This window comes from Megalobrama amblycephala, linkage group LG19, assembly GCF_018812025.1.
Source record: "Megalobrama amblycephala isolate DHTTF-2021 linkage group LG19, ASM1881202v1, whole genome shotgun sequence".
NCBI lineage: Eukaryota > Metazoa > Chordata > Actinopteri > Cypriniformes > Xenocyprididae > Megalobrama > Megalobrama amblycephala.
The window spans coordinates 18,049,389-18,193,567 of NC_063062.1; the positions used below are offsets into that span (position 1 = coordinate 18,049,389).

The 144,179-nt window shown below is 37.2% G+C and overlaps 1 protein-coding gene and 1 long non-coding RNA gene across 3 annotated transcripts; one reads left to right on the forward strand and one right to left on the reverse strand.

Annotated features, from left to right (window-relative positions):
- The first annotated feature begins 11,165 nt into the window (after nucleotides 1-11,165).
- On the forward strand, nucleotides 11,166-78,009 carry si (sucrase-isomaltase (alpha-glucosidase)). 2 transcript variants are annotated; one of them, XM_048168075.1, is made up of 48 exons: nucleotides 11,166-11,314; nucleotides 12,243-12,366; nucleotides 15,383-15,468; nucleotides 15,543-15,663; nucleotides 17,491-17,600; nucleotides 17,687-17,841; nucleotides 22,159-22,330; nucleotides 23,092-23,191; nucleotides 23,438-23,550; nucleotides 26,487-26,612; nucleotides 27,235-27,366; nucleotides 27,525-27,641; nucleotides 28,379-28,492; nucleotides 29,096-29,180; nucleotides 29,284-29,401; nucleotides 31,776-31,947; nucleotides 33,751-33,867; nucleotides 34,318-34,472; nucleotides 35,933-36,017; nucleotides 37,830-37,886; nucleotides 38,953-39,077; nucleotides 39,768-39,856; nucleotides 41,233-41,282; nucleotides 41,448-41,621; nucleotides 42,658-42,801; nucleotides 42,963-43,157; nucleotides 43,941-44,095; nucleotides 47,717-47,885; nucleotides 50,318-50,414; nucleotides 54,611-54,723; nucleotides 55,045-55,170; nucleotides 55,839-55,970; nucleotides 56,833-56,949; nucleotides 58,346-58,408; nucleotides 58,998-59,114; nucleotides 59,458-59,548; nucleotides 59,676-59,814; nucleotides 59,911-60,044; nucleotides 61,472-61,506; nucleotides 61,749-61,865; nucleotides 70,418-70,566; nucleotides 71,218-71,302; nucleotides 72,105-72,161; nucleotides 72,358-72,482; nucleotides 74,404-74,492; nucleotides 75,307-75,356; nucleotides 75,982-76,140; nucleotides 77,714-78,009. In XM_048168075.1, exons 2-48 carry the CDS (start codon nucleotides 12,243-12,245, stop codon nucleotides 77,789-77,791), a joined length of 5,433 nt encoding a protein of 1,810 aa, XP_048024032.1. In that variant the 5' UTR covers nucleotides 11,166-11,314; the 3' UTR covers nucleotides 77,792-78,009. The 2 variants fall into 2 exon arrangements, with proteins under 2 accessions (XP_048024032.1, XP_048024033.1); XM_048168076.1 differs by lacking the exons at nucleotides 11,166-11,314; nucleotides 12,243-12,366; nucleotides 15,383-15,468; ... (1 more) ...; nucleotides 17,491-17,600; nucleotides 17,687-17,841 and adding an exon at nucleotides 20,227-20,373.
- On the reverse strand, nucleotides 26,538-45,053 carry LOC125253897. Its single transcript, XR_007181563.1, has 3 exons — nucleotides 44,542-45,053; nucleotides 26,774-26,942; nucleotides 26,538-26,675 (listed from the first exon to the last, which is right to left on the reverse strand). It is a non-coding gene; the product is annotated as an uncharacterized LOC125253897 (long non-coding RNA).
- Nucleotides 78,010-144,179: the final 66,170 nt, after the last annotated feature.

The window sequence follows — 144,179 nt, forward strand, 5'->3', positions numbered from 1 at the left end:
AATTATTTTACACTTATTTAAACATATTAAACATGAACTTTTTTTTTTTTTTTCAGGATAATGAGACATTTAGTATGATTATTAATATTTATAAAGTGATCTGTGAGGCAGTATAAAGTATGTGTAGTATTCAGAATAATGTTTAATATGTTTTGAACTATTATGTGTACTTTATGTATAGGTGTGTTTAGAGAAGTCTGCATTTTTTTCTTCTTACAATACCCCATATTTAAAAGAATAAGAGAGGGTGCATATATGACTGTGAAAAAATAAATTACTATTATTATCAAATTACAAGGATGATAATTTTGGCCCATAAACATTGATCGCCATTATAAGTGTTCCTCATGTAAAAAAAAAAAAGAAAAAAAAAGCTGTCTGACACTTTTCCTAAATGTCCAACACTAAGTGCCACCTGGATTTCAACCTAATTTTCAGTGTAAAACAATGTGATTTACTGTAGGTGTGCAGGGGTAACTAATGGTTCACATGTCAGAACATCAAAGACAGAAAACGTTTGAAGCAAATTCAAACACCAAATAATTGATTAATGACTCTAAACAAACATTTGAAGAAAAAGAGACTTTCGATTACTTCCTGGAGTGCCGAGAGCAGTGTGTGTGTGTGTGTGTGCACGTACGTGCGTGTGTGTGTTGGGGGTTGGGGGGTGGGGGGGGTGTATCCCTGTATTGTGAGACTAGTACAGGAGATAATTAGCTGTCAGAGTGTATTACTGCTCTCAGCTGGAGCTGATAAACACAGGAGAAGAGCTCTCACCTACACAACCATACTCTGCTTGCACACGCACAGGATCCAGCATTAACACTTGCCAAGTGCCAAATGTGAGTAAAATTTGGTGTTGGCAAGTAAATATAACATTATTAGTTTGCCAGAAATTTTTTATGGTTTGAATTGCAGTGTAAGACCCAGATTTTCAAGTTAAAAAACCCAGTAAGATGCTAATGTTTATGAAAAACAGAGATGACATTTTCTAAGACTAGTGAGACATTTTCATGGCCTGGTATTTTCTCAGTTGCTAAATATAGAGTGATAGTATATAAATAAATAAAGTTACATTTATTTAAAGTATGGAGTCAGTGAGATTTTTAATGTTTTTGAAAGAAAAATATTTTTTGTGATACGAAGCTGAATTTTTAGCATAATTACTTCAGTCTTCAGTGTCACATGATCCTTAAGAAATCATCATTATGCTGATCTGTTGCTTGGACACGACCACAACGCAGCCCTGAAGTATCAGCAGAGATCGAGTCAACTAGATCATCCACTGTGAAGGCCTCATCGACACGACAGCCAGTAGCACAGTTCCTCAACAAACCATCCATACCGGTGTGATGAATATGATCCTCAACTGGATGGAACTGAAATAAATACTTTGATTGTTGCGATCCTATCAGACTTATGATAGCATCCTGATTCGTAACAAAGCACTGTACGCCAGAGGAGGACTGGTCCCCCGACTAAGCCTGGTTTCTCCCAAGGTTTTTTTTTCTCCATTTTAACACCTATTTGCCACTTGTTTGCCACCTGATGTCACCTGTTGGAGTTTGGGTTCCTTACCGCTGTTGCCTTTGGCTTGCTTAGTTGGGGACACTTGACATTTGACTTGACATTTGATATTCAACAGTGCTTTGATCTGCCTGCATTGACACTATTCTTGAAGAGCTGCTGTGCAGCAAAAATTATGTACCAGTTATCAATGTAAAGCTGCTTTGACACAATCTGCATTGTAAAAAGCTATATAAATAAAGGTGACTTGACTTGACTTGACTCAAGAAACATTTATTATTATTATTATTATTATTATTATTAACAGCATTGAAAACAGTTTTCTTGCTTCTTATTTTTGTGGAACTGCAAAACTTTTTTTCTGGAAAATTTATAAATATCTTTACAGCCACATTTGGTCAATGTAATCCATCCTTGCAAAAATAACATTATTATTATCATTATTATTATTTGTGCTATCATTATCAGGGTTTCAAGTGCATAGAATTTCCAAGGATCAGCATTCTCCCCTAAAAGTTATTGGGCAGACCAAACTGCAAGTCGACTTGAAACTTTGAGGGATGGTAGTACACATCTTGTCTACAACGTAAAGTCTCGCCCCAGTCAGCCTGATGGTGGTGCTACAGCAATCAAAAGTATGTAATGGCTCATAACTCCTAAACCGTTGGTCGCTCAAGTGTCTTATATCATTGGAATCCTTGGGTCAAGTTGAAAACGATTACATACATATATATATATATATATATATATATATATTGTAAGGAACCCTCCATCGGCCAAAAAACGGAATCCAACGGCCTGGGTGAAGGTTAACGCGTGTATGTCTTTTCAGAACCCCTGTAAAGTTCACTTAATTTCACTCATTTAATCTGACTCAAATGATTATTACTCTTAGGTTGTGTTTCCAATTAGAAATTAATCATTTGTTATGTATTAATTTAGATATTTGATTATTCTGGGTATCCCATATTTTCATTATTCGTTAATTACGGACCCATATCTCTGTATCTCCCCATACCCATATGATTGCGTGTAAAAGGATGTGGCGACTGGCCACTTGGTGGCACATATAAAATGAAAAAAAAAAAAAAAAAAAAAAAACGACACCAACAAAAAACATGAAAACAGCTATGCAACAGTTAGTCGGATTGACTCAGATAAACACGGCTGCCGTCGGCAGTGGGAAATTTGAAAAAAATCAGCCACCGGGGGCGATATCGCCTTTTACGTGTGCGTAAATGTTTGTTTATTAAGGCCGGAACACACAAAGCCAACGTCGACGAAGTAGTGGTGACGAAAGCAGACTGCGGGGTTGGCTCACGTCAGCAGCGTCTGGGTCCAAAGTTGCCCTGACACACCAAACAAACGCTAGACAGCCAAGCAGCACATCAGTTCTGCACCTGCGTGAGATGATGTGCCTTTCTGAACCAGCAGGTGGCAGTATCTGAACAGCCAATCAGATAAAATGGCCCGACGGACCGTAGAGCTCCGACGCCGCTTCAACATTTCGAATCAGCCGAAAAAAAGCTGACGCGGACCAACTTCAGCCGACGGTGCAGTAAACACTGAGAAAACTTAGTCAGCCGACAAACAAAAACTGCCAGACGGCCGACCGTCGGCTTGGTGTGTTCCTGCCTTTATACGATGTTGTACACACACTCAATTTCCATATCATATGTTAGATCTCCTCATTCTGAACAACTTTCCCTCAAGAACCACTGCTGTCAATCAAACCATTCATTAAATATTTGAGATAATTAATATATATATATATATATATATATATATATATATATATATATATTTGTGAACTAGTCCTAGGTTTTCGCTCAACCTCAATAAAACAAAACATGTTTAATGGAGTTAACATGGAAAATGTGCCTTGCTTTAGTGGAGATTACTGCTTGGAAACTACGGAGCGTGGTGGGACGTGAAGATATTTGCGTTCCCTCACAAAAGTTTTTTGAGGGAACGCAAATATCTTTGCGAGGGAACGCAAAAGATTTGGGGGGAAAAAATTCCTCCCACCCCAAAATTTTTCCACCACAATGTCCCTTTAGGGGCTCTGTAGAAAACCAAAAACAGACACTTTTAAAATAAAAGTAAGCCAGTGAGTGGTCCTCTGCTGGATATAATAGTATCATTGTCAAACTTCTCACTAATATGGTTCTAGTTCATATCAAAACATTATAAAATCACTATTATAAAATTTACAATCACATTTTGTCAAAATTAATCACTTAATTTCTATTGAAGTAATTATTGATGTGAAACCTGAAAACGGTGTTATAAAGAGGAGACTAATTTATTTAAAATATCTGTATCTACATCAAAATGTGAGTGCGTGTGTATGCTTAGAGTTCAGTAATATTCTTTAACCCTTTCATTTCTCTCTCTCTGTATCTCTCTCTGTGTGTGTGTGTGTGTGTGTGTGTGTGTGTGTGTGTGTGTGTGTGTTTATGTGTTTATGTGTGTGTGTTAAGCATATTCTCCATCGTGAATGTGTTATGGTGTCAGCCCTAAATTTTGGGTCAGGCCTTATAATGCTTGAACCCCGACAACTGCTTCTTCCAGCTATATGTGTTATTATTATTATTATTATTATTATTATTATTATTATTTTAATTATATTCAACCCAAACTTCCTTCTCGGATTCACATCTGTGTGTACTTTCTGTCATTTTCTCCTGTCTAGTTGCCAACATGCTCATGCAATTATTCATAAATGTCTGCTTGTGTGCAGAGTCCACTATGGATGACTTTTGCCCACCACAGCCTTCATCTGACATCCAGTCTGATAATTATTAATCCCATCAGCATGTCTCTTTCTCTTTTCCTGTCAATCTATTCATATAAAAAAATAAAAAAAAATACCAGATTACTTTATTTCCCTCATAAAGAACCGTCACAGCCACTCTGTGAATGTAACCAATGTCAAGAACTGCACTAAAAAAAGAAAGAACTAAGTTTTTTTTTTTTCTTTTGCACTCTTTTTTTTATAAGTAAATTTCACATGTATGGAATTAAGTAATTAAATAAATTATGTAAATTAATAAAGAATAAGACAATTTAACTTAAGTTTGCTGAGCAATTTCTACTTACACATTTGTAGTTTACTTTGCAATACTCTGTTTCAAATACATTTTATTCACTCTTTGTTTGTAAATTTTTCTCAAACAATGTAGCACTAAATTAAGCCATGCACTTAAACATTTACGTAAACAACAGTAGATTGCATGTTACACTTTATAAGACAACATATCTACATAACATAGGTAAGGAGATATCCATCTAAACACAGCTACACAATACACAATAATGGTAATGATAAGTGAATATTTTTTGAGTATGAATGGGTCATTTTAAGCAGAAAATGAACTCCAGATGTCACAAAATTTCAAGTTACTAAACATAACAAAAGAAATGATAAAAACAGTAAAAAATGAAACCATATTGATTTTTCATTTCCCAGTGCATGATGAGAACACCAGTATCAGAAAGTTGAGTAGGTTTTACTTAATTGTATAACTTTGATACTTACTCAAAGAATTTTGTAAACATAACAAACAGTTCCAAGTAAAATGTACTTAAGGCTAAGCTTTCATTTCTACAAGCTTGAATAGAGTACGAATAAAAAAAAAAAAAAAACTTTCCTGAACTAACTTATTCAATGTAGAAATCACATTTGTTTTTTTGTTTTTGTTTTTTGGCTTTCTGTAGTATTTACATCACCACAGAATCATTTTTATCAGTGTGTAGAATCAATAGAGGATAGAGTCCAAGTTCAGCTTTAGAAGGTGACTTGCATGTGATTTTATTGTGTTAGATCACACACCTTGTACTATTAAAGACACTGGCATTATTGTTCTATCATGAACTGATAAGGAAGGTTTTATGTGTTCATGCAGGTACAGTTAAGATTAGGAGGTGATATGAACATAACAGCTCATGTTCAGGTCATAAAATTTTCCTATTGGAAATTCTGTCAAAATCTTATTTCTAATGAGATTTTCTTATTGGATGCTAACAACAAGAAAATGGTGTTTTAGGGCATCAAAAGCAATGCATTTTTTCAGTAGCAGTTTTTCAATACAATTCAGTTAGAGCTCTGATTAAAATTACACAATATCCAAAATAAATGCTTTTAATAATCAAGTAGGAAAAAAAAAAAGTAGTAGGAATCTCAAGTGTGTCACTCCTGTTTCACACTGGATGCAAAAGCAGTGCGGAGGCATCGCTGAAGCCGTGCAGGAGCAGCACACATCTATTGTGCTTTCACACTGGCAGTGTTTGTCGTGGGCAGCTGAATTGTGTTTTCAGGTGTCACGTGCTTTGATTTTCTGGTGTGATGCGACTGTGTTCCCATCTATCCCACACACATATGCGTATAACGTGCTGTATATAAGTATTTTGCATGATAAAAGTAATTTTAAAGTTAAGATATACCCCTAGTTTTAATCATTTAAAGGGATAGTTCACCCAAAAATGAAAATTTGATGTTTATCTGCTTACCCCCAGGGCGTAGGTGACTTTGCTTCTTCAGTTGAACACAAATGATGATTTTTAACTCCAACCGTTGCCGTCTGTCAGCCGTATAATGTGGGTCAATGGGAACTTCTTTTATAAGAGTAAATAAAACTTGCTTAGACATATCCTTATTAAACCCTGCAGTTCGTGACGACACATTGATGTCCTAAGACACGAAACAATCGGTTTGTGCGAGAAACCGAACAGTATTTATATCATTTTTTACCTCTAATACACCACTATTTCCAACTGCGTTCAACAACTATTTCCAGTCCACCACTGCCTTAATGACCTGTGATCCATGGATCCAGTTCCCTCCCGAGTCCCCACTCTCAAATCTGTGCCTTCTTCGCCAGTCCCATCCAGCTGTTTGGATGCTCCAGTCCCATCCGGAGACCTTCCTCCTTCGATGCTCCTGCATGGTTCCATCTCCTCTGCTGGTTCCATCCAGTCCCCTGAATCTGCCTTCTCTGCTGCCATCGACCAGCTCCTCAGATTCCTCCAGGATCCCTTGTCCCTCCGGCTCAGCCTCAGTCATTTGTCATTCTGCCTCCGCCATGCACTTCCAGGTTTCTGGCTGCGCCTCGACCGCCCACCCCTTCGGCTCCACTGGGCTCATCCTTCCCTATGACTTCCCCGTCATCCTCACTCCCTCCTTAGTCGCCCCGGTTTGCTGATCCCCTGTCTTCACCTCGGTCCTGCTAGCCAGCAGCTCCACCGTGGGCTTCCGGGCCATGCTCTACATCCACCTCCAAAGCCACCTCCCTCCCTCCACAGTTGGATGTTACACCGCGAGGACATGCCTTCTGGGAAGGGGGACTACTGTCACAGCTCAGGGGACTCTTAAGTCTGGTGCACACTGTGCGATTTATAATAGTCCTTTACAATTGTTGCTTCTTAGACTGTACGAACATGATCCTCATGTCACACTGTGGGATCTCAGTTGTCATTTATGTCAGACTGTATGACAGTCAAGACGCATTAAAAACGTACACGTGCATGAAAACTTGTCTGGAGTTTTACATCATCAACCTATACAGGTTTGGTGACTGTGAGCTGCATTACACACGAGACTGAAATGGTGGTTAACAAACAAATCTGTAGCATTAATTTTGATCACGGCTTGTCCTTAAAAACAAAGACAATTTGACGTTCATCGTAGAAGAAGTCACACTGCAGGACCATATGCCAAATCTTCTGACACTGCCAGAATTTTGTCTGAGGTCAAATTTGATCACAGCGATCATTAATCGGCTGTACGTGAACAAACGTGTCAAACTAGAGATCAGACACTACAGATTTTAGCTTAAGATTATAGTAATCTTTTAGGATTCTCAAAATTTGTCTCAGACGCCCAAATTGTGGCCAAAATCTCAGAGTGTGCACCTGCATTTAGGCAGCTGACTTGTTGCATCACTGACTTATGAGGCAATGACTTTGTAGGCTGCCTTCAAAACTTGAATGTATCTCAGGAAACAGGAAGTGAAGCTAACATTGGATTCGGTCTTGATGCCTTCCTACTTTGAAATGCATCCTCTGAAGGCAGCCTTTTTAAGCTTTCAGATGCAGCCTTAATTTCATTATTTATTTTTTTCCCCCCTTTGGTTTCCCTGCTCTGTTTAGTTTTGGTATTCTGGTTTACCTATTACCCATTTGTTTCCATGGTAATATATGATTTGCACCTGTGTTTCATTATGTTCGCCTTCTATTTATACTTCATTATGTTCAGTCCCTTGTCAGTTCTTGTTTATGATTTAATGTGGATAATCAGTGATTATCCATGTGTGTTTTCATGTGTATTTTGAAATAAAGACTTTGTTCGTGCTTACCACATCGTTACAATATGATTTCTATTATGCTTCTTCAAGATGATTCTATCTTTATCATGATTGTTATTATTATTATTATTATTAGTGAGATTACACAATGTACAAAACAATTAAGATTACACAATATATAGAATGACTATTCATAATAAATTATTTATAAATAATAAAAAAAATATGTAGGAATCTCATTTTAATTTATATTGCATTACTTCAAGATTCTATAGGACTATGATCCCTTCATATTATTATTATTATTATTATTATTATTATTATTGTTGTTGTTACTTATAATAAATTAATTGATCTGCACCTTTCCTACACACAATTATTTATTTACAGTACATTTTTTTTTCATTTTAATATATTAAATGACTGAAACTTTCTGTATAACGTTGTTTTTATTAGCATTGCCAATAATATGTGTGTCTAATTAATAATATGTAATCAATTATATGTCAATTATATTTCATATACACAGGGATGCTGTCTTGTCATCTTCCATTATTATCCACTGCAGTCTCTGCACTCAACGCAATTTGGCTGGATTTGTGAATTGTGAATCTGTTTTAGTTTTGTTCCGTATCCATTTTCCCACAGCCGACTCCAAATCTATTCTCTCACACATTGGACCTGCAGCTCCAATCCAATTCTGGTACCTGAAAGTAGAACTGGCAATTCAATCCTGAGGTATTGATTCCTTCAGTTGGGACCAGCTCTCAGCTCTGATAGCTGCTTGCGTTGCTCTTAACCTGATATGGCCATCAAAGCTTGACTGCAGGCGTATAGACACATCTGGAGAAATCGCTATGCTAGCTCATTGTGGCTCATTGTGCTAGCACTAGAGAAAGCATGATGCCGTCAGCACTAGCTCTGACTCTAGTGGTATCATCACCACTGAGTAGTTTTCAGTGAGGTAAAAGTGAGCTATTATACCTGAGAGTTAGCTTCATTTTCAAGTGCTAAAGCACGCAATAGACTCTGTGGGTCAGGTTAAGCAGAGCCCTGTCACACAATGCTTTTCTGTAGAACTGGTCCGAAATGGTAGGTAAACAAGGGGGTAGGTAAACAGTATCTCACAGAAGTGAGTTCACCCCTCATTTTTGTAAATATTTTATTATATCTTTTCATATGACAACACTGAAGAAATGACACTTTGCTACAATGTAAAGTAGTGAGTGTACAGCATGTATAACAGTGTAAATTTGTTGTCCCCTCAAAATAACTCAACACACAGCCATTAATGTCTAAACAGCTGGCCACAAAAGTGAGTACACCCCTAAGTGAAAATGTCCAAATTGGGCCCAAAGTGTCAATATTTTGTGTGGCCACCATTATTTTCCAGCACTGCCTTAACCCTCTTGGGCATGGAGTTCACCAGCTTCACAGGTTGCCACTGGAGTCTTCTTCCACTCCTCCATGACGACATCACGGAGCTGGTGGATGTTAGAGACCTTGCGCTCATCCACCTTCCGTTTGAGGATGCCCCACAGATGCTCAATATGGTTTAGGTCTGGAGACATTCTTTAGCAAGGCAGTGGTCGTCTTGGAGGTGTGTTTGGCGTCGTTATCATGTTGGAATACTGCCCTGCGGCCCCAGTCTCCGAAGGGAGGATATCATGCTCTGCTTCAGTATGTCACAGTACATGTTGGCATTCGTGGTTCTCTCAATGAACTGTAGCTCCCCAGTGCCAGCAGCACTCAAGCAGCCCCAGACCATGACACTCCCACCACAATGCTTGACTGTAGGCAAGACACACTTGTCTTTGTACTCCTCACCTGGTTGCCGCCACACATACGACACCATCTGAACCAAATAAGTGTATCTTGGTCTCATCAGACCATAGGACATGGTTCCAGTAATCCATGTCCTTTGTCTGCTTGTCTTCAGCAAACTGTTTGCGGGCTTTCTTGTGCATCATCTTTAGAAGAGGCGTCCTGCTGGGATGACAGCCATGCAAACCAATTTGATGCAGTGTACGGCGTATGATGAGTGGAACCTGTCCTGTTAAACCACTCTATGGTCTTGGCCACTGTGCTGCAGCTCAGTTTCAGGGTCTTGGCAATCTTCTTATAGCCTACACCATCTTTATGTAGAGCAACAATCCTTTTTTTCAGATCCCCAGAGAGTTCTTTGCCATGAGGTGCCATGTTGAACTTTCAGTGACCAGTACGAGAGAGTGAGAGCGATAACACCTAATTTAACACACCTGCTCCCCATTCACACCTGAGACCTTGTAACACTAACAAGTCACATGACACCGGGGAAAGAAAATGGCTAATTGGGCCCAATTTGGACATTTTTACTTATGGGTGTACTCACTTTTGTGGCCAGCGGTTTAGACATTAATGGCTATGTGTTGAGTTATTTTGAGGGGACAGCAAATATACACTGTTATACAAGCTGTACACTCACTACTTTACATTGTAGCAAAGTGTCATTTCTTACGTGTTGTCACATGAAAAGATATAATAAAATATTTACAAAAATGTGAGGGGTGTACTCACTTCTGTGAGATACTGTATCTATCTATCTGTCTATCTATTGTCTGTCTGTCTGTCTATATATCATCTAAAAACAGACAGACAGACAGTAAGAAACATATTTTTAAACCATTTTTCATCACTTGCTTGCACGTCTCATTTATTTCGGGTCAAAGGTCAATCCTCAGATCATAAAACAATCAAGCTTAATAAAGTCTCAAAGAAGCCCATAAATGACACATGTAATTGCTTCATTAAAATATACTTATTAGTCTGAGAATAATTTTATGTCTCTAAGCTCTCATTCAACACATCACTGAAAGGACATTGCACATTTCAAGCTTAAATCTGAATGTCTCATGAAGCCAGTCTTGTTTAATTGCTTCTTTGAAGCAGTTTGAAAGAGTTCATGCAATATTTTTGGAACAGAAAATATCTTGCAAAATGATTTTTATTTAACACAGATGTGGTGCTAAAGACTTTCCATAACAGCTCATTCATTTGTCAGCTAAATTCTGCATGGGGATTGTAAAATGTTCTGATAAACAATGCAATGATAAAGTGCCCATTAATAATATTTCAGGTGGATAAGATCACATATACATTACCGATAAAGAAAAATTGCTTTGTCATGTCTTACATAAACAAACAGCACAGTATGAGGAACATCTGGTTAAGCCATTGTCTGTGAATGATTCCTGAATGGATACAGACACTTGTCTCAAGGAGCATAACCATGACCTTTGGTAGATACCCATAACGTAACGAAAATTCTGGTTGTAAAGTTGCAAAACAACAAACACACCCACTCAGGATTTTAATTTATTCCTTTGCAGTGTAAAACAGACGGTCCGTCTCTGCTCTTCTTTAGTGTGCTCTGACTTCAGCTGCACCCAGGACTGGAAAAGAAGGAATTAACAGCAGCGAATTTCCAAATAACAACAGTGAAGGTATAGGAGAAATATAATTTACATATTTAAATGATATAATTTTTATAACATTTCATTGAAATTTGATGTTTGATATTTCTTATAATATAATATAAGATGTCCATATATAAATTCAGCTGAAATACACGGCTGTTGACAGATGATTTTTGTTATCTTGACATGTTTATGGCGCTTCATAGGCCATTTGCTGCACGTACAAATGTTCAGTTGTTTAGCTAGACAAGAATGCTTTCCAAACATTTTATCTTGATGGGATTGTTTTACCCCACAAGCTGCTGTGAAAATGAAAAACAATCAATTTAACTTTGAAGTACTGAAATTAAATTGAAACTGTTTGATCCATAAGAACAATTAGTGGCTTTTCTTTTTTGTCATGTGAATATGTTCACGTGAACAATCATTTTTTAAATGCTAAAAAATCTGGTGTTTTGTTGAAAAAGACCAAGTTGGATTCAAAGAAAAGATGACAGGCAATATAAAGTGTAGATGGTACAGTATTATTTGGCTAAAATCAAACTGAGAACAGATTGTTACTGATGCAGCATGAAGTTCATCTTTTTGTATGAAACAAAGCAGAAAATGGAGACGAAATACAAACACCAATTGGACAACATTAACAGATTTAATGCAGAATTTAGAGAAAAAAGGACTGTCCATGTTCCAGATGTTTCTGACATTTTCATGCATTTAACACTTTCATGGACAAGAATGCATCTCAAAAAGCAGTATTACAGAAAAGGTTAAACTCTGTTACAGAGAAACAAAACATGGCAAAAGTGAACAAATCTTTTGAACATTAGCCTATGCATTTCATACACAGACTCAAGGACATGTACTGTGTATGTCAAAGACGTGCATGAAGATGAATTATAGTATGCTTATGGTTGTTTACACTTTGTGTTTGTGTGTGTGTGTGTGTGTTAATCAGATGGGAAAGCGGCGCTTCTCAGGGTTGGAGGTGACCCTGATGGTGTTGTTTTCATTGGTGCTGGTGGTCGCTGTCGCATTGATCGTTGTACTGGCCACTGGGGAACCAGGGGTGATCGGAGAAGGTAGGTGATGAGATGGTTATCCCTTTGAATGACAACATACTAATGCAGAGACACAGACACGCATGTATGAACTATACATGGATTAAAAAAAAAAAAAAAAATCACCCTATGTTCAATTAATTGTGATATTGTGACAAAATAACCAATATGATTTCCCTCTTTACATGTTTAATATTTCATTCAACGTAGTAGGAATGACCTGTGTATGGTTTAACAGTAATATTACACACAAATTATTACCTCAAAAAAGCACTGTGGACTGAGGGCAAACGTATTGTCCAGTGGGACTGCAGCTTTTGAAGATTAGTTTATTAACGACAAAAAAAAAAACTGCACCTGCCTCGTCAAGGACAGCGAGAAATGCGAGTCTTTGATGTTCCACTAAAGTAAAACAAATATATTCATCCTGATTTTTATCAAGGACACCCAGCAGTAAGAAAACCAAAAGCAGAGACAGTGTACAGAGACATTGGTGAATGGCTCGCATGGGGACGAGGACTCAAGCACGCACAGACAGGGTTATTATGACAGCTGTCACTCTCAATTTCAATTTACCGCCCTGATGTTGGTCAAGTGGTTTATATTTAAAGGGAACAAATTGAGCCTAGGACAGCTGGATGGGTGGGGGTAGTCTCTATGATTTCATGCATATGACCTTGTTTTAGGGGTAAGGGGTACTGATGGAAATCAGGTTACAAAAGCTATATATATATATATATATATATATATATATATATATATATATATATATATATATAATACATCACATGTAGCATAGCAGGTTATAGGATAAATATGTTTGATATGATTATATCAGATTGCATACTGGTCAATGATTACAAAATTATATCTGTCTGATGTAAGATGTACGTTTGAAGATTTCTGACCTTGTATATTTATGTTGTATGGCAATAAGCCAGAGTTTGGTTAGTAGTGATTTTACAGTTAACAGTTAACCTTAAAGGAAGGGGTAACACTTTAGAACAATGGTCCACCATTAATAAGTAACTATGCAGGAATAATGCAGGACTATTCAGCTACTATTAACTAATGTAGAAACAAGCTTAACTAATCAGTAAGTAATATCAAATTTAGGACTAAGATAGTACCTTATTAACTAATCAATAATTAGAGAATGAGATTGGCATCATTAAGAACTAATAGGTAACTATGACAAATTATAAAGAATTACTAATTAATTACTAATCACAACATTAAAGAGTCTAAGATGTGAGCAATTGTCTTTTTTTTACTCTCAACGTGGTCTTAAAATGCATCATTAATTACTCAAGTGTTACCTAGTTACTATGCAGGTGCCGAATTCTGACCCCCTGCCAGATTACTACCCCCTCGTTGAAGTCGCTACCTGATTGCCTAATCCTAACCCCTCCCCCACACCTACTCCTAAACATACCAATACTAGGGGGGTAATAATCTGGCAGGGGGTCGGAATTCGGCACAACACAGGAGCTACTAGTGATCAGGACCATTCTTTTAAAGTGAAAAAACATCTTTTTCACTTTAAAATAATGGTCCAGATCACTAGTAGTTCTTGAAGATTGTCCTTTTTTTTTACTCTCAACGTGGTCATAAAATGCATCACTAATTACTCAAGTACCTAGTCATTTTTCAAGAACTACTAGTGGACCATTATTTTAAAGTGAAAAATATGACTGATTACTTCTCAGACACACCATCTCAGGGTACGCAAAGAACAAGCCCAACCCCCCCCGATTAAATCAATCAGTGAGTTGGTGGGAACGATCTATGCTGTACAAATCGAGTGATCGTCTGTCTCTTTCATGTTCACCACTTAGAAAATCTGATGCATGTAACTGCACTTTGATGTGCTTAATGCCTCTTGAATTTTTTGTTTTGTTTTGTTTTTTACGTTGTCTCTGAGCAGCTTTGTCCCGAAATGTGGGTATTGTTTTCAGAGAAACGATCCTCGCATTTTTTCTAGTTAAATGAAACTTCACTTTGTGTCAGAATGTTTGAACCCAGACCATATGGAAGTTCAAGTCTATTTACTAAACATTTTGAATATATATAAGCCTGTAGCCTATACTACATCATATATGTTCTGTCATTTAAACAGTATTTACAATAAAATAAGAGCACAATTTACTTGCCTCAAACAACTCAGTATACATTAGTATTATTATGTAAAAATACAGAAAGTTTTCTGTTATGGGTAGCTTTAGGGGTGGGGTCAGTGTAGGGGGATAGAATATACAGTTTGTAAAACCATTACACCTATGGAATGTCCTCATAATGATAGGCGCGCCAGAGTGTGTGTGTGGTTGCGGAAGAAGTATGTCTTCAACTGCTTCTTAAAAGATGTGTTGTTCTTAGCAGTTTGGGTGGAGGTTGGCAGCTCATTCCACCAGAGAGGGTGAAAGATTTGGAGGGTGACTTTTTGCCTCGTGAGAGAACAAGACGTCAATCATTCATTGACCTGAGCTGGCGGGAGGGAGCATACCATTTTTTTAGTAGTGGGTTGAGGTAGGGTGTTTCAGTGGTAGTCCTGAAAGCAGCGTTAGAACTTTAAATTTGATTCTGGCCTCAACTGGGAGCCAGTGGAGTGAGATCAGGTAACATGGGTTCTCTTTGGCTGATTGAAAACTACACGTGCTGCCGCGTTCTGGATCATCTGCAAAGGCTTATTCTTGCTGGTTGGAAGGCCTGCTAGTAGAGCATTACAGTAGTCCAGTTTTGAAATTACAAGCACTAAAAAAATGTATCACGCTTTTCACAAAATTATTAAGCATTGATAATAATGAATAATGTTTTTCAAGCAGCAAATCGGCATATTAGAATGATTTATGAAAGAAGTGAAGACTGAAATAATGATGCTGAAAATTCAGCTTTGATGTCACAGGAATAAATTACATTTTAAAATAAATTAAAAAAGAGTTATTTTAAATTTCACAATATTACTGTTTTCACTGTATTTTGTTTAAAATCTATATATCACAATGGTCATTTGCATTTTTCCATTTGTCCCCAACTTCAGATTCAGGATCAAACATCGTCCCAGAATGTCCCAACATTCCAGATGGAGAGAGAGTGGATTGTTTTCCAGATGGCGGTGCTTCCCAGGTAAACTGCAGTGTTCATTGCCTACTTTCCATAAAAAAGCATGCTTTTCTGAGTCTTGCCGTGTGTCCTTACAGCAAAAGTGTTTAGAAAGAGCATGCTGTTGGAGCCCCCTGAATGAGACTAACGTCCCCTGGTGCTTCTTCTCCAAAAACCATGGCTACAGCGTGGTCAGCGAAAATAAGCCTGACAGTACACGTGAGTTCAGCCTGAGTCGAGACATTGCTGTAATAAAGCATTATGACATGTATCATTGTGTCATAATTAAATAAGTCTTTGTATTACCGCTTTTATCATGAGCCAAGTTACTTGGAGAATATTTTAAAGTTGGGAGTGGCTTGGCATAGTGGATCAACATGAGATGTACCCTTGAGCAAGGTTACATCAGGGGAATGGTCTCTTTTCATTATTCTATTATATGCCAATATTGTGTAAATTAAATTCCATTGATCCTGGTCTTGTGGTGATAAATAATGATTATCATTTATTCAAATAAATTGTTCAAGGCTTGAAAGAAAGGTGTTTTTTTTTTTTAATGTTTGCTTACCATTACTGTTGCTCATTATATGGGCTAGGGAATTTTAATAAACACCTTATACAACTTGTAAACATTGGACATAAATGATAGCTCAAATCATTTGGATTGTTGGGGAGAGGTTTGCTTTTACTTTTCTAAGCGATCAGACTTATAAAATCCCGTTGACATTTAGTGATTATCTTAACACAACTCACATTTCTTTCAGAAAATGCACAAATCTACTTTCCATTATACACAGTAAAAAAAAAAAAAATCAAAATTGCAAACGAAACAAAGATTTTTGGAATAAGGTTCCATTTGTTATCATTAGTTAACATGAACTAAGAATGAACAACACTTCTACAGCATTTATTAATCTTAGCTGATGTTAATTTTAACATTTTATAATTACCCTTTTTTAATTTTCAAAAATTTTATTTTTTAACATTAATGTACTGTGAACATAAACAAGTTTGATAAATGTTGTAACAAATGTATATTGCTCACTGTTAAAGGATTAGTCCACTTTTAAATACACTTTTCCTGATAAATTTACTCACCCTTATGTCATCCAAGATGTTCATGTCTTTCTTTCGTCAGTCGAAAAGAAATGAAGGTTTTTGAGGAAAACATTCCAGGATTATTCTCCTTACAGTGGATTTCAATGGCTACTAACAGGTTGAAGGTCAAAATTACAGTTTCAGTGCAGCTTCAAGGGCTTTAAACGATACCAGCTGAGTAATAAGGGTCTTATCTAGCGAATCGATCGGTCATTTTCGAAAAAAATACAACCGTTTATGCTTTATAAACAAAATATCGCCTTGAACGTACTTTCTGCTTCCGCATTCTTCATAACGCTTACGCTGAATGTCCTACGCCTTCCCTATTCAAGTTACGGAAAAAAACGAAACTGGCGCCGCGTTCGTTCCGTAAGTAGAATAGGGAAGGCGTTTAAAGCATAAACGGTTGTTTTTTTTTCGAAAATGACCGATCGATTCGCTAGATAAGACCCTTATTACTCATCTGGTATCGTTTAAAGCCCTTGAAGCTGCACTGAAACTGTAATTTTGACCTTCAACCTGTTGGTAGCCATTGAAATCCACTGTAAGGAGAAAAATCCTGGAATGTTTTCCTCAAAAGCCTTCATTTCTTTTCAACTGACGAAAGAAAGACTTGAACATCTTGGATGACATGGGGGTGAGTAAATTTATCAGGAAAAGTGTATTTAAAAGTGGACTAATCCTTTAATACTAACATGATATTAAAAGTTAATTGACCAATGCTAACATATAAGACCATATTGTAAAGTGTCATCGAAAATATTATTTCAGTTTTTCTACTTAAAAACGTCATGGTTTAATTCAGCATGTTTCTTTCACGTTTTTTTGTAATGGTTTATGAAATTTACTAGAACTTTTTTTCAGTGTTCTTTGAAAAGTTTGTATTTGACCATGTAGCAAATAGAGCAGATAGCTCACCAAGACCTCATGGGAAATGTTTTATTGTAGATATTGAGGCCACGCTGACGAGAATGGATTCTCCATCTCTATTCGGAGCTGATATTAAAGAGTTGACCTTCTACGCTGAAATGCAGACAGAAAACCGTTTTCGATTCAAGGTCTGTTTATAAACTGACACAAATAGCCACGTCATCATGTGTGTAAACACGTTTATAATGGCGTGCAATGATCTCTTTGTTACCAGATCACTGATGCAAAGCAAGCCAGGTATGAGGTTCCTCACGAGCATGTGCAGTCGCTCTCTTCCAGCCCTCCCACCGGACCCCTAAAATACAGATTGGAGCTGATCCATAAGCCTTTCGGACTGAGAGTTTGGAGAACATCTCCTGAAAAAATCCTGTGAGTGCAGTCCACTTGGGAGCTTTTCATCTTTTCTCTTCCCTTTCACACAGTGATCATATGTTGACTCTTTGTGAGCTCAGTGCATAGCTAACAATGCAGCACATAATCATTTTAAAGTGGTTCTTTGACTAAATGAAGAGCAATCACAATAACACCAAAAAAGACAGAAATTAGAGACATGAATAGAATGAGGGATTCCGAAGAGGTCTGAAAGAAGCCTGAAGCCATGCAAACAAGCTTTTTTGTAAAGGAGCCAGTCTTTGTCTCACTGTCTACATACTGTTGATGGAAATTGTTTTGTTTCCTTTTGTTATTGTCTGCCGTCATCTGTGGGTTTTTGTGCACAGTTGAAAATGACACGGAGGTAAATGGCCAGTCTAGATTCCTAGTTCTTACACATGTTCAAGTTGAATTTGATCGTTTGTAAGTGACTATCAAGCCTACTTTATGTGTGTTGCTTCTGTCACATAAGAAATGTGTATTCATTTTTGGGGCTTTTTAAAAAAAAGAAATATTAAAGAAAGCAGAGCTCTTTTTATAATAATAATTTTGACTTGAAGGGTTAGAGGATGTTTTGTTTTAAACATTTTTGCAATAGTACTTGAAACTGTCTCTACTAACTGATAAAAGACTATTTATTAGGTGCACTGAAAGGAATAATATTAATATACATCATCTGTGCACGAGGTAGGGCCTTAAAAACATCAGCCAATCGTTCATCGCGTAAACGATTGGCCCTCTGGCTTGTCAATCACTGCCATGACATTCCTTGTGAGAGATGTGCACGGCTGCGCGCTCCAGTAACTTTCCACACTCCTAGGGTGACCACCATCAAACAAACCAAATGTGGGACGATTGCTAAGTTTGTGTGGGACAATGTGGGACATGTTTCCAACACTAAAACATAACCTGAAGCTGTTATATAATGCCTATCTAACTTAATAAAAACATTTGTATTATGTCTTTCAGCTGATAAAATTACTTTGTTCTTTAGTCCCTTCCAGAAAACACCATTTATTTAAATTCGACATCACTGACCCTAAAGGCAGCAGGCATCATGCAGATAACTATTTTTGAATTAGGTGACCAGATTTCTGAAATGGAAACTGGGGACATTTACTATTTGAGTGGTCAAAATATCACCAAAATCTCATTTGTTATTATCTATTTAAAAACAGGGACAATACATTTTTGAATGTTTTTGTTTTTAATTGTTGTGGGTTCCTTATAGGCAATTATTACATTAATATTTAAGATTTAGTTTTATTATTGGGATTTTTGCTCTGGTTACAATTCACCAAAAAAAAAAAAAAAAAAAAAAAAAAACTTTTACATGATTAATAGTAACATTAGTGTGACTTTACAAAAGCACATTACATTACAAAAGTAAAACATAAATAGGCCTATAAGAAGATAAATATTTAACAGCATTTAACAATTTTTTTTTAACATTATTGAATTTAATATTTTAATGTTCACAAGCTGTTTTAAGCTTCTGTAGGCTATACAGAAATTACAACTGTTTTAACTTTTAACTATTTTTAACTATTATTTTGCATTTTAGGCTCATTTTAAACACAAAGTACGTGAATTATTTTATTTTATTTTTAATTATTCATATCTGAGAGTGTACCTTCACCACAACGTGTGTGTATTAGGCTACTATGACTGCGGAACTGTTTAAAATTGTGCAAAACAATCTCGCACCCTGTTGAGGCCATTATATAAAACATACAAACAGTATGAATAGTTAGTATGTTACTACCTTGAAACTGATAACGATGTTTATTTTGATATTTGAAGATAATGGCGCTTATTTGCTCTGGTCCAGATCCAGATTACGAGCCTCATGAAGTAGCGGCGCGCGCGCGACCAAGTGTAGCTGCACAGCCCCCTCTGTTGGAGAACATGAACACTACACAATTTCTCCAGCAGGCTGCTCTATGCTCGTCGGTCTTTTCGCAATGTATATGCGGGTTGTTTTGAACCATAGACTGTAAAAAACTGAACGAGCTGTAAAACGGGGACATTTCCGTCGACAGCGGGAACAGAACACCAAAAACCGGTCTGGTCATCTTATTTTTAAAACAGTTCTGACCAAGTCCAACTCCGCTCCACATTTGGATTGACAGCCCTCACAACCTACTAGTGACCGTGTTTACTCCTTTCTTTACAACCATTAGATAGGATTTTAAAAACGGCTGTTGTATTTGTGTAAGGCGGGATGTTACTTCTGTCGAAGCGATGTTAAATATAGGTGAAAAACTACGCAACAAAAAGAATAAATTTAATGCTTTGTTAAAAAGGCAAAAGAACGCATGCACGCTTTCTTAATATTATAATTAAAAACCAACAGACTGATGAAAATGCGGGACATTTTCTCAATATGCGACGTGCGGGACAACGAGTCAAAATGCTGTGCGGTACAACGCAAAGCGGGACAGGTGGTCACCCTACACACTCCACAGGCGCCGCATGCAATGTTTTTGTCAGGAGACAGGAGTAACTGCAGATTATGAGTTACCTGCGGTGAGTCCGACATAATGAATAATGAACACGACACAGCGAATGCCGGTGGTAAACACCCGTGTTCCAATACTCGTGCACGAGTTTTGAGAGGCGTTCCCTCGAAATGAGCTGTGAAGGAGGGGGGTTGTTCTTACGCATGCGCTCATTTCAAAAACTCACTAACAGTCTTTGGTTTCTCAGTCGACGAAAAGATCCTCTGTAGCACCTTTAATTACTCACCCTCATGTCGTTCCAAACCCGTAAGACTTTCGTTCATCTTCAAAACACAAATGAAGATCTTTTTCATGAAATCTAGGAGCTTTCTGTCCCTCCATAGACAGCTACATAACCACTTTGATGCTTCAAAAAGTTCATGAAGAGATCATAAAACTAATCCGTATGAATTGAATGGTTTAGTCCAAATTTTCTGAAAAGACTTGTTTGTTTTATATGACGAACATATTGAATTTAGGCTTTTATTCACATATAAACATCGATCAGCGAACATAAACAGAAGCTCAAACTTCTCCTCAAACCTGCGTCACGTGCAAGAACAAGCCTCTTCTGGAGGCTCAAATATGCTGCATAACACACGAGAACGAACCCATTATGTTTGAGCTTCTGTTTACACAACTGATGTGTGAGTTGATGAATGTTTATATGTGAATAAAACCCTGTTCATCATATAAAGTTATTGAGTCTCTTCAGAAAAAATGGATTAATCCACTCATTTCACTTGTTTTACAATCTCTTCTTGAACTTTTTGAAGCGTCAAATTGGTAGTTATGTAGATGTCTATGGAGGGACAGAAAGCTCTCAGATTTCATCAAACAGATCTTCATTTGTGTTCCAAAGATGAACAAAAGTCGACATGAAGGTAAGTAAATGATGATTCATTTTTGGGTGAACTAACCCTTTAAGTAAATTCATGAATTTAGCAATTGCCTAATTGCCATTTAAAATGGCAGTTTACAAAAAAGTGCCTTAGTTATCAACAAACTGACAACCGCTTTATAAGGAAATACTCAGCTAGACATCATTTATTTCCATTACAAAGCTACAGTTCTGTTTTTACGCTGTGAAAGCTCAGTGTGTGACTGCTGTTGCAACGCTCAAACACTGCAGATGCAAGATGTGTGAAACAGACCTTATATGTACATCACATGATCTGAATTAGATGCTGATTTCTTTTTTAAAACTTTCAATAGCAGGATTTTCCATTGATAAATGGGTCTTGTTTCCAAAGAATAGGGAACCACAGTCAACAAAAGCCACATTTCCCTTTACGTGACTTGTGTCTTGTTGTCTGTATGCATGTTGCAATGATTCAATGATTCAGTAATCTTTTATCTCCTGAATTGTGTTACTTAAAAGCCCAATAAAAATGGCTTTAATCATAGGAATGCATGATTCATGTAGAAGTTTCGGCATGTTGGTATTTCTTAAGAAGTGTATGTGTGTAATATGCTGATTAACCTTATCTCTATAGTGATATTATTTTTAAACTCCGAGTAGAAGTTTAGATAAGAAGTTGCATATGTCACAGAATGATTAATAGCTGTGGTTTTGAGAATAGGCTGTCATTTTCCTTACGTTACAGAAGATGATCCATCCGATCCATCTGTCAGTCGATAGTTGTAGTTTCATTTGATCTGGATGTGCATTTTGATGACATGCTAGAAGGGTGAATCTGTACATGGACATGTTCTTGACAGGTTTCAAGACATTCACCCACAAACTGAACTGTGATGCAGTATTTATATAAACTTACTCTTTACAACATTTCTGACTTTCTTGCTCCGTCAGGTTTGACACAACCCTCGGGCCGCTGGTTTTTGCTGATCAGTACCTTCAGCTCTCAGCTAAACTCCCCTCTCACAATATTTATGGACTTGGAGAGCATGTCCATCAGACCTTCCGCCATGACACCAACTGGAGGACCTGGCCTATCTTCACAAGAGATGCTTTTCCCAATGGCGTGAGTCATAACATTTTCACTATTCCAAACCAGTATGACTTACTTTCTTCACTGGAATACAAAGTCTTCGGCAAGTTTTTGAGGAATATCCTGGCCACTCTGGAATGAAGGACTGATATCAAACTTCAAAAACGATGCAAAATCATCATAAAAGAATCATAGAAGTAGTTCATACACATCATGCACCATATTCCAAATCTTCAGAAGTCATATGACTGAAATTAGATTTCCATTATTCACTGATAATTGCTATAATGGGATCAGTGCGTTGAACCTAAGAAATGAATCCGTGTGAACAACATAGCTACTTTTTTGAGGAAATCTAGGGCAGATATCAAGATTTTCAGTGAATAACAACTTAAATATCATGTCAGACGACTTAAAATATAATGCATGAGTAATATATTGTGCTCCAGAGAACAAATGAGGATGAGTAAATGTCATTTTTGGTGAACTTTTCCTTTAATGAGCTATTTCTAACTGATCTGACTCATAAATTACTTGTGTTGGTATAACCCAATGTAATCAGGTTCATTTTGTCGTATTAACATGAAATTAATAAAACAATTCATTTAAACATTTTACAGGAAGCACATTGTTTAGGTTACTTAAAACATTTTTACATTGCAGCACTTCTGTGTAGGATTAGCCTGGCATTTGTGTTTCAAGATCACGAGACATAAATGTTCTAAATTGTCTCAAAAATTGATTAAAGGGTTGAAATTTACCATTACAAACCTTAATGGCTTTTCCTACCCCAGGGCACACACAACCTGTATGGGCACTACCCCTATCTCACATGTCTGGAAGATGAGAGCGGTCACTCCATTGGCGTTTTCCTCATGAACAGCAATGCTATGGGTAAACAGTTGTTTTATTTTGTCATTGCAATTGCTATTTTTTTTTTTTTTTTGTATTGCTGGTCACAAACACAAGCTTTTGCCGTGGGCTAAAGTCATAATCTTTAACATGATTTGTGATGTCTGTGCACAGCATATATAGTGCATCTTGATTTGCTTTTGTGTTTGGAATGGTTGCTTTTGCTTAAGGTTAGCAAATTAGGGCAATTTAAGTTGTTTATGTCTGTCTGTTTATGTCTGTGCACAGAGGTGACTATCCAGCCTGCTCCGGCTGTAACCTTCCGGACTATTGGAGGGGTTTTGGACTTTTACATCCTGGTTGGAGACACACCGGAAGCAGTGGTGGACGAGTTCACGAAGGTAAGCGTTGCTGTCAGATATAAGTAGAAACATCAGTGACACTTGTGGGCGAAATTGTAAACATTTTGGTAATGCTTTTTCATTTTGGGTGGAGACATGGCGTTGTGGGCACACTCAAAAAAATGAACTTTCACTGTTGTTAGTTTCACTCAAACCACCCTTGTTCACATTACTTAAAAAAACTCATGTAACTACATGAACGTAATTTAACTGCGTTGTTTCTACTAAAATTGAGTATTGTCAGCTTTACTTAGTAAGTGTTTGTTCAGTCAACTTAACATTGCTGTGTGAAACACACACATTATTGTTGACATAACTAACTGTGCAGTGGATCCGTAGTTCCCAGCATGCTTTGCAAGGGACTGCATTAGGAGAGTAAATTTAGGGAATAAAGTGTTATTTTATGTGTTTTTCAGTAAAGGGAAAGATGTTGTTAGTTTATGTTAGTGTTTAATGTTCAGTTATGTTGGACATTTAGAGTAGTTTCTGTAATGTTTTTGAATTTTGTGGTTACCACCATGCAGAAGAGTGTCGCCTGTGTTTAGGCTGTGCGCACTCATATACGCATGTTTATAGGATGAAATTCCTGTTTTCAATTCAATTGAGTTTGTTCAATTAGTCATTTTTTGAGTGCATTTTGGGGCGAGGGGCTGCATTCTGATATGTTGTATCCTTTTTATTTAAATGATTATTAAAAAAAAAAAAAAAATGTGTTCACCTTATGTAATCAACATAACATTATTAAGTAAACTGCACATATAAATATTATGTAAAAGTGACATTCAAATGATTTGTATTTACTCAAAGACATTTTGTCAGCTTTACTTGAATTTGTTTTGTTCATTCAACTAAATAGTTTTTTGTACAAATTACTCAATATTGTTGCATGGAACCACTTGTCACTTATTTTTTAAGTAAATCCAACAATTATTTTTTTTTGAGTGCAGTTCACATGCTAGAACATGTGGCACAATGGAAGAATGTGGGCAACCTCAGTAATGTTATTTTCTGTCATGTTATGATCACCATGATCTCAGAAATACTTGATTCTGATTGGTCAGTTATAGTATTCTGTTATAGTATTCTGCAGTCAAATTTGGTGGAATTGACAGCTAAAATACTATATTATAAATTATAAACATTATAAATATTATTTTAGGAATGTTTATCTCTATTAAATTTACATTATATATATATATATATATATATATATATATATATATATATATATATATATATATATATATAAAAAAAATTTATTACACAATTTTTTGGAATACTTGATTTTGATTGGTCATTTGCGGCATCCTGCAGTCAAATGTTTTTGTACAGTATAATAACCATATTATATACAGTATAATAACCATACTACAGTATAATAACCATGTTATTACTTACAAATATTATTAAATTTCGAAGTTAAAACTATTATAAAATAGTAACAATATTATAATGTATTGTCACTTGTATTGCTCCATACAACAATTTCAAATCACATCGATATTTCATGTCCATGTCAGGGTTATTATCAATAACTAAAACTAAACTTAAAACTAAAACCATTAAAAAAAAGTTACTTGAAATATTAATGTTGATGGCACATAAAAAAATAAATAAAATAATTTAGGAACATTTTATTGAAAAAAAAAAAAAAAAAAAAAAAAAAAAAAATATATATATATATATATATATATATATATATATATATATATTTCCATTGCCTCAGGGCAATGTTGTGCGACAATGGAACAGAGTCATAGAGAAAATTATCATCAAAATCAAAAATTAAAAAAAAAAAAAAAAATCAAGAAATCATTAAGTAAAAAGGGAAAAGCACTTGAAAGACATTGATATATTGAATTTGATACATGCATAGGTCTGTATCATGTAGTGTGCTATGCCATATAATGTACTTCATGTAATAAGATTTCATTCCGTATGAAACTTCAAAAAGCAGTTCTTCTCTGCTGTGACATAGTGGTGTATGTTACAATTTTTGCACATCACTTTGGGTGTTCCTGCACACCCAGGAACCCTGCATCTTCCCTTCCTATAATACATTGTTGCCAATGTGAGGTACAGTATTGTCTAAAACCTCCTCGAAAATTATCCCTTTCGTTGCCCTGAGGTTACGAAAAGAAAAACTGAATTTCTGAACATGCAAAATAAAAATAAAAACTTCATAAAACCTGACAAAAGGCTTCTCTACACCTTCATACACACACATATTTTTTTTTATGTACAGTTCATGTAGTTTTAAATAAGATTACTAAAGCAAATAATACTGCCTTCTTCTCACACCATGTGCTCCTGTGACCATGTGTCAGAACAGGACGTCCCACCTTTAAATGGTGCTTGATATTGACTCCAACACCTTACTGAACTGTTCTTTGGTACTTTCTCGACCTTTCTAATTGGTTGTTATCATTTAAAGAAAAAATTACTAAACATAGGGCTAAAGGACTTTTATATAAAATAAACTTTTTAGGTAGTTGCCAGTAATGTTTTATTTTCTTTGTAGCACTAAATCTGAAATAAAAATGGATAAGAACTATATAGACATAATTAATAATAATAATAATAATAATAATAATAATAATGACAAAAACACACAACAAAATTACTAAAACTCTAACTAAATTTAAAATGAAAAATAATAATAAATTGAAATGTACAGTTTTAATAAAAACTAAAACAGCACTGGGCCATTTATTTATTTATTGGTAAGTACAGCCGTAATAAGCAGTCAGCCAGTCATTACTGTAAAATAAACCCTGGCAAGGTCGTCAGGATCCCAAACTTTATCCCTGCTAATTGATGTTACCTCATGCAGAAGGTTGAAGTAAAAATCATATAGGCCCAGATGAAACCTCCAGATTAGCCTGAGGGAGTCCTGTGATGTTCAGCATGTTTAACATTGCTTTATGTGTCTCCAGCTGATTGGCAGGCCTTTCATCCCTCCATACTGGTCTCTGGGCTTCCAAATCTCTCGCTGGGACTATGGCAGCCTGGACGAGGTGAAGAAAGTTGTGGAGAGGAACCGACTGGCCGGGCTTCCGTATGTAAGTGCCAGGAACAGAAGGAGGGTCCTCGCTTTGTTCTACAAAACTTGATTCCACCCAGCACTTCAAAGCCACAATTGAGAGCACAGAACAAAGCTTTATAAATAATAACTTCACATATGTGAATTTCACCTGTAAATGCAGTTAGAAACGTTTAGTACCTTATGGTTGGGTTCTAATTGCTGAAAGATGTATTGAAGCTCAATGTTTGATGTAATCCGAACAAAGAGGGCTTTAGCATGTCAGGATATTGCATCTCCGCCTGATTGCCATTAGCAAATTACTGGCAGGAGAATCTCACCATCTGCTGATGTTTGATGGAAGTCAAGCCTTAAAGAATCAAAACAAACAACAGTGACTGGACAATATTAGCATGCAAAAGAGGCATAAGCTGAAGGAGCTGAAGGAGCTGATTCTAAAGGAGAAATTAAGGACGAGACTTCAGTGCCATAGTTCTGGTAGAACAAGAATGGCTTGACACAAATATGAATTTTAACAACTTGTTTAACTTCTGTAATTTGATGCTAAAGTAAAACAGGATATTCAACGAGAGAAGAAAATGTTGATTTTAATGGACTCAAAGTCAAACCATTATTTATGTCCATATTGTTTTGTGTTCCAGGATGTCCAATACACTGATATTGACTACATGGAGGACAAAAAGATCTTCACCTATGATATGGATAAATTTAGGGACTTGCCTCAGTTTGCTGATTACATGCATGAAAAAAATCAGAAATACATCATCATACTGGTGAGCCATTGCTATTGAAATTTAATTTATGTTAAGGTGTAGGGTTTTATAGGTTGGCAAGTTAGTTCTGACTTTTGGACAGCAAGTTTTGTCTCGTACATTTCAGTGTTTTTTGAGAGTGTTTAGTTGAGTACCTTAAAACATTTTCTTTTTGGTAGGATCCTGCTGTGTCCACAGGTTCGAGGATAAATGGACCCTATGAAGCACTTGAAAGAGGACATGCAGCTCATGCTTGGGTCACTGAATCAGATGGGGAAACACCTTTACTAGGAGAGGTAAGATCCTCCAAAGATAATCCTGATCACGGTATTATGTTGGCTAATTGTTACCACAGTTGGAATTGAGAACCAGCTCTTATTTATAAAACTTACTGATTATTTTGTATTTACTGACTTTGTTTAATAATTAATCTTGTGGTGTCTTGTAAAAATGTATACAAACAAAATTGAACCTTGTGAAAAAATTAGAATAGATATTTATAATGAAGTATAGAATAAGTAAAGAGACACTGAATAATTGAAGGGTTTAATGAAGGACTTCTGGAGTTGCCATGTGATTGCCATGAGAGAGACCATTAATTTAACATCTGAAACATTGAATTAGATCATATATCAACCACCCCTCAGGGCAACAAGACACATATCACATGGCAATAATATCGTTTGTGATTATTTAGACGATTAGGCGCAGGCAGATGCTAATTGCTTTTTTATAGTTTTATTTCAGGTCAATGTGGGCATTGATTTTGCATTAGAGTTTAATATCACGCTTTCATGCAGCTCAGAGCCATGTGAGATGAGGAAAATAAAAGAACACAAGAGGAAATGGAAACGCCAGTGGCTTAAAAACATAAAGACATAAATAAAACTGGGGGGTTGGGGGGGGGGGGGGTGATGTTTGTGATTAGAATCTCATAAAACTGAGGCATTTTACCGAAATAATCAAAATAAATAGCATATATTTAAATATATTTGACAGTTAAGCACATTTCCTCCTCTCTCGCTTATCACAGGTCTGGCCAGGGGAAACCGTGTTTCCTGACTACACTAACGATGCTTGCATTGAATGGTGGGTTAATGAAATTTTGCTATTCTACGGAGAAATCAAGCATGATGCTCTCTGGATTGTAAGTAACCCGCAGAGATCATTACCCATGACCATATATTGAACTTGATCATTTTACGACTTGGTGAAAAAGTCATGAAAGGTCATGAAAAATGTTCTGATTCCAATCTCCAACTTCCTACAGAGTCTCCAAATCAATATTATATATGCCACTGACTCAATATGTATTAATCATGATATTCAAACACAGCAAAACTCTATAAACTCTGATCTACAGTACAGTATAAACTGCAAAAGCTTTAAAGTCAACATAAAATCAAAATTTCAATTCATGTTTATTTGTATAGCGCTTTTTTTCCAATAGGCTTACATATCGTTTCAAAGCAGCTTTACAGAAAATGCATTTTTCAAAAATATTACAATCAAGAAACCAGTGGAGACTCACGAATTTTACACCATCTAGTTAATTCCTGAATGATAAAATCAAGTCCAGTCTGACTTTTTTTTTTTTCTTTTTCTCACTGAATATTTTGACTTGGATTACTTTTGCGAATGCCATTTCATGTTGACTTTAAAGCCTCCCTAAAGGGTGATGCTTTAATCTCAAGATAATTAGCTCCCTGAATTAGGGAAGCGCTGAACTAATTGCTGTTTTATTTCTAAGGACATGAATGAGGTGGCCAATTTTGTGAAGGGAGGCATCAAAGGCTGTGCTAATAACAAACTCAACTATCCTCCATTCACCCCACGTGAGTCTGAAATGCATCTAGCGCTAGATTTATTGATAGCAGATGCATAACAGCTAAGCATTTCCTCACCATCTGTATTCTTTATTTCCATTCTACTCTAAAGGTATCCTTGATGACCTGATGTACAGTAAGACCTTATGTATGGATGCTAGACACAAATGGGGGACCCACTATGATGTCCACAGTCTCTATGGGTACTCTATGGTCCTGGCCACTGAGAAGTAAGTGTTGGTTTTTTCACACTCTATATGCAAATGATCTCTCTTATGATTAGCTGACGCTGCTTTCTAATCCTGTCAAAGAATGATTAATGCAGGTGAACATCACCACAATGTCATATTTACCAGTGGATAGTCATATGTTAATGTGCTCATGGTTGTGACAGCATAACCATGAATGTTTTTGAATTTTGTTTACGCTTAATTTTCATAAATGTTCTGGGTGGTTGTGGGAGGGAGGTTTATGTTTTGAATGATAGTGTATACTATATGTAAGCAATAAGGTACGAAAGGCTGTGCTGTATCGTGAATAAGTCACGGCTGAAGGGCGTTGTTAGGCACGACACAAAGCTGTGACTTATTCATGATACAGCACTAGCCTCGAGTACCTTATTGCTTTTATAAAACAGTTACCACACAATACAAATATTAAAGCCAAAAATATGTATCAATGCAACTTTCATGAAGTAAACTTTTGCTAAAAGCCTTCCTTCTGCTGGAAAAAATAGTCCCTGACCGTGAACAGCAAAAGAAGTTATGTTATTATTCGATTAGATGGCAGCAAAGACTGTCTTTATGAGTCAGTCAGTAGCGAAGACTTTTATATTGAAAAGACTGAATTGTTGTGAACACGGAACAAGATGCAATTGACAAATGCTTTGACTAAAGCTGTCAGTCACGGGAAAACCCATTAATTGTTAAAAGGACAAGATAATACATCGAACATTTAAACGTTTTTTTTTATTATTATTATTATGAACATAGGACTGACCTAATGGAAAATGCTTAATCTGAATGGAGGTAATAAACTCGCTCACTCGACCTTCTCACAATACTCTTCTACGTAATACAGTAAGCTTCAGTGAACAATATCAATTGAGAACATACAGTTTACGTTGCTTAGAGTGGTTGCTAAGGGTGTTGTGCAGTGATACACAGAACCATTGGGTGAAGCGGTCATAGCCGTGTTTAATAACGTGAATTAAAACACAGCTATTGGCCAATCAGAATCAAGGGCAGAACGTTTTATAAAGTTTATCAAATTATTATTATTATTATTATTACTTTAACCCTCTGGATTGCCTCTGGATAACAAACTCATTTTCTTCATTTTGCAAGCACCTTTTTTAAGTTGGAAATAAAATGCAGGGATGGTTTTTAATTAACCAATAAAAGGATATTTCTTCATTTTAGGATCTTTTTTCTAGCATGATACTCTGTGGAGGATGCATTTTTTTTGCTCTAGAGACTGCCTTCAGAAATACGATTCCCATTTCTTTGCGAATAAACATTTTAAGTCATATAAATTAGTCATATAAGTCATATAAATTATTTGTGCATTATGGGGAATTACTTATGTTGGTTGTCTTCAACATTGCATGGCAGTGGAATAGATATGAATGCTGTGGATATGGATGCAATGAATGTAGATGCTATAGAGAATATCAGAGTTATGAAATATTTATTTGTTTTTGTATTATCCATTGTTAAATATCTTTACCTACTATTTTAGTATTTACTTCACATTTAAATCTATGTTAAATAATAATAAATTAATAATTATTTTTGTGGTCTTTAGAAAAACCTTTAATTTCTTTCCAAAGAATTTGCTAAAAATATATATTTTAGGATGTACCTTTAATAAAAGAAAACTGAACCATTTTTTCTTTCACATAATAGAGCTAGGATTAAGGAAAACTTTTTTTTCATTTTGGTAATAATAATTAATCTTTAAAAAAATAAATGTTTATTTTATTTTATTCATTTAATTTCATTATTTTTCTTTGTATTCTTCAGCAATTTGATTTCTTTCCAAAAGAATTTCCTAATATAAATGTATATATTGTAATAATGAGGTCAGTTGAATGCAAGGAAATTGAATCAAACTTTTTTCTTTCCTAGTGCAAGCAATAGAAAATGAATAAAAGGGCCCCCCCCCCTTTTTTTTTCAGATTTGAAATGATTTATTTAATGAATGTGGAACAGCACACGACAGCTCTGAGTCAGTAGTAGTGACTCAAGCAGCATCACGCGTGATTCAGTGTTTTACTAACGTACACTCAATATTGTCATATGGCAGGATGTTTTCCTCAAAGCAGGGTTGAGTTGTATCATGCTTGCTCTTTTTATTTTCAGCAGGAAATCTGTTTTACTCATCTTGTAATTTCTACATCATTGATTTGTTCCACTCTCGTTTCTCTACGCCCCCTCTCTCATTCAGCTTAACTCCCACTTAACTCCTGCTTTTATGTTTTTCATCTCTATAGTTTCCTGGGCCACCCTACTTGGCGCTGTGTCTTTTAAATGCCCTCTTTTATGTCGTTTTATTCTGGTGCCAACATTCCCTTTAGCTCTAAAATTGTGTTTCTGCTTCCAGGGCGGCGAGAAGAGTGTTTGGGAAAAGCCGTTCCATGGTCTTTTCCCGCTCCTCCTTCCCCGGGGTTGGCAAATACGCTGGGCACTGGTTGGGTGACAATGGCGCCAACTGGAATGACATTAAGTGGGCTATACCAGGCATGCTGGAGTTCAACCTCTTTGGAATACCTTACGTAAGTGGTTTCTGACACTAATTGATGGTAGACACCAGTCTTTCTTCGTAACACAACAGCCCCCATTGTGAGACATAGAAAGCTTTTAGAGAAAGCTTTTGGTTTTGATTGTGTTTCCATGAAATGCAATGAGAAATTGAATAGGCATTTGGACTCAGTGTTCAGGTAGAATTGAGTTAACATTGACTGGTCGACTCAACAGTCAGATCCAATGAATTCATCATGAGACGGACAGTGTATACATCTCTTGCTATTGCTGCGTTTAAAAGCAGGGGTTGCATAATATCTGATCATCAAACTTACTGTGATTTGTACTTTGAGGTAAATCATTTTTAAACCACTTATTTTTATTATCAGTATTTGTTCATATTGAGATTTCTCACTTTTTGATTTCAGACTTTGGTGTTTTTGCAAATCTGAGCACAGTTTGAGACATTGTTAAGATCTCTTATGAAGAATCTCCTGGGTCTTTTTCTCAGGAGAAACATCTAAGAACTATGAGACTTAAGCAACTCTCTACTTAATCTCAACTGAGTTCCATTTTTTTCTTTCAAAGAACAGGAGATTTATTTAAGCAACTTCTTTTAAGTAACTACCTCTCTGAAAATTCCATAAGGGAATTAAAAATAGACACAAATGAGTCAATAATTTTATAATAATATTTGCTAACACTTTCGATGGTGCCTTTAAACAGACATTCTACTGACTGTAAGTAATTTTGCAAGTAAATCAAATTATTCTACTAACCCGAGACACACGATAAAAGGTATATTTTCCATGTTAATCAGAGTTTTTGTCCTAAATAGCCACGACACAAAATATGGAAATGATAACAATGAACAATTCACCTCAGATCTTCAAAATAAATAAAAGGAAAAAAGAAGGTTCAAACTGTCAACTCACTGTGAACAGACAAGTGTATTCTATGACAAAAATTGTTTCAGTAACTTAGTATGTATTTTCAATAATGTTAAAATGGTGTAATATTCATGAATTTCATTATGTACTCATCCATTTTGTTGCGAGCGCCGTTGGGGCATGCCGAGAGAGAGAGCCCGCCCACTCGCTTTTCTGATTGGCTGTGATTTTTGATCGACATTATCGCATCTCATAGTCGCGTTGCGTCTGATGTGGACACACAAATTGTTTATCGCTGGAATCTTATTGCATCGCTTCTGGTTAAGACCTATGGTTAAGACACGGTGTAACAGTCTATTGCTCTAATGAAAGTTGACATGTAGTTGCAAAGTTACTTATAGTTTGTAGAATGTCTAAATTTGACTGTCTAATTAAATTGTAACCAATTTTACTTTTGAGATTCAAAAACGAACACAAATGAGACAAATTGATCTTGGAATGAGTTCATATTTGAGGCTTTTAATAGCAGACTTTGGTATTTTGAAAAAAATTAGCTCATTTTTTAGGTCTTTTCTTAAACTCTAGGGCAGGGGTTCCCAACCTAATTCCTGGAGGCCCCAACACTGCATGTTTTCCATGTCTCCTTAATCAAACACACCTGATTCAGATCATCAACTCATTAGTAGAGACTTCAAGACCTGAAATAGGTGCGTCAGATAAAGGAGAGATGCAAAATGTGCAGTGTTGGGCTGCCTCCAGTAACGTGGTTGGGAACCACTGCTCTGGGGAGACGTTTATGAGTTGACTGCTGTCTTTTTTCCCTGAATCGCCACTTGATCTCTATTTAATCACCTCACTGTTTTGGAGAAACAGAGTTCACACTGTGATTTTTTTTTTCTTCCCCACCTCTGGAGAGATTCTGAATCTCATGATTTTATTCTGCAGGTCGGTGCGGACATCTGTGGGTTCTTCGACGACTCATCAGAGGAGCTTTGTAGACGTTGGATGCAAGTTGGTGCATTCTACCCCTTCAGCCGTAACCACAACGCACAAGGTTACAAAGTACGTCCTGCCCTCTGAATACCAATAAACAATCAGTCTAAGTATACAAAGCATCTTCGTCTTCTAACATCTCTGATACATGTTACTAGCCAAACGGCAATGCTCTGAATTACAAGCGTGTCCTCTCTCTTTAAATGCTATTTGTAGAAGATTTATTTCTCTAATCATCATTGTGAGATTGGCGTGAGAGAAGCAATCAGACCTCCGGAGCGAGAGTTTGAGAGGGCAAATGAGGATGAATGGAAAATGATATTCTTGGTGAAATTAGATGAATAAGATTTGACCTTTTAGTCAGAGAGTAATCATTCCACGGCTGTCTCCGGGACCGATGGCTCTCCGCCATGATGAACATATTATCAGTATCCACACAGTAAAATCCATTTCCCACTCAGCTTCTCTTTGCTCTTCAGCTTACTCTCCATGACTAGTTTTATGTCCCTTTTCTAACAGGACCAGGACCCTGCATCATATGGTGCTGATTCTCTCTTGGTGAACACCTCCAAGCATTACCTGAACATCCGATACACCCTCCTGCCATACCTTTACACGCTGTTCTACAAGGCCCACACTAATGGAGAGACTGTAGTGCGTCCCATGATGCATGAGTGAGTCAGCCTCAACAACAAACAGTTGGTTCTGTATATTAACTTTGTGTATTTCTAAATGAGATCTGTGTAGAAGAAAAATATTGTAGTTTGAATGCCTTTTTTTGAGTTTAATTCATCAACTTAATAATTTTAAGTAAATACATAACCATTCATAAGTACTTTATTCAGTAAAGATGCATTACATTGATCAAAAGTGACAGTACTCTTACATAGTTACAAAATATTTCTATTTACAATAAATACTGTTCTTTTGAAATTTCCATTCAACAAAAAATCTTAAAAAAAAAAAAAAAAAAAAAAAAAAAAAGCACAACTGTTTAACATCAATAATAATAATAATAATAATAATAATAATAATAATAAATGGCTTCTGCAAATTTGGTATTGACATCACAGGAATAAATTACATTTTAATATTTTAAAATAGAAAACAGTTATTTTAAAGTGTAATAATATTTAACAGTATTAAGCGAGCTTAAAGGTTTAGTTCACCCAAAAATGAAAATAATGTAATTTATTACTCACCCTCATGTCGTTCTACACCCATAAGGCCTTCGTTGATCTTCGGAACACAAAGTAAGATATTTTTGTTGAAATCCGATGGCTCAGTGAGGCCTCCATAGGGAGCAATGTCACTTCCTCTCTCAAGATTCATAAAGGTACTAAAAACATATTTACATCAGTTCATGTGAGTTCAGTGGTTCAATATTAATATTATAAAGCGACAAGAATATATTTTGTGCTGCAAAAAAAAAAAAAAACAATATCCAGTGATGGCTGATTTCAAAATCTTTTGAGTCGAGTCAGTGATTCAGATCGCGTATCAAACCGCCAAACTGCTGAAATCACATGACTTTGGCGCTCCGATCTACTGATTTGATTCATAAAGCTCCGAAGCTTCAAGAAGCAGTGTTTTGAAATCGGCCATCACTAGATATTGTTAAATAGTCGTTATTTGTTTTTTTTGGCGCACAAAAAATATTCTTATCGCTTTATAATATTAAGGTAGAACCACTGTACTCACATGAACTAATTCAGATATGTTTTTAGTACCTTTATGGATCTTGAGAGAGGAAGTACCATTGCTGTCTATGCAGGCCTCACTGAGCCATCAGATTTAATCAAAAATATCTTAATTTGTGTTCTGAAGATGAACGAAGGTCTTAGGGGTGTAGAATGACATGAGGGTGAGTAATTAATGACATTATTTTCATTTTTGGGTGAACTAACCCTTTAAGAGTCTCCTTTAAAAAAATAAAAATAAATAAAATCTTACTGACACCAAACTTTTGAATTATATAGTGTATATTCACAGATTACCTTTTTAAACCATATTTTAATTACCATGTTTTTTTTTGTTTGTTTGTTTTAGTTTTATTTAGTTAGTTAGTTGGTTGTATTAACCAGTCAGCATCCAGGAACTATATGCTTTATAAGACTATTTTGTTTCTCTGCAGGTTCTATTCCGACAGTGAAACCTGGGCGGTGGACAAGCAGTTCTTGTGGGGAGCACACCTTCTTATCACACCTGTGTTGGATCCTGTAAGTGAACACATACACACACACACAGGCAGTTGTATGGCTTCCTCTGGGCCCATGCAGATGACCTCCTCTGGGACAAATACGAGGAAGATGGGACTTTTTTCTCACTCTTTTCATTTCCATCGCCTCCTTTTCTCTCTTTCTAATGAGTTCGTCGACCTCATTATGAAGAAATTAGAACTGAATATAGATTGCGGCCATGTGAAAATGGGTGATGAATTGTTTGAACAGGCTTTGTGCATTTTATCAAGAATATGACTGAAAATCTTCATGTTCAAAGAGCTTCCCAGGAGAACATGGCAAAAGGCCCATTTTGAGAAAGTTTGATATGCATACGTCGAGACGCGTGCGTTGGGGTTATTCAAATCTTTAGGGAGGGTATGTGATGTAAACACTTCAATCAGCAGCAAAATCCATATGCATCAGATGCATGAAAGATTATGATAATTACTGGACCATGTGGTATGGAAAAAAGTTGTTAGGTGCTATAACAAGTTGCAGAGAAGAAGAAAAACTGCTGTTGTTTTTCATCTCGCAAGCATTAATTTAATGACACCCAACATCTAACTTGCAGATCAGTTGAACTTTAATCTTCTCAACATGGGTTTTGACTAGGGAAATCTATTTCCACCTTCTGAATTTTTGTCATCTTAGCCATCTTTTTTTAAATTCTCAAATGTTCTTATTCATCTTGACGCTCTCAAATACTTATGTTGGTGAGCTTCAAAGAGTGAGAAGCCACCACTCTGTGGGGGTCAGGACTTATAAAAAGGAAACTGTATAAAATATTAAACAAAATTTTTAACATTGGTTATAATACGAAATGTTTCTTGAGCAGCAAATCTGTATATTAGAATGATTTCTGAAGGATCATGTAACACTGAAGACTGGAGTAGTGATGCTGAAAATCCATAATAAATTAAATTTTCAAATATATTACAATAGAAAACAGTTATTAAAAATATTTCACAAAATTAGGTTTTGCCATCACAAAAATAAATTAAATTTTAAAATATATTAAATTAGAAAATGGTTATTTTAAATTGTAATAATATCTCACAATATTACTGTTTTTACTGTATTTTTGATTAAATAAATGCAGCTTTGGTGAGCAGAAGAGACTTCTTTCAAAAACATTAAAGAATCTTACAGACTCCAAAATTTTAAATAGTAGGGTATTTATTATTTATTTATTTATTTATTTATATATTATATATTATATTTATTTTGCTTTTTAATTTTTTTCTTCTAAGTTATCCCTAGGGTTTAGGATTATGTTAAAAGGACAAAAATAAATAAATAAAAAAAATAAAATTAAAAGTACAATTTATATGGACCTTCTGCTAATTAGTATAGTTACTAACTGTAGGCTGTTTATGTTTCCCAAGTGTTTATATTTACAATGGCATCAAAGTGGCTCAGGTTAATCGTTATTTGGAGTATCTTTCCATTTTGTGAAACACTGTTGCTGTCTTAAAGTCACCCATGACCAGTTCTTTCAGCTTGATATGAATATCATATTAGAGTACTACCATCAGAAGTGTACAGTGGGTTTTCCCTTAGGCACAGGCATGAATCAACTATTTTTTTAGTTCGTTCTCTTTCTGTCAGCTTATACTCTCCAATATCTCGCTCATATTCTCTTTCTGAAGCTTGAAAAAAAAAAAAAACATGTCAGGTGTCTCTGAAATATCACTAATCATGATGGCATCCCCATTAGTTTAATGAATAATGCTAATTATTAAAATAATATCTGTCATTATGTTTAGGGTATGCATTTACATCTTAACACGGCTGACTCTTCTGTTTTAGGGTGTTGCAACTGTGGAGGCCTATATCCCAGATGCCATCTGGTATGACTTTGAGACGGTAAGACCATCGTCTTGCATCAGTAAATAATGGTAAAATGTACATTTTTGGGGTGAGTTATTCCAATAAAATCTGTGCTTGAAACTACCGACTTGTTCCTTTAGTGAGTCAGAGGCAGAGTTTTTCGTTTAAGCCCCTCTAGAGTCTGGTTAGTGCTTTAGCCAGATAAACTACCACCACTTAGATCACTGATAGGATTGGTCCCTTACGTCTCAGAATAGGTCGATTACAGAAGCCATGATTGGCAAAGCAGGTTGTGAATGACCCTAGCAGAGGAAGAGAGATTTGATGGAGAGGAGCTACATGGAGAACCTGATTGGATCTGAAATGACTTATGGATAGAGAGGAGACTCAATGTCTGTCTTGGCATCTCAGCATTGACCTAGACGCACAGTCAGAGGGGTGAGGGGTCTTGTGCAAGAGACGGGTAATTCAGGCAGTGTGAGGTGAATTAACAACAAGGAAAACCATGCTGAAAATAAGTATGTTAAGCTCAGAAATATTATAGTGATTACAGTTAATGTTATTACTGTAAAATTAACAATGTAATAATAAGCTTTTTAGATTATCTTTATTTTATGCTATCTTTATCAAAGTGATGGTGAATATCTTGTTATCAAGTGTAGTTTGGCAGAAACTATGACTCTGGACCTAAATCTAGTGATTTGTTTATTCTTTTTGTTTGTTTATTTTGTTTTTAAATTATAATCTTATAATTATGAAAAAAATAGCATTTTTGATTGATTGATTGATTGATTGATTGATTGATTGATTGATTGATTGATTGATTGATTGGAAACCATGATACTTTTTTTCTGGATTCTTTGATGAACATAAAGTAAACCTTTTGTAACATTATAAATGCTTTTACTATCACTTTTGATCAAATAAAATGTATCAATTCCTTAAAAAAATTACTGATCCCAAACTTTTGAAGAGTAGTGTGTTATTTTTTATAGGGTATTTTTTAAAAGATTTTTTTCTACATTTTTGTTCCCTCCCTCTAATCAAACACACATACAGTACGCATATATAAATGTATATACATTTTTGATTGGTTTTATAGGAGACGAAGATTACAGAACGCAAAGTGAAGGTTAGCATGAACCTGACCGAAGATAAACTTGGTTTACACCTGAGAGGCGGAGCCATTCTGCCTATTCAAAGACCAGATGTCACCACCGTAGACAGGTAATGATGGGAACCTCAAAAAAAAATAGATTTCACCTAAAACATTTTACCAATAATGTCAAAAAAAACTTTTCCATAATATTCTTTGTGCATATGATAATGATCATCATTTTGTACCATTGTAATATGATTCACAACATCACCATAACATGATTAACATTACAGTGTGAGTTTATATTAAAAACAGACAAATATTTAGATGGGTTTGTTTTTGCACTTGCCTCTGTGTGTTTCAAACATTTATCTTTTTTTTTTTTTCCCTCTCAGAGGTAGTTCTGTGTTTTCATTCATCTCATTCCTGCTCATCTGCATGAGGCCTGAGTTTCCATTAAACATTAGGAAAATTGTTCAAATTTCTCTCTGTGCTCAATAGCGATTTATTATATAGCGCTTTTATTTCCCTCTGAATATTTTACACCTTTAACAATAGAAATGGAAATGTACTGTATCTCTCATAGTATCTTTTGGGGTGTACTTGCACATAAAGTGGGGTGATATAAGAATGCTTCACAAATACAAGGTGAAGTACAACTTATTTAAAATTCATCCCACTTTGCTGTAAGGTATCTGTGACATGTTATTCACAAACAAGAATCCCATATGAACTTCAAAGGATCCGTTTTCTATCTGCTCTTCAGTTTCTGGTAAAAAGTTGTACGTTTGTGTGATGAAAGTTATGTGTTCCCTCAGCCGACTTCGTCCCATGGGACTGATCATTGCTCTTGATGACAACAAGGCTGCGTCAGGCGAGCTATTTTGGGATGACGGAGACTCTCTAGGTATTTTTGAGGGACTTGCTATTAATTAAAAGTTATTTTTTGTCTCCTACAGTTCACTCTCAGAAACAAAACTCTACCTTATGAGGGCTCAACAATACGGATGTTTTTCTTCAAGCCCGAAGTTCTACTTATAAATCCAATGTTTACACTTAAAATCATTTTATTTTTCATCAGAACAAAATGTACACTGTAAAAAAAATCCCAGTAAAATTTACGGTAAAAAACCGGCAGCTGTGGTTGCCAGAACTTTACCGTAAAAAATACAGTAGCAACGTAAAAAAATTACGGTAAAATAACGTATTTCATTAACTGATATAATGTTAATTTACCAACCTAATGAAGTACTAATATCTGTTTTGTACGTTTATAATACACTGACAGTCACCAAACACAGTGGTGATAAGAGTCACATGATGAATCAATGTTCATCACAAGCAGCTTTTCCACAAGCTGAGGAGGACAACACTAACATATAGAAGGAGCACACAGTGTCATTCACACACACACACACTAAACACCATCATGGTAACATGCATGAAATTTTAAAAATGCAATAAACATTAATTTAACAACATTAGATGTAACATAAAACCCTAATGTACATAACTGATTAGAAAAAAATGACAAAAACTAAGAAGAAACAGAGTTATTTCAACGAAAATATATCAAATGTGAAGTGTCACGCAGGGAATTGTGGGAATGTCAATTTATGTTTTTTTCACTGTAAATTTTACAATGAATTGTTATTTTTCACTTCCAAAAACTGTGAATTTAACGGTATTTTACCGTAAAATTACATTAAATGTACCGTTAGATCTATTACAGTTATTCACCGTATATAGTACAGAAACTTTCTGTAAACCAATTGACAGTTTTTCACCGCAGCATTTTTCCAGTCTTTTACTGTTAAAATCACGGTCATTTTTTACAGTGTATTTATGTTTCATTAAAGATTTTTACTTGGCAAGAACAGCTATAATTTAACCCCATGACAAATATAAATTTATACAGTAAAGAAACATTTTGCTTGGGTGCATGTAAACCTCACCTATGTTGGCCAGGTAGTTAACTTTACCTTGGTTAGGTTACTTTGTTTTTTACATTAGCAGAATTTGCAATATAAAAATGTTCAATAAATTAACAGTGCAAAGAAAAACAAATGTTAGAGTCTGCAAAGTATAAAAAGACATGAATGTGAGCAACAATCTTAAGATGTAGTGAAAAAGTCAAATTGGTCACAGGTTTATCCTTATTGCTGAGCCCTATAATAGGCTTTTTTTTTTTAAGTTAAATTATTAGATTTAGGCTAATGTTTCTTAATAACTCTTGTATATGATATTTAAGTCTATTTGTCTCTCATAACTTCTCTTTCTCAGATACTGTATCATCTGGCGTCCACATTCGCTACCAGTTTTCAGTGGTTAATGTACGTCATCCTAATGTCACATTTTTGTTTGTTTGTTTGTATTTTCTTTTAGATGACATTACATTGTATGTCCAAACAGCAACATTTAAATCATTTTTATTTAAGTCATTACATCTTGTAAAATTTTAATCTGTATTAATATCTGATATTTTTCTACTGGATCAGGGTGTCTTGACAATGGACGTCGTCCACAATGGATTCACGGATCCAAACAACTTGAAGTTCGAGGACATCACTGTAATGGGAGTGACTACTGCTCCCACTCTCGTTCTTGTGTCAGACGGTACCACTTCTAACGCTCTGCCCGAGTCCCAGGTTCACTACGATTCTACCAAGCAGGTAATAATATTTTTAACATTAATGCATTTCCTCTTCACCACCAAAGTAAAAAATGACTTGACAATAGGATATTTAACACATTTCTTTCTATCTATCTATCTATCTATCTATCTATCTATCTATCTATCTATCTATCTATCTATCTATCTATCTATCTATCTATCTATCTATCTATCTATCTATCTATCTATCTATCTATCTATCTATCTATCTATCTATCTATCTATCTATCTATCTATCTATCTATCGCCACTTTTCTTTTTGTACAACAAATACCACCATGAAGTATAAATACAATTGCATTTTCCACACTTTTCCAATGAAAGTAATCATTTACACAGTAGTGAAAATATTTTTGCTTTACAGTTATAAATAATAGCACAATGCTATTACCACATGATCTAATAATTCCATTAAAAACCAAGGTTTCCCCAATAAAAAAGACCTATGAAAATAGCTGTCCTTCAAAGGGCTTTACAGAATTCTTATAATTTGACATTCATAGAATATATCTAAATGAAGTGAAAAACTAAAAAAAATAAACAAAAACACAACGACGTGACGTAGAGTAGTTAGGACTTTAAGTCGGTCCAACAAACTGCATCCACAAAATAAAGCCCGACTTCTGTTTAATACGGAGCAGGATTCCCTAGGGTACCAGGAGAGGCCATGTCATTCCATGTGAGTGTCCAGGGATGCTCACAGACCACTGATTGAATTTGTCAGGGCTCTTAAAAGCACATACATATTAGGCTATGATGAAGGGCATTGCTTTTATCCCAGAGCTCAAGGTCTTGGAATGACAACACAAGGACGTGCAGACTTCAGTCTTAAACTACACATGACACATTAATGTCAGCTGCTGTAATTTATGGGATATCCAGCAAGTAACACAAAGAGACTTTGTGAAACGCAACAGTATTTGTCATTCGTATCCTTTAACTAGAGGTGTCAATGGCGCCGGCTAGGATTCTGAAGTGAATACACCTGCTCTCTTTTGCATGATATAAATCATTAGGTGTTTGTGGTCTGCTAGGTGATCCATCTGACGAATCTGGAGTTGGAGCTTGGGAAGAGTTATACAGTCCATTGGGAGGCTACACCCTCTGTAAATTTTGATTGCTACCCTGAAGATGGCGTCGATGAGGCCAAATGCAAAGCCCGTGGCTGCATCTGGGAGGTAGCGAGAGAAGATATTCAATATTTAACCCTATTGTTTTAAAAAAGACTGATTGGTCTGTATACAGAAAGACTTGTATTTCCTGTTACAGCTGTGAATTTGTACTTTTGCTGCATTTGCTGTAATGTAAATGCTCTGTATGTTTTTATTCTCTTTTGTAGCCTTTAAGTATTCCCAGTTGTTATTACGCCGAGACCCATGGCTACATCGCCAGCAATGTGGTTCAGTCAGAAAGAGGCATCAGTCTAGATATCGACCGCAATACAGAATTCCAAAGTCAGCGTTCTCTATCTCGAGACATCAACAAGCTCCGTGTGGAAATCACATACCTTAGTGAACACAGCCTACGTTGGAAGGTAAAACCAAGACAATGACTAAACTACGGAAGAGGATTAGGGCCAAGCAATAATACAAAAATAAAACCATCTCGAGATTAAAGTTGTTAAATTTCGAGAAAAAATAAAATGTTGAGAATAAACTCATTAAATTATGAGAAAAACTTGTTAAATTTCGAGAAAAAGGTTGAGATAAAATGTTGAGAATAAACTCGTTAAATTTCGAGAAAAAAGTCGAGATAAAATGTTGAGAATAAAGTCATTAAATTAACAAATTTATTCTCGTAATTTAATGAATTTGTTCTCGTAATTTAACGACTTTTTTTCTCATAATTTAACGAGTTTGTTCTCGTAATTTAACGACTTTTTTCTCGTAATTTAATTACTTTATTCTCAACATTTTATCTCGACTTTTTTCTCGAAATTTAACAAGTTTTTTTCTCGTAATTTAATGAGTTTATTCTCAACATTTTATTTCGACTTTTTTCTTGAAATTTAACAATTTTTTTCTCGAAATTTAACAACTTTAATCTCGAGATGGTTTTATTTTTTTATTATTGCTTGGCCCTAATCCTCTTCCGTACTAAACATACAATTCAAATGTACATATTTGGCAGTCTCTTTTATCCAAGCAACCAAGATATACTGTACTTTGTTCATGCGTTCCCTTGGATATTGAATGCATAACCTTGGTGTAACCATGCTCTATTGTTTGAGCTACAGGATTTTTTTTAATAAGAAAATAAATTAATACATTTAAGACTGAGATTAAGACTAAGCTTGATTTTGGTCCTGTTCATCTAGATCTACGATCCAGCCGATGCACGCTACGAAGTCCCCATTCCTCTCAATCTGCCATCCACACCAGAGACAGACGAAGCCAAGAGACTGTATAAGGTCGAAATCAATAACCAGCCATTTGGGATCCGAGTGATCAGAAAAGACACAGCCGAAACTATGTAAGTCCAGAGAGGTTCTTTGGGCAGTAATGTGGTAGTTTTACTATAGTTTACATATAGTTGAGACCAGGGCTTGACATTAACACCCGCCAACCCGCCAAATGCGGGTAGATTTCAGCTGTGGCGGGTAAGACAGCCACTCTCACTAGCCACTTTGGCGGGTTAAATATAATTTCAGCCTACAGTCAAATGGAAGGTAGCTAAACTCGTCGTAGCACAAAATTACAATCCAATCACATTTTAAATCTTCCAAATCAAGTAAAATGACTCAAAATCAAGTAATTTTAGCATGCCAAAGTCAACTTTTATCATATAAAATGTAATTTCCCAACAGAAAAATTGTGGCCAGTGAAAATGCTGAGTGGCTAGTAACTTTGGAAAACCACTAGCCACAGTGGACATATAATTTTTGCAGTTTTGCAAGTGGAATTTTTTCCCAATCTCACCTGATACAAGACAGTTTGTGGTCGGCGTTGTCCGATTCTCCTTTTCCATTCCCAATAAATGCCTCCACGTCACACATATGCGAGTCACCCATTCCGTTTGCGCTGATTCCATTTGCATCCCCATACCATGACAGATGTTTGCTCTCGCACCTTTTGCTGATGAAAGTCTAGCTGGTCCCTTTTGTCTTTGGGACTGAGAACTTGATGTCCATATTTCTCAAAAACAAGCTAAAACGTGGACTCATCTGACCACAGCACACATTTCCACTGTCTTTTAGACCATCTGAGATGAGCTCAAGCCCAGGGAACTTGGCAGCATCTGTGCACTGAATTGATGAATAGTTTTCTCCTTGCATAACAGAGATGTGCTAAGACTGTGCTAAGTGACAACGGTTTTCCAAAATACTCCCAAGCCCATGTGGCTATTTTTTTAACACAGTAGTATGACGGTTTCTCATGCAATGCCATCTGAGAGCTCGAAGGTCATGCACATTCAACAGAGGTTTACTGCCTTGCCCTACACGGCCGGAGATTTCTCTGGATTTCATGAATATTTTCACAATATTTTGTATGCTAGATGCTGAAAGACCTAAATTCTTTTGCAATTTTGCATTGAGAAATGTGATTTTTGAATTGTTTGAGAATTCTCTCATGATATTGTATATATTATATCACCACAAAGTGGTGAGCCAATACCCATATTTGCTAGTAAGCCTGAGATGCTCCTTTTATACCCAAATAAAATACCCTCACCTATTACCAATTCACCTGCTTATTGTAGACTTACAGTTTAACCACAATATTTTATAACATTTTCACCTTTATTTTGCCTCTGTCCCAACTATTTTGGAGTGTGTTGCATCCATGAAAATCAAAATTTGTTTATTTACAAAATACAATTACCCCTGGTTTCACAGACAAGGCTTTTCTTAAATAAGCCTTGACATATCTTAAAATATGTCCATTAAAATAGTGCCATTGTTTTGTCTCAAGATGCACACCAGTAATGCTTTTTAAAGGTCTAATCCTGACTTAATCCAAGCCCTGTCTGTAAAACCGGGCCTTAACTTGGTCAGTTGAACTTTTGTCAGTAAAATAAAGCTTAAAGAGAATTAACAAATCACAGATTCTGAATTTTATTGCATTTTACAAACTGTCTCAACTTTTCTGTAAATGGGGTTTTATGTATATGTGTATATATATATATATATATATATATATATATATATATATATATATATATATATATATATATATATATATATATATATATATATATAGGGGTGTGACGAGACGGGTATCTCACGAGACGAGACTCGAGATTGAGTTCACGAGACGAGACGAGACAAGATTTTTACACACTATTTTTAAGAAATCCTCAATGGCGAAATACATGACTAGAAAAAATATTCTGCAGGTGTATTTGAAATGTTTTAACTAATCATCTTATAATGAATGTCATTCAGTTCTACTTTCTTAGTATGAATTATCATATGCAGTAAAAGACAACAATACTCAAGTACTGTAAAAGGTTTTGCCACAAACTCAACTGACTGACTTCTCTTCTGTATGATTTCAGTCTCTTCAGACCTTACTGTACATGATTTATGAGCTTCTACAACCTTTGACCTCCTAACTGAACTCCTTTCCACAAACTGATCATAGAAATGAAAACAGTATAAATAAAAATGTTAACACTTTACAAAAAGGTCTCATTTATTAACATTAATGTATTAACCAACATCAACTAATAATGAGCAATATATTTGCTACAGTATTTATTAATCTTTGTTTATTAGTTAATAAAAATAGTCATTCATTTTTAGTTCATGATAGTTCACAGTGCATTAACTAATGTTAACAAATGAAACCTTATTGTTTGTGCTTAATAAGATTAAGAGAAACTGTTATTTGTTTTTATGGTAACACTTTACAATAAGTGCAACCATAATCGCACTCTCTCAATATTCAAAAGTGCAAATAAGACCAATTTTTTCTTTGATACAGAGCTAAGAGATGGTTACAACTACACTGCCCAGCCTAAAATAGCTTTCATATTGAGAGATATTTGCATTCATCAGGGAGCCGCTTTCAAAATGCGGGTATTGAAATCGCGTTTGAATGCGCGCGCGCGTGCGTAACTCTGTAAATATGAAGCGGCGGCAACCGTTATCCAACTGAATTAAATGTTTTTTATTTAAATACAAAGCAAAACGACAGTGGAGGCGTAATGTAAACGTAGAGGTGGCATATTCTTTCCCAATCATCCTAACACTCTGTCATGGCAACAACATCACGAGACTACTTTTCGCCTCGACGAGAAATCTCGTCACATATTAGTCTCGCGAGATCTCGTGCCACGAGATCTCGTCACACCCCTAATATATATATATATATATATACTCCATTTCCAGAAAAGTTGGGACAGTTTGTAAAATGCAGACACTTTTCCCCAAAATGATCAATTTGTACCAATATATCATGCATTCTCTAGGAAATGAATCCATGACATTGGTTTTGCTTGCCCACTGTTTAGGTTAAATCAGGGGTGTCAAAATCAGTTCCTGGAAGGCCACAGTCCGGCAGAATTTAGTTTCAACCCTTATTTAAACTCAGCTAATCAAATCCTTCAGGCTTATTTGAAAACTACAGGTATGTTTGTTGTAGCAGGATTGGAACTTCCTGGCCCTCCAGGAACCAAGTTTGAATGAATAAATGCATGCATTTACATATTTTTATATATTAAATAAAATGCATTAAATACAAATAAATGTATATTGAATATATAATTAATTATATTAAAATTTATATTATAATTTATATTATTATTATTATTTATTTTATATTAATTAAAATGCATGCATATAAAATAATAAGCTAAATGCTATTTAAAACCATTTTAGAAGGAGATTAGCCTGTTCCCAAAGGTATTACAAAGTTCCCAAAGGTACTGCAGCTGCAAATTAATTGGAGAAAGCAACAAAGAAGCAGTTTTGTAGAGGAGCACAGGAGTTTAGTGCAGAAATAACAGTGCTGATGGTGCACTTTTAGGGTTTTCAGAGAGTTTTAGGACTATAAAAGCACAGTTTGCCTTCTTAATGAAAGGAACTTATTTTTCAGAAGACAAAAACATCTTGAGTGTTTTCAATGTTTTGTTAAATCTCATTCTCTCTAGATGGAACTCTGCTGTGCCGGGGTTCACATTCTCCGACATGTTCCTTCAGATCTCCACACTCCTCCCCTCAAACTATGTCTATGGTTTTGGTGAAACAGAGCACCCCAGCTACAAACATGATCTCAACTTTCACAAATACGGCCTGTTTGCGAAAGACCAGCCTCCAGGGGTGAGTGACAGAACTACTGGTGATGTTTTAAAAGCCTTTCTGCATGATATGTCATCTGCACTTTACACATCAGTTACACAGCCGTCCCGAGTGTATAGCTTGGCCCTGATTTAAGGCCACTCAAAGAAGTAATCACAAGCTGTAATCGTTGTGACAGTTCATCTTTGTGAATCTCACGTGTCATATTTCAACCCAGCATCAAAAGAAAAAAAAAAATATAATTTTCATATAGATTAATGAGTATAGATTAAATTATAAGTTATGGAATCTGCCTTGCACAGAAATAATTGTTTTAATTAAAAAATAATTTAATTATAGCATAAAAAATACTACCATGAAGTATCTTTACAGCTCTATTTTATGCACTTATTTTTTTTTTTTTCGTGACTCGGCTGAATGTGAGCATAGCCTCAAACTCATTCAGAATAAAATGTAAACATCCAAATAAATACAATACTCACATAATCCGATGTATGCATGCAGCATGCATGACGAACACTTTGTAAAGATCCATTTTGAGGGTTATATTAGCTGTGTGAACTTTGTTTATGCAATGATAGAGTCGAGAGCTCAGGAGGGGGCGGAGAGCGCGGGCAATTAAAGGGGCCGCAGCCTGAATCGGCGCATTTCTAATTATGCCTCAAAATAGGCAGTTAAAAAAATTAATTTAAAAAAAATCTATGGGGTATTTTGAGCTGAAACTTCACAGACACATTCAGGGGACACCTTAGACTTATATTACATCTTGTAAAAAAAAACGTTCGATGGCACCTTTAAGTTAATCAAAAGTGACAGTAAAAACATTTATAATGTTACGATTTCAAATAATGTTGTTCTTTTGAACTTTCCATTAATTACAAAAACCTAACAAAATGTATCACATTTTCCACAAAAATCACTGTTTTCAACATTGATTAAAAAAAAAAAAAGTTTCATGAGCATCAAATCAGCACATTAGAAAGAAATCTTTGACCCCCAAACTTTTGAACGGTAGTGTATATTTTGCAATTAGCAATATTAGAATGATTTCTGAAGGATCATGTGACACTGAAGACTGGAGTAATGATGCTGAAAATTCAGCTTTGCCATTACAGGAATTACATTTAAATTATTTTAAAATATAATGCATTTATTTAAATTGTAAAAATATTTTGATCTTGAATGAATTGACTCCTATAAGTAGGTTTTAAAAAGTGACATACAAAAAGATTTACTCAGTTACGGTGATGCTCTTTCACTTCTCGGCTGAGGCCTACTAACCTCCCTATTATTGTCAGGGTTATGTTTGGTTTAGTTGTTTTATATGCTGTGTCCAAAACGTGTACATATGAATTTGAATTTACTTCGCAACAGTTAAAAAAGTATGCTCTATATAGTATGAATATGTGTAGTATGAATTAAATTCGGATGGTACTACATCCACTATGTTGTTACTGTCACATGACCTACCAGCATCAGTTGCATCGCTTGACTTCCATTCATAAATCCCCCTCTGTAGCCTCATGGGATACTAAAGTGTCCATTCAATGCGCACTTCAGAATCTTAGCAGAAGTAGCAGGTCATCAAGGGGCTTTTCACCTACTGTTTTTCGAATACTATGTATTCGGACGTATTGTACTCTTTCATTGTACTGTTTTTCACATACTATTCAATTTTGGACGCAACAATCATTTCTGTGTTTCTGTTTCTTGTGCTTCATTGCAGTTTATTTCTGTTTCCTTAGTAACTTATTTAGGCCCTTGTTTGTTTCTGTATTTACATATTAGTTTCACCTGTGTCTAGTCAAAGTCCCTTTAAGACAAGTAATTTCACTCGGCGGCCATCTTTGAAACGCCTCTCGGGCATCCAAGTGCAGCTCCTATCACTTTGAATGGGGAAACATCAAATTCTCCAAAGCTGTTTGCCAAGCCTTCGATTAAATTTCATATTTGAAATCACCAATAAAATCTAACAACAACTGTCTCATAAATTTTGTTTTTAAACGCTCGATTCATGACAAAAAAAAAACAATATTTTTGAGGATGGATCAAGCTAATGCGCATGCGCAGTCCTAAATGCGCGTCTCTTGTGTCTCATTCCAAAGGGCCCACATCTGTTGTGCGTGTTGGAAAGCCACACTACAGAACGTGACAGTTATTGGTTATCATTCATTCATACTGGACATGTTAACAGCCTTATTCTCTGACTCGCTTCATGACACAATGCCCAGAGAAAGAGAAGCAAAAGAAAGCTACATGAAGGAAGAAAGAGAGAGATGTAATTAGTTTAATGAAAACAGAGAGATGGGATTTGCAAGGTTCATTCCTTTAAGCCAAATAAAAATCTCTCATTAACACTTAATTGTCTGTTTAACACTGAGAACAACTGAAATCGCATCACAAACTCTAATCTTTTTCTCCTCAAACTCTAATCTTTTTCTCCTCATCTGTAGTATAAGCTGAACAGTTATGGTGTCCATCCCTTCTACATGGGTCTGGAGAAATCAAAAAATGCACATGGTGTCCTCCTGCTCAACAGCAATGCCATGGGTGAGTACAACTGCATATACTAAACATCTGTGTCCAGTTGGACCCAAGCCTAAGATGGTTTGCTAGTTTAAACTGGTTAAATTGTTCCTGTTTAAAGGTACTAAGACTAGGCTGATCAGAAGATCAGTTTAGGCTAGTTTATTTATTATTTTTCAGGTTCAGATTAAAAGTAAAATTAGGATTATAGGCTATTAAGACCCAGATTACAATTAAGTAGTTTGATATTCTGTTAAATGGATAGACTATCCCACAGTGCATTGGGATAAATCGAGAGAAACATCCCAAAGTTCCTAACTAAGTTGTTCTTAATGTATTCACCACTGCAATTAAGTTGTAGAAAACATCATTTTATGTGCCCCTCACATTTATCTTTATGTAAAGGGCACTACAGTATGTCCGGGAACAATGATTTTATTGTATATTTATGAGTCTAAACTCGGCCAGTCGGCCACTGGCTGCATCTTTAGTACTGGAACAAATAAATTTGTCGCTCACCACTTGCTCCAACACTGACTGGAGTTTTTCAGCAGGTCTTAAGGTCGTGATTAGAGCAGGTGCTATTTATCAGACGCGAGAGGCTGTCATTGAGCTTTTGTGTGAGAAACGGTTATGCTTATTGCAGGATTTTGCTTTCACATAATGCTGGGGCTGCAGCAGGGCTTTTAACCGAGTTGTGCTCTCAGAAAGTTCTGCATTCAACTGCTGTCTCACAAATGCTCTCACACACATTTTAATTCTTGCATAAACACACACGCACAGGCAGTCGAGTAAATGAGCATCCTGAAAACCGCAGCAGGAGAATAGCTTTGATGTAGTTCACTTTACCCAGAGAAGTTCAAAGTAGTGCCCTTTAATTTGAATGCAGATGTGTTTAACACCTCACTGCATACATAATAAAGCAGAAATGGACAGTAAAGGAGGTGCAAAGACCTCTGAAATGGTTTGAAGGTTTTCTTGTCTACAGTATGTTGACATTTCCTTTGTCACCGTGATTTTGCGAAGTAAGGCGTATTTTGTTGATCTTGGAACAACATTCCTGTCAGAAAATTTAGTCCTAAGGCTGCGTGTCCACCAAAGCATTTTTAGCCAGCTGAAAACGCTAGACGCTTTGCTGAAAACACATGTGAGTGCTTCGGAAGCACACTGTTTTTTTTATTTTTTTTTATTTGAGATGCTTTGTTGCTATGGTACGGAATATCTGCGGCACTGATTTGCAGGTAATTTGTTTCAGACTAAAAATGTCGACACGATGTCGAGTACTTGTTCGGAGACCAGCAATATTAATTTCTCATCCAGTTTGTCCCGTTCTGTACTCGTTGATGTCATTGCACAGCAAGAATGTTGTGACAGTTGGTCGGTGTAGTATTTGTCCCGCCTCTCCTCTCCCACTGATTGGACGGCTGGCTAAAAAGTGACAGTGATGAGTGCAGCGTTTTACTCAAAGTTGAACATTCTTCAACTCGAGGCGACCGGTAAAAAACGCACTCAGCTCTCAGCGCCTCGTTACGCTCCGGGGCCCTCATTTATCAACGGTGCGTACGGACAGATTTGTGCGTAAGAACAGTTTCACGCAAAGTGTGGGATTCACCAACTTGTACTTATATCTAGAAATGTTTGTAAATATAAGCACACTTCTAAGCATGGTTACACAGAGAATCTAGTGGTAGAATAGCGACACTACACATAAAAAGCATTTAGGAGTGTCACAGTATGCATTAAGCAATCCAAATATGTCCTGTGTTTCCTTTAATTACAGTGGTGTGAAAAAGTGCTTGCCCCCTTCCTGATTTTTATTTTTTTTTTGCATGTTTGTCACACTTTAATGTTTCAGATCATCAAACAAATTGAAATATGAATCAGAGATAACACAAGTAAACACAACATGCAGTTTTTAAATGAAGGTTTTTATTATGAAGGGAAAACAAAATCCAAACCCACATGGCCCTGTGTGAAAAAGTGCTTGCCCCCTAAACCTAATAACTGGTTGGGCTACCCTTAGCAGCAACAACTGCAGTCAAGCATTTGTGATAACTTGCAATGAGTCTGTTACAACGCTGTGGAGGAATTTTGGCCCATTCATCTTTGCAGAATTGTTGTAATTCAGCCACATTGGATTGTAATTCAGTTGCCATAGCATCTCAATAGGATGGAGGTCAGGACATTGACTAGGCCACTCCAAAGTCTTCATTTTGTTTTTCTTCAGCCATTCAGAGGTGGACTTGCTGGTGTGTTTTGGATCATTGTCCTGCTGCAGAACCCAAGTTCACTTTAGCTTGAGGTCACGAACAGATGGCCAGATATTGTCCTTCAGGATTTTTTGGTAGACAGCAGAATTCATGGTTCCATTTATCACAGCAAGTCTTCCAGGTCCTGACGCAGCAAAACAGCCCCAGACCATCACACTACCACCACCATATTTTACTGTTGGTATGATGTTCTTTTCCTGAAATGCTTTGTTACTTTTACACCAGACGTAATGGGACACACACCTTCAAAAAAGTTCAACATTTGTCTTGTCAGTCCACAGAGTATTTTCCCAAAAGCCTTGGGGATCATCAAGATGTTTTCTGGCAAAACTGAGATGAGCCTTTATGTTCTTTTTGCTCAGCAGCGGTTTTCGTCTTGGAACTCTGTCATGCAGGCCATTTTTGCCCCGTCTCTTTCTTATGGTGGAGTCATGAACACTGACCTTAACTGAGGCAAGTGAGGCCTGCAGTTCTTTAGATGTTGTTGTGGGACGACTCTTGGATGAGTCGTCGCTGCGCTCTTGGGGTAATTTTGGTTGGCCGGCCACTCCTGGGAAGGTTCACCACTGTTCCATGTATTCGCCATTTGTGGATAATGGTTCTCACTGTGGTTCGCTGGAGTCCCAAAGCTTTAGAAATGGCTTTATAACCTTTTCCAGACTGATAGATCTCAATTACTTTCTTTCCCATTTGTTCCTGAATTTCTTTGGATCTCAACATGATGTGTAGCTTTTGAGGATCTTTTGGTCTACTTCACTTTGTCTGGCAGGTCCTATTTAAGTGATTTCTTGATTGCGAACAGGTGTGGCAGTAATCAGGCCTGGGTGTGGCTAGAGAAACTGAACTCAGGTGTGATAAACCACAGTCAAGTTATGTTTTAACAGCGGTTTTTCACACAGGGCCATGTGGGTTTGGATTTTGTTTTCCCTTCATAATAAAAACCTTAATTTAAAAGCTGCATGTTGTGTTTACTTGTGTTATCTTTGATTAATATTTAAATTTGTTTGATGATCTGAAACATTAAAGTGTGACAAACATACAGGAAAAAAAAGGGGGCAAGCACTTTTTCACACCAGTGTATAAAACACTCAATTTATCATTTGTCTAGTTTTAAACACAAATAATTGGTGTCAAACCCTATAAAAGACAGCTTTGAAAGATGTTTGTCTCAGTGCAATGGCTTATCTTGCGTTATTTGGAAGACTTGTCAAACAATGCGCTCCGCAGAGAGCGTGTTTTCCAAGATCGTGCTGATCTGCTTGGCGAGAGCACAGAGTGCTCTCTTTGCCATTATTGTGGTGAGAAAAAAAACACACAATCACGTGATTTTTAAAGGGAAGTGTTGTCACCATATATGGTTCATTGGAGGCGTTTCCAAATGCTAATGACTGTGAACGTGAACGAGCATGGTACAACGTGGCGCTTCCATTGAAAACAATTGGAAAAGTATGCTAGCTGCTGGAAAAAACGCTATGATGGACACACGGCCTAACCCTATCCCCGTAAACCTAACCCCACTGATAACTTATCTTTAAAATCAGAGGGAAATAATTGGTGAATAACACCGATGTAGAAGCACCAAACCCTGGTTGTAAGCCTAAACTTGACATAAACTGTAAACTTGATCTGATTGCTTGATTGGCATGTTGTTCCGACATCAAAAAAAAAAAAAAAAGATGTTGATCCAGTAACTTGTACTTGGTGAAATCAATTTCACTGTAAAAGGAAGACTTAATTGAATTAAAAAATAATTAAATAAATAAATAATCTTTTTATCACAATTTTTACAGCAATGGGAATTGACATTATTAACAATATTGTTATAATATTAATAGTAATACAATTATTTTTTGTAATGTGTAGTTGGGTAAAGAAAAAAAAAAGATCTAGGTCACACATTGAGTCAAAAGGATGATGTAACATCTTTTTTTTGGCTTGTTTTGCTCTTAGATGTGTCCTTCCAGCCTAATCCAGCTTTGACCTACCGTACCATCGGAGGTATCTTGGACTTCTACATGGTGATGGGACCTACTCCAGAAGTTGTGGTTCAGCAGTACACTGAGGTGTGTGTGTGTGTGTGTGTGTGTGTGTGTGTGTGTGTGTGTGTGTGTGTGTGTTATTCCTGGCTTGATGAGGTTTAGCAGCTGGAGTCTCTCTGCCTCATTGCTCACAGTGTACTCAGTCTAAACACACACACAAAATAACATCCAAAAACTCACATGCATAAATGAAATACATAAATATTTATCTAAAAGAAGCTCGCTTGTCACATAGACAGAAGGGGCCATTAGATTCTCTTAAGCCACTTGAATATTTATGTTCTAAAATGTATTTGCATAAAATGTAAAACAATTTTCTCTCGGTTTGTGCATTTTGTCTGACAGATGATTGGCCGTCCGGTTCTTCCAGCCTACTGGTCACTTGGATTCCAGCTTTGTCGCTACGGCTACGCCAATGATACGGAGATCGCAGATCTTTACAAAGACATGAAAGACGCTGGAATTCCTTATGTAAGCAATCTCATCTTTTAGTGTGTGCAGATGTGTCATTCAGGTTTCCCCTGAATGTAACACAGTGTAGCACAGTTATGTAACTCTCACTGACCTTCAGAACTTTCATTAGAACTTTAGGAATATTACATTTCTCACTGTAAATATCAAGTAATTTCACTGTAATGTGCAACTTGAATGACAACACACAATGTTCTGTGTCCATTTTAAGACTAAAAAGTGGTACCAGGAGTGTGTTAGTGACTCATAAAACTGCATCTTTTCACAAAAATCCCCTATTCTTTTTATTGACAGTTCTTTCTAAGATAAGCATCACTAGTAGGATTTGAATGAACCCCTAACACTATGTATTAAAGTTCATCATGTAGCCTGTCCTGCACCATTTGGTTACTGATAATGAATAAAACTTTCAATGCTCGGCTTGTTTAGAAGTCTGCTGTTGCTTTCAAAAAGCAATTTTAGCAAGGCAGACGATAAAATTGTAAAGATGGGCACGTAAGTAACCACTTAGCAACAGCATACCATCTCACTGTCTGCATTTGCAGTAAATTTTAAAACCATGTTTCAGCCCAAAGCATTGCTAATTTTTCAGTAATTATTCAATAATTAACTTGGAACTTCACATTCAGATTTAATGATCATAATATTCGACCTTTGATCTCTTAAAGGATGTGCAATATGCAGACATTGACTATATGGAGAGGCAGATGGACTTTACGCTGGACGAAAAGAACTTCAAGGGACTGCCAGCTCTGGTGGACCAAATGAGGGCTGAGGGGATGCGTTTCATCTTCATTTTGGTATGAACAGTTCTCAATTACTGGAAAACAAAGTTGTTATCATAAAGTGGTAATGGATGTTTGGCTGTAATGAGCAGAGCAGAGTTCATAAATATGGATTGATGTAGTCATGAGTCTGGTCTTCTTATTCTGGCCAGGAGCATGCAGTGAGATTTATTCTGTACCTTACCTTAGGAAAAAGAAGTTTATTCAAGTGTGCTATTAGAATACTTCTTTTAAACTAAAAGTTAAAAAGTATACTTTCAGTCTACTTTATATGCACTTCTCAGAAATATACTTTATGCACTTTTCAGAATTGCACTTAAGTGTACTTGGCTTATACTGACAGAAAAGTGTAAATACATTTGGACTATACATGTTTTGTTTTTTTGTTTTTTTTAATGGAAAGAGTTAAAGTACAGTTAAAGGTATATTTCAAGTATAACACAATTAATACATAAATAGGAACATAGTAGTATACTGAAGTGTAAAAAAAATATATAAATAGTAAACTATAAATATGATGTTATGTTCACTTAAAGAAAAGTTATAAGTATACTTGTAGTATAAAACTACTAAATGTGCTACAAGTATTAAAATAGTAAACTACTAGTATACTTGCAAGTTCACTTATAGTACAGATGCAGTACAAATGAGAAACGTATATGTGAACTAGTCGTACACTTAAAGTTTACTACTGTTTCACTTATAGTACACTTAAACACATACTTTTATATACTAAAAAGCGGGCCAATTTAGTCCCAAGCAGTATTGAAATAGTACATTGATATTAGTATACTTATTTCATAAAATATATTTAAAGTATACTTCTTTTTCATAAGGGTTGTCAGAGCTACATGCTTTATTTGTTTGTGTGCTTCAGGACCCGGCTATAGCGGCCAATGAGACAGAAGACTACCCTGCATTTCGACTCGGGATGGAACAAGATGTTTTCATCAAATGGCCTCCTGAGCTCAGCAGTGACATTGTGTGGGGAAAGGTATGGCAAACGCAGAGAGGAATATTATTGATTGTGTCAATACCTCATAGTTTTGTTGACAATATAAATTTGTAACAAATTTGAGGATAAACCCCTTGAGATGCATCATCTTGTTTTCAAGGGGGTCCTAAATTTCTGAAGTTTGGGGTCCTTCATGTTCTGCAGTACATTTCATACTGTGGCTTTTAAAACATTGGTGTGCTTGAGGGACATATATTTTGACTATCTACACAACAGGAAAACAATCAACAGGATGCCTAATAAGATGGAAATAAAGAAAGATCGCCATTGCTCAGTGAGGGTTAGACCATTAGCTTACATAAATACTATTTTTATATTATTTTTTGAAATTGCGAGATTATCGTATACCAATTTTTTCATATACAAAAAAGTAATAAAAAAAAACAAAAAACGCCTCAGGTTCGTTTTTTTGGTTTGACGCGCCACGTTAAAAACTGGCCAACCAATGAGATTGCCGCTTTTGTTCACGTGCCTGGAGCTGCTAAAGTTACAGTAAAACACGACTTGGTGGCGCTCAAGCACACATTGATACCAAGATGACAAAGAGTAAGTAAGTAGACAAGGAAGACCCCTACAAACAGTTCTTGGCCACACCAATAGATGTGTATTATATGCCATTTTATTTCTGTATTTTTTTTTTTTTTTTCCTTTTATATTCGAGAAATATAGTTGAAAATGTCTATTTCATAAAGATGTTTATTTGCACTACTGTTCACTTGCACTACCATCATTGTGACTTATTTGCACTACTGTTTCTGACTACCATCTCCTCATGTCATGTATATGCCATTTTATATCTGCATTTTTATCTTCTTTAATTTTATGAATTTGCATGTTCACCCGGCACAGCGCCAATAAAAATCGCTTGGGTATGAACACGAAAAACATCTCGAAAAACACTGGTGATAAGCGTGATAAGCGTAATAATCGCAATAAACGTCCCGGGCCTTCCATTTTCAATTGCGCTCTCTTCTGTTGCGTGTCCTCAATCTGGCAACCCGCATGAGTTTCAAGTCTGTGGAGGAGGGGACGGGGGAAACAACTCTCTCCAATATTTTGAATTTGGACTGCATTACCAACTTCAACCGCTAGCTGTCAATATCACATTCTGCACCTCTAAAGGGATTTCACAAAAGACAATTAAGTGATAATGAAGACACTTCAGGAAATAAAGGAAGTTTAAATTAATCACAGAATAAAATCATATTCCCAAGAAATATTGATTTGTTTGGAACATTTTGATTATAGAGAACCTGTTTATCTAATGTTTTAAGACATAGTATGATGGGGACATATATTGTACTGCAAGCAGGAATGATCCTTTATTTTAGCCTAAACTGAAACAGATTTTAGCTATTGTTTTTTTCCATCATAGGTGTGGCCTGACTATCCCAATATCACTGTGGACAATTCCTTGGACTGGGATACTCAAGTAGAGGTATCTGCCACCCCACCCCCATCTCTTTATCTTTCTATCTCACTTTAATCAGAGAACCATACATCTTTTCTCTTGTTCCCGCATAGTCAAGTCTATTCATACTGAAATCATCAATACAATGGACTATAATTGCAAATGCAGTCAAGAGAGATGAGTGTGACATCTTAGAATACTATCAGTCAATCGGCATGTAGAAGACATGTTATCTGTCAATGAGCACATTGTACTATACTGCTAGTATTATATTATATTATAATATAATATAATATAATATAATATAATATAATATAATATAATATAATATAATATAATATAATATAATATATTATATTATATTATATTACCCACTAGTATATCTGCCAATCAGCATGTAGTAAACAAACTCATTTCATCTTATCAGAACATAGCAGACTCACTGTTATAAAAGTAAATCAACACATTATTATTTAAACAAATTATTGTGTTGTTGTTTAACTACTGTAATATCCAATCAGCACACACTGGAGCAATGGTTAAAGCACTTTGTGGAAGTGTAGTAATGGTTAAAGCACAATTATAAAAATGTCTTTTTCATTTCATCAACTTTCAGCGATTCAGAGCTTTCGTGGCATTCCCTGATTTCTTCAAGGACAGCACAGCAAAGTGGTGGCAGGATCAGATTAAAGACTTTTACAACGGCATCACTAAGTTTGACGGACTTTGGATTGTGAGTGCTTTGTCCCTTTTTTTTTTTAATGTTGGAATGCAAAGTGATGAAATTTCAATAATTACAATTGTGCAAGATGTTCTTTGAGGACATCTGTGTTCACATTTGTTGCCCTTGAAACAACATACCCTAACCATAACCATTAAATAAAGTCAAATGTGGAGAATTAGATTCATAACAATGTTGTTGAAACCGAATCAGAAAAACATCCTATTTGAGAAAGTCATGGTGAGTGTGCAATGAGTGAAGGTTTAGCATAGCCACAGCCACTGTCTATGCATTTATGCATATAATCACTGTTTCCTCTTGTGCCTTCATTGTCATTCTGATTTCCTTTCTGAAGGACATGAATGAGCCAGCCAGTTTCGTGCATGGCACAGTTGGAGGAAATTGTCTAGGGGATCCCAATTTGGAAAATCCTCCGTATATGCCCCGTAAGTTTCAATGAATGCGTCCTGACGTGTATACATGGCTGGAGAGATTTTACAACACAGATGGTCAACCTGTATTTAGCACTGTGCATCTGAAATTAATCTGCATACTGTTAATACTTATTCTCAGCACTGGAGTCCATGCAAAGAGGTCTGAACCATAAGACTTTATGCATGAACAGCCAACAGATCCTTGCTGACGGCACTCCTGTCAAACATTATGATGTCCACAACTTGTACGGCTGGTCTCACACGGAACCCACTTACAAGTGAGTTTTTTGTTCCTCCATATTCACTAATGTATTTATTTCTTGGCTTTCTGGAATGAGTTTTAATTTCTCTGAGTGTTTATGTGTATGTCACAGTGCTTTGCTTAGTGCCACTGGCAAGAGAGGTGTCGTTATTACCCGTTCAACATACCCATCTAGTGGCCGGTGGGCAGGACATTGGCTGGGAGACAACTACTCTGCCTGGGACCAGCTTCTGAAGTCCATCATAGGTATGAGTTTATATAGGACACCCTATTGAATTCCATGGTTTTCCGTATCAGGACATAATTAAAAATCATCTGGTCCTTGACAGGTCTTAAAATTTGGAAAATAAAACCTCAAATGAACACAAACACATGACATATCACACAGTGTCATTATTTATTTAACAAAAACTAGGGAAAAATGGAAAAGTCATGGGTGAAAAACTAAGGACACCTTATAGTTTCCTTAGGATTTAAGAGGGTAAGTAGCAGTCAGGCGCTGCTAATCAAATTTCTTTGATTAATCGATCATCAGCAAGTGTGAGCACCTCTATACAGGCTGAAGTTTTGGCAGTTTGCTGGTCTGGAGCCTTCAGGTGTATGTTAACAAAATACTAAGGAGGAAAGACATCAGCAATGATCTTAGAAAAGCAATTGCTGCTGCCATCATTCTGGGAAGGGTTATACGGCCATTTCCGAACAATTTGAAGTCCATTATTCTACAGTGAGGAAGATTATTCACAAGTGGAAACAGACACCAATCTTCCCAGGAGTGGATGTCCCAGCAAATTCGCCCCAAGATCAGAGAATGTAATGCTCAGAGAAACAACAGACAACCCAAGAACTATACCCCAGACTAGACAGGCCTCAGTTAACATGTTAATGATAAAGTTCATGACAGTACAATTAGAAAAAGACTGAACAAGTATGGCTTGTTTGGAAGGGTTGCCAGGAGAAAGCTTCCTCTCTCTAAAAATACATGGCAGCAAAGACAAGTTGCATCTGAACAAACCATAACACTTCTAGAGCAATGTCCTTTGGACAGACAAGACCAAAGTGGAGATGTTTGGCCATAAATCACAGTGCCGAGTTTGGTGAAAACCAAACACAGCATATCAGAACAAACACCTCATACCAAAAGTCAAGCATGCTGGTGGAGGGGTGATGATTTTGGGCTTGTTTTGTAGCCATGGGCCCTAGGAACCTCACAATCATTGAGTTGACCATGAACTCCTCTGTAGTATTCTAGAGTCAAATGTGAGGCCATCCAACCGACAGCTAAAGCTTGGCCAAAATTGGGTCATGCAACTAGACAATGATCTGAGGATCACCAGCAAATCAGAATGGTTGAAAAAGAAAAGAATAAAGGTGTTGCAGTGGCCCAGTCAAAGTCCAGACCTCATTCCGACTAAAAATCTGTGCATAGACACAAACCTCAATGAACCGAAGCAACGTTATAAAGAAGAATTATTATGTCCTGATACTGAAAACCATGGAATTCAATAGAGTGTCCTAACTTTTTCACATATTATAAACATCTGTTTTGTCCTTGCATATTATTCTTGACCCACCTCCATTAAATTGTGGTGTTTTTTTGTGTTGAACAATGTCTACTGTACAGTACAGTGTATAAACTGAAAACCAATCTCCCTCTCTCTCTTTCTGTCTTTCAGGCATGATGGAGTTCAGCATATTTGGCATCTCTTACGTAAGTGCCTCTCTCGTCCTACTGCAGCACTTGCTATTGATTTTTCATTTGTGCTTTATTTCCTATCAAACAATGTTTTAGTTCATTTGGGTGCATTACACTAGCATGTAGCCATTACACTGACTCTAGAGTTTATTTATTAATGTTTTGGAGTTGGCCCTGTTTTTACAGAGATCTATAATCGCGTTTCTCTCTCTATGTCTCCTTTCCCTTCTCGTTCTCCCTTTCTGCTTGTGTTTCAGACGGGTGCTGATATCTGTGGCTTCTTTAACCCTGCCGAATACGAGATGTGCTTGCGTTGGATGCAGCTTGGAGCTTTCTACCCATTCTCCAGAAACCACAACACCATAAACATGCCAGTAAGAACACATACAGCACCTTTTTTTGGACAGATTTATTTTTTTTAATTGGTGTGAACCAAAACGCATATCATATTTTAGGCTTAGATATGAGTTTAGTCAGTCAAATTGTGACAGACCTCTTTTTCCTTTTAAAAACTTTAAAAACTTTAAATCATGTTGTAATAATGTTTGCATCTGAAAAAGGGAATTTTGCAAAAAAAAAAAAAAAAAAAAAACTCCTTGCTTGTTTGTAGTGCTGTACAATTTGGCAAAAATAAATGTGATTATGTATAAATATGACTATAAAATAATAATAATAATAATAATAATCATAATGATGATGATGAATAGAATACAATTTATTATTATTATAAAACAAAAAAAGAAATAGTACTATTGTAATATTTCACTATAAAGTATTTGAGTATTTGAAGGTGCCCTAGATTCAAAAATTGAATTTACTTCATCATAGTTAAATAACAAGAGTTCAGTACATGGAAATGACATACAGTGAGTCTCAAACACCATTGTTTCCTCCTTCTTATATAAATCTCATTTGTTTAAACGACCTCCGAGGAACAGGCGAATCTCAACATAACACCGACTGTTAAGTAACAGTCAGGATCATTAATATGTACGCCCCCAATATTTGCATATGCCAGCTCATGTTCAAGGCATTACACAAGGGCAGCCAGTATTAATGTCTGGATCAGCACAGCTGAATCAACAGACTAGGTAAGCAAGCAAGGACAATAGCGATAAATGGCAGATGGAGCAATAATAACTGACATGATCATTGATGATATGATATTTTTAGTGATATTTGTAAATTGTCTTTCTAAATGTTTCGTTAGCATATTGCTAATGTACTGTTAAATGTGGTTAAAGTTACCATCGTTTATTACTGTATTCACGGAGACAAGACTGTCGTTATTTTCATTTTTTAAACATTTGCAGTCTGTATAATGCATAAACACATCTTCATTCTTTATAAATCTCTCCAATAGTGTGTAATGTTAGCTTTAGCCACGGAGCATAGCCTCAAATGTAAACATCCAAATAAATAAAAAAAAAACTAAAAAAACTATGGGGTATTTTGAGCTGAAACTTCACAGACACATTCAGGGGACACTTAAGACTTATATTACATCTTTTGAAAACATGTTCTTCGGCACTTTTAAGATAAATAATAATAATAATTTTATTTTACAGTACACCTTTTGCAATACTAACTACAACACTAAAATTTATTGCTGTCTTTATTTCTTAATTTTCAAATTAAATAATCTATATACTTATTTAATTAAATTGCACCCTTTACTATTTGAGAATTGTACTTAACCATTAACAATCACAAAAAGCAAAATAATCTTGCACATCTAGAAATTTGATCTGACAGAAAATTATTAGACATGTGGCAGTGGACATGTGAGGCCATTGTTCAGCAGACAGTGTGAAATGGACCCTTAATTGAGACTTACATGGTGTTAAGCCTGATAATCACTGACACTGAGTGACAGGCATCAAAATACAGGGTGAAACAAGATATTGTTACTGTACAGACAGCCATGACAACTTCTTACATGAACGCTTGTCTGTGTGGCGCCCTGAGGGAGTATGAAAATGATCTGTAAATCCCTGAGACAGACAGCAGTCCATCACGATGCCCCAAAAACTCACGGCGGCACTTGAAAAGGGCCCCCCACACCGGTTGCTGACTAATATTTGGGATCCGTAGACAGGTGGGCTGTCAGGTATTCACTCTGGCACTTGTTTAAAATGTGACCTTTGCAAGTGCTGGGACCTGTCACAAAAATCCAATAAGCCCAAGGAGTGAGTGGGATCGATATGGCGTGGGGAAAATTCTTCAGTGAGTGGACGTGGCAGCTTTGTTGCTAACAGATTCATTTGGGGGTATAATTAAATGCTCAAAGTTATCCAGAACCCTTCTGGGCTTCAATCATTTAAAAATGAATTGCTAATGGGTGATTAAACAAAGGACGAACAAACAAAAATAGAGTTTGGAGCGGAAGTGTAGTCTAAAAATCCTAAAGGATTGTGCACAGAATGCCCTAAAGGATCCTGTAGCTCAGGTGGTGAAGCATGGGACACAAATGGTCTGTCAAAATGAATAAATGTAAATGTAATCCGATGCGATTCTACTAGATAAATATAAAATCCTTGTTGATCTTATTTTTATTCTTTTTTGGTTTTTAGAGTTCTAGAGTTGTTGAAAGTTGTTTTATTTTTCTTTATTTTTACCCGAATCCTACTTATATTGTATTGGAATAATGTCTTGCTACTGAACGGTTCTGTAGCGAAATCTGTAGGGAAACTCTGGGCTTTGTAAAATCCGGAAGGATTTTCTTTACATTTCTTTTGCTATCATACAACATCTTTTTATCCGTGTTGGTAATTATAATAGACCTTTTGGGAACAGGATATTGGGAACTAAAAGATCAAGTTTTTGTTTTGTGTTATTTTGGAATCATATATGAATTCAGATTAGAATCCTTCAGGATTTGTTTCAAATTATAATAGAATGGAGAGTTGGAGACATAGCGTTTGCTATCTACTCCCTATATTTTTGTTATCTCTGTCTTGAATTGACAATCTTTTGAAATATAAGAGGTCATTGTACTATAAAAATATCCTTTAAGTTTCAGAACTCAAAACTTCCTCATTAGTCAAAAAACAGCTTTTATTGAAACCAAGCTACCAAAATGACTTGTTTTGGATTTTGTCTCAGTATGATGTCATAGTGCGATGAAAGACCAACGCCTACTTCTACATCATCATTAAGAAAGCCTAAATTAACTTTTATTTTTAAAGAAAGGGGGGGGGGGTGCACTCATGCTAAACAAGGCCAAAGTTTCAAAACACGAGTTGGACGTATGACGGAGTATTTCTGTGCCAAATCCACTACTTCCGGTTTCAGTACAGGATTCGGAGTGTTCTTTTTTTTTTTTTTTTTTCTCGAGTGTGTTCTGTATGACGTCAAAAGAGAGAGAAATTCCTTGATTAGGCACTTCTTCCTGATAAGTGTGCACACACATCACCCAGAGCAAGAGCAAGAGCACGCCCATCAATGCGTTTCGTTAGGGATACGGAAGCCGAGAGATTTTTCAACAATGGCTGTGCGCCAATTCAGGAGCTGCCCACTTCGAAGGCTGCATACAACATCGAGGCAGTCTCATTTAAGAAAAATAACCATTAGATTTCAACGTAAGAAAGAAATTTCAGTATTTTACACCTCACAATGAATATCAGTCAATTTTACTATGGTTACTTTTCTTAAATATGACATCCTTGATGAAGTATTCAGCCTTCAAATGTGACCTCCGGAGGACACAGCCTCTGAAATGAGATGCAGCTCCTGTAAACAAAGGAGTATGTTTTTAGTTGTGAGGGAAAGATTACTTTTTTCAGCTTCCCCTTTAACTGCCCCACCAAGAAGAAAGCATTTGAAAATTTTTTTGTTTGCATTTTTTATCTCATTATGTCACTAGTTATCACACTCACTGTATTTTTTTTATCTATCTTTTATAAATATGACAAAACTAAAGACTTTTCAGAGATATGAAGGATGCTTTGTTACTCTATATGTACTCAAGATTAACATGAGATTGGCAGAAACTGTGTGTAGTCCCCCCCCCCCCCCCCCCAAACAAGACACAGTTTGACGCAGGCTTCTCAGAGAGACTGAAAATAAAAGATGATGCTTTGTCGACTATATTAAATTCATGCCATGACCCCTTTAAAAAAAATGGCGAAAAGGAAAAGGCATAAGAAAAAAAAAAAAGAAAAAAACATTTGTGAAATATTAGATGTAGTCCTTTGGGATTTTAGCTGGGGTATGAAAAAGAAAAACACAAAAGTAAAAATGCTAACAAAAACGCTTTTAAAATAGCATGATATGTATTAATTCTAGTGTTAGACACGCACTGACAGTGACCAGGGAATTTAGAGGGCTTTATTAAGACAAAAGTGCACAATAGTGCTTGCAAGACAGCATGTCTGCATATTTTTTTTTTCTGCTTTTATTCTGCCGAGTCATTCACTTGTACCGGTGTGGATGTGCCCTCTGCGTGTCTCAATGACAGTTCCAATAAGAGACTGTCCTCAGCTCGCCTCTACCCGGATGTATTTATCCCTGCATGTCCCCTTGGTGCTGTAATTACCCCTCCAAGATGTCATTAGCTTTAATGTGGCTACAGAGGCAAATGGAAGGTCACCCAGAGACAGGATGGAGGGCGTCAAGGTGGCCTGAATTACAAAGTGATAGAGAGAAAGACATGTCAGATATTGAATAAGAGACAGAGACACACTTAATGAAATCAAAAAAGGGAGTTTTTGTCGCTTTTAGTCTGTGTCTAAGATCATCTATATGGTAGCGTACTCTTGAAAGTTGTATAAATTCACTTATTTTTTTTCTTTTGCAGGAAACTGACTAATATTAATGACCACATTTTTTGTCAGATAATGAAAATGGTTCATGGCTTTGATGTAAACTAAAGCCTACTAGCTATTTAAAAAAGGGACAAGCTCCAGCTCCAACTTCCTGTTTTAATAGGAAGTGTTTGCCCAAGTGAGTAAAATAGGCTAATCCTAAAAAGCACCATGGGAGCAAACATAACACAATTTGCACAGAAAGGAAAACAAAAGAGGAGGGGGTTAACAGATGAACAGACTCCGAAAGAAGTTTGAAAAGACCACCTTATTTACTCCTAATGTCTGGCAAAGTCAGTTGCCAGTGCAAATGTTTCCTCTGATGCCAGCTGCCAGAGAGAGAGAGAGAGAGAGAGAGAGAGAGAGAGACCAGCTTCTGCAGCGAGGGTCATAATTCTTAGGCTCCTGCCAAGGCTTCCAAGTTCGGCTGTCTCTCCATCACGCTAAGTCACATGCTAATGGAGTCAGAGAGCAGTACATTTGGAATAATTTGGCTTTTTGTCTGCGAGAAGCAGTTAGCTCTAACAGGAGGAAGGTCTAGTTCATTCAAACACTTTAACACTGAGATATTAGCTTTACCCATTACATTAGGAGAAGGAGTTTCTGCTCTGTGCGGAAGAGAGGAGAAAATACTACAGGTTCTACAGGTCAAAAGGGCAAGAACAATATAAGCCTACAGTACTCAGTGTGTTTACTAAGCCTAGCATTACTATTATTATTATTTCTCAATAGTTAAGGTTCGGTCTTTTGAACAAATTAAATTTAGCACAAGTTGTCCCACACAGTTACAATAGTACTCTTGTAAATTTGATTAATAATTTGGATTATTTTTAATTTTCTGTTATTATATATATATATATATATATATATATATATATATATATATATATATATATATATATATATGTATGTATGTATGTATGTGTATGTAATATATATATATTTTTTTGTTTTTGTTTTTTTTTTACTTTTTTTTATGGTTTTAGTTTTAGTATACTAAGCATTGTCCTAAAAATTTCACATTTGTGCTTTCTGCTCAAAAACGTAAATTTTGTGCTTATTCCTTGCAAAATGATGTAATTTTTTATGGTCAAAAGGAATAAAAAAGACTGTATATGTTATATATTTAACATAAGTTTACTAATGTATGTATTGAACCTTAAACAACAACTTTTAATGGATCGTGTTCATATGCAAAATGATTTTCTTAAAGTATTTTTGTGTCTAAAACCCAGTATTAAACTCATTTAAATATCCTTAAAACAAGACAAATTTATCTAAGAAGTAAAACTGCATCAGATATCAAGGTTCGTTTTCAGTTAATTCATCTTTAATATAAAGTTATTTTGTCTTGAGGCAATGGTATATATATATATATATTTTTTTTTTTTCACTTCTTTTAATCATGAGCAGGTGGAAGACAAGTCTGTCAATAAACATTAGAAAATTTAAGATACATTTTCTGAAAACAAGCCTTAATATCTCACACAGTTTTGTTTATCATCTAAATGTGTCTTGTTTAAAGGATGTTTACAGGACATGAACAGTAGTTTTTTTTTAACATACAACTTTCCCCGCCACTTTTTTCCTAATTTCCAGCCGTTATTCTAGCTTTATCCATTCTTTATTTATCATCACTAAGTAAGTTTCATTTGAAAAACAATTTGAACAAAAACTGAGAAAATCATGTTTTTGTCAAAGACTATGTTTGGATTGGATTCAGAACAATGATCAAAACATAAACCTCACAGATTGCTTCTATTAACACCCCCAAAGCTTGAACAGTCCTATACCTATTCTTGGGTTTGACAATTAATTTGCTAACATTAGGCAGTTTTTTATTTATATCATGTTTAATCTTTGATGATTGCATTATCTTACATGTGCATAAGCACATGTTTCTATTGCTTGCTTCTGCTTAATTTTCACTTGTTTTTGGATCTGGAGATTCTGTACTATTAAGAAGATGCATAATAGTGTTCCCTACTATATAGCAGTGAAAACATGGATTGCCTGTGTTGTGCAAAATTTTGACTCCCTGCCAAATTATTACCTCCTTCATTGAAGCTGCTACCTGATTGCCTAATCCTAACCCCATCCCCATCCCCTAATCCTAACCTAAACCTACTTATACTAGGGGCCTACAACACCTGCAAATATTTCAAGTGATAAATGACAGAAAATTCCGTCAGTGGCGAGGAAAGAACTAAGTGTTAGCGTGCACGCATTAGTGGTCAGACCTGTGAACGTGTGGTACTTGAGAAATAATTATCAGATATGGTTCACCTTTATATCTATGAGCACATTAACTCACACCCACCGCTCTTAACACCACTCATTGTGAGCACTAGACCCACGTACAGGCTGCCAAAGGGGGCAAACTGATTCTCTGTCTGGCAGACAATTAACATTCTGCCTGTATATGGAGTCAGATGCTCACACATACACGGGCACAGATGCTCAGTGTGGTGTACGGTTACGTCTGGATTCAGCAGGACACAGCTGTACACATTTGAATCATACAAAAATAGTTCTGGGCTAAAGTATTTATTCCCATGGTATCATAATGGATAATCCTGAAATGTGGTGTTGTTCCAGATTGATCTGGGTACAATGGGTTGAAGTTCCAAATTGCAGTTTCAAAGCAGCTTCAAGGGGCGAAACGATCATTTTCTAAAAATAAATAAAATATATATATACTTTTTAACCACAAATGCTCGTCTTGCACTAACTCTGAGATGTGCCACGCATTACGTAATCACGTTGGCAAAAGTACCAATCCAGTATCTACAAAGCAAACATGCAAAGACTAAACCAAACACCCTTTACAAAAAAAGGCAAAACAACGATGTCGGATGATTTTGAAGTTGGAGGAGAAAATGAGATAGAGTTGTTCGCTCTACTGCAGTACTTCCACCTAAGTCACGCGTGACCTTTCCAATGTGATTACGTAATGTGTGGCGCATCGCATATAATTAATTCGTTTTACTAGACAGGACCTTTATTTCTTGTCTGGGATCACGTAGAGCCCTTTGAAGCTGCATTGAAACTGCAATTTGGACCTTCAACCCGTCGTTCCCCGATGGAGTCCACTATATAGAGAAAAATCCTGGAATGTTTTCCTCAAAAACCTTAAAGGTGCTCTAAGTGATCCTGGGTGGAGTAACTTCCTGTTGACGTTCGAAGTGTTGTCAAACAAAACAGAGGCTAGCTAGACCCTCCCTCCTCCTCCTCCTCCTCCTCCCCTCTATGTTTCCTGAAACAGTCATGAACGCGCATTTAAAATCATTCTTGTCGGTTATTGGCTGGAGCATGTTTATTATGTTTCATGGTCCAGGCTGCACCAGTTTGTTTTTATTGCCGTTTTCGGAGCTTGTGGCAACTACAGAGACCGCGTTTTTTTACGGTGTGTTCAGGGGACAGGCAGCTAGCGGATAGTGAGGAGATGTTTGCTGTATGTGACAAAAAATGTTTTGGCCTAAAAATGCGTGACATTACTTAGAGCACCTTTAATTTCTTTTCTACTGAAGAAAAAAAGACAGAAACATCTTGGATGACATAGGAGTGATTAAATTATCAGGAAACTTTCATTCTGAAGCGAACTAATCCTTTAATACAATTACTGAACTAGCTTAAGGCAAAACTAATGAGAAAAACATTCATAAAAATGTCACCAATAAACAACAAAACTACTTTAGCATGTACATTGCAAGGAACTTAAAAATAAAGGTTCCAAAGAAAGGGTTTTTGCAGAGATGCCACTGAAGACACATTTTTTGGTTCCCTAAAAAAACCTTTCAATCAATTTTTTCTTAGTTTGAAGAACATTTTAATAATACTTAAGAACCTTTTTTTATTTCACTATAAAGAATCTTCTGTGAAATGGAAAGGTTCCATGGATGTGAAAGATTCTTCATTTAATTAGAGATGCCAGTGAAGAACTTTGATTAAAGAATAGGATACTAGAAACCACTTGTAACCACCCAGAACAATCACTTAGTAATGCTCTAGCAACCTGTCAAACACTGTAGTAACAAGGTTTGCAGGAGAACCCATTAACATTTTCTTCAGAAGTAGTGTTGGGTATTTATAATCTCATGAGTTTTTGTGATCTTTCACAGAGGCAGGATCCTGTGGCCTGGGGACCGGAGTTTGCTGGTATGTCTCGTGATGTGCTGAATATTCGCTATACCCTCCTGCCATATTTGAACACACTGATGTATGAAGCTCACGTTTACGGAAACACTGTGGTCAGACCCATGCTGCACGAGTGAGTCTCTACCAGTACTTCTGTTTCTGAATAGTTCACCCAAAAATTAAAATAATTTTGTCATCATTTGCTCACCTTCATATTATTACTAAACCATGATGTTAACCAGAAAGAATGTCCATGCTATTCTTTTTTTCCATACAATAAAAGTAAAGGTAACAATGCCTATGAGGAAATGATGACAATGATGAAAAAAAAAACATTTTTGTGTGAACTATCCCTTTAAGACCTTCATTTATGTTCTGCTCCTCTGTTTCCCTCCAAATATATCTTCATTACACCATATTTTCTTTCTGACACTATTTTCAGTCCATCCTCTCGTTTCAATTACATTTCCCCCACCAAAGCATCATAGGAATGACTAATCAGAACTCGGGCCAAATTCTCTGCCTGTGTATTGGTCTAATGTTCCTGTATTTATTTTTTTAGCCTGCTTTGATATTGTTGCTCTTCACTTTCCTGTTGTCCTGTGTAACCTTCCTCTTCCACTCTGTTTTTAGCAGCCTGATCTATTGGACTGAATGTTCTGTGTGCCTATTATAATGTTTTTATTTCAACCTCCCTCTCTTTTCCTCACTTTTTTATCCACCATTTTCTATCATGATCTGCACGTACAGTGCTAACTGGTCTCTGCTGTGTTCTGTAATGTAGGTTTGTCACTGATGAAACCACATGGAGCATCGACAGGCAGTTCCTCTGGGGTCCTGCCCTTCTGATCACACCTGCTTTGAACCAGGTATAATCACAAAAACACCTTGGCTACACTTTTAAAAAAAAAAAAATGCTATACAGCACTAAAAGTGGTTCTTGGCTTGTAATCATAGGGGAACCACTTTTGGTGCTATGAAGCACCATATCTTTAAAGGTGCTCTACAGCACCTTTGTCAAATGGTGCTATGTAGAACCCATAAGAGGTGCCATATCCCATTTTATTTATTCAACAAAAATGGGGCTAAACAGCACCAACAGTGGTTCTTTGGCTTGTAAAAAACCTTTAAAGGGGCTTAACAGGTTCTTTGTATGGCAGTGGTGCTATATAGCACATTAACCACCCCAAAGAACCGCTGAAGAACCGTACAGGGGCTTAACAGGTTCTGTATGTGTTAGCGGTGCTATATAGCATCTCAGTCATCCCAAAGAACCAGTGAAGAACTGCTGAAGAACCACTGAAGCACCAAGGTTTGGTGCTATACAGCACTTAAAGTGGATCCCCTATGATTATGAGCCAAAGAACCACTTTTAATACTATATAGCACCATTTTTTTAATGCAATCCTAAGTATCTTGTCATTTGTTTTGAGGTTTGTTCACTAAACCTTATAAATAACGCCCCTGAACTGACCCACATATTTAAAAAAAAAAGTTATTTTTAATTTATTATATTTATTTCTATTTTGTAATGAAATATATATGTAGTGTTTTTTAAATAAATTAGGAATTATAAGCCTTTTAATATGTCAATCAGTAAAGAGAAATTGACAGTTCTTTTTTGTATGTTGTTATTTATTATTTTTTTCTCATTGATTTTGTTTTGTGAAGGGCGTTACTGTTGTCAGGGGCTACGTGCCAAATGCCCGCTGGTACGATTACCACACGGTAAGCATTTTATCAGCATGCAAGTAGCTAAGCGTTTTATTAGCAAACATGCAAATCTTTATTGGCAAGATTTTATTAGCATGTCAATTAAACAACCAGTCATAATGCAGCTGGCTTCCAAACAATTTCAACCTGCGGTACTTTGTCCTCTATATATTGGGGTCTCTTATCTGCTTGTATGTGATTTATCATCCAGGGTAAAGTTGTTGGAGTACGAGGACAGTTTGTGGATATGGATGCACCATTAGAGAAAATTAACCTGCACGTGAGAGGAGGCTACATCCTGCCCTGGCAGAAACCAGAGAATAACACACACTACAGGTGAAGAAGCTACCCTGCATCTTTATTAAATGACTTGTTTAATGTATAATTGTGACATTTTTCTATAGCTGCATAGTATTTTTTTCCACTCTCAAAAGTGTCTCTTACAAAACAACCAGTTAATTTTCTTTCATATTTCTATTTTCCACCCTCTCTCTGTGTCTTTAAGGCCACGTTCACACTGTAATTTTTTGGGATTGACAACCGTATTTACTTACAGGTGTGAATCTCGAAATGTCCCGTTCACACAGCAACTTACAGTAACATCTGAAACACTGCCTGTATGAACGTGCAACGAGAGTCAAGCACGTATTCTCTTACTAGTAACCATAACGACAGTGATCAACGTAATATTAAAGATGGCGACGTCCATAAAACTGAAAAGTCTTATCACTTTTGACATGACAAGAGACCAATTGAACCGCAAGTGTATCCATTCAAACTTAATTATCCAACAGCAGCATGTAAACACGCGATAGCCGGAGTCTTTAACCGCTGCACTCACGTGTCACGTCCTTTGCGACGTCTCGCGCATGACACGGCATTTGAATTTTTTAGAAAAGAAACACAAAACTGACGGGGACCACTCTGGTGGAGAACAGTGACTGGATCTAACACCTTGAGATGACGCACAGCTCATATCTCTGTCGCTGTAAGTTACTGAAAGCGAAACCACACACAAAACACCGGCTCTCTCGCACTGTATGACGTGACAGACAACTAGTTGTCCAGTACGGTTCACACAGCGCGAAAATTCCGAGAATGCGGTTGTGAGTCCTGAAAATATATATAGAATATATAGAATTTATATAGAATTTTAAGAATGCGGTTGTCATACCCGTAAATAACCGTACTGTGTGTGAACATAACCTCGAAATTCGCATGTGAAACTTTCGCACGTTAAAAAAATAAATTCGACCTCACCTTATGTCAATCTTTCATCCGGCAAAAAATATTCGGATCAGGTTCGATTTTCTGCGTTTTTCGCATCTGTGGCACGCATTTTGAGAGACGTTTTGACAATTCAGAGCCACCGTACGCGAACGCAAAAATCCAGAATGCCATCTGACAAGTTGATTCACCGTCGTCTACAGCACAAAACAGCAGCACTGAATGACAAACAACGTGTGGAATACAAAGAGACAGAATATAAATACAGATTGTGCCAGTAGTAAAGCATCAAACAGAGCCACTGACATCCTGAAGTAATCTTTGAAACGCTCGGATAATCCCGCAGCTCCTTGATGAGGTGAACTCTCCTTTCTCTCTATGCAATCTCGGGATTGAATGGACCCAATATTTCCTCTTTCTTTTTCTCTTTTTAAGAAGAGAGGAGACAACTAATCGTGCTCACTGCTTGAAGACTTCATTTTTTTATTGTTTTGCGATTGTTTTTTTTTTGTTTTGTTTTTTTTTTCGCAACGCATTCATTAATACCAAAGACTATAGAATAACACAAGACATGTCACTCGTATTGTTTTGAATGGGAGAAAGTGTAACGCACAATATGGCAGAATAAGTCCCGCCTTCTAAATAAGAGCCAATCGCCGACTGGTAAAGTCACGCGTCACTGCAGCGGCCGTTAGAAGCACCGGTTTCGCGCGCCTCCGAAATGAGGCACAAAAGACGCGCATTTAGGTCTGCGCATGCGCATTAGCTTGATCCAGCATAAAAATACAGGTTTTTTTGTCATGATTCGAGCGTTTGGAAAAAAATTATGAGACAGTTGTTGTCAGATTTCATTGGTGATTTCAAATATGAAATTTAATCGAAAGCTTGCCAAACTGCTTTGAAACTGCATGATGACCAAGATTCTGAACATTGAATAAGTATTATTATGTAAATGTAGGTGTTCATATGTTTATGGTTGTGATGTTGCAATACAAATGTAGTTTTCATTATTTTGTGCTTTTTCTTGTAGTCGTCGGAATCCTCTGGGTCTGCTCGTTGCACTTGATGATGCAGGTTCAGCACATGGATCCCTATTCTGGGATGATGGAGAGGGAATCGGTGGGTTATGTTTGTGTGTACAGGAATGGGAATTGTGAGGAATTGAATGGTTTTGATTTAACTTGATAATTCCAGTTCCATTAATGATTTCTTCAACCCAGACTCATATGACAAATGTGCCTCTGGCAACATTTCTGCTAAATGATATTATGTTGCTTCTTGCACCGTTGCGCAGCACTTTCAAAGTGAAATGTCCAGTGAGTGCCTCTAAAAGCACATTCAGTTCAGTGGTTGTTGTACATATCGCAGAATTGGTGCTAAAAGATTACTTTTCCATCGCCTTTGAAAATAACGTACCATCTATACTTAAACCTAACAGATAAGAGTTAACAAAAGAAAACGTGAGATAAAACCAAAAAAAAATTTTCTTTGCATCGCAAGTGCAATAAGGTGTGATAACGTGCAAGTTTACTACATCAGAAAAGCCATACATTACGTGATGTGAATATCAAATCATGCACAAAACATTTTAAGGTCATCATAACATAATATTGAAAATAAGTCTTTATTAAACAATAATCTGTAATCATAATTTGTGTGAAAAGGAATGCAAGTTGTTGGTCTTTTACTTCCACTAGTATTCATTTCAACATATATTTTGTAGATTAACTTATGTTGGATTTATTACTTTTTCCTCATAGTAAATACTATTACTGATAACATATTTTAATTTAAGATCAGTATTTGAAGCAATAAAATAAAACTGTTTTCTTAATATGTATATTTATATATCAGTTTGTGAATTAAAAAATGTTTTTAAAAATGGTCCTTTCCTGTTCCTATGTAATTTTTTCCCCCTTCTTTCTCCTTGCAGATACTGTTCAGAACAAGAGTTTCCTCTTGACAAGTTTCGACGTTTCTTCGGTACGTTCATATGTTTTGAAGAAAGCTATGTCTGCAGTTCTTTCAGATTTATTTGAATTGTTGGCATGCACAGTTGCCATTTAATCCTATAGGGAATCCAAGATTGTCCATCTCACTTGAAGCCAAACATCTGTGGCCTCTCTCTATTTTGAAACTAAATCCACATCCAAAACTATTTCATGCTGTAGCAGCTCAAGGCCACTTGGCCCAGGTCAGAGCTCTCTGGACTTCATGTGGGTTTGATGTCATATGTGGTGAGATTATTTGAGCGGTGGGGAAAAAACACGGCCCTACGGAGTTGAGAACTGTTTGTAAACGAGGTCAAACTCAGCTAGTTTGAGTTGTCTCGGCACAGGTGTTACATTAATACTGAAACAACACAGTTTTCTGTTGTTTTACATTCTGTTCTAGTCAGATCTAAATGGGTGAATCTCAAGAAACGGGTCATATGTTTGTAGTATTATTTTCATGATAATTAAGTACATTTCCCCCCACAAATATTCATTAATATAACGTATCCGTATGTTTTACTGTTAGTTATTGTCACTTGCAATAGCATTTTTGCTCATACTGTAAATATGCATCTGTGTGTATCTTGTGTAACAGTTGTGCTGCGTGTTTATAGGGTGTTCTTACTAGCACGGTTACCACAGATGGTCTGGCCGAGGCTGACAGGTTGACCCTGGGTGAAGTGAAGGTGTGGGGTATAACAGGGCCCATCACTGATGTTACCATGACGGTGGATGGGATGCCTAAGCCCTTGGATTTCACATATAATGCTGAGGTGAGATGCTTCATGCAAACATACTTTAGTCGTTGAAACTGTAAGAACCGCTGATACTATTATGAGGACGACAATCTATTTAATTTTTTATTCTGTTTTAGTTATTTGAAAATAAGAAATTGAATATATCATAATCAGTGTTGCCGCGGGTTGTTTTTCAAGTCTGTGGGTTAAAGCGACCCCAAATAACATGATATTTAGCCCCTGGAATGTGACTTTTATCCAAGGAGCCCCGCCAAAACCGAGGATTTTACCCCCCAGTGAAACACGGTTAGGCTAATTTTGAGCTAGTTTTGAGTAGCAACTGGGCGGGTTTTGTTGTGAAAACCTGGTAACCCTGATCACAATGTTTAAAAATATAAAATATAATTTAAATATAAAATTGAAATTTAATAAATTATTTAATACATGTAATTTTTATATGGAATGTTTAAAATAAAATTAAAAAATTATAAAGTGATTATGGAATACACATTTAAATCTCACGAAAATGTCCTCGTCATGTTTCACCCCAAAATCAATACAAAGAAATATGAAAATATATTTTATTTTATGGAACTATTTGTTTGCTGCCTTTCATTGATCCTGGTCATATTTTACCCCAAAATCAATACAAAGAAATACAATATGATATTTTATTTAAAATTATTTGCAAGTTTTTTTTAAAGATATTTTAATTTTAATGTTTTTAAGTGATATAATTTCCATGACAATTAAGCAATTAAGTCTCAAGATGCACACTAGTTATGTTTTTTCTTTTTTTCTCTAGGGTACGTTTATAAAAGCTACTTAAATGTCCTAATTTAACTAAGGCCTAATCCTGGCTTAGTCTAAGCCCTGTCTGTGAAACCAGGCATATATAAATATATATTTTTATTACAGTAATGATAATCACTATAATAGTTAAGAATAAGAATAATTTCAAAGCTAAACATCTGAATGCATTCACCTAATTGATTCCTCCTTGTATTTTGTAAGCAGTGAGCTTGATGAAATACAGAGAGGAGTTTACATTCTCCTGGGCTGCTTAAAAAGAGATGCCTTTAAAAAGTTGTGTGCACATCGGCCGCATTGTTTCTATTAATAAGAATGCAGGCATGAGCTCCAGAGACTGAGATTTATACCAGCCATGAGAAGAATCGAAGGGGGGGAGAAAATGACAAAGAAACTGTGTGCATGTGAATCTGAATAACTAGTGTTCCAGCCCACACCAAATCATTTATCTTTCTTAGTATTTCCCGACTGCATAATAAGTCTGAAAGAGGCGAGGCAGCTCCATCTGTCTCCATGCATGCGTTTGCCCTCAGCGGCGTATGTCAGATCAGAGGTGGCATTTTCCAACGATTCGCTCGAACACCATTTATTTTTCTTCATCATGCCATTATGAGGTCACTGACGAAATCAGCCTGTAATCACACAAGAGTTTAAGCTCCTAAAGAGGATTTGTGTAGTAACTGTTGACCATGAGTGTGTGGTTTAGTATTCATTCCATCTGAAAAGTTGCATCACAATCTCCTTTGTGCTATTTTTATTTTTTTTCCTGTTCAAATAATTCTATCTTCCTCTCCTTCAGGTTCAGGAGTTGCTGTTTGACGTAACATCACAATCTCACACCATTGAAAAGTCTTTCACAATCACCTGGAGGACTTAGCTTAGACATGGACACAAGTCTATGGAGTGCCAAGCATCATTATTTCTGTTTATTTATGAACATTCAGTCAGCTAGTAATTTATTTAGCATTTCCACTAAGAGCGTTTTGTGGTAAATATTTAAAATCTGAAATAATTTCCTCTAATATAAATGTTTTGTTCCCAAAGATACATTGATGTTGTTTTGATTCAGATCTCATATTAAAAACTATTAGCATTTGTGTGTTTTTTTTTGTTTTGTTTTGGTTTTTTTTAGGCCGAACTTGGAAGACTGAATGTCTAATGCCGGCATTTGAGGAAGTGGGAATATAATGATAACCCTTAATTATCAGCAATCACTGCTTTTTAACGAGAAAACCTCTCAGCGACGGCTACCTGCCGGGCCCGCTTCATGCACGACTACATTTTGATGTAATGATACAATATTCAATTATTCATTCTACAGTAAACATAATGATATCAATTAAGCAATGGAGACTGTAAATTGATTTCTGCTCTAATTGGCAATCATCGCGAGCTGGAAACATGGACGCCGCGGGGAAGGAGGCGTTCACGGTGTGCCTTCGATATTTAGACACTAGCCAAAAACAATGATAATTGAGAACCTTTTTTTTTTTTTTTTTCATCCGAGTGTGAAACAAGATGGAGCCGTTCTGACTGAGACTTTAATTATTTGGGTTTTCTATTACGCGAAAGGTGTTTATCCCGTATTTAATTAGCAAAGAAAAGGGATCCTGCATTCTGGTTTTTTATAGCAACATTTCTCCTTTAGTTATTCATGAGGAAATGTACAATTATTCATGAAGTTTATACAAAATTTCAAAACATAAGCTTTGAGTCGTAGCCATAACCATCTGAAGTTCATTGCTGTCCTTTAAGCGACATATGAAAGAATCATACAGCTGTAACATGAAGAAAGACTTTAAAACTGCAATAAAGTGATTTAAACCTCAGGAAGGTTGTGACTGATTTGACTTGCTGATTTCATGGTAATATTTGCTTTAATCTCCAAACAAACTTTCTTTTGTTTCTTTCCTGCATACAAGCAAACCAGACATCAATCAAAGTCAGGTGCATTAAAACAATCAATCTGATTCAAATAAATCAAACACAGACAGAGAATGATGTCTTGATTTAACCAAGCCTCCAAACAAAGACTTTTTTGTTAAAGTACTCATGTAAAAAAATAAATAAATAAAGGGGTTTGGGGGGAACAACAAAAAGACAACATGAAAGATGAAACATACACTCAAGTGACTTCAAAGCATCAACATGTGATTCTGAGTGTTTGCTATATATGCGTGCTTGAGTATATTAGAAGAAAAAAAAACACATGGATTGGGGACAAAAACGCAAAGAAAACATTGAAATAACAGGCCAGCTGAACCAGAATGCTCACACTTTGTTTTCACACAGGTTCCTATTTACTGTTGGGCAGTTGGTGTGATGTCACATAGAGTATTAAGAAATATAACAGATATATATCTGATATTTCATGATGAAGAATCATGTGTGATCAATGATCTCAATTTCATTGGCTAACATGAATTACCAATAAGCAAGATATTTTTACACCTTTTATGAATCTTTGATAATAGTCAAAGAATTAAAAAACTTAAGCGTAATACGCGACGTATTAGGTAGGATGTTGCGTAGTACATCATGGCGTAGTGTAATAAGTCATGGCGACACGTAAGTTACGCTTTACACTGTGTCCTAACCAGACGCGATGCGATAAGATTCCAGCGATGAGACCACTGGACCTTTATTTTGACATATTTTACTGTCAGGAGTATACTATATAAGCATTGTAAGGACAAATAAAAAAAAATAGAAAAAAAAAATGTAATCAAATCAGCTTATAAAACTAACAATTTAGTTTAAAATGTAATCAAATAATTTAATTATTTAATTAAATTAATAATATTAATAAGTAGGCTACATTTTTACAGTGTAATTTCTGTCATTTCAATGAAGACCTTTGAGTTTGTGTTTTAATAAATGGTGTTGTTGTTATTATTATTATTATTATTATTATTATTATTATCTCTATTAATTAAAGTATACTCGATTGTACAATAGTATATTTCTGTTAAGTCATACCAAACTTTTATTTTGACAGGGTCGTGAAGACCTTTGACTTCCTGTGTATATGATACGACAAATGTCGATAGTTTTATCAAATTAAACTGTGAAATGTTCATAAAGTGACTCTAAGAGCAGCTCTGCAGATGAAGTTCATGTATAGTGAGTGCGACAGCAGACACTGAAATCAATTCAGTAGCAGTCTTTTTTAGCTTTAATATTCACAGACACTAGTCGTATCGATATCTGATTCATTGTACAACCCTACTTTTGATTTATTCATCCAAATATTGTCAAATGTGACGTCCTGCTTTATACAGTAGGCTATGTTCAATTTTTGACTGGATTCCGTGATTTCATCCATGTTTTCTGCATCGTGGAAATCATATGGCTCTACATGGTACAGTATTTGCAGTATTAAAGAGAGTTAGTTTTGTGAGTTATTTATTGTTGTGTTATAAAGTTGTTTCCATTAGTGTAAGAAGGGTATGCAGTTAATAGAATTCTGCTCTCTATACACTCTACATATCATGGCCATTGAATAGATAGAGCAGCTGTTTCAGCTACGCACCAGTATGGCAGTTTTTGAAAAATACATATTCGTCTCGAAATTGAAACCGGTATACCGCCCAGCACTAGCGTTGAGTCAGTTACGCTTTTTTCATAAGCTGAATAGGGAAGGTATTGGACGTATAGCGTACAAAAGCTTTTTGAATTGCAAGAGTTTTACATTTTCTTCATAAATATAATACAGAAGGCGGTCTGGCAGAAGCTTGATATTTTACTTCATAACTTGTTAAATATGGATATATTTTTTTCACACAAATTAACCCCCCAGAGCCGTGTGGAGTACGTTTATGATGGATTGATGATGGATGCACTTTCTTCAGCTCATACTTGTGAACCCTGTTCACTGCCATTATAAAGCTCGGATGCGTCAGGATATTTATTAATTATATTTCTCCGATTGTGTCATATACACCTAGAATGGCTTGAGGGTGAGTAAAGCTTGGGCTAATTTTTATTTGAAAGTGAACTAATTCTTTAAGTATAAAGTATATATTAAAGTTAAATATAAATATTGAAAAACAAACAATAACAAATACATATGACAAAATCACATGACAAAATTACTAAAACTAAATTTAAAACGAAAGCTAATTAAAAAAATAGTAAATAAATAGTATGGGGATAACTAGTTTCACAATGCATAAACAGTTACAACTTTGTATTAGTATTACTAAATACTAGAGAATTTGCATTGCTAGTTTATCTTAAATTATATTAAAGCAGTAATGTTAAGAAATGAGACTTATTGTAAAGTGTTACCATTTCATTAACAATCAATTTGTTGAAATAAATAAAAGAACATGGCATTATATTGTCTTAAAAAGACGACACATCCAAAAATGATTTATAGAAAAAAAATAAATACATAAATGAATAAAGTTGTCCCCAAAGTTTCCTCAAATAAACCTTCTAATGAAGCTTGATTTTTAGTTTTCCAATATGCTAATTTATTAGCAATGAAGCTGATACACATTTTCTAAGATGCAGGTTTTTTCTTAAAAATTTGAAGCTGAGGTTGAAATATGAAATGTAAAAGGCCCGAATTTATGTCAGCACACACACACACACACACACACACACACACACACACACACACACACACACACACACACTTGTTTTGTCAGTCTTAAAGCAACACTAAATTGCTGACAGGCCCAATAACAGGCCGTCTGAGCAGTTCCTCACGAGTCATTTCACCACGTGACACTCAGTGACACCACGGCGCGCCCACGCAATTTTCCCTTCACTCGTACGCCAATTACGGCTGGCCACTGACGACAGGGGGCAGAGGGGGCCGGTACCTGGTAATTGCAGCTGCTTATGCTTCAGTTCACTCCGGCTATGACAGGTGTGTGTACGTGTGTGTGCTTGTTGAGTCTAACTGAAACTACTCAGTTTGATTTGACTTTCATTCCTGTTTGGATATGAATATGTAGGTAAACAATGTTTAAAATGCATTGTGTGTGCTTGCCTTACCTGTGTTATTCACATACTGATTTGTAGTTTGCAATGACAAATAGTAATTTGATGTAAAAAGCAAAAATGCCCGACAGGCAATCAGAATATATGGGACCAGTTGTTCAAAAAGTTTAATCTGGATCAGAATGATCTGGATTTGGAAATCCCATGTTTTGCTATCCAGGATCAGGTAATCCATCTTACTTTTGTGCTGGTTTTTCAAAGAAAAATTGGATTGGATCACCATGATCCAGATACACACTTTTCCAGATTACCAAATCTGGATTACCAGTGCTCTACGGCGCCCCTAAAGTGACATGATGATAGAGAGAATATGGGTTTTGAATTAAATATAATATTTTTGTTGGATATTTACAGCTGTTTGGGGATTGTTTTGTGGCACCAAAATCTTTTTTACTTTACAGTAGGTTACCAAAAGGCAAAATATGTAGGTTAATGTCTACTTCTAATTTATTTAACAGTTAAACAATCAAGAGCAAAATAAAAAAAAAAAAATGTGTATGTATATTACATGATATAAATGTTGTATTTTTTGATCAGTTTTAAAGTTTTACTACATTTTCCTCCTGGAATCCACCTTGAAATCCTACCCCCTGTTGGGATCAGGATAATCCTGTTTTTTTTTTTTGTTTTTTTTTGGATCAAAGTTGTCCAAATCCTACTGACAGGTTTTGAACAACACAAACTGAAGGTTTGATCCAGATTAAAACTAGGATTGGATTCCGTGATCTAATCTGATTTCAGAATCCCTTTTTCCTTTTGAACAACCCATTTTCAAGAATTGATCCAATCCAATGCCTTTTGAACAACCCATTTTCAAGATTTGATCCAATCCAATGGCCAAAATCCGATCAGATTACTTTTGATCAACTGGCCCATGTTGTTTAATGTACACTTATGTGGAATATTCCATTTCAATTCTGCACAAATGGTTTGAGGTGCTGAAAAATTGCAAGACAATGGAGGCACATATGAATTATTTAATTTGATTAGTTAATTTGCATATACTTTAATCAATTAGGTTTTTTGTTTTAATAAATACTTTTTAAATCAATTGACATTGAGTGCACCTGCTTAGAATATATACACAAACAATTTTGCAATCTATATATCATTCCAAAATGATGTACAAATATTGTAGCATGAAGGATTTTGATACTGTTGAAAGAACACAGGTTTGCACTAAATTTTCAAAGGGTGTTTAAGTATTTCTATGGTCTCAGACATAAAACTTTGTATTGATGTGGCATCTCTGTTTGACCCTCCACATTCATTTTGTTGTGATTTTATCTGCTTTTAGTTTCGATTTTGCCCTGCAGAGTGTTGATTTGGAAAACTCTATGCCTTTGACAGTCTCCTGAGGACACATAAATACACTCACAGTCAGGTTATTTCTTTTAGATAGAGCACTGCGTGAACTTTTACATTTCAAACCAGATGTTACTCATTTGCAGAGTTGATTCTACTATAATTTCTTCATTGATGCTCCACATTGTTAACCTCTGTTCCAGACAACAAGTTTGGCTACAAGCTATTTGTAATTTAATATAGTCAGATAATATAATTGGAATTTAATCAGAGCAGTATTTCTGTAGCATTAATTAAATAGGCAATCTTGATTAGGGTGACAATAAACATTAAAAGATAAATGTTTGCTAAGTACAACTCACAAACTAGAGTTGAAAATACAGTGACAAATAGCTGCTTTCTTCTACATATTATACAAGATTAGTGATTTGAATATGTAACTATTTAATAAAGCAATAAGTCCCAAGAAGCTGTGGTTTACAGTGAATTTATAACAGCTAAGGGGCGTTGTTACCTAAAACCCCCTTAGCTGTTCTAAATTCAATGTAAACCACGACTTCACAGGGCTTATTGCTTTTATAAAATGGTTACCACACAATACAAATATTTAAGCCAAAAAATATGTATCAATGCAAGTTTCATGAAGTAAAATCATTAAAAGCCTTCTTTCCGCTGGAAAAAAATTGTCCCTGACAGTGAACAGCAACAGAAGTTACATATATTATGCCATTAGATGGTGGCAAAGATTGTCTTTATGAGCTAGTCACTCAGTCGCAAAGACTTTTATATTGAAACTTGTTGTGAACACGGAACAAGACGCAATTGACCCTTAGCCCGGAGTTTGATTGACAGGCGATCTAACCAATCATAACGCCGAATCCGCCATTTTGTCTGACAAAGCAGTCAGGGAATCAGCAGATTAATGTAGGTGGACTTGAACTTGAAAAATGGTGTGTACTGATGTCTTTCTGCGATTGACATTGTTTATGATGAACTTTAATTTATCATGTGGCTTTCTATTTTGCCTCTTATTATCTGTACATTTTAAGGTAAAAGGGCAGATAATAATGAAATATAGAGTTATAAGTAAAATGTGCAGCCATCCTGTAAAACTACATTTTCACATGTTTTTGTTACAGTAAACTTACTGTCATATTTTTTGAAAATTGTAGTAACTAGCTTTTATGTTGTTTTAAATGTATTATATTATATTATATTATATTATAATTTAATATATGAATATAGTATATAGCATTATGTAATATATTATTTAAATTATTTAATTTCATTTTAATTCATTTCAATTTTATATATTTTTTGTATTTTTATAATAAAAATATAAAATAAATATAATAACATATAATAAATATAATTATAGTTTTAGTATTATTTTAAAAGTATAGTTCTATAAAAAAAGATATAAAATACCTAATTATATATTATAATTAATAATATTATTAAATATAATAACGTTATAGCTTGTATATGTAAAATTTCCATTATATTTCTTCAAACATCTTTTGCAATAAGTTTGCTGAAAGACTACAGTTCCCGCAGTGCAACCGTCCATGACCAACCGAATGAGATATGCAGTTTTGTCTGAAATGGCTTTCACTGTTTTCGCTCCACAACAGTCCCTGAGATTGAATGGGATTCCAGTTGGCAGTTTAAATCACAAGGTATGCCAAGAGACCCATTTCATTAATAAGTGAAGCACAGCACCTGACATAATGGCACTCAGAGCGTCAGTTAAGAGAGTGTTGTGCAAAGTCAACCGCTGCTGTGGATGGGCATCATGTGCATGTGGCCAAAGCTAAATGCTTTAATTAATGCACACATCTGCTGTCCTCCTAGAGCCGCAAGGTGTGTCACAGGTGAGCAATCAGTGTTACCATCATTTGAGCAGATTGCAATGCCCATAAACATAAAATATGAATGTTTTAATGGGGCGACATTTATCGGGAGAATTCTACAGCCAATGAAGACAATTTATACTGCAGAGCGACAGTTTTTCACTTCATTTCACTTTCCCCTTTATCCAGGTCTAAACTGTTTTTAAGCTTCAGACCTGTGAAATGCATTTGGAATTTGTGTGGTTCCTTGGTGTTCTGATTTTACAAACAAACCCATCTTTACAGTCACTTAAATCTTCATCCACATTAAAACCATAGGAAACTAGAAAACAATCAGGACTGGAAATCTGAAGAATTAATTATAAATATTGAATATTAGGATTTCAGACATGTTTTGTGTCAGGGTCAGAAGAGGAGACAGCAGATTCTCAGATACAGGTCGCAGATACAGCAACTTTTTCATAAACTCTTTGTGTTATTCTGTTTGAAACTCTCTTTACATCCTGATAGCAATCAATAATAGACCTTATGTACCAGAGAAACAAGCACGTCGCCATCTTTAGAATATTGTCTTTGAACTTCCGTTTTTGCGGTAGCCCTATATATTTCTATGGCATCGCTGTTGAAGAATAATTAGCTGGTGAAGTGGATTTACCTGTTGTAGAGTTTACTGAAAGTTATCATGAGCATTGTTATGTTTAAAGCAGATGTCTTAACAAATGTCAGTAGACCGGGAAGATTTTAAAATGAGCAGTTCGTTCATAAATACGTAAGATCGCTGTGGAAATACAAACCGGAAGTCAAAAGACAATGAGCGCAGAGCTGAAATGGGGCGGGGCTACATAAGGTCTATAGAAGCAGTCTAAATATTTTTAAAAATGTACATATCATCTGTGGAAGTCTCAGGACCAAATAATGTTTTCATCATTGCATTCGATCCAAATGCTTGTCAGCGTATATTTCTGTAATGACTGTGAAAAAATCAGACACAATTATTTGTTTATATTTAACAAATAATCTTTAAAACTCACTCTGGGATCTGTGGACCCATCCCCCAAAAGACTAACTTGGGCAAGAAGAGCCTCAGTGACCATGAATACCAAATGATAAGACGATTTATTGCTCTAAAGAATTTGCGGAGAGCTATGACTCTCACTTAATTCTTGTTGAAAAGGACAAATAAACCCTTTTAATTATATAAACCCTATATGTATAACCACTCGAGAAATGTACAAACCTGTCTTCAATTTTACATTTTATGATTTTCCTATTATAGGGATATAGATATTCCTTTTCTATGTATTAATCCAAACTCTTTTGAATTAATGTTTTGGAATTTCATATAACTAAGATTACATGGGTCGCATGTTTGGTATCAATGGACTCCATCTTTTGTTTCCTATTTGTTAATTTATTTTACATGTTGCTAACTCTGTGATACATTTGTTTTATAAGAATCGTGAAGTTTCTTCTCTTGAACATCCAATCAAATTACATCTGTAAATGGCCTGCTAGAAGGACAAAGGATTGTAAAAATCCCGACAGAGGAATTTCCTCCTCTGAAATTCCAAACGCTGCCGGCCTCAACCTGCACTCCAGCCATGTGCTTACCTGGAAGAGAGAGAGAACTCTTTCCTCACTATTAGAGGCAAACTACAAGTTTGTCATCATTTCTTCATTCAACGGAGGAGAAATCGATTGCAGCTTCAACACCATTGATTCACGGAATCACCAAGAACCTGTTCAGAACAACAGACTGCTTCCACTGCAAAGGTCATGCAAGTATTGAATATTTTAACTAAACAGAGGGTTTAGGATAAGCAGTAAAATGATAATTTGAAATGATAAACTGATGGTTCTTTTCATGATTTAATGACTCTTTTCCATAGCTTCATTCCCTGTCCCATTTCCGGCTTCATTCTGTCACTTTCCATCTTCTGTTCCACTTTCCACCCAACACCGAGCACCACAAATGAACAGCAGCCGCCTTTTACAGTTTGTCCTGAACCAAAACGTTTCTATGTCAACACAGTTGGTGGTACAAGTGAGAGCTCTGTAAGTTGTTTACGTTCATTAGTATTGTAATGTTATGTGCTTTGAGAGACAAGGTAATTTAACACCATCTTTATGATGCTTTGCTGAATCTGCTCTGGCTGTGTGTGATCTCCGAGTTCATGTGTTTTGGAGGAGGAGTGGCTTTGGAGAGTGCTCTGAAGGGAGGGTGAATCTAATGCTTTCAAAGCTAGCTTGCTATTGCTAGCCACTCTGAAATTGCCTACACTACCTTAAAGACTACTCAATTGCTTACTCATGAAACATAGCAACACAGTTAAAAGCAATTATAATATGCTGGACCTTTTATTGAAAGTACTTTTTCCTGTTGAGACATGCCTTCACAAGCACCTGTTGGAGCGAATGGAGCGTTTGCAAAATATGCAGTATTTTTTTTTTTTTTTTAATTCCGCTAAGTGCCACTAGTTTTACAGAAATACTTCACCTTTAACTTTGGCATAACCAAGAAAAAAATAAAAAATAAAAAATTGGAAGTTTTAAATGTTTTCATAACTTAATATAATCATTTAGCAAAAACTTTTTACATTTTTAACATATTATTGTAAGCTGGGATGGCCCTTTATCTCCTCTCAAAGATGCCAATAACACTTTAAGCTTTTTCAATAAGCCTGTAAGTAGTTGGATGATGAAAATATGAGTAATTCATATTTTTATTTGTCATATGTTAGCGCTGGTCAGCTCAAATGTCTGTTTGGAAACCATGTGTGTCACTTTTGAAAACTGAGATGTTTCTGGCTGACTCTTGAGTTCAGTTTAGCTAATGGATCTGTAAATGTTCACATTTATTTTGTTTCAGGTTTAATTGAGTCAGAATATCAATCCACATTTTGGCGGCGTGGTTCAAGGGAGGTCACGCCGGCCGGTGACTGAGGTTAAGGTAATTTGGGTGTCATTGGGGAGTCTTTAACTACAGCAGAACTGGCAAAAGCCATGCAGCTATACCACTGACTCGGGGTTATTTGCATTTGTTTAAGTGCTATTTGGCTTTGAATAGAGAGACTGCAAATGAAAGACGGCTCATAAAACTTCACCTTTGCCTTATGGAGATGTGCTGGCAGCATCTAGCCTCATGCCAGTCATCATGTTCCAAGAGATGATGTTATTCCAGACATGAACGTTAGCGTGATGTATCAGGTGGCTGATAATAGTTATTAAAAGATAAAACTAAAAGATAATAGTTTTATTCAGAGGAGACATTTCCTTCCCTGATTGTGAAAATGAAAATTATACTGGTTTTTCTGATAGCAGGATGGAATTGGTGCTTCAGATAAAAGGATAAGATTGTTTTTTTTTTTTTTAAAGGGGACCTATAATGCCCCTTTTACAGGATGTATTCTAAGTCTCTGGTGTCCCCAGAATGTGTCAAAATATGTCATTTATGTGAAACGTGTAGATCCCAAGAGTTTTTTTTTCTCAAGGGGTTGGTGTCAGGATGAATTTGCAGGCACAACAAACCTCACAAGAATCGAAAATGGGCTATTTTACCATCAAACTGGAGACCATAGACGTCTCTTGCTCTGTCGTGATCTTTCTTGCTGCTCTTGTGGCGTGACTGACACAGCGCTTCTGTTCACACAGAGTGTTACATATAGAAGGGGACAGAGACACAGGTAGAATATAAACATATAAAAAGTTTATTGAACAACCAGAAACAGCGGGCAGAGTGCAGGTGAGTGATTTGCAGGTATAAGCAGACCAGATACAGAGACACTCACGGGAGATGAGGAGAACACTAGGAGATGAGGAGAATGCTGGAAACAGGTAAGTATTCGTCAGAGGAGTCCTTGAGGTAAGCATAACAGGTAGGTATGTGTTACAAACCTTCTGTCCCGGCTGTTAGTTGGGTGCTTTGGAACGTTGAAGGTCAGCTGTCATTCTGTGCCTGCGTAAGGCTCGTTGGAGTTGGAGATGAGCTGAGTCCCAGACCCTCTCGCTCTCCCGGAACCAGTAATCCACCGCACGGACATCTGACGGTTCCCCGGTCCAGGGGAACAGTGGGAGTTGATAGCCGAGTACGCACTGGAAGGGTGTAAGTCCAGTGGTAGGTTGTTGGAGGGAGTTCTGGGCGTACTCGGCCCAGAAACTGGTTCCAGGAGTCCTGATGGCCGTGACAGAAGGTACGTAGGAAACGTCCGGGGATGGTAGCCAGAGGAGAGGCTTACGGTCACACCTAGGAGCTTGAAGAAGTATTTCCAGACTCGTGAGGTGAACTGCAGTCCACGGTCAGATACAATATCTTCGGGCAGTCCATAGTATCTGAAAACACAGTTAAACATGATCTCAGCAGTTTCCATTGCTATAGGAAGTCCTCGCAGGGGAATCAGACGACAGGACTTAGAGAATCGATCCACCACCACCATGACACAGGTGCATCCGTCGGAGACTGGAAGGTCCGTGATGAAATCCACTTCTAGGTGTGACCAGGGGCTGTTGGGAACGGGCAGAGGTTGTAGTTTCCCGGAGGGAAGATGACGATGCCTCTTCGAGACGGCATGTTTTAACAACGAGAGGGTTTCATTGACCCCTGGGTGGCCAGTGCCCAGTGACGTGTGTGATGTGTGAATGAGGGGAGTGCGCCGTGTCCGGGTGATGTACTGCAAACCTTGGGGACAACCCGGCGGGGTGTTGGTGGAGGCATTGGACTCGGGTAGTGTTTCTTCGGACCAGGCGATGGGGTTAACAAATAATTTTTCGGGGAGTATGGGCTCTGGGTCATCGGTACTTTCATCAGGTCCATGAATACAGGAAAGAGCATCAGCTTTTACGTTCTTAGATTCAGGTCGGTAGGAGATTGTGAAGTTAAACCTGGTGAAGAAGAGAGCCCATCTCGCTTGGGGTGGATTCAACCTTTTGGCGTCCCGTAGATACTCTAGGTTTTTATGGTCCGTAAGAACCACAAAAGGGTGTTGAGCTCCTTCGAGCCAATGCCTCCACTCCTCCAGGGCGAGCTTGATGGCAAGAAGCTCCCTGTTGCCGATGTCATAATTTACCTCCGCTGGGTTGAGTTTGCGGGAGAAGAAGGCGCATGGATGGAGTCTACTGGGGTTCCCCTGCTGCTGGGAAAGGACCGCTCCCACTCCTGTGGTAGAGGCATCTACCTCAACGACAAAGGGTGTATCGGGATCAGGATGGACCAGGAGGGGAGCGGAGGTGAACGCTTTCTTGAGGGTGTCGAAAGCTTGGATGGCGGCTGGGGACCAGGACAGAGACTTGGGCTTGCTGTGTAACAGGCCCGTGAGAGGGGTGGTGATGATGGTGTAACCTTGGATGAATCTTAGGTAAAAATTGGCGAAACCCAGGAATCTTTGCAGTTCTTTCACGGAAGTGGGAATGGGCCAGTCTTTGATCGCGGAGACCTTTCCCTCGTCCATGCTGATGCCACTGCGATCGATGTTGTAACCCAGGAACTGCACTGAGGGCTGGTGGAAGATGCATTTCTCGGCTTTGAGGAACAGGTTGAAAGCCCTCAGGCGTTGCAGGACCTCCGCAACGTGGCGGAGATGGTCGGTCAAGCTCCAGGAGTAGATCAGAATGTTGTCGATGTAGACCAGAACTGACTTGTGCAGGAACTCCCGGAGCACCTCGTGCATGAAATCCTGAAATACAGAGGGGGCGTTGACGAGTCCATACAGCATCACAAGATACTCGTAGTGGCCAGTAGGGGTCACAAAAGCTATCTTCCATTTGTCCCCCTCACGTATTCGGATGAGGTTATATGCGCTGCGGAGGTCCAACTTGGTGAACACAGTGGCACCGTGGAGATGTTCCAGCACTGATGGGATGAGAGGAAGTGGGTATCTGAATTTGATTGTGATCTTGTTTAAAGCTCTGTAGTCTATGCAGGGCCGCAAGCCTCTGTCCTTCTTCACCACAAAAAAGAAGCTGGAAGCAGCAGGGGAAGTAGACGGACTTATGTAGCCTTGAGATAGAGCTTCGTGATGTAGTCCTCCATTGTCTTCTCCTCTGGGAGGGAAAGGGAATAGATTTTCCCTCTGGGCACTGGCTCACCGGGAATGAGGTCTATGGCCGGTGGGGAGGCAGCGAGGAGGCCTTCTTAGGACAGAAGACATTGCTGAAGTGGGAGTAACATGCAGGGATTTCTGTTGAGCGATTTTCGAGTGGGCTTTCCACAGACGTAGCACAGACTTGGACTTCTTCGGAATGTGGGAGACTTGGAACAGGAAACTCGGGAAAACAGTCATTAAAACATTGGTTACCCCACTTCAGGATCTCTCCTGTCCTCCAAGAGATGATGGGATTACGCTGCTCTAGCCAGGGGCGCCCTAAGATCACGTCAGCCGTTGAATCCTCCAGAACTAGCAGGTGGATTTCTTCCATGTGAAGAATACCGACTTGGAGTTGAATGGGGCCGACACTATGGCGCACTTGACGAAGGGGTCTTCCTGTTACCAAGTGGATTTAATAGATTTTCGGCGTGGCTGATGTTTTGAGCTGAAGCTGGCGGCAGAGGGCTCCGGAGATGAAATTCCCGGCTGACCCAGAGTCGAGGAGAGCATTAACTGGAAGACAGAAGTCGGCAGCAGTAAGGTTTACAACAATGGTGAGCAGTTTCATCTTATTCAATGTAGGCATGATAACACTCACCATGGGTAGCACGGGGCGAGTGGGGCATGCCGCAATGTAATGCCCAGCTTGACCACAGTACAGGCAGAGATTCTGGGTCAGCCTTCTCTGCCACTCAGCGGAAGAGAGAGGAGAATTTTCAATTTGCATGGGTTCATTGGCTGGTTCTGGGAGGCTGACGGATTCTGGATGGCGGAGGATGGATGAAAAGAGTGACTGGCCCTGGTGCTCTTCAAGACACGACTGCATACGAGTGGCGAACCTGATGGAGAGTTGGATGAATCGCTCAAGCCCGATGGAATCCTCGTGTGCAGCAAGATGCAACCGCACACAGGGTCCAGACCTTGATGGTAGGTGGTGATAAGGGCTTGTCCGTTCCAACCACTTGATGCGGCTAGGGTTCTGAACTGGAGAGCATAATCAGTCACAGACATGGAACCTTGTTTGAGTTTGCATAATCTCTCACCGATCGATGAATCCCAGGCAGGTTTTCCAAAGACTTCCTTGAAATGAGCAGTGAAGCTTGACAATGACTGAACAATGGGATTTTTCTGTGACCAGAGTGGTTCAGCCCAGCAGAGAGCCTTTCCGTCTAGTTGAGAGATTATGAATGCCACTTTCGAGCTGTCGGTGGGATACATGTGCGGTTGCATCTCCAGGACCAGTGAACACCGCAGCAGGAATCCGTTGCAATTCTCTGCCGAACCAGAGAAGGGTGCCGGTTTGGCCATGGGACTGGCGACCGCAGATGGTGGAGGAGAAGCAGTGGGGAATACGGAAGTGTGCGCTGGAGGTGTTGTTGTGGGAGTGCTGGAGAGCGTGTGATGAAGTGCATCCACAAGATTTTGAAATGGGACAGGAGCGCTCATTCTGGCTGTTCAGGCAGTTAGGTCCGGTCTTCTGTTACATACAGAAGGGGACGGAGGCACAGGTAGAATATAAACAGAGTTTATTGAACAACCAGAAACAGCGGGCAGAGTGCAGGTGAGTGATGGCAGGTATAATTCATGGCAGGAGTGATCGTAGAACTGATACTTGTCTTGTTTTTCCCAAGGATCATGGATGGCAAGCAGATGAGGAGCAGACCAGACACAGAGACACTCACGGGAGATGAGGAGAACACTAGGAGACGAGGAGAACGCTGGAGACAGGTAAGTATTCGTCAGAGGAGTCATTGAGGTAAGCATAACAAGTAGGTATGCGTTAACGAGACCGGACAGTGACTGAGTGTGCTGCTGTGTCTTAAGTAGTGCCAGTGATGATGGTGCTGATGAGTGTCAGGTGTGGATGGTTAGTATTCTGGTGAGGGAGTGCGCTGTGATTGGGTGACTGTGGAGCCTGGCGTGTCTGTGACACAGAGCGCATGTGAACCGATCATCTCTTCCACTTTACAACATGAAATAAACATGAATGAATATCCGAAGGTATGATGAAAGATACAGTACAACTTACTGAAATCCGTATTATGTCACATTAATCGATCAATCAGTGTTTCAACCGCGGAAAAGCGTCAATAAAACAGCTTGTAAAAATGTCACATTTACTGTCACATTTACCTCAGAAAGGCCATTCAATGTCCAAAAACTCATTAGTCAGCTACAAAAATGAACTTAAAGAGGAGCATTTTGATATCCAGTGTGACTATAGGCTATTGCATATTATTACTTAACATGTGCTTCAATATGTATAAAACCGTTTTATGACAGCCACCAGTTTAGGCCGATATTAAAAACGAGTAGAAACATAGTTATGTCATTAAATATTTATTATAACGTTATTATAAAAACTTCATTATGTGTAATTTATATGTAAATAGTTTACAAATCAATTAATTTTAACCTTTAATAATATAATGATGTACCAGTTGTGGTTCCCTGTATAGTTTACAGCATTAGTTGAGAGATATTTTTTCTTTGAGGAAATTTGCCATGTACTTTACCTGATAGGCCCCAAATTAATCAATATTGAATTGAAGGTAATCAAATTGAAATCAAATAGCAAGCTTCTGAATCAAATCCAAAAATTTGTGTCAATGCCCAGCCCTAGTGTCAATTAATGTTTTTATTTATTTATTTATTTATTTTACATGAAGCAAATATTTTTTCTACTTATTTTCTTGTCAGAGTGCACCAGAATGCGTAGTTTACATGTTAAAATCACAAAAAAAAAAAAAAAAAAAAAAAAAAAAAGGATGCCCCCAGACACCCCTACTGCTATTTGCTTTGTAAACATGTCACTTTTTTCACCACTTTGGAGTTTGCAGATATGGTTGTAGTCCTTAAAAAGCAATTTCTATAAAAGAAAATACCTCCCTCTGCTTTGAACTTTGAGCGTTGTAACTTTGCAGACATTATTTATGCTCAAACAGCAACATTACACACTAACTAAAGTTAAAAAAATGGAAATCATAATTAACCACCCCTTTAAAAAGAGCCTATTTAATGTGATGTAGAGAATAAGGAAATATGCTACCGATTCACAATCTGCATTTCACTCCAATCCTAATTAAAGTCAAAATCCAGTTACTATGTAGATCTGTGATCAGGAAAGCATACTACCAATGATACTCATTATTTCTCCACTGGGTGCTGTATTCCCATAATGCTATGGGTTTGACATGATCTTATTGGTTGTATACAGCACTAGTATCCTTTTCTCATGTTTAAATAAGCAAGTGGTGATTAAATATGTTAATTTGTGCATTGTTAACACAGTACTTTTAAAATAATGTCTTCAGTTTTTGTGGCAGTGAGTTGGAAAATGTGTTAACTTGCAAACAACATAGTTTCCTGTTCATTCATCACATTGTCAATCACATTGCATTCTGTGCTCCATTCTGTGCTCTGATTGTATACTGGTAAAATTTTGGCAAATGTAAGAGGTCATCTGGGTATTTCAAAGTTTGCATACTGAGTGCAGGAATGAGGAAGGACTAGGGCATTATGTTTATTTGTTAGAAGGAAGCTTCATACTTATGAAGTGTTAGTCCAACAGATTTAATGGAGCATTTAGGCAAGTATAATAATTTGCTCTGTCGAGGCATGCATGACTCAGTGTATTGGGTAATGGAATTAGCTGTGGCTTTGATCAATATGAGATGTATTTGGATCAGCCAAAGGCCAGAGATCTCAAAAGAGCCCATTTTTTCTACACGCAAACAAGAAGTGAGAGTGCTTGTTAGATCTGCTCTGACAGATTCATCTGTTTTATCCAAATAAGCAACTGCCCATTGTATAGCCAAAACACTGAAACAGTAGTTTTAATAACACGTTCAAATGATCTAGCCACAAGAGGAGGCCTATATACATACATAGATGAATCACCGTCTTTCCTCAACAGTTTTCTGCATACCTCTGCCACCCTGACTCCTCACTATTGGTTGGTTTATATCCCAGCCAAGGAACAGCTGTGATATAAACTGCTGTTTTTTGTTTGTTTCCTTTTTTTTATATATAATAAATGCTATGAAACAAAGTTCAGCAAAAAAGAAAGAGAAAAGAAAAAAAGCTGTAAACACACTGTTACCCACTCCTTTTGACGCAATCCCTAGATATAACTTCATATCCTGTTTTGTGGTATTGTGCTTTTTAAAGAAAAATGACAAAACTTTTCAGTTTTCTGTCCTTCAAAAACAGTAAATCAGTCTCTCAAGACCTTCCACGTGATTCACAAGGGTATTAAACTTTCTCAAGTGTGAACTACACGAATTACGTGTGTGTGTGTGTGTGTGTGTGTGTGTGTGTGTGTGTGTGTAAGACGTGTGTATATATAATGCATCAGATGGAAAGGTCAGAACATGAATGGATTCTGTTTGTGTCAGTGGATAATGATCTTTCACCACTGATTAACTAATATTTGCTGAAAACTTTTTACATACAAATTCTTTTGATAGTATAGTCATGTGCAATCCACAACACTGCTTTCCATCAGCGGACACATGAAACAGATGTTAATTTATCTCAGTGGTCATTAAAAACCCCAAGCTCTTTCTTATTAATTTCAGGCTAAGTTTAGCTCTTTGAGCTGACCCAAATGTCTCTGTTACTCTATTTGTACAATCCGTCAAATCTGACCTCCATATACCGAGGCACTGATATGTAAATGAAACTTTACTTACCAGATGGTGTGTGTACATACACTATATTGCCAAAAGTATTGGGACACTCCTCCAAATCACTGAATTCAGGTTTTCCAATCACTTCCATGGCCACAGGTATATAAAATCAAGCACCTAGGAATGCAGACTGCTTCTACAAACATTTGTGAAAGAATGGGTCACTTTCAGGAGCTCAGTGAATTCAAGCGTGGTACCGTGATAGGTTGGCACCTGTGCAATAAGTCCATTCATGAAATTTCATCATTACTAAATATTCCACAGTCAACTGTTAGTGGTACATAACAAAGTTGAAGCAACTGGGAACAACAGCAACTCAGCCATGAAGTGGTAGGCCACGTAAAATCACAGAGCGGGGTCAGCCCACGCTGAGGCGCACAATGAGCAGAAGTCGCCAACTTTCTGCAGAGTCAATAGCTATAGACGTCCAAACTTTGTGTGGCCTTCAGATTAGCTCAAGAACAGTGCGTAGAAATCTTCATGGAATGGGATTCCATAGCTGAGCAGCTGCATGCAAGCCTTACATCACCAAGTGCAATGCAAAGCGTCGGAAGCAGTGGTGTAAATCACGCCACTACTGGACTCTAGAGCAGTGGAGACGTGTTCTCTGGAGTGACAAATCATGCTTCTCTGTCTGGCAATCCGATGGACGAGTCTGGGTTTGACATTTGCCAGGTGAACAGTACTTGCCTGAATGCATTGTGCCAAGTGTAAAGTTTGGTGGAGGGGGGATTATGGTGTGGGGTTGTTTTTCTGGGGTTGGGCTTTGCCCGTTAGTTCCAGTGAAAGGAACTCTTAATGCTTCGGCATACCAAGACATTTTGGACAATTTCATGCTCCCAACTTTTTGGGAACATTTTGGGGATGGCCCCTTCCTGGCCCCATGACTGCGCACCAGTGCACAAAGCAAGGCCCATACAGACATGGATGAGCGAGTTGGTGTGGTGTGGAGGAACTTGACTGGCCTGCACAGAGTCCTGACCTCAACCCGATAGAACACCTTTGGGATGAATTAGAGCAGAGACTGCGAGCCAGGCCTTCTCACCAACACCCTTGTTTTTTATTACAGCAGCCACTTTTCTGGGCATCGACTCACTAAACTTTGTGCATGTTTCATGCTTAAATTCTTTCCTTCTTTTCTCCCTTAAGTTTATCCTAAAGTTGAGCTTTGATAAGTTGACTTATCAAAATTCAGGTTTATAATTTCCCAAAGGTTTTCAATGGCTTTAAGGCCAGGGGACTAAGGAGGTCACTTGAAGACTTAAAAATGTTGAACATCAAAGGGTTAGTTCACCCCAAAATTACAATTCTGTCATTAATTACCCACCCTCAAGCCGTTTCAAACCCGTAAGACTTTCGTTCATCTGCGGAACACAAATGAAGATCTTTTTGATGACAGAATGCTGTCAGATTTCCTCCCATAGGCTCCCAAAGAGATCGGAAAACTAATCCATGTGAATCGAGCAGTTTAGTCCAGAATTTCTGAAGAGACTCGATCGCTTTATATGATGAACAGATTTAATTTAGGCTTTTACTTGCATGTAAACATTGATCAGCGAACATAAGTGGAAGCCCAACCTAACCTGAATGACACACAAGAACAAACCTCTTCCCGAAGCTCAAACTTGTTGCATAACCAATGAGGTTCATTCTCGTGTGTTATGCAGCATGTTTGAGCTTCCAGAAGAGGTTTGTTCTATTAGATGGGGCAGTTGTGGCCTAATAGTTAAAAGTTGGACTTGTAACCCAAAGGTTGCAGGTTTGAGTCTCAGTACCGGCAGGTGAAATGTAGGTGGTGCCCTTGAGCAAGGGGCTGGGAACAATGAGTGCAAGCTTAGTATGACCACATGGTCAAAAATGACATCCACACAATTTGGTATGTTACATTGCATCATGACAAATGATACAGTTGAAACGTGGAACGTGAGAACAAATTTTATTTTCTTGCATCTCACTTTAAGCCTGGTTTCTCCCAAGGTTTTTTTTTTTCTCCATTTTAACACCTATTTGCCACTTGTTTGCCACCTGATGTCACCTGTTGGAGTTTGGGTTCCTTGCCGCTGTCGCCTTTGGCTTGCTTAGTTGGGGACACTTGACATTTGACTTGACATTTGATATTCAACAGTATTCTTGACATTTATTCAACAGTGCTTTGATCTGCCTGCATTGACACTATTCTTGAAGACCTGCTGTGCAGCAAAAATTATGTACCAGTTATCAATGTAAAGCTGCTTTGATACGATCTGCATTGTAAAAAGCGCTATATAAATAAAGGTGACTTGACTTGACTTGACTTTAAACCCTTTGTTCTATTTGAATAACATATAACTTCTTTACATATTTCATTGTTGAGCCGCTGCCAGCTTTCATGTCACAACTGAAATTCTACCCTCTAAAACAAAAGAGGAACATTTCATATGCATCCAACAAATCAACATATGACTAAATTCAGTACCATATATTTTATTCATCAGCAAGCAGTTAGCAAATGAAAGAAGTGACGTGGTTGAAATTGCAACGGCTGAGAGATTGTGTGCCTTGATTTTAAGCACCAGTTGTAATGTAGTGTCCTCTGGGCTTTGTGCATTATTCAAGCGAACATCTTTTTCCCCCACGATAGGAATGACAGGGACACACAGAGTGGCTAGAAAATAATTTAAATATAAAATACTGATTTCTCTCTCTCTCTCTCTCTCTCTCTCTCTCTCTCTCTGTGGACAGTCTACTAATACTCTAATGACAGCTAGTTGACATGTAGTTGCAAATTAATGAGAGTTAGTTGACATGTAGTTGCAAAGCTACATATAGTTAGTAGAATTTCTAAAGTGGACCATTGAAATAAAGTGTTACTAAGGTTGATTTCTTCACCTGTTCATTAATTCATCAGGTATCAGGCAATATCAGCAGACATTCACAGTTAACACAGCCATGAAGTTTTTTTTATAAAGCTCTCTGGACCCTCTTAGACAGACTGTAGCAGTGCTGCTGAAGGTTTTGTTCAAGCATCAGCTCAGTATAGGGAGGGAGCCGCTGTCCATGGTGCTGACTTGCCGGTTGTGTTGTCTGTAGCAGAGATTACCTTAAAACCCTACTGACTGACTGGCACATATCAAAGCAAGGTGCTGATCTGGCAATTCCAGCTTGCTGAGAAGCAGGTGTATCTCTTTGCCGGTATTGTTGTGTAAGGAAAGATATCTGAGTGATCGAGAGCTTTTTGCTGTAGCCTGTTGCTTCAATCCAAAAGAAAAAAAAAAAAAAAAAAAGAGAGAAAACTCTTGTAATCTTCTCTCCTTCTCTGACTCCCTCTCTCTTTTTACTTGGCCAGCATGCACTGTCACACTAATCCTCTTTGGTTTTGAAGTTTGCACTTTTTGTGACTTCTGAAACAACCTCACATACTGTCATCAGATGCATGCATGCAGAAATAAAATGTGAGAATGTGAGATGGAATATGGATAGAATAGTGTGATGTCTGTCAGGAGTTTGTTAGCTGCAATAAAACACACCAGAGCGAGTTGTGTTGTTAGCATAATTTTGCTGTTGATCCACAGTAATTTGTAAGAAAATGACCCAGCATGCATTAATTTCACAGTAAATTTCTGTCTACATTAACTTATTGTAAAATAATACTATTTAATCCTGTAAATTCCTGGCAATATTTTATAGTGTATGACCAATATTTAGGATTGGCTTACTAAATCAGGTTAATTATTGAATACAAAAAAAAAATACAAAAAAACAACGTGTCTGTGATGTTTACAAAACAATTAGTAGAGATGACACACTCAAATGTGCTCCTGAGAGGGGAGGAGCTTGAAATTGTTAACAGGTTTACATATATTGGGGTTACCGTGGACTCTAAAGTTTAAAAGTCATGTAAAAAAAAAAAAAAGTTGTCAAATATTGTAACATTTAATTTAAAGAATTTTAAGCATATTATTATTTTTGACAGTTACAGTTAGTGCTGCAAGGTTGTTTTTAAATTCAGTGATTTATTTATTTATTTATTTTAATATTGTTTTACTAGTTGGTCACTTATAGGTGGTGTAACTCTTAAGACAATAGAATCACTTTATAAGAGAGCTATACACATTTTGGATAAAAAAAACCTTTAATTTCATTACTGTAACATAAAAAACACAAGTTATTGTGAGCAATTAGATGCTATTTACACTAAGTGAAAAGAGCATATTTTCCTAGTGATAGACATTATGTACACTATGTGAAAATAGCAGCATTTTCTTAGCAATATGCTGTTTACACTAGATGAAAATAGCGATACTGTAGATTCTATGTACACCATGTAAAAATATCAGTTATTTGCAATACGAGTAAATAGTAATTAGATGCTATCTATACTTTATATTGGCAGATCCTATTTGCACCTTAGTTTTGTTGTAACAGAATACAATAAAATCATAGAGTTTAAATTATTATATTTTTTAAAATTATTAAATGGATGCTGCCTTATTGGGGGAATAAAATCCCTCTCTACACCTTCCCCTAACCCTACCCAATAAACACTTTTAATATTATTAAAGGTCCCATTCTTCATGATCCCATGTTTCAAACTTTAGTTAGTGTGTAATGTTGTTGTTAGAGTATAAATAAAATCTGTAAAATTTTAAAGCTCAAAGTTCAATGCCAAGCGAGATATTTTATTTAACAGAAGTCGTCTACATCGAACGGCCAGTTTGGACTACATCCTCTACTTCCTTCTTTAATGACGTCACTAAAACAGTTTTTTGACTAACCTCCGCCCACAGGAATACACAAGAGTTGCATTTGTAGAGTGTGTTTGTCGCCATGTCGTCGAAACTCTGTTATTTTCATCCCACAGTCCAATCACCGGGTCTGATTCTGGCTCAAATTGATAGGGTAAAATTAAAGACATGTTTACAATAACACTGAGCGCGTGCATCTCCACGTTATGGTAAGAGGCGTGACCTTTCCGGGCAAGATGCGCTAAACTGCTGTCGAATCACAACACAGGAACCGCTGGCACAATCAGCCTTTCTTACTATTACTACGCCACTGAAGACGTTGAATTCTAGAGTGGCTCAACCAGACATTGGTGGGCGGAGCTAGTCTAAATAGCGTTTGACAAAAAGGGACTAGACACTCCATTAAGGGCAAGTGTTTAGGGTATTTGTATGTTAGTGTTTTATGTATATTTTAATATGTGTCTTTGTGTTTACCTGCCTAGGGACTACAGATGTAAATTAACAATGTTGCTATAATCTGGCTTGTTTACGGTTTTTTTTTAATATATATATACTGTTCATTATGCATTGTCCCTATTAAATGTAACAAACCATTTAGTCCAAAAGTGTACACAGAAAAAATTGCTGGAAAATTGTTATTATCGGCATCATTTTCTGGCAGTAAAATAAAATGTCCTATATGTATCTTTTTTGAGGTTGAAATATGGCCCAGACAAGCTCTTGACAGGTTTTAAGAGATTCGCCCAGCTAGAGGTGGGGTCAGGAATCAGACATGAGAGAAATAAGGAGACATTGACAATTGCTTGGGAAGCTGTGTTTGCATTATGTCATGCACCAAGAGCATTTAATTACTAGGTTCTAATTACTGCACTACTTTACAGATTCATCTAAATCACTTTTTTTTGCCACCAAGCTCAATCTCATCCCAGTCTGCTATTAGCCATCTACCTCTTCCTCACCCCGACCCCCTGAATAAAAGACTTGCAGATAATTACTGAACATGGAGATCGCTTGCTCTGCGGTTTGGTTTAATTAGCTCCCCTTCCTTCATCTTTGCCTCTGTTCTCTTGTTCTTTCCGCCAAGCAGGCCAGCAAGAGGAAGCGTACGAAATACCGGAAAGGTCACTGATGATTCATATACAGCCAGTTTTTTTCTATCCCCCCCTTTTTTTTTGGTAGCATTCTAAAAAATTCCTAGTGGCATTTGAATAAGGCACCGAGTGCTGCTATTACCAAAGACCTCCAAAACATATGGATTCACTTCGGCAAATGTCAGGCATTAATTTGCAGCGAAACAGTGGGCTTGCAAACAGATGGCAAGTGAGACGACAAATATTAGCAATGGGGGAAAAAATGAAAATTATAGAGTTAAATACGACAGATTTGCAAAAAAAAAAAAAAAAAGGCATTTAATAAAACAGTGGAAGTTTGGTCTAGCGCTAACAATCATTACAATCTGTTCCTCATCATTAGCTGTGTCTGCTCACATACATTCGCGCCGATACAAGGACAAAGTCAAGGAGAAATATCTCAATTACTGGCACAGAGAGAGTTGACTACAGGAAAAAGCAACATCAATAGTGTATTGTGATTCAGTCAGCACTTATACTTGCTGTACATTCTTCATTTAAAACCTCAATTTTTCACTGTTGACATCTTTCAAAGGACGTAAATGGAAAAACTTTTTGCCTTGCAATTAAATAGAGAGTAAACAACTTGTTCATGAAGTTCTGCAGCACTATGGAAGACCTTTGGGAATTTTATTTCTGAGTGTCTGTAGTCCATTGACGACAAGCCTCTGATTATGCTGTAATTATATTATTTTTACTTTTAAATGAAAATTGTATAAAGGCTCAATTGTAATAAACTGTTATTAAATCATGCTGTTATTCATGCATTCAATGTATTGTGATAAGTAATAGTTTTTCTTTTGAGTGTGCGTCTAATGATAGATAAATTTCTCCGACTGTGTTCATCAGAAAGAAGAAAGTCATATACACCTAGTGTCAGGTATACAGACGGAGGCAGGCAGGTAAGTGTTAAACAGGATGTTTATTTAGAACAGAGGCATAGATTTGGTAGAGAGGATGACAGGTATGAAGATAACAGTCAACATGTGGAATGAAGACTTAGCTGGAGTGGGTAATGTAATGTTTCTTTAGCAGAGATGGTGAGGAGAAGACAGCCGGGCAGACACAGGAAGACGGATGGCAAACGGGAGTAGACAAATGGCAGGTAAGGGGCAGATAAGGTGCAGGTAAGGAGTCCAAGGTACATATAACGTTGTGCTATACATCAACGAGACCAGACAATGTGGTGGAGTGAACGTGGGGCTTAAGTAGAAGTTTGCTGAAGAGTGCTAACAAAGGTGATGACTTTCAGGTGAAGGTGACTGGAGAGTGAGTGCAGGTGAGGAACCAGGGAGATGCTGGGAAATGGTGATACAGATGATGACTGTGACAACCTAGGATGGCTTGAGGGTGAGTACACAGCAAAATCCCCAGAGTTAAATCAACTCTGCTCAGAGAATATATGGTCCCTCTCTACGTATAGTTAAAATAACACTGAAGCAGAGTTAAAGTTAATGAGATAATATGCTGTTTGTGGAGTTGTTTAATCAGATCCCGATAGATTTAAAGTCTTTTATCTTCAGCTGATTTCATCTAAGACTGTGGCTGGAAGTCATTTGTAGTTATTGTGTTTCTCTTCAGTGTTCATCACTAATGTTCAATCATAACTTAATTAATCACTTAATTATCTCATTTACTTTAACTCTGCTTCAGTGTTACTTTAAAACTATATAGAGAGGGACCATATGTAATCTGAGCAGAGTTGATTTAACTGGGGATTTTGCTGTGTAATGTTTGGGCTCATTTTCATTTGAAAGTGAACTAATCCTTTAATTTGTTTATTGTATCTTTTTTTTTTTTTTTAAGGGAAAAATATTATTTTCATTAATGCATCATAGTAATGAGAAAGTGTTTAATTTTTATTAAAATAATGTCCTGAATATTTGTTTAAGATTCATCCTTGTATGTGTGTATATGAATGCATGATCTGATGTATGCAACGTAAGTCGGTTTCGATAAAAGAGTCTTCTAAATATTACAAATATAAAAATGTAATGCTAAAAGCAAATGAATACAATAAACATCAAGAGTTTCATATTTCATCTGGTGACGCATGAAAACCTTTTCAAGTTCCAAGTATCTTTAGAAAACAACATGCTGGTGCCTCAAAGAACTGAGGAGAGCTGGGATTTTCTACAAATGAACAGTATGTTAATCTGAAGAACCCAACATGTCAATAACATCAAGATGTTTTTTCTTAAGTTGCAGTCAGCATGCTGCAAGAAACTATTGTTGAACCTTCATTTTGTGATATGAGATATAAAAGAAATGCCGAGCAAGGTGGTTGTTTTTAACAGGGAGCAGGTGGGTTCTCACTGGGGCAAGCTGTTCTTGAAGATGATTTGCAGGCATGTTTCTTGCTTGCTACCTGTCAGAATCCAAATTTGTAATTCACTTTCTGAAGCTTCCAGCTGTGCTGAGCAATCCTCCTCTTACAAGAAAAAGAAAAAAAAAAGTGGATAAAAGAAAATCGCCCCAAATGTTTTTAATGGAAAATGAGAATCTCTGTGTGTAGGTCTCCTTGATATATTCTGAATCAAAAGTATGGAATCAAACTCTGCTCCATCTGATTTCTTCTTACAAACCTTTGTTAAGTAAAATGAGTCCAATGTCCTTTTGTGATGGAGCTGTGAGATGGATGACCTGCTGTGTGGACCATTACTAAGTTCTAGATAATGAAGCCTTTTACAAGGTTGCATTATGTTCAGACATGAGTTTTTTGTTGTTGTTGTTGTTGTTGTTGTTTGTTTTTAATGGGAAAGACAGGTGCAAGATGCATGTGTTCACTAAACTGTAAAGTGTAGTGCAGTGATCATGAAAAAGTGGAGAACTTAAAACATTTTGCATTGTTTTTGGGTGCAGTTTGCTTTCATATAAGCACATTTGATTTCAAAAGTTTTTTTTTTTTTTTTGGGATATTAGTAATGAACAGCTGTTAAGTGTGATTAATAAGATTGTTAAAGAATGGATTTTTAGGCAAACAAATTAATTGTAATAAAAGGATGGGCCGTTTAACAACAATTAAGCAATTGAGTAATTAGATGTGATGTTTAACCCACTCCACAGGAAAACCTCTGCTGAATAAAACAGATTGAGAGACAAATTGTTGAGGAACAACACACTCAGTGTTGAGCAGTGGGCAGCAATATCACAGTATGTAAGGCATATGGACAGATGCTCACATTATGAGTAGGGCGGGCTGGGGGCGGAACCGTGCCAGTAAGAGCAGCTGGGGCAAATGCTTGCTGGAGACACTACGACCCCTTTGTGTTCTTCCAGTGTACCGTCTGTCTAATTGTGTTAATCTATGACATCAGAGACCTGATATATCATATACTGATGGCATAATTTTCCATGAAATGAAATACAGTCTAGTCCAAGCTCAGTGCTGCCCCCTCTAGATGTCTATAACTTACAAGTGGAAGATGAGGGATATATATATATATATATATATATATATATATATATATATATATATATATATATATATATATATATATATATATATATATATATATACACTAACGTTCAAAAGTTTGGGATCGGTAAGATTTTAAATTTTTTTAAAATAAGTTTTGTCTGCTCACCAAGGCTGCATTTATTTAATTAAAAATACAGTAAAAACAGTAATATTGTGAAATATTATTACAATTTAAAATAACTGTTTTCTATTTGAAAACATGGTAAAATGTAATTTATTCCTGTGTTGGCAAAGCTGAATTTTCAGCATCATTACTCCAGTCTTCAGTGTCACATGATCTTCCAGAAATCATTCTAATATGCTGATTTGCTGCTGAAGAAACATTTATTGTGTACAATTTAATGCATCCTTGTTGAATAAAAGTATTGATTTCTTTAAATTATTAAAAAAAAAAATATATCTTACTGACCCCAAACTTTTGAATGGTAATGTATAATGTTACAAAAGCTTTGTATTTCAGATAAATGCTGTTCTTTTGAACTTTCTATTCATCAAGGAGTCCTGAAAAAAAAGTACACAACTGTTTTCAACATTGATAATAATCAGAAATGTTTCTTGAGCAGCAAATCAGCATATTAGAATGATTTCTGAAGGATCATGTGATATTGAAGACTGGAGTAATGATGCTGAAAATTCAACTTTGCAATCACAGGAATAAATTACATTGTAAAATATATTCAAATAGAAAATAGTTATTTTAAATTGTAATAATATTTCACAATATTACTGTTTTTACTGTATATTTAGTACAAAAAAAAAAAAAAAAAAAAAATGCAGCCTTGTTGAGCAGACGAAACTTCTTTTAAAAACATTAAAAAGCTTACCAATCCTGGTAGTGTGTATACATATGAAATACTGTATATACATTTTAAAATATATTTCAATAGTAAACTGTTATAATAATATCACACGAGTAGCCATGCGATATGGTGCAGTATAGTGGTGTGGGTAATCAGAGCGTGCTGATATACAGCCATATCGCATGGCTACTCGTGTGATATTGCGTTTATACAACAGTACGACGGCACGAGTGTGTAATTAAATCAGAACAACAACGCAGTGTCTTTAAAAACTTTCTTTTGTGTAAAACTACTTCCTTCTGCCACAGATTCAAATCTCAAACTGACAGTTTAACAGTTGAGCTCAAGCCTCCATTACTAATTCTAAAATGTCACTTAGAACTAGTAACAAAGGAACACTGAGTTGCTTCATTGAAGCTTATTGTAGAGTAGAGTATTATGGTATTATGAGAAAGAGATTGACTATATTACTGTATTACCTGCATCTACAACATTCATTCTTCAGGTCGATGTCCATAATATCCATAATATAAGAAAACATCTTTGTCCTTTTAAAAATTAAAGGAATTTTTCACAACGCTAAAACAACTTCCTTGTTCTGACTCACTCATAGAGAGAGTCTTTGCTACCATCTAACGGCATAATAAAGTAACTTTCACTGATACTATTGACGGACCCTTTCTCAATACCAAATACGGCATATTATTTTTATAAAATAATATTTATTGAACAACAATGTTTAAATGAACAACAATAGCCATTATAAAAGACATAAATACAATCAAATAAATAAAAAAACACCAGCAAACAATTTAGTCAAACATACAAATTTAGCTCTCTAATACATGATTAAAGTTAAATAAAGCCTAAATATAGTTATGAAATGTAGATTTCCCCTTAACCCAAATCGTGTTTTGCTCTGTAATAAGTAATAGATTAATAAGACCAAAGATTGCCCATTTGATATACCCCGAATTAATTATATTTTTCACCACTATCTACATAAGAGCCAGCTGCAAATACCCGAAGGACTGGCCGAGATGAAGCTGTTCTCTGCGGGTACACGAGCACTGAACGGCCGCTGACGGCCTGGAGCTTTCATCTGCCACAGCGTCAAAACAAATAATAAAATAGGCACTATGATTAAAAATGAGTCACATATTTCAGGTCTAAATAACTACATTCTCGCCTGAAAACTCTTAAAATTACAGTTTGTGATACAACAAGTGTAGTATTCGTAAAAAATACGGTGGATTTGCTCAGCCGCGGTGACAGTAGCTTCAAGCAGAGTGATACAAATAGTGAAAAGGTAGTAGTGCCGTTATCACTAGAATATCCTAGCATCATCCAAATATTGTGGCATCAAGCTTGCATGCAAGCACACAAAGCTAGTTTGTCCTAGTACTAGGAAATCAAGTGCATTTATTTTTGGCAGCACATCAGCTCAAATTAGTTCACACATGATCTTCACAAATTCCTGCCTACCCTCAGAGGACCAGCTGGGAACACAGCGGTGGCTCTGTGAAATAAAGCATGTGAGCTTACCCATAATGCCTCCAGTGCCGGGAGTAGTATCAGCACACTGATGAAGCTTCACGTCATTGAGCTGCTGTAGAGGTGCACTGCATTGAAGAAAACACCTCCATTTTGCATTTCAAGGTAATTTCGATGCTCTCTTCCCCCATTAAATGAGCAAGCACATGTTTATTTTTGAGCTTGTGCGTGCAATATATTGTCTGGTGCTGGCTGCAAGAGTTCTGCCTGCCAAAACAAGCAGTCAGTGCTCAGTGTGCATCTCAAATAGCCTGGCTTACATCCAAAATCCCGGCCAGAACGCTCTCTCACAATCAACTCATTTCAGTCACTGGAATACAAAACATTGACATTTCCTCAGTGATGTTGTCATTCAAGATATTGTGTTATGTTTTTATTTTTTTATTTTACAACAAAATGCCCTCAAGCAACAAGGCCAATGTACATAAAAATAGTGAAGTGGATTGACAAAGAAAGAGAGAGAAAAGGTTCCAGCACTAGTTTGTTTTAGCTTACTTTACATTTACCTTCCATATTATAAGACTTATGCATCTTTTAAAACAGGCAAATTGAAATACTTAGACTTCATAATTCAAACGTATTTTACTCTCACAGGCCAAAATAATAGATGCTCCTCATAGTGTGTTGGGCTGCTGTATCCTTGATAACCACAGATTTTAGCACACATTAAAGTATTTGATGCACATAAGGGAACCCAAACTTGTTATCCCAATGTGTTTACTCTGTGAATTATGCTTCCTCATAACACTCACTTGCTCGTAAAAGCATGTCGCTATATTATCAGCTTTAATTTTAGAAATGCACACTGTTCCTGTTGCCTGAACCCTGGGACCCTGATGCTTTGATTTGGAGCCAAGTTACAAGTTCAGTTGCTCTGTGTTCTCATACAACCAGGCCTTGTCCCCGGAGCCGTCCGTGAAGATAATTAGAGCACTGCCTCAATGGCACTTGCAGCTTTTTTAATATATTTGAGAAAATGTTTAATGAAATATTTAGTCTATTAATGATGGAAGTGTAAAACCATGCAGAATTCATTATTAATGGTTTGGTCAATGTAAGTTTTATGATGTTCATAAAGAGCTGGAATAGATTATTTAATATTATCAAATGCCAGTTTGTTCAGTGTTTTTAGTTCTGTCAAAAGTTATGAGAAGTATACTATATATGTTTTGACAAACAATTAGAGTATAGTATAATATAGCATATGTTTGAGCTCATATTAAGATCTCACAATTTGAGAAGTCTTCTGAAACACTTGTTAGATTACTGTGGTCTTTTTTTTCTCAAGATAAACTTAGAGAGTTATTACAACCACAGTATGTGTTGATTGTGTTCATGTTTGGCTGTCTAAAACAGTTATGCATTTAAGTGCCTGTCTGGCTCTGCAGTTTTGGATTTTGAGAGCGTTTAAATGTTTTGTGTTCGAGCTTGTTGAACCTCAAGTAACAGGATCTCCCTCAGGACAGGATGAATGAATGACAGCGTGGGGCCTGTAATGAAGCCCACTGGAGAAATACTCCTGCTGGGAAAGGCAGACTGGTGCGGTTACTACTGAGCTTCGAGTCATGACCCTGGAGACATTTTACATGTGGCTGATCAGGGCTTAAAAACCAGGGGAAAAAAGGGTTCACTGTAAGCAGAATCAGTATTTTAAAGGGTTAGTTCACCCAAAAATGAAGATTATGTCATTTATTACTCACCCTCATGTCGTTCTACACCCGTAAGACCTTCGTTCATCTTCCGAACACAAATTAAGATATTTTTGATGAAATCCGTTGGCTCATTGAGGCCTCTATTGCCAGCAAAGCCATCAAACTTTTCAAGATCCAGAAAGGTACTCAAATCAGTTCATGTGAGTACAGTGGCTCTACCTATTATAAAGTGACGAGAATACTTTTTGTGCACCAAAAAGAAGAACTTTTCAACAATATCTAGTGATGACCGATTTCAAAACACTGCTTTGAATCTTTACGAATTATTTGATTCAAATCAGTAGTTTGGAGTGCCAAGGTCACGTGATTTCAGCAGTTTGGCAGTTTGATACGTGATCCGAATCACTGATTTGGAACAAAAGATTTGAAGCAGTGTTTTGAAATTGGCCTTTTTTTGGGGTGCACAAAAAGTATTCTCGTCACTTTATAATATTAAGGTAGAACCACTGTACTCACATGAACTGTTTTAAATATGTTAAATATGTACCTTTCTGGATCTTGAGAAGTTCGTGGCATTGCTGGCAATAGAGGCCTCATTGAGCCATCGGATTTCAGCAAAAATATCTTATAAAATATCTAATATTTTCAACTAACCCTTTAACGTTTCTGTTCATGCATTCCTTTTGTAACATTATAGTTCCAAAACGGATTGATTAGAAAAATATTGTTTATTTTATTTTATTTGCCGTCTAGTCATAGCCTATACAGCCTGTGCGTAACACTTTGTCTTTTATAACACAAGCTTTTTGCTTGTATTTAAAGGGTTAGTTCACCCAAAAATGAAATTTATGTCATTAATTACTCACCCTCATGTCGTTTCACACCCATAAGACCTTTGTTCATCTTCGGAACACAAATTAAGATATTTTTGATGAAATTCAAGGGTGTTTTTTTTTTTTGTATCTCCCATAGAGAGCAACATAATTACTATCATTCAATGTCCAGAAAGATATTAAAGAGATTGTTAAAATTATGAAGCGACAAGAATACTTTTTGTGGGCAAAAACAAAACAAAAATAACGAATTTATTCAACAATTTCTTCCCTACCCTGTCAGACTGCTACTCAGTTTACGCAGTGAACGCAGTTCAGCGCTTCCGTGTTTACTTAGTATTGGCCAGCTCCTGCGTCAGCATCACACGCATGCGTCATGCTGCTCACGCGAACAGGTGTCAGTCTTAGTCGCCGTTCTGAAGTAAAACCTGGAAGTGCTACAACCAAAATAGCGTAGGAGAATGACAGGAGAGACGAATTTGTTGAATAAAGTTATTTTTGTTTTGTTTTTGCGCAGAAAAGTGTTCTTGCGCACACGTTGCCCCTCAGTGGATGACCTCTGACTCCTCCACCCCCTGGTGAATGTTGACAACTCCTCTAGCTTCAGGAGTTCCATTGTTCTGCCTGCTCCTCACCATTATGGCAGATGGCAGCAGGCTCTGACGAACAGCAATGACTCCTCCTTCCCCTACAGACGGCAGACACCCCTCCAGGACCCAGGTGGAAGGCAGTGAGTTTCCCCCCGGCAAGTCACTCCAGCACCACTGGCAGTCACCACTCCTTCATGCTGCCTGACCTCCTCAACACTGCGATGCTCTTCAGCAGCTCCCTCATTCCTCCAGGGTTTTGGCACCAATGTAACAGTTCAAGACTAAGGGAAGGAGGAGGCGGGAATCGGCAAATGTTAAATGTAACTTTTAATCACCTCACGGCTGACTGCCGCTTATAAACATAATAAAACAACAGCATAAATTCCCTCATCTCTCACTGTCGTCACTCCTCACTAATATTCCTGGAGCTCTTCCGTGGGAGTCTACACCTGTGTGGTGCAGGTGGCACTCATTAACATTTGCTCCACCGTCCTGCTTCATGCCAAAGCCAACAACAAGTATCATGAAGAACAAGATAAAAAAAAGTCTGAAGATAATTTCCTCCTTAAACAAATTATTTAGTCAAATGACAGTTTGATGCATATTGGAGTTCCATCATACTTTTTACCTAATAAAACATCTTTATCCTCCTCATGCGAGTACATACATTTGTTGTGCATTTTAGGTATTTTTTGTGTTTTCATCAAGCATTTTTTAGGCTGTTACTTTAAATTTACATTAAAAAGCATTGAGGCACAATGACATGCACAGTTCCAACCTACTTATGTTATAATTTAGTATTATATCTCCTATTAGTACTACATCTACTACAATATAATGCAATTTTTGCAATCTATACTGTCTGTTGTTTTAAATACCATTTTATTTCATCATTCACTTTAATTGGAAAGGAGCAGGGTGCAAGGGCGTAGATTTGGTTTCAACTTTGGGGGGGTTGAACGTTGGTATGGTTGTATTGTATTGGGGGGTATTGTATTCAATAAATCAAAGAAACCTGCAAACATGATTATTGTTACTTGTAAGTTCAGTTTGGTTTCGTTTTCACTGTATTCTGTCCATGTTTTGCCTGCCTGTGTTCACTAGTACTAGTACTAGTTCCTTGGTTGTTAATTACTTCCACACACCTGTTTCTGTTCAGTTGATTACCCTCCCTGTGTATTTAAGCCCTCAGTGTCCTTTGTTCTGTTGTCCGGTATCATCTAGGATTTTCGTGGTTGTTATGTTGTTTCCAGAGTCTCTCTTTCCTAGTGAAAGAGAATCTCCTCTAATCTAGTGGATTTATTAAAGTTTGTACTCGTCTTTGTGCTCATTACATCCATAGCGTAATTATGGTTTATCCACAAAAACTATTAAGCAGCATAACTGAAAATAATAAGAAATGTTTCTTGAACAGCAAATCAGTATATTAGAATGATTTCTGAAGGATCATGTTACACTGAAGACTGGAGTAATGATGGACAATTAAGCTTTGAAATGACAGCAATAAAAAACATTTCAAAATGGATTAAAACAGAAACATAAGAATATTTTAAAAACATGAAAAAAATCTTACCCACCCAAAACTTTTGAAGAGTAGTGTATACAAGTGCATGAAATCAAAGGACATATTTGTGTTCTTGTCCTCCCTCAGAAGTTTTCCAGAAAGTTCTTATCTACACTTTTCTTGGTTAAATCTTGATGTATTGGCTGAATTTGTCCAATTTTTCCTTTTGGACAGCAACAAACTGGTGCTGTCTGGAATTACTGATGCTCCAGCCCCTGTGATGACAGGAAGCGATTGAAGAGAATATGGAACAGCAGACAAATAAATCATATGACACCACAGCCATTTTAAATGACAAACTTTCTAACCCCCAAGTGTCCTTTTGGTCAGTTTAATACTCACCCATTTCCCTTTGCTCATCACTCACACACAAACAAATGTAATGCTGCACTACAGATCTACCTCCAGACTCTGGACTTCCTAAGATAAGTGAACATACATGCACTACATTTTTACATTTTCCTTTAAGTAATGATGTAAAATTTAAAATGTTAGCATTACACATTTTACAAACTGCCTACAGTTTTTTTTTTTCTCTACTGACTTCATAAAACTACTTTTTAAAGCCATTTTTTTTCCATCAAAGGGATGAATAAAGCCTATTTTCATACCTTTCTTAAATTGTTGTCTTTTGTACCACACATTGTTTACCAATGTCTGTTTAACTCCAAAGCTTTTCCTGTTGAACATTAGTTTTTGCTTTGATATGCTGTAATTTTAGTGGTAGACTGTTTTATACCCCTGTTTTTTTTTTTTTTTTTCTTCTAGATTTCATTGTGTTTAAAGGGAGCCATTTTTGGCAGTATTACAGAAGCCCATCTTGAGCAGTTATGCCTGACTGCGGTTCTGCTGGAAAAATCTGAAGGGCCTTTTTAGCTCTCAGAGATGCTGGAGGATCAAGCAGGTGTGAGTGTGGCCCGTTTCATTATTTTTCTGAGCGTTCATCTGCGTTGTTTGTGTGTGCTATTATTGTTTATCTTCTGTATTGTTTGTGTGCACCCTTTCTAGCTTCTCATTAGCCAACTGTCGCAGGCGGTTCTGATGTCGGTCCAGTCGCCGCTGGTGTTCACGGGGTCATGGCGGGCAGTCCTGCATCCTTGTTTGCATTGGAGAATGAATGGAATGCTGAAACTCTCCATAGGGCAGGTGCTGCTTTCTCTGCACCTCGTCTGCTGTTTCTCTCTCCTCTGTCCTCCCATCTGCCACATTACTGCACCGGGGTTTGTCAGTCCCTGATATTTTTAAGACAGCAGCGAAAAGTGAAATAATGAGTTCATCTCTTTTTTGGTTGCATTTTAATGATGACTCATTTCTTCACCAGGACACTGGACTAAGGTGGTCACATTTAAACAAAAACCTTTTGTGGTTTTAAATAACCTTTCCAGTCAATCCCTGTTTAGAAAATGACCAGTTATTGCGACTGAATTTTGGATACACACTCTCTATTTTTCATTAACTTTCATTTACACCCCAGCCAGAGTTCCAGGAATTGGCTGATAAACTCAGGGTCATTCGTTTTAGACATGGCTACTCTGTCTAATTTGCAGTTCCCTGTCAACATAATTTTTGCTGTGCCCTAATCCAACCTTTTTTGTCTTGGACAATTGCCTTCCATGCTGCAAACACTAGTACGAACTTGCAGCGGAAACCTTGCTCAGTGACCCCGAACCCTTGTTAGCATGATGGGCTCTGTCTTAGCTAGTGATTATAAAGTCATCTTACGGTCACATGACATTGTGAGTGCAAAGAAAATGAGAGGATTTCTGGATTGGGTGAGATTTGAATGCCAATGCCATTAATGGAATAGTTCACCCCAAAATGTCATAATTTATTCACAATTATTCATGATGTTACAAATCCACATGCTGTAAATTTGAAGACATTTTTTTTTTTTAACACTCAGGGGTCGGGAAATGTGTTGGCCCGTTTTGCTGGATTTTTTTCATATAGCAGCAAAATCAACTTAATTTTTTTTTTTTTTTTTTTTTTTTTTTTTTTTTCATACAGACAAAAGTAATACATTAATTAAAACTAATTGAGATTTACGGTTGGAGATTTTTTTATGTTTCTGAAAGACGTCTCATATGCTCATAATTTTTTTTTTTTTTTTTTTTTTCAGATAAAACTGCGATAATGTGAAATATTTCTATTAATATTCCTGCACTCTAAAAAATGCTGGGTTGTGATGTCAAAAGCTGAATTGTCAGCATCATTATTCCAGTCTTCAGTGTCACATGATCTTTCAGAAATCATTCTAATATGCCAATTTGCTGCTTTAGTAAACATTTCTTATTATTATCATTGTGTAGCTTAATATTTTTTTTTGAAAACCATGATACATAATAACAGAATTTATTTGAAATATAATATTTTTGTAATATTAAAAATGTCATTACTTTCACTTTTGTGATGTTTAATACATCATTGATGAATAAAATCTCTTAAAAAAAAAAAAAAAAATCCTGTTGACCCCAAACAGTAGTGATTTGCATTCTTAAAAAAAAAAAAAAAAAAAAAAAAAAACATTCTCACATCACATGGTTTTGGAATGACATGAGAGTGAGTAAATCTTTATTTACATTTATTTTTGGTTAACTACTGTATTTCTTTATTTTTAAAGTACATCACTCTTTCTTTTTATCTGTGGCTTTTGTAAAGTCACTGCAAAGAAAAGAATAGACAGATGTTAACTATATAACTATATACACGTGTCCTCAGACATATAGCAAAGCTTTCCAGTTCACTGTCTATAGGATTTGAGCAGCAGACTTGTGCGGGGGATTGTGGAATTGACAGTTAAGCAAGAAATAAAAGTGTCAAAATGTTGGAAAAGGCTCAATTTTATGCAAATCAGAGAGGAAAAATGCCAGGCTGTGACCAATCATTGCCTGTCATAAATTATGCTGGAGTTTTTTGGTGGATTCAGTGATAAATCACATATTAAATTCAGATAATGGAGTTTTCATTGCGACTGAGTTAACACAGTATAATAAATTGACATTGTATGTATACTTTGGGACTTCAGATATAAAGTTTGATTGACCTAAACAAACATGAACCACGTTGGACAGCAGCACATGCTGTACGTTTTACATACACATCCCCAAAAGTGGCGGACCTTCAATGGCAGTGAACATTTACTGTAAGGATTGAGGTTTTGCAGATTCCTGATGACCCTGGACCATGAAACCAGTCATAAGGGTTATTTTTTTTTACAAACTGAGATTTATAAATTTCATAAATAAGCCTCCAATTGATGTATGTTTTGTTAGGATGGGAAATCAAAATATTTCATTAGGAAAAAAATCTAAATATTGAGAAAATCACCTTTCAAGTTGTCCAAATGAAGTCCTTAACAATGCATATTACAATTTGTTTATATATATTTACAGTAGGAAATTTACAAAATATTTTCATGGAACATGATCTTTACTTAATATACTAAAGATTTTTTTCATGAAAGAAAAATCAATGATTTTGACCCATACAATGTATTGTTGGCCATTAATATATACCCATGCGACTTATGACTGGTTTTGTGGTCCAGGGTCACAAAAAGCATCTTTTAAAAGACAAGAAACTAAGTAAGCCAATTCAAAACTCCATATCTTTTAAACAACAGTAATTGTTGTTTCAAAGATAAGGGATTTTGAATTGGCTTATTTAGTTACTAGTCATTTAAGAGATGCTTTTCATGTGAAGCAGTGTACAATTCACTAATTGTAGGGCCGGTCCCTCTGGACCAACCTGAGGTTAAGTACCTTCCTCAAAGGCACTATGATTGTGATATCAACAACTTTGTAATTCCTGGCTCACCTTACTTGAATTAAACAGACAACCTTTGTGTTAGCAGCCCAGATCGTTCACTAAAGCTGCCACATATATTCAAGGAGGCTGGAAATAAACACCTCCTGCATAATTGGCTTGCCCTTTTAATTCGCCACAGTGATTATTCAGAAATGTCTGACTTGAATTCATGGTTTGTCATTTTATGTGGTATAAATATTGCAAGAAGAAAATATCTCTAGGTACTGTTAAAATTGACGGGACTTGCTGGTTTTGTTTAGGATGGGATTAGATTTATAATGCAAAATTTGTAACTAATAAAACACGGTTTTTACTTTGCATATTTTTCATGACTCTTTAAACATATTGTTTAATATATATATTAGTCTTTGTGGGTCAAAATCTGTTTCTGGATCTGTAATAACAGAACGCACTGAACGTTTGAACAGCTCTAGTTGCATGAACAGAAGTTTATGAACAAAAGCTGTGGCCTTGACTACACTGACTGTGTTCCTCATACAGATCAGCAATAAAGCTCAATAGTTCATTCTGGAAGTAAAAAATGGCATTTAAAATCTCCAAAGCAAAATTGATTTTTAGCATATTGATTTAACACATAAACTTTCAAGACAGATGTACCAGAGCTCAGAGGTTGTTAAATAATAAAATATGCTTCTGCAGATGCTGTAAGTCAATTCTTTAAGTTTATATATATATATATATATAGGCCTATATATATATATATATATATATATATATATATATATATATATATATATATATATATATATATATATATATATATATATATATATATGTATATATTAATTTTATTTATTTTGTTTGAATGTGCAAAATGTCAAATTGTCATTGAAGATTTACAGTACCAAGGGCACATGGTTTGCCTACTTAGCATGGCTCAGTTAGTTTTTCTGCATTGACAGCCATTCAGAATTAGTTTAGTGCATTAGTGTGTTCTGACTAAATATTGTTTTGCAAGCAACATATAAATCACAAATATTTAATTATTTTATAGTGGATCCTTGCACACTAGGGAGGTTGGAGAAGATGCTCTTAAAATGGAAACCACTGGAGTTTTTGGCAGTTAGTGGAAGACATTAACAGATATATTGTTCTGAGTCTCCTATCAGGTGAGACAAAACAGATATACCGTTCTGAGTCCGTCCTGTTCGGGGATAGACATTGACAGATACATTCTGCTCAGAGCCCTTTCAAGCTCCAAAAGGTAACAAAATACGATTTATTTTATTCTTATTTAATTGTTACTCTAATATCAGAGGGGTTTTATATTATCACGACGGATAGAGATATCCTACCGTGTTAGATATAGATCTGGGTCGATAAAGACCCGAATATGTAAGAATGATTGGCGAAACAGTCATGCATTAAAAACAAATAATCTTTTGATTATTTGTTTAGTAATAAGGTTCTCCACCTTATTATTTTCAGAGAAACAGTTTATCTTTCCATAAGATAATGTAACTCTTCCATAGCCACACTCAACTTAATCACTTGTATTCTATGTATCTTATGCACTTAATTCATTTATCATTCATGGTATTCATTTAGTAGTTGTGTTAGTTATTCTTGTTTATCTTTTTGTTAAAAAAAATATTTTATTACACTTGTGTCTTCCTTGTGCTGATAATACAGAAGAAGCTCTACAGTTTAAGTTAGCAATCTACAGTCCAAGTTAGCAATCTCACCAATCTTTCAGATAAATCAGCTGACCACTTTACATTAATTCTAAATGAATGAAAGCCCCTGTTGGGAGTGTTCTCATACTGCCAAGGTAAAAGACCTTGACTGGTGCCCTGAACTAGGAAAAGGGCGAAGTGGTCATCTGATGTACTCATAATCACACCTTAAGTGACGTGTGATCCAAAAAACACAACGCCACCGGTGACATGAGTACCAATCCCTACTTTACTTTGCATCCTTGAATGGGCGAAAGTAAAAATCACTACATATCTGAACCCAGTTTGGCCACTTGATCTTGTGAGACTAACTCGTATGAACAAGTGGTCAGACCTGCTATCAAAGACTCACAGTTTTAATTCCTCAGAGGCCCGTCAGGGGCGGTTCCACCCACACAGAAACACAGCTAATGCGTCCAATTGAAAACACCACTTGGCTAGACTGACATTTGAAGTAAATATCATCTGGCTGACATTATAAATTCATGAAACTGCTTTTCAAATCTGCTATGGAATATAACTACACACTCTCTAAATGTGCTACTCTTGTTCTGATTTAATTTACCTGCTCTATTATTAATCTTAATTGCCCGACTGGCCTCTCAAGTATTTAGCACTCAACACCTGATTTGAATAATTTACAGAATACAAGTCATAACCGGAGAGCATGGCTAAGATGTAGGTATGTAGAAGCATTTAACCTTTAACAGCAAGAGCTTGGAGAACAAATTAGTTATGACTTTTTTGGATTGTTGTACATATACGAGGATAGTTCAATAAACAAGGGAACAAAACCTCTCATGTCAGAAACATGGCTTTGGTGCATTCCATTGCAGTCCATTTGAAATCGTTATGGACAAAATTGAATCCTGAAAAAAAAAAAGTATCACGGTTTCCACAAAAATGTTAAGCAGTACAAATGCTTTTAACACTGATAATAATTTTTTTTAAAATCTTGAGCTGCAAATCACCATATTAGAATTTTTTTTTTTTTTTTTTTTTTTTTTTTTGAATTGTAATAATATTTCACAATATTGCTGTTTTTACTGTATTTTTGTTCAAATAAATGCAGCTTTGGGGTGATGGAGGCCATGCCTCTTGTGGAGTGTGGTCTTACTTCAATGGGGCATTGCAGGCCCAAAGAGGAGTATGCAAGTGCTATGGCGTCAACTATAATGGATAGCCTTTGCTTCGTGACCGGATGCCCTTTGGTGTGGCCAAAGAGCTGCTCCGACTGTCTGAATGAGGCAGAATGGTCAATGTAGGCTCTCAATGTTCTGATGGGGCAGAAGAAATTTGACTCCTGGTCCTCCTGCGAAGGAGGGCACGCAGAAAGTGTGATAACTCTGAATGGAGTGGAGAGCACTTTGGGTATGTAACCATGCCTTGGCTTCAGGACGACTTTGGAGTCGTTGGGCCTGAGTTCCCAGGTGAAAAAAAAATACACTTATATAATGTACTTAAAGTGCTCTATTTTTGCACACTAAATTTGTACTTAAAGGGATAGTTCACCCAAAAATGAAAATTACCCTATGATTTACTCACCCTCAAGCCTTAGGTGTATATGACCTTCCTTCTGTGAATCAACCCTAGGGCCACTCCCCTGTTCAAACCAGGAGGGGTTCTTCCAAGGGGCCAGTGCCACAACACAGGCCTGGTCCACCTTTATTCGTAGCATGGGATGTGACTCGAGGTTTCAACCAGTACTGCAGGGGCCGCATGTGAAGGAGTGGCTGAGGAGAAAGGATCTGTGAGATATTAGCTTGGCCTCTGACTGGGCTAAGACGAACCAGTGGTCGAGGTAGAATGCGGATACCCATCTGTCTCAGAGGGGAGAGAGCTGCGTCCATACACTTTGTAAAAGTACGAGGAGCTGGGGACAGCCCGAACTGGAGGACCGTATAATGATACGTCACTCCCTTGAAAGCGAATCTCAAGAAGCATCTGTGATGGGGGGGCAATCTGGATGTGAAAGTAAGCGTCTTTCAGATTCAGAGAAAAGAATCAGTCCCCTGGGCGTATCAGCGAGAGGATCTGCTTCAAAGTGGTCATTCTGAACGAGCACTTCATGAGGATGCGATTCAGAAGCCTGAGATCGAGGATGGGCCTGAGGCCGCCATCCTTCTTGGGGATGAGGAAGTAACGGCTGTAAAAGCCTGACTTGCTCTAAGCTGATGGAACCATTTCTATGTCCCCTTTTGCCAGCAAATTGTTCACATCAGAGTGCAGGACGCGAGCGTTCTCGCTCCCTACCGAGGTGGGAACCACACCGCTGAAGTGTGGGGGTTCTCAAGCAAATTGGAATAAATAACCTCGTTTTATTATCCCCAAAACCCATTTTGACACTCTGGGGATGGCCTACCAGGCCTCGGCCTGCATGGCAAGTGGTTGAATCAGATAATTGGAAGAGGAAAAGTGCCCTCTTTTTGAGTATGTTTGTGTTTTATTTAGTCCGCTATCACAGCTGTTAGATGTATGGGCGCTTGAACGGACCCAGTGTTTATAACAAACACATTTTCTCCAGCACCCGGAACTGAACGGGATGTCTGGAGGTACAAACGAGGCTGTTTGGAGGGTGGTCCGGCCGCAGCGAGACTTAGCCCCCTCCTCTTCTTTTCTGAGGCTGCCAATGACATGCTGTCATCCAGGGGATCGTCTTCAGACCCCCCCAAACAAGACCAAGTCGCTTGTGATGCCAGAGGGACGCTGGTCTGTGTGGGCAAAACGGACAGGGGAATCCTCTCTTTGTGGAGAGAATGAAGCACGCGGGACCTGGGCTGACGTGAGCTCACTCATATCCGAGCACTGAGATCCTCTACCCTGCTGTTTTTTCCTCACAGGCTCCTGGGAGGAAGAAAACGGAAGGGCACGGGGGACGGAGCCGCTCTTTAAGAAAAAAGCGATCTGCGAGCGCAGAGAGACGAGACTCATGCTCTCGCAGTGAGAGCAGTTTGTCTCACTGAGTGCAGTTTCCATGTGGGTTTTCCCCAGACATGAAATGCACTCACTGTGCCCGTCATCGGCGTGCAGGGGTGCCCTGCATGAGCCACATGAGTGGTGCAACATTTGCAACAACGTCGCAGGAAATTTGCTCAGAAATGTGATCTTTTATACTCGCCAAAGGTGGCAGGGAAAAACAGTGACAGCGATGCTCTTGGGCACTGAAAGTGGCTCGTGAGTGATACGCTGATCAGGCAGCTGAAGAGCGGTGCACTGATCAGTGCAGCTTGAGAGTGCCGAGCTGATCCGGCTGCTGCAGAGCGGCGCACTGATCAAATTATAGGCAGAGCGGCGATCAAAGCGGCAAGAGCAGGAAGGCGCTGTGTCAGCTTGATCCGCTGCTTGAGGTCGGCGAGTCGGCTTCAAGTCCCGTAGTTCCAGCGAAAAGAAGTGATCGTCGTCCCTGAAAGTAGAATGAATCAGAGATCCTAGGCAAAATGCCTGCTTATATAGCAAGTTGCCCCACCCATTTTGGCGGGCTCTAGCGGGCTTCATCGCCATAAGCTCGCACAGCTCTGCCGTGCCGTCATTGGTTCGCTTATTACACTTCACGAACCAATGGCCATTCAGTATCACTGAAAAAGGCTTCAGTATTGGAGAAAAAGGAGTTTTCCCCACCGCATCTAGCAAGAAGCAGTACAAGTGTAGTATTGAAAGGGAACTAAGAGATTTCTGTCCCTCCATTGACAGTCCACTTAACTACCATTTTGTCACTTCAAAAAGTTTAGAAAGAGATCGTAAAACTAATCGATATGAATTGAGCGGTTTAGTTTAAATATTCTGAAGAGACACAATCGCTTTATAAGATGAACATATTTAATTTAGGCTTTAATTCTCATATAAACATTCATCAACTCACATATCATTTGTGGTAAACGGAAGTTCAAGCATGCTTGCTTGACGTGCGAGAACCAATGATTTTCATTCTTGCGTGTTACGCGAAACATTCGAGCTTCCGCAGGAACCAATGAGGTTTGTTCTTGCGCATCTAACAAGTACGGTTGAGATTCTGTTTATGTTCGCTGATCAATGTTTAGATATGGATAAAAGAAAATCTGTTTATCATACAAAGTGATCATGTCTCAATTTGCACTAAACCGCTTGATTCATATGATTAGTTTTAAAATCTGTTTATGAACTTTTTAAAGCAACAAAGTGGTAGTTGTGTGGATTCTCAATGGAGGGACAGAAAGCTCTCAGATTTCATTTAAAATATATTAATTTGCATTTTGAAAATAAACAAAAGTCTTACAGGTTTGCAACAACATGGGGGTAAGTAACTGATGACAAAGTTTTCATTATTGGGCGATCTAACACAACTCTATTGAAACTGTTAACAATAGATATAAAGATAAAGTAACAATAGATATGAATAAATATTCTCAATCAGAGACAGGCAGCACATCTGTCAATGCAGTTATAACATATTGGATACATTTTTTTTTTATAGTGCATGACTTAAACCTGCAACTGTACATCATTCCCAGCATGAGTCCAGCCCACAAGTGGAGGAAATAAAACGTGACACCATTATATCTGACAAAACAGATGCACGCTCCATAATGCACCAGCAGGACACGGAAACTGCCATTGCTTTTGTTTCCCAAGGCATTAAGAAAGGCTTTAAATAACTCATTTGGACATATGGATGACATCAATGCCTTACTTAAGATGCTTTATGCATATTCCACATTGCATACACAGGTGCAGCACAATAAAAAAATAAAATAAATAAAGCTTCCTCCTGTCACTTAGGTTTCTTTTTCTTTTTCTTTTTTTTTTATCTGTTATCTTGTTGTTGTTTCTTAATGTTAGCCAGCCTATGCCTGTCTACTGTGGGCACAGATTGGGGCAGCAGACATCCATGAGGGTATTTAGATTTGTGCACAAAACCTGGTGAACAGGAAGTTGGAGGGACTTGCATCAGGGCCCATCTGCTCTCTACAGCTGGCTGCCTGACAGCTGGAAATTGATTCTACTGAGATTGGTACCTGTGCCTCAGACTCAGCACTGCATACAGCCTGACCAGTGCATTAATGCAATTAATTTAGCCAGCAGTCTAAAAGCCAAAGATGGAGAGCGAGAATGAGAGATGCCAATAAAGTCATGCCATCAACACTATCATGCCATCGGCAGTAATGCAGATACAGCACTTTGAATGGAGAGAGAGACAGACTATCACTATTATTTTTTTCATGACATTCATGAACCATCTGTAAAAAAATAAAAAAAATTACGTCCAACATCAATACAAACATCTAAGATAATATAATGAAATAGGCCAATATGTATTCAGCATATGCATCTACTTTCGAATGGCCTTTGATGGATTTTATTTTATTTTATTAATTTCTGATTTTAAGAATATAGGCTATAGGCTATAAATAGACTATTTTTGAAGGTGAGATCCGAGCCATAGTTAGGCACCCTAATATCATAGAGACTTTGTTGTTGGCTCTTTTCAACTTTGTCCAATAAGCCCAGGGTTTACTCTATCTGCACTATTGTTCTTTCAGTTCATGTGCACTGCACTGGCTAAACAAATGTACCGTTTTGTCATGACTCATGCCAATAAGGCACAGTAAATGAAAAACACTTGAGAGACACTAAAATGTATTCTCTCTTCCTGTTCCTCCCAGACATGAGCACATCCTCTCAGACTGAGTCGCTCTGATTCAAGCAGAGAGATGGTACAGGATTGATTACACTCCCGAGAGTGAGAGTGAGGGGGGAGAGTGTGTGTGTGATGTGTTAGGATGTGAGTGTGGCTCTCAACAGGGCAGGGATGAGCTGAGTGCTGACGTTCAGGAGTCTGCAGACGGATTGATGCTGAATCAGCTCTCTTCACCTGACCACAGAGACACAGAGTCTGACACCAGCAGCCAACTGCCCATAAAGACGTGCAGTGTGTTCAATATCAACATTACAATAGCACTGTATTGGTGAACACTGTGGAAGGGATGCGGGGATGGGCGTAAACACCCGAGTACTTGGAAATGACAGAAATGATTGATCTTGAAAATTGAAAAAAAAAAAAAAACATTAACATTTGCAACACAAATAATTGAATAAATAGAAACTTACTGTGCAGTATTACCACTGTTTTTCAGGCATAGGTCAATTACAAGATTTTGGGCTGTTTTGCTTCCGTAACTTGCTTCTTTCAGAAAAGTGGAAAGAAAACACAAAATACACATTTAAGTGTCATTTTAACACACTTTATTTGTTCATCTCTAGATTTAAATTACATTACCTTTAAAGAATGAGTTTTTTTTTAATCATACACTGATTCAGAAATCTCTACTTCACCTATATTCACCAACATTTCCATCTATATTCCGAAGGTTTTCCCAGAAGTGTTTGTTCATATACACTGTAAACCCAAACAGTATAACTAACTTATAATGGAAAGTACCGTTTACTTAGTATTATTTTACTTTTACTATTATTTTTGAGTTCATTCAACATCTATCAAAGATTTAAGTTAACTAAATATTTTTTGAGTTTTGCCAACTTATTAGGGTTTATAGTGTACTTAAACTTTGAGTTGCATTAAATTATGATGAACAAAACACTAAATATATATTTTTATCTAAATTAATGTTTATTTGTAATTTACAGTTATTAAAAAAAAAAAAAACTATCTATGTTTACTGATGATATTTAAGTTGGCAAATTTACTAAAATGAGGCAATCAGTTGCCTCAAATTTTTTGAGTTAGTAGAACTTATCCGGGTTTACAGTGCAGTCACCTGATTTATATAACATAACATTCCTAAAAAAAAATAAGGTGGAAATGTATTTATTTTCTGTTTTTGTGATTTATGGAGTGATAAAAAGAGATCCAAAATCCCCTCTGTAAAAAAAATTAATTCTAACATGTCAACAAAATAAAAAATAAATAAAAAGAAAAGGCTTTATCCAATGTTCAAATTTATGCTCAGGAAATGTGTGAAAATTAGTGCATATTTAATTATATTATGCCACATTTGCATATTTAAATACAACATTTTAGATTTATTGCAAAGCCATTATTATTTTACATTATTATTTCAGCTGGGGAAAGTACTGGGTATGTATGGTATTAGTTTTTAAATTCTTCACCTGAAGTGTCTTGCCTTAACAGGACAAATAATAATAATAATAATAATAATAATAATAATTGTTGTTATTATTATTATTATTATTATTATTATTGACAGCTGCAGCCAAAACAGCCTAATCTTTTATGCCACAGCCAGAAAAAAAAAAAAAAAAAAAAAAAAAAAAATCTATAAATAATGAGACTACAAATTCTTGCTAAAGTGTAGTAAAATCTTAACAGCATCATCAGGATCCAGGAGTTTTAAAGAAGAATGTGAGTCCAGAAGCAGAACGTGTGAAATCACTGTTCTGGAAGCATGAGGGGCCTGAGGGGCCCAGATTCAATCAGGACTAAACCTGATGAACTATCGAGAGGACACAGTGAGCGATCTCATCTTGTCATCTACTGAAGAGTGAAGGCACTACTAAAAACTTCTTTGGACTGCATAAGAACACATTGCCAACTCTCTAATGTACACACACATTTATACACTGAAGATAATATACTATCATTGATTGCATCATTATCATTTTTTAAAAACAAATATTTTTTGAATAAGTCTAATGCCACTTGAGAGCATGTGCATGCAACAGGAAGTGCACAAGACTGTCCCAGGTCTTAAAAACACTAAAGCTTAGTGCCCTAACGCACACTAAACCCATTATCTTGAATAGGGCTTCAGAGTGGTGTTCGAGGCTAAGTCTATCTAATCATGCATCATGTTCAGGAACTCAGGTGCCCCAAAATGGCAAGATGTCGAGGAAAAATCAAGTGTAGCGTTAGTTCTGGTAGGTCACATTAGTCAAGGTTGCATCAGCTGACACTCAGCTGATTCACATTGACCTATAGGAATACGACTCCTATCACCGCATTCGTATATATGGTCCAATCAGTTTTATCAGCAGCTGTAGCGCATTGCTCAGGAGCTAATTACCCTCCTCCATCCCCAGCTCCTCCTTTGTCCAGTCAGGACTTGCCTTCTTATATTTCTCTTGATCAAACTAATTTCTTCAATTATGTTGTTACTTAATTAAATAAATAAATAAATAAATAAATAAATAAATAAATAAATAAATAAATAAATAAATAAAATTAATGATATTGCAATACTTTGGTTCTGTTCTGTTTAACCTAAGGGGGTTTTTCGCAGCTCTCCCTGCTCGTATCCATGCTAGGCTGCATGGATGGGCTGGGAGTTTTTGCCCAGAACAGAACCATACCGCCAATCCATGCTAACTGCCAGTCATTTTTGACGATAGTGATCCTGACAGAACTGTCATATTATGGACTCTTTCTTTGATATTCTGTTTTGTTTCTATATGGTTACTTGCACCTGTCTCTATGATTTGCACCTGTCTCTCATTATGGCTTGTATATATACTACTTGTTATGTTCAGTACGTTGTCGGTTCTTGTTTATGATTTAATGTGTTTATTGTTAATCCCTGCATGAGTTCCTGTGTTTTTTTTTTTGGAATATAATAAGGACTGTCTACTTGAATCTTTGTCTTTAAGTGTGCTTACCACAGATTTACTGAAAATAAGAATTAAAAGGAATGGACTTAGCAGCTGTGTGTCTCTTCCTCCTTGAGTGAAGGACATTGGTGGAATATTTGGGGTGGGTACTCCTACACAGCAGTTCCCCTCTCACCATCTGCGAGGCAGAGGAAGAGGAGCCCATCACCCCCATGTATGCCACATACCTAGAGATAGAGCCCAAGTCCGCCACTGACCCTGAACCCATGCCCGCCACAGACCAAGCGCTTAAGCCAACTCATATCATGGAGCCAAAGGCAGCAACTGCATCTGTCCCAGAGCCAGAGCCAGTGTTATACTGACTTCTGTGACCCACCATATTATACATACATAATGGTAGGGTTAGGAATGGGATTAGAATTAGCTCAATACGCTGTCCAGTCCATCCCAGAGCCAGGAGCAGACCACTGCCTTATAGACCTGTGGTCCAGTTCCCTCCTGAGTCCCCATCCTTGAATCTACGCCTTCTCCATTGGCTGGTTTGATGCTCCAGTCCCATCTGGAGACCTTCTTCCTCTGATGTGCCCACACGACTACCTGGTCCCATACCTGGTGTCATCCAGCTCCTTGGCTCCACCCCCACCACTAACTCTATGCAACTCTCTGGCTCTACCTCGGGCTTCCCGAAACCCATGGCATGGTGTTACGGATTCAACTTCCCTGCAGTGCATTAAAGACCGGTAGCCTAGGCACATCAAATAAAAATCCTCATCTTTATTAGCATGAGGCTATACAAACATAAATACATGATACAATCTTCAATAAATCTTCGAGCTTCCTCATCCCCACGGCATGGTGTTATGGATTCCCTGGATTCAAATTAGTCCTCGAGGCCCATGTCTCCACCTTGGCCCATCAGACCGTCAGCTCAGCCCCAGCTCTGAGCTCCCTTGACTCCACCATGGTCCGTCAGCCCTAGGACTCCTCTGGGCTCCGTTGTCCCTCAGTTGTCGCTCTGCCTCCGCCACAGACTTCCAGGTCTCTGGCTGCGCCTTGATTCTCCACCCCTTCAGCTCCACAGTGGTTCTCCTTCCCTCCAGCTTCATCCTCACTTCCTCCCCGTCATCCTCACTCCCTCCATCATCGCCCTGGTACGCTGAGCCCCCGTCTCTGCCTCGGTCCAGCGAGCCAAAGTCTCCACCTTGGGCTTCCAGGCTGTGTGGATGTCATCCTGGTCCATCAGCCTTTCAGCTTCGCCTGGGTCTCCATTGCTTTCGGCTCTGCCTCCATCACAACAAAAGTTCTACACACACTTGTGGTCTTTATGCCCACTTAAACACTTGGGCCAAATACAGGAAATACATCAAGTAGTCAAGCTCAGGGCTCAAATGTACCCTGCCGAGAACAGCCTTACAGCTTTATTTTGGCTGTTATCATCCAAAATATCCATATTGCACTGTAATTATTTTTTGTAAAGGACATTTCGGTTTAAAGTTTCGGGTTCATGTCTTTTATTTTGAAATGTAGTTTGCTTTTTATTTTGAAGAATCACCATGTCTTGTGAGATCATCTTTCATGGATTTTATTCATTGAATCTCCAGTTTGAATGCTGAAAAATGCTTACCTCGTATATATGGAGGTAAGAAGACAACATGTCTGAATGCAGTGTATGCATCACATCCTGTCTACTAACTAATGCCCTTTCACAAATGCCTTGTTGTATTGTTTACCCTTGTGTATTTACAGCTTGTGTGTTTGCCTTTGAAATACATGATAAACATCATGTACTTTTCAGGCCAGTGTTGATGTTTATAGTCACAGTCAAGTTGCTATCTAGAGTTCTTATAGTCGGGCCTTGTCTATCTGTTCAAGTCCAGCTTTGTTTTTTATGTGATTGCAAGAGAAGCCAGAGGGAGACTGAGAAAATGACAGAGATAAATTGAATGTATAGAGGGGAAGGAATACTAAAAGAGATCCTGACAGAGAGCGATAGAGATTTGGGGAGCCACAGTTTCTTATCAGTAAAGGTCGCTCGAGCAATTACTCGACATATTGATGAACGCACGCTATCAGAAGGTATGTGTTCTGTGGACTGAAGGTCTGTTGTTATTTTTCATGGGATTACATGCCTGAAAGTCTAAAGCTCTCAGGTTGCTCCGTGTCTTTTATTGAAGCATATAGTGAATTCAAGGTCTTTCAAATATTTACTATAATAATTGAAGCTCGTTTAATGGCCTGCATGTAAAGTGAATTTACTTGGGTCAGACAGAGGACGAACTCAAGCTGCAAATATTGATCACTGTGACGTTAAAATGTTAATCACGGAAACAGCAATCACGTATCAAGTGGAGGCTGATTAGGGCAAAACAATTGCACATAATACACTATGTTCGAAAGTTTAGAGTAGGTTTGTTTTATTATTGTTTTTCAAAGAAAAAAAATACAATATGCTCACCAAGTCTGCATCTAACTGATCAAAAATACAGTAAAAACAGTACTATTGTAATTTTATATATACTATATATATATATATATATATATATATATATATATATATATATATATATATATATATATATATGTCTATGTGTGACAATGCTCTCACTGTCTCTGTCTTTCAAGCTGTAAAACTTGTAAGAAGAATCCGATCGTTCACCCTGAAAGTCTTTTAGAGTTCACTTCTGAACTTTCTCATTTAGCAGATCGATCAGTCGCTGAGGACTCAGTCCGGCAGTAATGAATACCCACTGCTTATTTCTCTTTCTCTTGCTGCTGATTTTAGCTTCCTGCTGAGAAACACTTGCTTTGCTAAAAAGAGAAACACACACACATATACATTTACAAATGCAATTCAGTATAGCTTAAATCCTTAGTTTTTTAGCATGTGCAATTGTTTTACAATCACTTGCTGCAAACCATACATTTGCCAGATCATGATAGTCACAGATCATAGATATATCAAATGAACTATTATTTTGATGGCATTGCCATGGATTTTTTTATTTTTTTAAAGTTCACTAGCAGATGGCATCTAAACAAGCAGACGTAGACTAACTCTAATTTTGATGTCATGGTAATTGAAACTTTTTTTTATATATATTTCTTTCTTTTTTTTTTTTTTTAAACATGTCAATCTCGATCTTCTCACATCAAGAGAGTCTTTGGGAGCTTTTCCCCCATATCCTGAGTGGTTTCCCTGGCAACACACAGTTTCTAACCAAGAGTTTGATTTTTGTTTTTTCTCATTTCCACACATCTTTTTTTTCTCAATGGTAATCTGTCAGGTGAAAGATGCAGATTTTCTGACAGGCAGATGCCCCTGGAGGAGGCCACAGGAATGAATGAGAGGAAATTGATTTGCTCAGATGGCCCGTAAGGCAGAGCAGGGAGAGGGATCTGTACCCGCTTACACTGATTGATTTCTGGGGAGATGACCAAGTCCTGTTCCCCTGCTCACCTGATGGCCCAAGTGAGAGGATAACAAAACGAATCTCAATCTATTTCAATCCCCCACCTCCCACCCCCCTTCCAATAAATTGAATTGTTACGCGTGAATAATCTTTCCGGTACATGGGGCAGAGTTACACTGCAGTGCATTAAAGACCGAAAGCCTAGGCACATCGAATAAAAATCCTCATCTTTATTAGAATGAGGCTATAAATACATGATACAATCTTCCATAAATCTGGAGGTTTTGAAAAGTACAAATGAACATTTTAGAAAAATAGACAGTGTCATAAAGTTTGCACATTCTTTCAAGACAACGTAAGACTGATTTCATGCATGAAAATACTTTCTTGTGTGCATATAAATGTGTTAGGCCGTATTGGGCACGCCTCATCAGTGTGCATTATTCTAAAGAAAAATATGTTTGTTTTGATCATATTTCATCAAAATGTAGTATGTTTTCAGCTCTGAAATTACTTTTCTTTTCTGCTGATATATCCAATACCATGCAGTGGTGGAATAATCTAACTTTTCAGGATCCAATCAAGTCACAACCTACATTATTCCACTGCTGATTTTTGTGATTAATTCAGAAATATAGCCTATAATAAGTTCATTTCACACTCCTCTTGTCTGCAGTTGGTCAAACAGATCCTGCCCCAATTCATTGGAGTCAATGTTGCTGTAAAGTAATTTTACATAGAAAAAAAGCCTTGTGAATGTCATTTCATGCTGTCTTGAAGTTACCGAGTTTTCTGATTTACTGGCATTGAGTCTGCTCTGATATATCTCTATACTGTATTTCTTATTTCCTTATCTTAGCCTGTAGTCCTCAAAACAATTTAAGAAATCTGTCTCCTTATAGGATGAATTGTGTAGAAAGTGTCTGTTAAATTAATGGATGCATGGATGGATGGACAGTATTGTGTTTTTAAGAAATTTACATAAAAACTAGGACAATATTCTCCAGTGTATAAATAAGTGCTAAATCAGTCTGAACATGCTCTAGAAAAAGATCTTGTTCCCAAGGTGATTAAACAGTTTCCACATGATCCACAATGTCAAAAGCAGCTCTCAGGTGTGGGAGTGTGGGAACTGAAACATGATTCTTGGTTTCAATATCATTCATAGTGAGCTCTGAGGCTTATAGTCATTCAAGTTAAACACTCGTTTTTCACGAGCTCTGATTCTGAAGTTTTGCTTTTCAACATCGCATTCGCTATCATTCAAGGTGGAATGAGCATAAACCCAGATACTCTTACTGTGAAATGCTTTCTTAACAAGGTTAAGTGCACTCTGAATTCATTTCCTATGAGAGCAGCACTCAGGTACATGGTCTTTCTCTGTATGCATGTCTCTGCAAGCAAAGGGTGAACCACAAGTTGGCCTGCCGCTCTCTGCAGTGGGTAAAGGCAATTTCGTAATCACACCACTGCCAAGCTTGCCTTTTGGATGGCATGGCCCATCAAAGACTTTGCCAAGTCATTTATTAAACATGGCAGGAGCCAATGACTGGCCCACATTGCTTCTGCTTTCTTCCTGGCATGTGCGGAAAGCTCTAACGCCCTTCTCCCAAATCAGGCATCCTGTATTCTCAACAAATCCTATTGCGTTTTCCAAACGTTAATACGCTGAGACTACAAAAGCAAACAAGTCACTTAAATAATTTATTCTGCTTTGTGAGATATACATAAGGGATAAGGTTAAGTCAGCCAGCTATTATTCCAAAATAAAACCCAGACAGGGCGACCAGGAACCAAACATGAAGCAGATTACACAGCTTCTTAACAAATAAATAAATAAACTGACATAAAATATTGATTTTACTTGAAATTATTGTAGTATATGAAAGAGAAGAAAGAGAGTATTCAGGAATTCTTTATATACAGTGGGTACAGAAAGTATTCAGACCCCCTTAAATTTTTCACTCTTTGTTATATTGCAGCCATTTGCTAAAATCATTTAAGTTCATTTTTTTTCCTCATTAATGTACACACAGCACCCCATATTGACAGAAGAGCACAGAGTTGTTGACATTTTTGCAGATTTATTAAAAAAGAAAAACTGAAATATCACATATGGTCCTAAGTATTCAGACCCTTTGCTCAGTATTTAGTAGAAGCACCCTTTTGATCTAATACAGCCATGAGTCTTTTTGGGAAAGATGCAACAAGTTTTTCATACCTGGATTTGGGGATCATCTGCCATTCCTCCTTGCAGATCCTCTCCAGTTCTGTCAGGTTGGATGGTAAATGTTGGTGGACAGCCATTTTTAGATCTTTCCAGAGATGCTCAATTGGGTTTAAGTCAGGGCTCTGGCTGGGCCATTCAAGAACAGTCACAGCGTTGTTGTGAAGCCACTCCTTCATTATTTTAGCTGTGTGCTTAGGGTCATTGTCTTGTTGGAAGGTAAACCTTCGGCCCAATCTGAGGTCCTGAGCACTCTGGAGAAGGTTTTCATCCAGGATATCCCTGTACTTGGCCGCATTCATCTTTCCCTCGATTGCAACCAGTCGTCCTGTCCCTGCGGCTGAAAAACACCCCCACACCCCCACAGCATGATGCTTCCACCACCATGCTTCACTGTTGGGACTGTATTGGACAGGTGATGAGCAGTGCCTGGTTTTCTCCACACATACCGCTTAAAATTAAGGCCAAAAAGTTCTACCTTGGTCTCATCAGACCAGAGAATCTTATTTCTCACCATCTTGGCAAACTCCATGCGGGCTTTCATGTGTCTTGCACTGAGGAGAGGCTTCCGTCGGGCCACTCTGCCATAAAGCCCCGACTGGTGGAGGGCTGCAGTGATAGCTGACTTTCTACAACTTTCTCCCATCTCCCGACTGCATCTCTGGAGCTCAGCCACAGTGATCTTTGGGTTCTTTACCTCTCTCACCAAGGCTTTTCTCCCCCGATAGCTCAGTTTGGCCGGACGGCCAGCTCTAGGAAGGGTTCTGGTCGTCCCAAACGTCTTCCATTTAAGGATTATGGAGGTCACTGTGCTCTTAGGAACCTTAAGTGCAGCAGAAATTTTTTTGGAACCTTGGCCAGATCTGTGCCTTGCCACAATTCTGTCTCTGAGCTCTACAGGCATTTCCTTTGACCTCATGATTCTCATTTGCTCTGACATGCACTGTGAGCTGTAAGGTCTTATATAGACAGGTGTGTGGCTTTCCTAATCAAGTCCAGTCAGTATAATCAAACACAGCTGGACTCAAATGAAGGTGTAGAACCATCTCAAGGATGATCAGAAGAAATGGACAGCACCTGAGTTAAATATATGAGTGTCACAGCAAAGGGTCTGAATACTTAGGACCATGTGATATTTCAGTTTTTCTTTTTTAATAAATCTGCAAAAATGTCAACAATTCTGTTTTTTTTTCTGTCAATATGGGGTGCTGTGTATACATTAATGAGGAAAAAAAATGAACTTAAATGATTTTAGCAAATGGCTGCAATATAACAAAGAGTGAAAAAATTTAAGGGGGTCTGAATACTTTCCGTACCCACTGTACTATATCTTTAATAATATAATATCTTAATATAAGTTATATATAAGTCCCTACTGTCACAGATCCCTTGTCTTCCTGAACTCCAATTCCCATGATCCTCCTGTTCTCTACACCTGCACTCACTTCCCTCGTCATCTCCCCATCATCACCGATCTTCTACACCTGGACTTCCTTGTTTTCACTCTCTATATATATGGACTCACTCCCTTCACTCCTTGTCTCTTCTTAATGTTGCTTTTTGTGTGTATATGCTTCAGCTCTGTGTTTCTCACATTAAAATACCCATTATTGTGGATTTCCGTTGATGCTTCATCTCTATTGCATACGACACGTTACAGAAGAAGAGACCAAAACCGCTGGATATCCACAAAAGAAGATGGGGATTTTCCTGACTCCCTTGCACCCCGAATCTCTCCGGGCGGACGAAAGGCTATGCCGTTTGCGGCAGAGTGGCAGGCCGTTGGAGAGGTATGTGGAGGAGTTTTTGGAGGTATGTTATCTGGTGGGCTGGCCTGATGCCTGTCTTAATGCTGTGTTTCTGATGGGACTGGACAAGGACGTAATTCGTTATAACGAACCAGCCTGTAATTTCTCCTTAGTCGATTCTCTAAATTAGGGCTGCACGATATATCGCATGAGATTGTCACGCGCATTTCGTCAGTAAAGCCGGTTCCCTGATTACCGCTAAATCGCCATCACCTGCTTTCAAATGGAGTAGCATTTAATAGACAGAGCCGTAGATATCGCGATATCGCAATATCGCGTTCATATCACAGATGAATCGCCTTCGATAATGAACGCGATATTGCGTAGCTTGTCAGTGAACTACGGTTCTGTCTATTAAATGCCGCTCCATTTGAATGCAGGTGATGGCGATTTAGCGGTAATCAGGGAACCGGCTCAGCCGCCGAGCCAGCAGCTCCAGGCTCAGCCGCCGAGCCAGCAGCTCCAGGCTCAGCCGCCGAGCCAGCAGCTCCAGTCTCAGCCGCCGAGCCAGCAGCTCCAGTCTCAGCCGCCGAGCCAGCAGCTCCAGTCTCAGCCGCCGAGCCAGCAGCTCCAGTCTCAGCCGCCGAGCCAGCAGCTCCAGTCTCAGCCGCCGAGCCAGCAGCTCCAGTCTCAGCCGCCGAGCCAGCAGCTCCAGTCTCAGCCGCCGAGCCAGCAGCTCCAGTCTCAGCCGCCGAGCCAGCAGCTCCAGTCTCAGCCGCCGAGCCAGCAGCTCCAGTCTCAGCCGCCGAGCCAGCAGCTCCAGTCTCAGCCGCCGAGCCAGCAGCTCCAGTCTCAGCCGCCGAGCCAGCAGCTCCAGTCTCAGCCGCCGAGCCAGCAGCTCCAGTCTCAGCCGCCGAGCCAGCAGCTCCAGTCTCAGCCGCCGAGCCAGCAGCTCCAGTCTCAGCCGCCGAGCCAGCAGCTCCAGTCTCAGCCGCCGAGCCAGCAGCTCCAGTCTCAGCCGCCGAGCCAGCAGCTCCAGTCTCAGCCGCCGAGCCAGCAGCTCCAGTCTCAGCCGCCGAGCCAGCAGCTCCAGTCTCAGCCGCCGAGCCAGCAGCTCCAGTCTCAGCCGCCGAGCCAGCAGCTCCAGTCTCAGCCGCCGAGCCAGCAGCTCCAGTCTCAGCCGCCGAGCCAGCAGCTCCAGTCTCAGCCGCCGAGCCAGCAGCTCCAGTCTCAGCCGCCGAGCCAGCAGCTCCAGTCTCAGCCGCCGAGCCAGCAGCTCCAGTCTCAGCCGCCGAGCCAGCTCCACGCTCCAGCCCATGCTTCCACTCCGCTCCACAGATTCCTTGGACTCCACATACTCGTCCTTAACCTCCCCAAGTATTTTTTTTTTGGGGGGGGGCAAGTACCCGTGGGTGGGGTACATGTGGGGGCCACACATGTGGGTAGGGCTCCGCCATGGCCGCCCTGTTCTCTACACCTGCACTCACTTCCCTCGGCATCTCCCCATCATCACCGATCATCTACACCTGGACTTCCTCGTTTTCACTCCCTATATATATGGACTCACTCCCTTCACTCCTTGTCTCTTCTTAATGTTGCTTTATGTGTGTATATGCTTCAGCTCTGTGTTTCTTCATTAAAATACCCATTATTGTGGATTTCCATTGACGCTTCATCTCTATTGCATACGACACGTTACACCTACATTATTTCAGCACTGATATACATATACTTATATACATTTTTTTTAATATTACATTTATATTTATTATGTTTGCATCACTACATTTGCAGGCTGAGTATATCCATCCATCTATCACATTTGAGATTTTTCAGTAAAAAGAAAGATGAAATCTGACATATGCAAAAAGCTGATTCAGAGTGTTTTTTGTTCAGTGTAATTACCTGAAGCGGTGTTAACTAATTACAGACACATTAAGACAGAAAAACACAAATAAGAGATGTTTGCAAAGGCAGGTAAATGTAAATTGGTCAGATTGAGAACACACAATGGCCTATAATTAGTTGTTATTGGGTTGATAGGCAAATTTCGGATGAAAGAAACTGCAACGCAGGCCCTCGACAGACGCAAATGAATGGCTGTAAATTCTAACATTTTCGGCATAATGGGTGAAGCACGAGAGAACAAGTAGAACTAATGCCTGGAGTTATAAGTGAATCCACGTCTGTGAGGCGAGTGAATAGGTTTTTAATTTAAGATCACAGCAGAGCCACTTGAGAACTGAAGAACATTCCTCAAAGACATCTCTTCAGGCAGCGTTGTACTAATTGAATAGGATGAGATGTGAAAGTTTGTGGCAGTTCATGACAGGGTCACAACTTGACAGTGAAGTATCATTTTTTGAAGGTCTGTTCTTTTACATTAAGGTAAACATCCAAAGAAAAACACACTGTGTGTTCAAGGATTCTGGTACATATGCGTACATATCAGATGCGATTCTGGTACATAAAGATAAAAAACAGCGTCATTTTTATTTATTTATTTATTTTTTTTATACAAAGGACCATCATTTGTACTTGTCCCTCAGACATATAAAACTTACAATGGAAGTCTAATGGGAAAGTGGGCCAAAGGGTGGTTTTGGTTAAAGCACCTACATGTAAAACCTGTAAAGCCTAAATTGTCCTTTTTACAACTTCTGGTTATGTGTTACCAAAGTAATTTCTTGTTCATCATTTTTTGTGCTGACACTAAGCTAAATTAAGCTGGGTTCACTTTTTTAGGTGGTCATGACATTAGTTGAGAGATTGGATGTAACTTTGCTCAGACAGGGTTGATAAGTGATTTTTATTTTTTTTATTATTTTTTTTTTTTTTGGACCAACTAAGCAAGTGCCATTAAGATGAATAGGGATGCTAGCCGATAGCTTTCTCCTTGGTTTTAGATGTAATGCTAAAGTGTTGTGGTTATACTTCCAACTGATAATTGCAAATTGTGCACATTGTGCTGCAAGCTCGCATGTAAGACTTCCATTGTGCTGTAAAATGTTTTCCTGATGAATGAGTCTAAATTATTGTCTGTGGTAAATGTGAGCTAGTACAAAAGCTGAGGAAGTCCAGGTGACCTATTTTAATTTAGTGCTGAGACATAACCCAAACACAAGGAAAGTTTAACAAAGAATTGTTCATGCATATTTTATACAATTCAAAGTGTTTACATAAGCAAAGAGTCTTAGAGAAAAAAAAAACAAAAACAAAACATAAAATTATATTTTTAACTATATCATAAATATACATATGTTTAAAATGAAGTTGAATTTAAAAATTGATTTAAAAAAAAGCAAGAATAGTACAAAGTACAAACATGGGGGGGAAAAAAATTTATGATTTTTGTTTACTTTTTTACAGTTATTGTAAGAAATGCATAAAGTGCAATAATAATTGAAAAGAAATGCATATTTCCCATAATGGAAAAGTTGTGGTCTTTAAATGAAAAATCCAATAAATGTCTCACTGACTGTTTCTAATCCAATGACTTTTTAATGTGGAAGAGTTCAATTTGTGTACCGATGCATAAGATAATCCTTGTTTCCTGTACAAATTGCCTTTTTGTTGCAATACCAAAGTCTATCTTGAAATCTCTGGCTCTTAGAGAAATACTGATTTGGATATTGAAGCCTGTGGGTGACACATGCTCTCATGGTTTATGAAGGATCTGATGGAATATGCACAACTGTATTTACCGGATAGTAGAGTGAGTTTGGCTGATCGGTGAGAAGTCTGGGGTTTAATATGTCTGACTCAAGGGTCATTTCACTCAGGGCAACTTGACTGCCTATCTGTGAAAGAGGCGCTCTGGACTTGAAGGCATAAAAGCCCCTCATAAAGGTTATCACACAGGCAGCATCATGGGCCTATGAGGCAGCAGACGGTGTGGAGTGCATGCCATGTTTTTTATATCAAAGAAACTAATGTGTCGCTGCTGTGTTCAGTCAGTTAACACTTGGTGAATTCTAAAGAATAACAGACTGGCAGATGTGTTAATAAATCCTACCACAATAAATAGATGCAATGATCCAGGATAAACAGTGTATGTATACTATAGGAAACATACAGGGGAAGAGATTTATTTGCCATTGTAAAATATATATATATATATATATTTTTTTTTTTTTTTGTATGGGGTGCTTTAGGGCATAATAGAGATGGAAATGACAGATTTTCTGCAAGTTGATGCGATACGGTCTCATTTTTTGCAGCTACATTTCGCAGTTAAAATAAAAAGTGGGTCAGCCTGCCACTGGAAATGAGAAACGTTTGTCATTTACCTGACAGAAAGGGGGGAAAAAAATCATGAATGCATATAACCCATACAAATTCAGCTTTGCTTTAACACTTTTTGTCCATGTGAAGTTAATTTCCGACCGAATCCAGACAAGATGACATGTCAGAAATCACAGTTTGCTTAATTGAGTTGTTTCAAGATAGATGCTAAAATCATCTGTCACCTTCAGGAACACCTGTACTGGAGTGAAGGCTGAATGAATTTGTATTCACATTCATTCTGTGAATGACTTGAGGCCTTAAATGTGGGAGATTTGGCATTTTAATTCCAGCAAAAACAGCTCATCAGGAAATCCATTAAGAACAGCCTCTCCATGTCAGTTCGGTCAGGTGTCATGCACTTCCCAGCCAGATGGAAGAGTGGTGGACCGCTCTCTCTGTGATTATTTTGAAAGCCTAAAATCAGTGCAAACCACTGTTTTTGTTCCTCTATAATTACACAAATAGATTTCCATGCTCTTTACCAAAAACATTTCCCTCTGCTCACTGTTAATATAGGTTAAAAGCATCATTTAATACATTATTGTTGCATTATAAATCGGGTTTTAAAAAAGATTATTGCATATAGGCAGCAGATTCCATTGTTAAGAGACTATTTCATCTTTCCTGCAACAAGCAAAGCTCAACAGTGAGCACCCACTTTTTCAGTAGCCTTGGTTCCTGTAGTGTTTTTCCCATTTATTTTCTCCATAGGGATTTTTCTCCATAGGGAGTTCTGAGCTTTGAATCAAGCCAACCAGACCTGAGCTGAATTACAACTTATAAACTTTGATTTGAAACAGACAGGTGCAAGACAGTGTCTTTTATTAACTTCACACCCCATGAAGTATTGCACTAGTGTAAGTAAATCAAAATGATACAATATAAATCTGTTGGATATATATATATATATATATATATATATATATATATATATATATATATATATATATATATATATATATATATATATATATATATATATATATATATATATATATATATATATATATATATATATATATATATATATATATATATATCATTGGACCAGCAATGGACCAGCACTGGACCAGCATAAACCAGCTCAAACCAGCTCAAACCAGCATACCAGCTTCAAAACCTACCTTAACCAGCATATGCTGTTTTTTTCAACAGGACCATTTGAATCACTCCGTTGTCAGCATTCTCACAGCGAATGTCATGGCAGACGAGCAAACCCACCATAATTTTATAGATACTATTGTTATTTTGTATGCATTCTGAACGCTGTTTTAAGAGTATTTTAGGCGAGAATATAGTTGTTTAGACCTTAGATATGTGATTTATATGTAAACATAGCACCTACTTGACACTTTCGGAGATGCGAGCTCCAGGCCGTCAGCGACCATTCAGCGCTCATGTACCCCCCAAGAACAACTTCATCTCGACCAGTCCTTCGAGAATTTGACTCTATCTCTTATGTAGACAGTTGTTGCAATATTAGCTTAAAATAAATAAGATAATTAATCATAACTAGTTATAATTAATTATGAATATTTGGATCAGTTAATAAAATTAACTTAATGTAATAAAATTAATATTACAATCAATTAACCTGTTCGTCCAGTGAACACTCAGTGTTAATTGTTTATTAATTCTAAGAAATGTTCCTTTCCAGGTTATGGGAAACAACATTCCTATTGTACGGTACTACTCAGAGCATGTATTCAAGATCTGATCATTTAAGAGGCAATCTATTCACAGACAATGAATGACAACCAAATATGTATTGTGCACAAGTTTTATTAACTAAATCACCAACACATAGCTAACTAATAAACACAAACATACATACATGCAAGTCACACATAAACGTGTAAAATAATAAATGAAAGAGTGAAACCGGAAGTGGGAAACAGTAGGAGCTACGAAGAAACCAAAAACCAGGGTCAGTATTCATCATAAAAACTCCCTTGTAACAAAGGAGGTTCACAATTTTAACCAACTAGCAGCAATTTAATATATCGTACGATACTTGCATTAGGCCTCTGCCTTTTTGAAGAGCGTCTGGATATATTGTTGCCATAAGAAGTCCTGAAAATTTGGTCCAATGGTACTGAAGTTGCAATCAATGTCTTCTGCGTTCAATGAAGAAGTGATAACAAACTTGCATGGTTAGTTTGAATCTTATAGTAGGAGTTCTTTCACTCTTCTAGATGAGCACTTGGCTGGGGTTGCAGGTTTAGGATTACAGGCCTGGCAGACCCTTAGGCCTTGGCCTAAAAAGAGGTTGCCCTGCAGGGCGTCAGTCCGTCCAAAGAAGCAAGCAAGAGAGGAGGAGAACTGTGCACTGGCTTTTAGCCTCTGGTGCTGGACATTCCCCCTCTGGGTCAGTGGACCAATGATACATTTTAAGCCTGGTTTCTCCCAAGGTTTTTTTTTTCTCCATTTTAACACCTATTTGCCACTTGTTTTGCCACCTGATGTCACCTGTTGGAGTTTGAGTTCCTTGCCGCTGTCGCCTTTGGCTTGCTTAGTTGGGGACACTTGACATTTGACTTGACATTTGATATTCAACAGTTTTCTTGACATTTATTCAACAGTGCTTTGATCTGCCTGCATTGACACTATTCTTGAAGAGCTGCTGTGCAGCAAAAATTATGTACCAGTTATCAATGTAAAGCTGCTTTGACACAATCTGCATTGTAAAAAGCATTATATAAATAAAGGTCACTTGACTTGACTTGACATGAGCTCCCGACAGGAAAGTTTATGATCCTTTGTGTTTCTAGCAGAGGATCTGCACATTAACTGGTTAAGTTGTTTTGTAGAAACTATTAAAGATTCTTGTAATACTGATATGTTGCACAGGTATCGACATACCCTATACACGAACATTCAAATCTTCAAAATACAAAGTCATAGACACCAAACTTGGTATAGGTGAGTTTACGTTAACCATTGTTTCTTACCATAAAATATGCATAACAATACTGAATTCAAAAACCAGAGATAATACACAAACAGTAATAATGGATGCCATGTCCTATGGATATGCATGTTCATTTATAGAACAGCCTGTCTATAAATGAATGCAGGAAAGCCTGTTTTGAGGGTTTTCTATGTGTCTCTTTGTCTCTGCTTTTCCACGTGGCAACACGCATATACTTCAGGGCAATAAAACTAAGGCTGGTCTTCTTGGGGGATGGGGGACAGACCCCAGAGTAAGTTTTAAACAATTATTTGTTAAATATAACAAATAATTGTGTCGGATTTGTCTCAGTCGTTACATAGTGTTTAAATATAAGGTTCGTTTTGGGTATGTCAAACAGGCAATGTTTGGTCTTATTAATTTATTACTTGATCGCTAATAGATTTGGTTTAATGGCTATATTATGTTTCATAACTTTATATTTACATTGAAGTGATTTCGACTTCAGTGAAAGTTACATTAATGCGACATTAGATGGCGGCAAAGACTGTCTTTATGAGTGAGTCAGTCAGTCGCAAAGACTTTTATATTGGACTGGAAGTTGTCTTTACTTTAATGAGATGCAACTGACTAATGCATTGACTAGTCTAGCACATGGGAGTGATGATAGCCTGATGTTAAAAGGACAAAGATTGCTTTCCTCAGCGGACATTCAAACTGATTTTGTGATTATGAATATAAGATTGCCCCGAAGAATATCAGCTAGATGAAGGTAATACACTCACTCAGGTGATCTCTCTCTCATAATACTCTACATATTACTATAAGTTTCAGGCCCTGTTTACAATGGTGCGTTTTAGTTTTAAAATGCTGGGTCCAGACTTCCGAAAACACTGCAGACCCCGTTTTAGTTTGAAAATGTCAGGGTTGCGTTTCAGTGTAAACGCACCAAAACGGAGACTTTTGAAAACGATGGCATGGCTGCCCACATTCGCTCTGCGTATCCTTGACGACTGTGTAATTTTTAGGTGCCACTGTGCAGTTAAACTCAGTATATTTTTAATACTGCAGCTGCCTACATGCAAGAGGCAACTGTTTACACTTGTACGCACATGCCCTGCATGCTTGAACAGTCATGTGACGTGTTTTTGACCTTGTAGTGTAGATGGAGATCGTTTCTGAAACACTGTGGAAACACCAGTGTAGACGAGGATCATTTTCATTTTAAAATGGTGTTTTAAAACAAAAACGCACTAGTGTAAACGAGGCCTAAGTTTTGTTACAGTTACACCTATCGTTTACAGGACGGCAGCAATGTTCCCTCTAAGCTGCGCGCGTGCGCGGCCGCGCACTTCTGATGCCGCGGCCGCGCAGAAAGAATAATTGCCGCGCAGAGGACAGAAATCGGGGGAAATCCATTCGATTGTAGTTTTACTGAGAAATAAGTGCAGTGCTCTGGTCAACCGCTATAGAGTTATTGTCGCTATAGAGTTAGAACCGGTTTACAGGTTTCATAGAAAGAGAACGATGTGAGCAGGCGCGGGCCTGAGCCAAATCAGTCGCGGTAAAGTCGCGGTCACACTAGACTTTGAACGTGCAAATTTTTTTCGGATGCTGTAACGGTCGTGATATGACGTCACAGTCTACAGCGTCTTTTTAATAAACATGAATTCAACACATAACTTAAAGTAATGCATTTAAAATGTAAAAATATAGAACCTACTCGACTTTACTGCAAAAATATAATTATTTTCATTCCGCCAAGAGGTCATGCCGTGACGAATCGATCTTCTACTGGTCGCACGTCTTCACGTGATGCAAATTCGCAGGTCAGAGTTCACCAAACTTGAACTTTGGAACGCAGCGAAATTTTTCGCACGATCTTGCGTTTCCGGTCTGACGCATTCGCATGCGTTTGAATGGAAGTCAATGGAACAAAAAGTGCAGTGTGACCGCCCCTTAAGAATACTGCCATGTTTGAGGACTAAATACCTCAATACAAGAGGCAACGCGAAACGAAAAGAAATGTGAAATAAAACGTCAACGTTTTAATGAAAAGTGGCGGAAATGGATGATGGGCACAGAATGTTAAAAAAACAATGAGACATTTACAATTACACACCCACCACAGGTGTAGCTTGAAAACTCAAAATACCTCAGTTATATACATCAGTTTAAATAGATTATTGTGTGTGGTGGTGATGTGGGTTTCAGGGATGTTTAGATAACTATAAAAGAGTTAACATATGTTCACTTTTCTTAAAAATATTTAACTATCAGATCTGTTTAAATGCTTCAGTTTTCGTATTATAATATATTAAAACAAATTGAAGCATTTAAACTGATATAATACTGTATATCAGTTTAAATCCTTCAAGAGTATAATGTATTTTATTATATTATATTATAATGTAAGCCTAATAAAAAAAAAAAAAATAATGATCTCACAAGGGGATTGTTTAGGGCTCCTTGCCACTAAAATCTTGAAACCTCCTGGTATAGAAAATCTGGGAAATTCATAAGAAATAAACATGTAATTTTGATGGTTTAACACTGTCTGTTGCTAATAATTTACAAAACCATACCAAAATGTGTACAAAAACACATTATGGTTGTCCCAATCCATCAGTGTAACTGCTCATATTATATTATTATAAAGAATTTAACTGTCCTGCAGGAGATTTTTAAATGATTTTTTAAAAAAAAAATAGAATTTCTTGGTAAAGACTGGTACAGTTTAACAAAGCAATGTGAAAAAATCTCAAGTAACCTAAAATGTGCTTAATTTAGTGACTGAACTGCTTGTTTTCAAAAATATGATTTAATATATCACTAAGTTACATCAAGGGTCAAATAAAATAGAAATAGCACATTAAAGTTAAAAGTTACAGTTGCATGATAAAAGCATTTTTTGTGTGTGTGTGTGTGTGTGTGTGTGTGTGTGTGTGTGTGTTGATATAAAGAATGTTTTTTGTTTTTTGATATAAAGAATGTTTTTGCTCAGGTGGCCAAAATGTGAGCTCAACATAGAAAAGTTTTGCTCAGCGAGAAAAAAAATTAGAGGGAACATTGGACGCCAGCATTTTCGAACCTCAAAAACTGAGACTTTTGAAAATGCTGGGGTTGCGTTTCAGTGTAAACAGACCAAAATGGAGACTTTTGAAAACTATGGCATGGCTGCCCATGTTCGCTCTGCGTGTCCTAGATGACCGTAAACAAAAACATGGAGACTGATGTGCAATCATTCCTGGCTTTATCATTTGTAGCAGCCATTGTGCAATTAAATTCAGTATTTTATAATACTGCAGCTACCTACCTGCGTAAGAGGCCAGCTATGATTAGAGCAATC

What these genes read in the sequence shown, in the direction of transcription:
- si (XM_048168075.1), top strand. Translation starts at nt 12,243, where the DNA reads ATGGGAAAGCGGCGCTTCTCAGGGTTGGAGGTGACCCTGATGGTGTTG. An exon ending in GCATATTTGGCATCTCTTAC is followed by an intron (nt 61,507 to 61,748) that starts GTAAGTGCCTCT and finishes CTTGTGTTTCAG; the next exon opens with ACGGGTGCTGATATCTGTGG. An exon ending in GAGAATAACACACACTACAG is followed by an intron (nt 72,483 to 74,403) that starts GTGAAGAAGCTA and finishes TTTTTCTTGTAG; the next exon opens with TCGTCGGAATCCTCTGGGTC.